This window comes from Leptodactylus fuscus, chromosome 6 (assembly GCF_031893055.1).
Source record: "Leptodactylus fuscus isolate aLepFus1 chromosome 6, aLepFus1.hap2, whole genome shotgun sequence".
In the NCBI taxonomy this organism is placed as follows: domain Eukaryota; kingdom Metazoa; phylum Chordata; class Amphibia; order Anura; family Leptodactylidae; genus Leptodactylus; species Leptodactylus fuscus.
This window is the reverse complement of record NC_134270.1, coordinates 139,529,658-139,673,836: the sequence shown is the minus strand read 5'-3', so window position 1 is coordinate 139,673,836 and position 144,179 is coordinate 139,529,658. Positions and strand designations below refer to the sequence as shown.

General features: G+C 43.6%; 5 protein-coding genes across 9 annotated transcripts; 3 read left to right on the top strand and 2 right to left on the bottom strand.

The window, feature by feature from the left end:
• Positions 1–38,707: 38,707 nt before the first annotated feature.
• MFSD11 (major facilitator superfamily domain containing 11) lies at positions 38,708–67,600 on the bottom strand. The gene is made up of 14 exons (XM_075277397.1): positions 67,525–67,600; positions 65,494–65,650; positions 60,623–60,678; positions 58,813–58,920; positions 58,610–58,689; positions 57,068–57,164; positions 56,930–56,988; positions 55,307–55,454; positions 54,078–54,118; positions 53,930–53,995; positions 43,892–44,017; positions 43,635–43,809; positions 42,083–42,218; positions 38,708–39,058 (listed from the first exon to the last, which is right to left on the bottom strand). Exons 2-14 carry the CDS (start codon positions 65,587–65,589, stop codon positions 38,894–38,896), a joined length of 1,353 nt encoding a protein of 450 aa, XP_075133498.1. The 5' UTR covers positions 65,590–65,650; positions 67,525–67,600; the 3' UTR covers positions 38,708–38,893.
• A 5,878-nt stretch (positions 67,601–73,478) lies between these two features.
• On the top strand, positions 73,479–78,117 carry SRSF2 (serine and arginine rich splicing factor 2). Of its 3 annotated transcripts, XR_012716903.1 has the most exons (4): positions 73,479–73,937; positions 75,565–75,866; positions 77,193–77,300; positions 77,756–78,117. XR_012716903.1 is itself a non-coding variant. In XM_075277414.1 (3 exons), the coding sequence occupies exons 1-2, from the start codon at positions 73,582–73,584 to the stop codon at positions 75,857–75,859; spliced, it is 621 nt and encodes a 206-aa protein (XP_075133515.1). In that variant the 5' UTR covers positions 73,479–73,581; the 3' UTR covers positions 75,860–75,866; positions 77,193–78,117. The 3 variants fall into 3 exon arrangements, 2 of the variants coding, with proteins under 2 accessions (XP_075133515.1, XP_075133514.1); XM_075277414.1 differs by having other exon boundaries at positions 73,479–73,907; positions 77,193–78,117; XM_075277413.1 differs by having other exon boundaries at positions 77,193–78,117.
• Positions 78,118–80,237: 2,120 nt separating this feature from the next.
• Positions 80,238–88,605, bottom strand: METTL23 (methyltransferase 23, arginine). The gene is made up of 5 exons (XM_075277411.1): positions 88,421–88,605; positions 85,019–85,123; positions 83,233–83,470; positions 83,059–83,143; positions 80,238–82,245 (listed from the first exon to the last, which is right to left on the bottom strand). The coding sequence occupies exons 1-5, from the start codon at positions 88,541–88,543 to the stop codon at positions 82,083–82,085; spliced, it is 714 nt and encodes a 237-aa protein (XP_075133512.1). The 5' UTR covers positions 88,544–88,605; the 3' UTR covers positions 80,238–82,082.
• Positions 88,606–88,920: 315 nt separating this feature from the next.
• Positions 88,921–103,264, top strand: JMJD6 (jumonji domain containing 6, arginine demethylase and lysine hydroxylase). The gene is made up of 6 exons (XM_075277357.1): positions 88,921–89,094; positions 93,242–93,630; positions 94,859–95,145; positions 97,314–97,449; positions 98,407–98,545; positions 99,741–103,264. Exons 1-6 carry the CDS (start codon positions 88,966–88,968, stop codon positions 99,870–99,872), a joined length of 1,212 nt encoding a protein of 403 aa, XP_075133458.1. The 5' UTR covers positions 88,921–88,965; the 3' UTR covers positions 99,873–103,264.
• Positions 103,265–110,107: 6,843 nt separating this feature from the next.
• Positions 110,108–142,103, top strand: MXRA7 (matrix remodeling associated 7). 3 transcript variants are annotated; one of them, XM_075277406.1, is made up of 5 exons: positions 110,117–110,784; positions 122,512–122,572; positions 132,559–132,655; positions 134,209–134,273; positions 138,837–142,103. In XM_075277406.1, exons 1-4 carry the CDS (start codon positions 110,248–110,250, stop codon positions 134,240–134,242), a joined length of 729 nt encoding a protein of 242 aa, XP_075133507.1. In that variant the 5' UTR covers positions 110,117–110,247; the 3' UTR covers positions 134,243–134,273; positions 138,837–142,103. The 3 variants fall into 3 exon arrangements, with proteins under 3 accessions (XP_075133506.1, XP_075133504.1, XP_075133507.1); XM_075277405.1 differs by lacking the exon at positions 134,209–134,273 and having other exon boundaries at positions 110,108–110,784; XM_075277403.1 differs by lacking the exon at positions 134,209–134,273 and having other exon boundaries at positions 110,112–110,784; positions 140,346–142,103.
• Positions 142,104–144,179: the final 2,076 nt, after the last annotated feature.

The following is a 144,179-nucleotide window of genomic DNA, read 5'->3' as shown; positions in this document are numbered from 1 at the left end:
ATAAATGACCATTTAGGGGACGCAATATCTGCACCACATTTATCAAAATATCATCTATTCTGCTGCTACTGAAATATACTGCGAACTTTCTGCCTGACAATTTGGAAAGTAAGGGTCCATTCACATGGAGTTTTTTGGTGCTGATTTTGACGCTGAATCCACGTCAGAATCCACGTGGGTAAAAAGCCTCCCATTAACTTCAATGGGTTCCTTTTTTGGAAAAAGGAACCCATTGAATTCAACGGGAGGCTTTTTTTATCTGCACTGTACCTGCCATGCATGAACAGTACCAAACTGCTCATATGTAATTCTCTGCTCTTACACCTCCTCTTGATCCACGTGTTCGCGTTCTGGTAGACAGTATAATGAAGGTGATAGATTACAGGAGCAGTGTGGCGGTGCCATGTTAAAACTGTGCGGAGAACACATGGGTGACGGGTGCCTGTGATTGTCTTATAAGAATGAGCACTTCTAAATGCTCCTCTTCTATAAGGCCGAGACCATTTATCACATTCTCCCCACGAAAAAAATCATTAACTCCTTCCTAGAGCTTCCAGCGAGCCATCAACCACCTTGCAGGCCCGAAGACATTACAATGGTGCATGGAAGCTTGGACAGACCCTGAAGCCTGGAGATGGGTTAGATGACAGTGCTCCCTGCCGGAGGAAAAATACGTGTCAACAGAAGGAGTTAGATGTACGACATGTTCATCTTCCGCTGGGTAGTACAAACAAAAACTAGAGCATCCTGCTGAGGACGGGAGCACTGGTGTGTCGGGATGAAGACACATGTATAAGAGGGCAGCAGGGAGGCTTAAGTAATGAGAAGAACCACAGATGTACACAAGTCACAGCAGACAGAGACACGATGTGCAGATGGAAAGGAAACACAGGATCTCAATGATAAAATGGGCTGCCGATAGGGATGGTTTATTCATATAGTCTAATCCCAAAGGGTCAGCCATAACATTAAAACCACTGACCGCTATCGAGGCTGGAATATATTAGGCAGCAAGTGAACAGTCATTTCTAAAACTTCATGTGTTGGAAGCAAAAAGAAAAAAAAAAAATTAACAAGCATAAGGAACAAACCGTAACAAACCATATGGTTCACCACCCAAATAACCTTGGGCTAACCTCTTCCGGGCTTTTCCTGCCAGCTTCTATCCTCCTAGGTGATGTCAGCGGCTTTGGGGACCACCAAGGCTTGTAAATGAACATCAGCGTAGTGTCTACAACATGACTCAATGCTGATATTGACACACTCCATATGACCGCTGAGTGAATATACAGGGGTCAGTGCGAAACAGGGTGCTGGTTGGTTGTGTAAGAGGTCAAAGACGTCTATAAGAAGGGGCGCTATTAATAACGTGAGGTGTACATGGGCTTGACCATGCAATGTTAGAAATATGCAAAAAGTGCTCGTTGGAAGAAAAGAGAAACTTGCTCTAGCTCCACAGACACAGTACCCCTTCTGACCTTAGACCTCACACATCCAACCAGTACTCTGCTTCACACTGATGAGAGGCAATAACTTCGAAACAGCTGTCTGCAGAACAGTCCATTTTCCTTTTGGCCGAGTTATTCCCAGTTTATGCCATTAGGCTTCATAACAACCATGCAGTGATCTATAGGGAGCTACATTCCAAAGGTTGGCTCTGGAGCAAGTTCCTCTTTATCATCTAAGAGGTCTATTTGCATATCCCTTCCTTAGGGTAAGTTCACACGGAGTATTTTGGTGAGGATTTTGAGGCCATATCCGCCTCAAAATCCTGAACAAATAGACGGCTCCCATTGAAATCAATGGGAGCCACTCAGGTCTTTTTTCCAGGAGTTGTTTTTTACGGCTCTTGGAAAAAGAAGCGAGATGCTCATTCTTCAGGCCGTTTCGCCTCGCGATTCGGCCTGAAGACACTCCCTCATCCAGACTAGGCCCATTCATTGGGCCTAATCCGGTGCAGCTGGATGCAGTGCGCCGGCTTTCAGTTGCGGCTACCCGCCTCAGGTTCCGGACCAAATAACCCTGTATGAACTTACCCTTAGAATTCTTAGCAGGGCATGTTTGGTCTAATAAGTCCCTGTACTCCTCGCGGTGGCATCTCTATAATGGGACACACCCTCCCTTTCTGGTGAATATACACATATACATATTACAGATAGAAAGCCTAATAATTTCTTAACACATCCGTTTCACGTATTGATCTGTTCAAGCCATCGGGATCATATGATCGCATATGGACAAATAATGTATGAGGAGCTTAGCATCACGTCTACAACCTCTGCACCTTGTAAGAATTAAGCAGAGGAAATATAAAAATGGAAATGAGTCAGAGCTGTTCACACATCATGAATAATGAATACTATAGCTATGACTGAGCAGTGCAAATATATATATATATATATATATATATATATATATATATATATATATATATACAGTCCTATGAAAAAGTTTGGGCACCCCTATTAATCTTAATCATTTTTAGTTCTAAATATTTTGGTATTTGCAACAGCCATTTCAGTTTGATATATCTAATAACTGATGGACACAGTAATATTTCAGGATTGAAATGAGGTTTATTGTACTAACAGAAAATGCGCAATATGCATTAAACCAAAATTTGACCGGTGCAAAAGTATGGGCACCTCAACAGAAAAGTGACATTAATATTTAGTACATCCTCCTTTTGCAAAGATAAAAGCCTCTAGTCGCTTCCTGTAGCTTTTAATCAGTTCCTGGATCCTGGATAAAGGTATTTTGGACAAACAATTCAAGTTCAGTTAAGTTAGATGGTCGCCGAGCATGGACAGCCCGCTTCAAATCATCCCACAGATGTTCAATGATATTCAGGTCTGGGGACTGGGATGGCCATTCCAGAACATTGTAATTGTTCCTCTGCATGAATGCCTGAGGATTTGGAGCGGTGTTTTGGATCATTGTCTTGCTGAAATATCCATCCCCGGCGTAACTTCAACTTCGTCACTGATTCTTGAACATTATTCTCAAGAATCTGCTGATACTGAGTGGAATCCATGCGACCCTCAACTTTAACAAGATTCCCGATGCCGGCATTGGCCACACAGCCCCAAAGCATGATGGAACCTCCACCAAATTTTACAGTGGGTAGCATGTGTTTTTCTTGGAATGCTGTTTCTTTTTGGACGCCATGCATAACGCCTTTTTTTATAACCAAACAACTCAATTTTTGTTTCCAAAATGAAGCTGCCTTGTCCAAATGTGCTTTTTCATACCTCAGGCAACTCTATTTGTGGCGTACGTGCAGAAACGGCTTCTTTCTCATCACTCTCCCATACAGCTTCTATTTGTGCAAAGTGCGCTGTATAGTTGACCGATGCACAGTGACACCATCTGCAGCAAGATGATGCTGCAGCTCTTTGGAGGTGGTCTGTGGATTGTCCTTGACTGTTCTCACCATTCTTCTTCTCTGCCTTTCTGATATTTTTCTTGGCCTGCCACTTCTGGGCTTAACAAGAACTGTCCCTGTGGTCTTCCATTTCCTTACTATGTTCCTCACAGTGGAAACTGACAGGTTAAATCTCTGAGACAACTTTTTGTATCCTTCCCCTGAACAATTATGTTGAACAATCTTTGTTTTCAGATCATATGAGAGTTGTTTTGAGTAGCCCATGATGCCGCTCTTCAGAGGAGATTCAAATAGTAGAACAACTTGCAATTGGCCACCTTAAATACCTTTTCTTATGATTGGATACACCTGGCTATGAAGTTCAAAGCTCACTGAGGTTACAAAACCAATTTTGTTCTTCAGTAAGTCAGTAAAAAGTAGTTAGGAGTATTCAAATCAATAAAATGATAAGGGTGCCCATACTTTTGCACCGGTCAAATTTTGGTTTAATGCATATTGCGCATTTTCTGTTAGTACAATAAACCTCATTTCAATCCTGAAATATTACTGTGTCCATCAGTTATTAGATATATCAAACTGAAATGGCTGTTGCAAACACCAAAATATTTAGAACTAAAAATGATTAAGATTAATAGGGGTGCCCAAACTTTTTCATAGGACTGTATATATATCATCAATCCTCCAAATTAACTCTTTTGCCACCAAGCCAGACGTGCCATATGTGGTATAAGGCATTACAGCAGAACTAAGTAATGTTCTTTAGCTATAGCAAGAGACAACGGGCCATGCAGAGTCATTCAACCAGAATACACATTCTTCACCCGTTTCATTTCCTGACACCACCGAAATAGACGCAGTAGAAAAATACATTAAGGCGTATTATTTCCAGATGGTGATTTTTAACCGCCGTGCATGACAGAATGAAACGTGTCATGTAATTCTGCGCTACCAGGAACGGACAAAATTAAATTATGTTAAGACAGCAAAGCAAAGCAAATCCAGTTTCTAATAACGTTACAGTCATGTGACTCGGCTGGTGGCGTCTGTTTTACACTCAATGATTCGGATAATACCACATATAGCAATAACTACCCCCCACTCCAGCCTTAACCGGGAACCGAAAATATGACTGTCAACTAAACTACGTCTCTGAATAGGATAATATTCAGAGTTTCTAAATTATAGCAAAACTGATATAGACGGAAATAAATGACTAAAGAGTATGCGAAAGAAGTAAATCCCATCCTGACTATTCTTTAGTCTGGTGTCTACTCTTGGCGAAGCAGTTGTCAGAATATAAAGGGCTGTGGAGAGGCAGAATGGGCAGATGCCTAGGGCGCCATTAGTTGGAGCAATGTATGGATTAAATTCCTAAAATAATCCCATAAAGAACCAGATGTAACCATCTTCTACTTACAACAGGACTAATAGTTGCAGGTTGACCACTGTCCATCAGCTGGCCATTATGCTGAATCCTTAAAGAGTGTCTATCATCTCCACCAAACATACTCAACCACTACCACCATGTTAGAAAACACATTACAATGATAAACATGACACCTTTGTTATGAATGTAGCAGTCATAGATTTGGAGAAAAGCAACCTTGAAGTCCTATGCAAATTAGGCTGTTGGTGCACTGGAGGCGGGCTTTCAGCTCCCAAAGCACTGCTCTTGCCATTCAGACCCCCACCATCTCACCCTGTACAGTGAGACTTGATCCTCCCACTGCTGTGACATTGCCTATCCGACTTGATCAACAAAAGCAGTGCCCCCAGGGCTGAAGGCCCGCCCCCAGTGCACCCACTACCTAATTTGCATAAGACTTCAAAGTTGTTTCTCTCCAAATCTACAAAAGTGACATATATAACAGAAGCATGATGGTTATCACCGTAATGTGCTCTGTAATATGCTGTTGGCAGTTGAGTAAGACTGAGGATGGGGTTAGAGATATTCTGAAACCCTTGCCTGGAAAGCCAAAGTAATTTTCCACCAAGTACCAAGTATAGTTAATAAATGCTGGCTAAATAATTGTACATCTAACACATACAATGCTGAACACCGGGAACCAAAGATGGTGGAATCGGCTTTGTGACATGTATACGTATAGGGAGTTAAAGACAGTTGCCATACAAGTGATGGTGCAGGAGACAGAGAAAGGGTCTAATACAGGGGTGCTCACACTTTTTCAGCATGTGAGCTACTTTATAACATGACCAAGTCCAAAGATCTACAACCCACTTCTTGTGGGCGGGGCCTGGGCGGGCCTGTGGGCTGGGCCGGGCGGAGCGTGAGAGCAGGAGACAGGGGCGTTCTGTGGCCGCCCAGGGATCCCCGGTGTCTGCTTGTTCACAGCGCAGGCTGAGAGTTATTTCTGGACACTGGCAGGCTGGGGCTGCGGCAGTGTCCGTAGATGACTCTCAGCCTGCACTGTGAACAAGTGCGACCACCCCGGGAGAACCGTGCAGGAGGCTGGACTGTCACGGTGACCTTATAGGCACCAGAACTCCCAGGAGAGGTGCACAGGGTAATAGGCAGAGTCAGTTAGATGTGACGCCAGTTGGAGTATTGAGACACCCGCTGGTCCCTGGGCTGGAGATGGTGATGTGGGTGCCAGTGCTCTACTCCAACAAAGAGCATTTGCCCAGGGCTTAGCTACAAGGAAGGCAATGTCCAGGCCAGGATCAGTAGAAGTGCTCACTGCTTTATTGTAACAGGCATCTGCTGGTCACTTGTCCTGTAGCAGTGAGCTGTGGCACAGTGGCTTGTAGCTGGCTGACACCTTCCCATGTATTAGCAGAGAGTCTAAGATGTCTGCAGATCCAGATTCTGGTATACTGCAGGGGATCAGTTACCTTGTAGAGGTCGGTGCAGGCTGCCAGGGTTATAGCTCTGCTTAGCCTGATGTAATCCTCTCCTCTTACTGATAGTGATGGGGGCGCTGTCACACAGCTACTCTGTCCTGCTACTGCTGTGGCAATCCGCACAGCACAGTGTCTGACACACAAGATGGCCACTGCCACACTTCTCCTTGCTTCTCCTTCCCTGGTTCTTACAGAATACTACTTCCTCTCCCTGCTATGACTATTTCCTGTTCCAGCTACAGATCCACTCACTATAGTGTGTGTTGCTATGGAGACCACAGCTCACTAGGACAAGTGAAACCAGAGAACAACAGCTTAACAATATTACACAAATGAATACAGAATAAACATGGCAACATATACAAACTATCATAACATGTAAGGCACTTCTATGGCCAAATAACCAGTAGTAACTCCTGTGAGGGGGTTACATCCCTCCCTTCTTGAATGTAGCACGTCCTCGGGCTACCAATAACACAGAAAACAGTCAATGGCTTAAATATTCCATAGTCCAAAGTAAATGGAATAAACGTTAAATGGGTTAGGAACAAATAATAAACATAGAGGTAGAACTTTGGGCAGTCCAAGCATGGTGTCGCCACTATGGCACCAGGTATATGGCTTATTTGATGAACTGAAGATAAACAAAAGTTTCCAAGGCAGATGATCAGCTGAAATGCACAGTCTACTATGGCTGATCTGGGCATGTTCCTTTAAGGGCTGTAGCGAACTGAGGGTTTACCCTTGTTCACCCTTTGGGATCTCCTTTGAGAAATTGTTTCAGGCTCTGAGGCCTCCTCTCTCTCAACAGGGAGTACCTGAGTATCCGGAGTCTCTGATACAAAGTCCTCTAAGGAAATGGAGTCACTTGTTTCCCTTGACACAGAAGGAGTCTCTCTTTGCAACGGTGTAACCGTAGGTCTCACAAAGAAATATAATTTAGGGGAAGCCAGAGCAAGTCCTAATTCTGTACCATGTTGGCCCGGAATGGGTATACAGGGTAATGTCCGTCTTGGTTGTGACAGAGCGTGTGGAGTAGCCGGTAACCGACGGGTCACTCTAGGACTTGTATAAGAGGAGGGACAGACTTTGAGATCATCTCTAGACACTAACTGGGATGGACCTTCTCCATCCTCTGGAACAATTTTACACACTTTAGGGTTATCATGTGGTGCCTCTTGGACAACATAGGCTTTGTCTTCCCAATGATCCTCTAACTTATGATGCCTAACATGTCGTTTTTTTAGGACCTTATCTCCAGGTTGCAAGGGTTGAGCATTTGCTCCTTTGTCATACTGGAGAGCCTGTTTGTGTCTAGCCTGGTCCAGAGATTTACACACAAGTTCCTGAAGTTCTCTATTAACCCTTAGTCTTTCTGCTACCCAAGTGTCATTTGGTAAAGGTGGGGACCTAACCTCTGTAATCACTCCCATTTGGTGATCAGCGGGGAGTTGTCCTAACTGTCCTCTAAGGAGGTATGCAGGAGTGTACCCTGTGGAATCCTGTCTGGTGTTATTATAGATCTCAGTGATCTCTGGCAATAGCTCTGGCCACTCAGATCGTTTTTCACGGGCAACTGTTCTCAGCATGTTGATAATGATTTGATTGGCTTTTTCACAAAGCCCATTACCCTGGGGATGGTAGGCTGTAGTGCGGATCTTTTGACACCCATAGAGGTTGCAGAACTCTTGAAAAAGCTCTGACTCAAATGCAGGACCTTGATCAGTAAGAATCTTTTCAGGATAACCGTAGGGTCGCCCAAAATGTCTTTGGAATTCCCGAGCTGCTGTTTTACCAGTGAGATCTTTTACTGGGACTACAACCATGAATTTTGAAAAATGATCAATCATTGTTAGTGCATAAGTGTATCCTGACCGACTTGGAGTCAACTTGACGTGGTCAAGCGCTACTAACTCTAGTGGTCTGACTGTGACAATGCCCTGTAGAGGGGCCCGTTGGTTAGATCCTCTCCGCAAAGCACATTGTGCACAATCCCGGCACCACTGTTCAATTTGAGGGCGCATTCCCACCCAGTAGAAACGATCCTTAATAGTTCGTTCTGTCTTTTGGGCATTGAAATGTCCTGACTGATTATGATACGCATCCAAGATCAAAGGAGCGTCTTGTCTTGGTATCACAATCTGAAACACTCGCTCATGGGTACGAGGATTTACATAACGGCGGACCAGTTTTCCCTGCAGATAGGTTAAACGACCGCGCTCTCGCCAAAGATTTTGAAGTTCAGGGCTTGCATTGTTATCTGGACCTATTGAATTAGAATCTTTTAAAAGGTCTTTTAATCTTTGCAATGTTGGATCTTGCTTTTGGACTTGTTCCCAATCCATATGATGGAGGGACTCAACTCGCACGGTCTGAAGGGTACAATATTTGGTCCGGACATTTTGATTAACACGTTGAGTGACTTTGTCATAGAAGTCAGGGAGTTCAATTTCTTCCCATATATCAGGGTCATCTAGGTCATTAATTGACTCTTGGGGTAACCGAGATAAAATGTCAGCATTAACATTCTCCCTCCCTGCACGGAATTTTAAGGTAAACTGATAATTGGCAAGACGTGAAGCCCAACGCTGCTCAATTGCTCCCAATTTGGCAGTGCTAAGATGGGTCAGAGGATTATTATCTGTGTATGCAACAAAAGGAGTGGCGGTGAGATAATGATGGAATTTTTCGGTAACCGCCCAAACCAAGGCCAGAAACTCCAACTTAAAGGAGCTATAGTTAGAGTCATTACGTTCAGTTGCCCGAAGCGAACGACTGGCTAATGCAATGGGTCTAATCAAACCTTCTTGTTTCTGGGAAAGGACAGCACCAAGTCCAGTTTTACTTGCATCTGTTTGCAGAATGAACGGTTTACTGTAATCAGGGTAAGCAAGGACATTCGGACCGACTAAGGCCGCTTTTAACTCATCAAATGCTTTTTGCATTTCAGGGGTCCATTGGATAGTTGGACTCTTACCAGATCGGGTGGTAGACTGACCTACCAGTACAGCCTGTAAGGGTGCAGCAATCCGGGCAAAGTTTTTTACAAATCGACGGTAATAACCGGCGAACCCAAGGAATCTACGGATGTCTTTTACCGTTTCAGGAGTTGGCCAGTCGCGTATCCGTTCAGTGTACTGAGGATCTGGCGACACCCCATCAGCGCTCACAATGTGTCCCAGGTATTGGATTTCAGATTTTAGGAGATGGCATTTGGAAGGCTTGAGTTTCAGACCATAGCGATCCAAAGACTCAAACACTCTCGCAAGGTGATCCAAATGCTCTGCATATGTCCTGGAGTAAACAATTATATCATCCAGATATAACAGGACAGACTCAAAGTTTAGATGACCTAAACAGAACTCCATGAGCCGTTGGAATGTGGCAGGCGCATTGCACAACCCAAATGGCATCCGGTCAAATTCAAACAGACCCATTGGTGTTGTGAAGGCAGTTTTTTCAGCATCAGCTGGGGACATAGGGACCTGCCAGTATCCACTGGTAAGGTCCAGAACAGAGAAGTAGGCTGCAGACTGAAGAGCTGCAAGGGACTCCTCTATCCGGGGCAGCGGATACGCATCCTTGTGGGTGATATCATTCAATTTGCCGTAATCCACGCAAAGGCGAATAGTACCGTCCTTCTTTTTGACAAGCACTAAGGGAGCAGCCCAAGGGCTTCGGCTGTCCCTTATGACACCAGAATCCTTCATGTTTTGGAGTAAGCCTTTTACTTGTTGATATTGTGCTGGGGGAATGGGCCTATGTCTTTCCTTGATGGGAGGATGATCACCAGTTTGAATTGTGTGTTCCACTGCAGTGACATGCCCAAAGTCCATAGGGGACTTGCTGAAAATGTGTTCGAATTCGTGAACTACCCGCAATACCCCTTCCAGCTGAGATGAAGGCGTCTCAGGGGTTCCAAGGTGAATCTCTTGCCACCATTCTTTTTGCTCCCCAGTGGGGTTACATGTGGGTTGTGAATTGGTGGTCTGAGCTTCACAGTGGACTCTCTGGAGGCAATCGGCATCCTGAACTCTGGATAATTTGGCAACCACTGTATACCGAGGTAGTGTAACTTCAGAATCCCCAAAATTCAACAATTGTATAGGGACTCGTCCATGGGTCACCTTAGCCAAACTACGGGCAGCAATAACTGTACGATCCGTAGGCATTGACTCGATGAGCACGGAGTAATCCCTGCCTTTGACACCAAACCTGGCCCGGCACCAGACCATCATCACATGACCAGGTGGTAAGATGATGGGTCTAGCGTCAGTCACCCTAGCTTTTCCGATCTCACCTTGGGAAAGTTGGACCTGTTGTTGTTGGACCAAAACCTTAATGGCCTTATGGTAGATGTGTCTCTCTTTTGGAGCGGCTATTTGAAGAGTGTCAGACAAGGCAGCAATGGCTTCATCAAAACAATTAACTAAGACATTGGTCCCAATGATGATGGAGGGAGTGTCTCTGTCTTTGGCAACGTCCACAATGACAATCCCTTGATCCTTCAGTTCGGTTCTGCCAATCTTAAGGGTGGCTAGGAAGTATCCTACCTGTTTAAGTTCTTGTCCATTGCTGGCAATTAGAGTCACATTCTCATGAGGATTGCATGGTTGTAGCTGATCTCGAGACCAATATTTTTCAAATTGGGCAAGGGGCATGGTAGTCATCTGTGATCCCGTATCCAAGAGAGCAGTCAGTGGGATGTTGTTCATATTGATGGAAAGGATAGGACGGTCTCCAATGAAGCGTCGGCCCCATTCAGGTGATAGTGGACCATGGTGGTGGTTGTCTCCTGGGGGTAGGTCCTCTGCCCCAGGACGGCCTAGTTTAAAGGCTGGCATTCTCGTTCAACGTGTCCTGGTAAATGACAACTTCGACAGATGGGCCTTCCGGATGAATCAAACTGGTCCGTGACCCTGCGACCAGGTCGGAATAACGGTCTGCGTGAATACTGACGTGGCGAAGGTCGCTGCCAGTGCCGGGATGAGGGAGACCTCGGTGGTGTCAGCTGAAGGTCATCCACTTTTTTGCAAAGCTTAATTAGATTCTTTGAAAGTTCAGCGATTTGTCCTTGGAGTTCAATGTTGGAGTCAGAAGGTTGGATCTGTGCGCACTGAGCAATGGGTTGTTGGATTACACAGGGCAGAGGTGCTATAGAAGCTGAGGGCATATTATGCTGCTCCACTGGCATTGTGTCCACTTTAAGGATTTGGATGGCTGTCTCTTTAAATAGGTTGAAGGGTCGGTCAGGGTCTTGAGAGTTAAGCATACGTAGTTGCATTTTAACTGCATCAGGTGTAGCACCCTCAATGAATTGCTCCTTCAGCGTGCAATCATAATTGTGAAGCTCATGGGGATCTAGTTGCGCAACCTGGCGGAGAGCTTCATCCAAGCTCAGAGCATAGTCTCTAAGACTTTCACCTGCGTTCTGCTTGCGGCTAAAGAACCGAGCTTTTAGTTCTGACAGAGTCTTAGTTTCAAATATGGCGCGCAGTTTATCAAATATTTGCTTAACAGTTTGTTTCTCCTTAACATCCCAGGACTTAACTTCACGGAGGGCTGCTCCTCCCATCTGACCCATTAACATAGCAACCTTCTGCTCAGCAGTGAGGGGATAAACTTTGAAAGTTGCTTGCATCTTTTCTTTAAAGTCCTTTAGGGTATTTGGCTCGCCTACATAGAGTGGCAGCCATGGCACGCCTGGGTAATAAGGCATTGTGATTGGCATTACTGCAGCTGTGGGGGTTGAAACACTACACCCCTCTTCCTCATCTTCACTACTGGACCCTTGGTGTTTAAAACTGACAAAATCCTTTTTTACTTTGTTCCTAAACATACTGGCAGTACGTGGCTCACCTGCTTTTGCCTGTGCTGTAGATTCAGGTATAGCGTGCGATGCAGGGCCAAGATGGCGATATTGCACAGTGTCGCAGTCACAGATTCTTTTTTTCCTGCCAGCAGCTCAAGTGCCTCCCTTCTTTTTCAATGGCACAGCAATCCTGTTCGTGACGCCAACTGCGACCACCCCGGGAGAACCGTGCAGGAGGCTGGACTGTCACGGTGACCTTATAGGCACCAGAACTCCCAGGAGAGGTGCACAGGGTAATAGGCAGAGTCAGTTAGTTGTGACGCCAGTTGGAGTATTGAGACACCCGCTGGTCCCTGGGCTGAGATGGTGATGTGGGTGCCAGTGCTCTACTCCAACAAAGAGCCTTTGTTAGCCCAGGGCTTAGCTACAAGGAAGGCAATGTCCAGGCCAGGATCAGTAGAAGTGCTCACTGCTTTATTGTAACAGGCATCTGCTGGGTCACTTGTCCTGTAGCAGTGAGCTGTGGCACAGTGGCTTGTAGCTGGATGACACCTTCCCATGTATTAGCAGAGAGTCTAAGATGGCTGCAGATCCAGCTTCTGGCTTACTGCAGGGGCTCAGTTACCTTGTAGAGGTCGGTGCAGGCTGCCAGGTTTATAGCTCTGCTTAGCCTGATGTAATCCTCTCCTCTTACTGATAGTGATGGAGGGCGCTGTCACAGCTTCTCTGCCCTGCTGCTGCTATGGCAATCCTCACAGCACAGTGTCTGACACACAAGATGGCCACTGCCACACTTCTCCTTCCCTGGCTCTTACAGAATACTACTTCCTCTCTCTGCTATGACTATTTCCTGTTCCAGCTACAGATCCACTCACCATAGTGTGTGTTGCTATGGAGACCACAGCTCACTAGGACAAGTGAAACCAGAGAACAATAGCTTAACAACATTACACAAATGAATACAGAATGAACATGGCAACATATACAAACTATCATAACATGTAAGGCACTTATATGGCCAAATAACCATTAGTAACTCCTGCGAGGGGGTTACACAAGCAGCACCCCGGCCCCCTCCATCCCTAAGAGTGGGGAGCGCGTCATCCCCCGGAGCTGCTGCTGCCCAGCCTGCAAGTGTCCGGAGTGCTTGTTCACAGCGTAGGCTGAGAGTCGACTCTCAGCCTGCACTGTGAACAAGCAGACACCGGGGATCCTTGGCTGCATCCCGCGATTGACCCATACATCCATTGCGATCGACCGGTAGATCGCAATTGACGTATTGGGCACCCCTGGTCTAATACAATGCCTGTCTGCATTAGACTGACAGGCATAATACACTGCAATACAGAATTGCAGTAGATAGGTACTATATGAAAATTGGCCACATGCATGAGAAATCAAATCAGAAAAGCTTTGGCATTGCCAAAGCAAGTAGAATGATTGGTATGGGGGGGTTGGGTTGGTGAAGAGAGTGGTGGGTATGGGGGGGGGGGTTGGGTTGGGACATACGTGAGTGGATGGGTGATTAGAGGGGGCAGTAATGGGGTATAGAAGTCTATGGGGTCTCATCTTCCCCTCAGTTGGTGGCAGGTGGACACATAATGGGCAGCAATCTCCACAGTGGACTCCTCTTCTCCCAGTAGGATGTAGAGTTTCATCTTCTCATCTACAGAGGTGAAATCCAGGATGAGGGCAGAGAGTCTATGGAAGTAGTCAGCCCTTTTTCTTTATGACAGTTTTCATAGATCTGCCCAGCAATGATTGGATCCCCTAGTAGATATTAAAAAAATGTATTAAAAATTAAAAATATTAAAAATTCAAGAAAAGAAAGATAAAAAAAAACAAAAAAAACACTTTTTATTTTTTTTTAAATTGCTATATTATATCACAAAATAAAAAGAAAAATGTATACATAATTGGTATTGTTGCACTAGAAATTTACCACATTATTAAATTTGCACAGTTCATGCAAATAAAACGGTCATATGTACCCCAAAACGGTACCATTGAAAATGTCAACTCGTCCAACAAAAACAAGCCCTCAAACAGTGCAGTTAATAGAAAAATAACAAAGTTATCAAACCTTATATTCTTTATTTTAAGTGTTTAAATGTTTTTTTTCTCTCTTATTGTACTGGCCCACAGAATAAAGTTACTTTGTCACTCTTGCAGAATACCATAAAGTTGAAACCTAAAAAAACGGAAAGTTGTGAATAACGTATAAAGTTTTCCAATACAATAGTTATATAAAATGTAAAAAGCGCAAGTCCTTTGGCTATGTTAACAAAACAAAAAAAGATTGTTATAGGAAGAAAGGGATGCAAGAAATAAAATAAAAATGAAATAAAACACAGAATCCTTAAGGGGATACACCGCAGCTGAACTCAAGCAATTTCTCTCTTTGTTCTGGAAGTTTGGTGGCAGGCATTCAGATGCAGCACCAGCACTTTCCGACCCAGCTCCTTCCTCAGGGAACGAGTCAGGTTCTTTTAATATAAAGGTTACATAGAGGGCAGGGGGTAAGCACATAAGGGAATTTTTGCCCCCTTACTGGGGTTTCTTTTTCATCTGAAAGCAGGAATAAAACATTACGTCAATACGAGGGAGGTTAGCAGGTGAGCGAAAGCGAATGAATGTATATATGGTAGATCTGTTTAGATGTACACTTCCGGATGACCCCCCGAGCCCATGGAGGTTTCATAACAAATTGATTTGACTTCTGGCCTTTCAGCTTCTCAATGTGGAAATTGAGTGAAAGACCTTATATATTTACTGCCAGAGTCTGGTATATAACCTGATGGCATTAAAGGGGTTTTTCCTAAGGATAGGTCATTAATATCAAATACCCTTTTAATCGTGGGCAAAATTGTCTGAACTCGAGGTGACCATCACCTAATAATGTTAGCGGAGCGAGAACATCTATACTATAAAGGCGATGCGCATTTCACAATCCTTCTTGATTCTTCCAAAACGTCTAAAATAAAATTATACTATAAAGATTTCTGATCATTCCACATATACAGCTCCTAAGCAGGCACATTTGTCTCCATGGTGACAGACTACAAACAAACCTTGTGTAGTCTGATCCTGCGATCAATATTTATTACCTCCAACTTACCCCTGTAGGAGAAAATTAAAGGACAGGTGTAATATCTTTGCCTGTTTGGACATTGGCGCCATCCTCTGGTTGCATGTGTCCGGCCATGATTGTTTGCTTTAGGTTCTTGTACTGTCTGAACACTGTTCTATTCCCTCACCTCTGTAATTGATTTTCCACCACAACCATCTCTTACACCTTTGTTTCAATCTGCTCCTCAAATAGTTAATCTCATCCTTACTTGTGTGATTGACATCTTTCGTTCCAATCAAGTCTGGGGCTGGTGCTTTCTTCCTATATATTGTTTTCTCACCCTCACCTTGGTGCTTGCTATTTGCCTTTCTGTGCATGCTTGGCTCTATACTGTTATTGTTTGCGTTTCCATTTCTGACCTTTGGCTTGTCTTGTGACTACTCGCTTGGATTTTGATTCTGTACTGCGCTGTTCGACTGGTTCTGACCCCCTAGTTAGCTGACCTCCCATTTGATGTTGTTTGTCTTGTCTTTGTTCTGTGTTATCACCTACAGTCCTATGAAAAAGTTTGGGCACCCCTATTAATCTTCATCATTTTTAGTTCTAAATATTTTGGTGTTTATAACAGCCATTTCAGTTTGATATATCTAATAACTGATGGACACAGTAATATTTCAGGATTGAAATGAGGTTTATTGTACTAACAGAAAATGTGCAATATGCATTAAACCAAAATTTGACCGGTGCAAAAGTATGGGCACCTCAACAGAAAAGTGACATTAATATTTAGTAGATCCTCCTTTTACAAAGATAACAGCCTCTAGTCGCTTCATGTAGCTTTTAATCAGTTCCTGGATCCTGGATGAAGGTATTTTGGACCATTCCTCTTTACAAAACAATTCAAGTTCAGTTCAGTGTGATGGTGGCCGAGCATGGACAGCCTGCTTCCAATCATCCCACAGATGTTCAATGATATTCAGGTCTGGGGACTGGGATGGCCATTCCAGAACATTGTAATTGTTCCTCTGCATGAATGCCTGAGTCGATTTGGAGCGGTGTTTTGGATCATTGTCTTGCTGAAATATCCATCCCCGGCGTAACTTCAACTTCGTCACTGATTCTTGAACATTATTCTCAAGAATCTGCGGATGCTGAGTGGAATCCATGCGACCCTCAACTTTAACAAGATTCCCGGTGCCAGCATTGGCCACACAGCCCCAAAGCATGATGGAACCTCCACCAAATTTTACAGTGGGTAGCAAGTGTTTTTCTTGGAATGCTGTTTTTTTGGACGCCATGCATAACGCCTTTTTGTATGACCAAACAACTCAATCTTTGTTTCATCAGTCCACAGGACCTTCATCCAAAATGAAGCTGGCTTGTCCAAATGTGCTTTTGCATACCTCAGGCGACTCTGTTTGTGGCGTGCTTGCAGAAACGGCTTCTTTCTCATCACTCTCCCATACAGCTTCTCCTTGTGCAAAGTGCGCTGTATTGTTGACCGATGCACAGTGACACCATCTGCAGCAAGATGATGCTACAGCTCTTTGGAGGTGGTCTGTGGATTGTCCTTGGCTGTTCTCACCATTCTTCTTCTCTGCCTTTCTGATATTTTTCTTGGCCTGCCACTTCTGGGCTTAACAAGAACTGTCCCTGTGGTCTTCCATTTCCTTACTATGTTCCTCACAGTGGAAACTGACAGGTTAAATCTCTGAGACAACTTTTTGTATCCTTCCCCTGAACAACTATGTTGAACAATCTTTGTTTTCAGATCATTTGAGAGTTGTTTTGAGTAGCCCATGATGCCACTCTTCAGAGGAGATTCAAATAGGAGATCAACTTGCAATTGGCCACCTTAAATACCTTTTCTTATGATTGGATACATCTGGCTATGAAGTTCAAAGCTCACTGAAGTTACAAAACCAATTTTGTGCTTCAGTAAGTCAGTAAAAAGTAGTTAGGGGAATTCAAATCAATAAAATGATAAGGGTGCCCATACTTTTGCACCGGTCAAATTTTGGTTTAATGCATATTGCACATTTTCTGTTAGTACAATAAACCTCATTTCAATCCTGAAATATTACTGTGTCCATCAGTTATTAGATATATCAAACTGAAATGGCTGTTGCAAACACCAAAATATTTAGAACAAAAATGATTAAGATTAATAGGGGTGCCCAAACTTTTTCATAGGACTGTATATCATAAGACGGGACTGCCGCCCAGTTGTCCTCTGCTGCCTAGGGCAGTGAGGCAAGTAGGCAGAGACAGCAATTTCCTTACAACAGGAATACCCAACTGCATGATCAGACATTGTATTAGGCTACATTCAAGCGACCATTACATTGTCATGGTCCATCAAAATATAGGTCATGTCCTATTTTGGCCATTTTCACAGATCCCTCCATATACTGAAATGTATGGGGGATACATGAAATAGGTGCCCCTCTGGTTTACACCTCTTTCCTGTGAATCTAGCCTCCCTCTGAATGTAGCACAGACTATAGGGCAATATTTTGTGAGAGCACTATATGTGGGCTCATAACATATGGAGACATAAATCTACTTCTCTGTGTGTAGGACAGCACTCTCTGGCACCTCTCAGGAGGGTACACGATCACCATAGGGACTGACTATAACCCCAAAAGTAGCTTCAATAAAGTAAAAGGATTTGAGACGGCACTCCGGGTATTCTCTGCATGAGGTAAATAATTCATTCCAGTAGATGACATCAAACATGACATGTTAATATGTCCAATGGCATTATAGTATATGTCCAACTGTATTGCAGCAACGTTTCAGGAAACCTCTTCATCGGGCATCGGAGGTTGGACAGTGGGAACAATGGAAGATATGATATGAAGCGAGTCCATTGGTGTGCTAGAGAAGTCAAGTGTAATAGTATGAAATTAAAAAATATTTACCTACATGCAGAGAATACCTGGAGTGTTGTCCCAAATCCTTTTACTTTAACGAAACATATGGGGACACTCTTTAAGGATCACTGTACATTGGAGCCCACTCTAGTTGGGGAAATAAACAAATCCCAGTACTTCCCAGTACTACCTATAACAAAAGCCCTGTTCTTATCAAATCAGACGCCGAAGAGCAAGGTGCCCAACACAGCGCCCCCTCTAGTCAGCCTTCCTTCTTCCAACTCACGGCACTGGCTGATCTGTAATATAGTGTGACCGTCTTACAAAGAAAAGATTTATAGAAGAAGTCATCTTGGTATCCTCGTGTAACCTTCACTGACATTTCTTCTACGCTCAGCACATTTCCTGTACCATAGAAATAGGGTCCTATTGATAGATTGGGAGGAAGTCAGACAGAGCCACGGATGGCAATTAGTTCTATCTAACAATCCATTTTCGTGCTGGTTTTTAACCCTTTTAGCCCCAGGCCTTACTATGCTTGCTGCAGACCAGACTTACATGAGATGAGCTTTGTGATATATTTTCCAACCAGGTGAGTCTTCCTCTATGCTCATATGTTTTTTCCTATATACAGTATATAACATGGGAATATTCCAATAGCTATATTCAGCCCAGAGTAGATCATCAAAATTATTCTATACCATGCGGCATACGGAGACATGGCTGCACAGAGATCTGTTATAGAGCTCCAGAGAAGATATTCTAATCCCTGTCCTCTATTTTCATTGAAAAGACTTTAGTATTATGTAAACCTATGCAGCAAGCTTAGAAAACCCTAACACCTAGTATGGTGAAGCAGGAAGCTTATGACTTCCTGCTTCACCATTTTATTCCCATGTAGCTGTGTCCTGAGGATGCAGATACAGTTGAAATTGCAACATTGATACGGCCTACTGCCTAGGACAGCATGTGAAATCTGGGATTGTCCTGATGAATCTGGGACAAGTAGGAGGTACAGCTAAACGTAAGCAAAAAAAAGGGGGAAGTCCAATATCCTGTATCCAATGTACTGTTCCATCAGTTTAATACAAAGGCACAATGATAATATGTATCAATATATGCTGTATTATACACACATTCTATCTCAAAAACATAGCTTACAGTGGAGAATTTGGCATTCCATGGTGTTTTTATGACCGTACAATAATACGGTAATATAAAAAGCTTCCGTACATGTGTCTTATAGAAATCATTGCGCTTGCGCGACTGTTTCACAGACATAGACTTTACATCAAAATTCTAGTAGGGTCCATTGTCTCCCAAACATCATTATAAAGTTGTATTAGCATGAGGTCCGCACCACTCCCAGAGCCCAGAACTCTGGTTGTATTAGTGGTAATGCCGCTATAATGTGAAATTACATGTACAATCATTACATACTTATTAGTTTACACTTAATTGCCGAGATGTATCAGCGGGCGGCCTTCATGAGCTGGGTTTTTATGAGACATTTATTTTCTGTAGAGCATGGCCCCTGTCGGTCTGGGATCTACAGTACTCACAGACGCTGCTATGGCTACAATTACTATCATCGCTTTATGATGCATGCATTTTCTCTGCTTAAGAAGATCATGAGGCATTAAAAGACAACATGTTGTCGTGTGTCTTGATACTTCCATACCGAAAAGGTTTATTGCACTGGTCTCCTCTTAGAGAATTACAATAGTGAAGTAAAAGGATTCCATACCAATTGATCTTCCTTTTACTAAACTCTTCCCTCTACAATCTGTCCTGAATGCGGCCGCCAGACTCAACGTTCTGTCCAAATGGTACAGAGACGCATTTACCTTGTGTCAGTCACTGCACTGGTTGTCCATCCACCACAAAATACAATATAAAATGATCACATCCAATAATAAATATCTATCTACAAAGATATCTATAGGGCTGCGCCTCCCTGCATCCCCCTCATCACTCTCTACCACCCTAACCATACTCTACATTCTGCCAATGACCTTAGACTTACATGCTCTATTACCTGAACGCCCCTCTCCCATCTCCAAGACTTTTCTCGAGCTGCACTGGTGCTCTGGAATACTTTACCCTGGACAATCGGATTAATACAAAAGTGCCCTAAAACACATCTTTTTAGACAATATGACCTGATCACATTGTACTACACCACCACACACTACACTAACACTTCCTTCTCTATCCTTCAGACCCTCACCCCTCCATCTAGATCAGTGGTTCTTAACCTTGTTTGAGGTACCAAACCCACCAGTTTCATATGCACATTCACCGAACCCTTCTTTAGTGATAAATCAAATATGATTTTTTTCCAAATTCAAGACATAGGTATATGTTTTTTTTTACTGGTACACAAAATGAACCGTGCATAAGGCCTAAGGTTCGATCGAACCCTAGTTAAGAACCACTGCTCTAGAAGTTACCCTGCACTCCATACACATAGTATCTGTATATTCAGATATCAGCTGGTGATGGCTCGTACAGCCTCAGTTATATGATATGACCTTATTTATTAATAGATGGCTGGACCATTGTACCAAACATTTCCTCTTACCTCTTGTGTCACCCTATTATCTCTACAAGTTCCCTCTGATGTGTAAAGTGCTGTGGAATATGTTGGCACGATATACATAAAATTATTATTATTATAATATGATACATTACACTGTGATGAAGCAGTAGTAGGGCATTATGTTGTGTGGGGGCATCAATAGGACATTATACTATGTCGAGGCCATAAGGAGGGTTTATACTGTCTGGAGGCACAATTGGGCATTATACAGTGTGGGGGAACCAATGGGGCATTATTCCATGTCGAGGCCGCTAAGGAGACATACTGTGTAGGGGCACTAAGTAGTCTTACTACTTACACAGAGGAGGGCACTATTATTGTATGGGGGGCTGGAAGGGAACTGGGTCGGATCAGAGGGGATATGGGCAGTGTTATAAGCTTATTTTAACATCTGTGAACTGGATATGTTCAACTTAGCAGGGAGGTTGTTCCCACCATCTTGGAGAACTAAGCACAGATCTTCTGTGGCTGTAGGCCTGCTCCAATCCTTCTGCCTCCCATTGCTCCAATCCCTTCATGTCATCCCAGACAGACTGGATGATTTTGAGATCAAGGCTCTGTGGGGGCCATATAATCACTTCTTAAAGGGAGGTCACAGCTAATATTGATGGGAATTCGATTTCTTTTTTCTTTATTCACTTCATTTTGTTAGTTGATAAAAATAAACTATGAACACTTCTAATTTTAAAAGCATTCTTACTTTGAGGCATTTTTTCCTCACCGGACTAAAACTTTTGCACAGTACCGTAGTATGCTATATGCAGCAGAATAGGCTCCATGGATAGGGTTGAGCAATCGGGATCAAAAAAGATCGGATTCCGATCAGCAATAGAGTAAATGTCACGATCGCGATTCCGATCCCGATCTTTTTCGGTGGGATCAAGATCTGATGTTAGTTCCCACAATGCTTGTCTACTGGCCAATAGTGTTGAGCGATCGGGATCGAGAAAGATCGGATCCCGATCGGTGATCGAGCAAATTTCAAGATCACAATCGGGATCAGCTGGAAAGTAATCGAAAATCGGATTTTAAAAACGATCCTGAAATCTCAAGATTTCCAGCTCAACTCCATCCATGAAGCATCTTCACTGACAGACATCATAGGTTAATAGTGACAGGACACAGCAATAGAACCTATTGTCCTATATACAGAAATGTCTGATTTGTATGTTTATTTCTGCTTTTGTACATTTCCACGGTATGTATTAGGGCTATGACTCCTTTAAATACATAATTTCCACAATTTCCATCAGCGCAGCCGCTCTGACAGTCGTATTGATATTTGTAGACCCACATGCCAACATATCAGAAAACAGCACAAAGGTCAATTGACTTCATATGTTAGTGTAGATGATGCCATCAATAGGAATATGCAGTACTTCGCTTTGGAAAACAGCAGATTTGTAAAACAGCCCGCTCTTCAAGGCATACAGTATATAAGAGAAAAGGAAGCAAGAAAATACCTTGTACCTCTGAATAAAGCCCCTGATACTCTCTTGTTTTCCACTGTCATCTTTGTTATTTGCCCTACATCTAGATCATGGTATCTGACTGGACCTGTTGACATCACCTTAGATGGCGCATAAATCTGCACCGGTCCTCCAAGCCTCACCTAAACTTTAGGATTGTTTGTATAGCATTTTCTTAATATTACATATTATCTGGTTTAGAACCTCCCTGCTCAGCTATTCTGTGAAGTTCCATAGAAGTCAGAGGGGACAGCGGCGAATGCGCACTGTACTCACCCTTCACTACATTCTCAAGATAGATGTGAATCCCTGGGGTGGAGCTCATGTCTATGACATATTTATAGCATATATTATGGATATTCCATCAATGTTCTAAATGGGAATATCCCTTTATCTCAGAAAAACAAAAGGTTCCATGTTAAGATACAGGGCCGAAGCCAATGTTTCCCAAACTTCAGACTCAGGGAATTCCTAGGAAAAATTATTTCCTTAGGGCACCCCTACCAAATAATGTTCACCAAAAGACAAAAAAAAATGTCCTAGGGGCACAGACATTGTTGCATTAAGGTATGTGGTCATCTTTCCAACTAGAGTGTGAAGGTCCACTGATGGGTATCCAAGACACTACTGCTGAGAATTTCTGCTCTAGTGAACCCCATTAAACCAGTGATCTGTCACCAGATCGGAGAAGCCGAATGACATACATTACATAATAGATGCCATCACCCCGAGCATTTTGTTGTTTCGTTCACCCAAATCCATTCAGCCGTTCCAAAGATATAAGCCCTTTAAGTTTCAATAGATATTAGGCTATACTAGTCAAGTGGGTGGTAACACTGTGGTTTCTCTTAGGCGTGGTCTCTATGTGCTATATATCATGGGCCCGCCCACTTGGCTAGTATACTTTAATTTGCACCAGTACTAAAAGGGCTTATATCTTTGGAAAAGCAGAATGGTTTTAGAAGAATAAAGCACCAAACTTCTCCGGGTGACAGTGCCTATCAGATAACGTATGTCATTGGGATTTTCAGATCTGGTGACAGGTCCTCATTAAAGGGAAGTTTTCGTTCTCCTTCGACAATAACATTTGAGCAGAATATCTTCTTGACAATGGAGCCTTCACACATTCCACAAGAAAAGTCAGCATATTTCCTATTGCAAATACCTGCCAACCAGATGAAGGCTTTATGACAGCTAGTTCCTTTAGTCTACTACTTAATGAGCCAGTGCCACCTCTGCATGCAGTTCTTCCACCTCACCCACTCTCATAGGGTTACCCTTAAGCACTAGCACCGTGAAGACGTTCACGGTATTAGCTCTAAAATGTCGACTGGCGCTTTCATCTCCAACCCACAAGAGATTACTTTTTCTCTGCACACTTATAATTGTGAAGCATCTCAAACTCTCGTAAATCAACATGATTGCCGCCTCTAACCTCAAAGGGAAAATGAGAGCTCATAAGCCTGATATAGCCGGCAAAAAGGATTCACTTATCACAACTGCTGCTTGAAGAAAACTGTAGGCCATTCTCCGAGGTCAAGATGATTACGTACAGAGATCACATGAATATTTGCGTGGCCAAGCTGAGACAACAGATATGGCGGAGTGTTTATATCGCATTATTAAAGAGATCTTCCCTTAAAAAATAGAACCCTATTAATCGTTGGTTATGTATGATAACCTGTTTCCCTTAGTCCACACCGCAGCACAACAGATGGGGGTATTCCTGCCTCTGTGTGCAGTTTAGGACAGGTGGATTTTTAATTAAATTAATAAAGCAATTAACCCCCCCTATAAGAAGGTAAGAGGAACCTCCTCCCCTTGTATTAGTTATAAAGTAATAATAATAATAATAATAATAATAATAATAATAATAATAGCAAAAATAGCCATAATAGGGAGGGAGTCTTGTGCTGCTGTTTGGACTAAGAGAAACAGGTTATGATACATAACCAACGATTCCCCCACGTCCAACCCGCAGCACAATAGATGGGGATGTAGCGAGATAACCCCTAGGGAGGGCCCCCTCAGGATACAGATGACAAGACAGTTTGGCCAAAGGCGGTAGCCTCTGACCCTTGAAGGTCTAAATGGTAGTGCTTAATAAAAGTGGATTGAGACTGCCAGGTAGCAGTGAAACAAATATGATCTAAGGAGACCGAGTGCTTTTCCGCCCATGAGGTAGACATTGCTCTAGCAGAGTGGGCTTTAACAAAATCCAGGGGAGTAAGCCCCTGATATACAAAGGAAAGCCTTATTGCCTCCTTGATCCATCTGGCTAATGTGGGTTTTAAGACCTTAAACCCTTTGGATCGCCCTAGAAAAGAGACTAGCAAGTTCTCCTCCTTTCTAAAATTCTTAGTACGATGTAAGTAAATACGTAGGCATCTAACTATGTTCAAGGAGTGCCATTTTTCCTCCTCAAGAGAGAATGGAGGGAAAAAAATACAGGTAAAGAAATTGCCTGATTCAGGTTAGCATAGGTAGGGACTTTAGGCAAAAATCCAGGCAAAAATCTCAATTGAACACGATCAGGAAAAAATAAGTTGTGCAAGGCTCATGGGCTGACAGAGCCTGTAATTCACCTACACATTTAGCTGATGTTATTGCTAAAAGATAAACCATTTTAACAGACATAAATCTTAGGTCTACTTCCTGCATTGGTTCAAATGGAGGATTACAAAGCCCCAATAAGACAGTGGAAAGGTCCCACTGGGGAACCGGAGATCTTATAGACAACTTCACCCTGGTTGCACCCTTGAGAATCCGAAATATAAAGATATCTTGGGATAGGCGCCTGTTCCAATCAGAAGATAAGGCTTCCTCTGAGGAGGAAGGGATACTGTCATCTGGATGGAATCTAGGACGCACCCTAGGAAAATCTTCCTTGTGGAGGGTACAACATCTGACTTGTCCCAGTTGATTATCCACCCGAGGTTCTGGAGGAAGGAGGTGGTCACTTGTATTTGGTTTCTTAGTAGCTCCTCTGAGTGAGCTTTCAACAGCCAATCGTCCAGATATGGGACTATGAATAACCCTTGAAGCCTGAGGTAAGCAGCAGTGGATGCTATGACTTTCGTAAAGACATAAGGAGCTGAGGTGATGCCAAACGGCAGAGCCGCAAACTGAAGATGACATAATTGGCCGTCTAATAGCACGGCTATTCTCAGATATTTCCTGTGGGGAGGAAAAACTACAGTCAGGCTTCAGACCCCGTCACTCCACTGAAACTGCCCTAACAAAAGTCACTAATGACTTTCTAACCGCCAAAGCCAAGCGCCATTACTCTATCCTCCTCCTCCTTGACCTCTCCTCTGCCTTTGACACAGTCAAACACTCCCTATTGTTAGAAATTGTCTCATCCCTTGGCATCTCAGACCTGGCCCTTTCCTGGATCTCCTCATACCTCACTGACCGCACATTCAGTGTCTCCCACTCGCACACCACCTCCTCACCTCGCCCTCTCTCTGTAGGTGTCCCCCAAGGCTCCATCCTAGGACCCCTCCTGTTTTCCATCTATACGTTTGGCCTGGGCCAACTCATAGAATCTCATGGTTTTCAATACCATTGCTATACCGATGACACCCAAATATACATTTCTGGACCAGACCTTACCTCCCTTCTGGCCAGAGTTCCAGATTGTTTAGTGGCCTCCCGCTTTCTCAAACTCAACATGGAGAAAACGGAGTTCATTATCTTCACCCCACCCTGTATGGTCCCTCCACCTGACCCATCTATCAAAGTTAACTTACCCCTGTCCCACAGGCCCGATGCCTTGGGATAACACTGGACCCCGACCTATCCTTGAAGTCACACATTCAAACCCTCAAAACTTCCTGCCGCCTCCAACTCAAGAACATCCATCAAATCCGCTCCTTCCTCACCCCTGAAACTACTAAGATGCTCGTCCAGGCCCTCATAATCTCCTTCTTAGACTACAGCAACACCCTTCTCCATGGACTCCCAGCAAACACCATCGCCCCCCTCCAGCTTAAACTGCGCTGCCCACTTAATCCACCTCACCCCCCGATCTTCATCGGCTGCTCCCCTCTGCCAGTCCCTCCACTGGCTTCCCATAGCCCAGCGAATTGAGTTCAAGCTACTAACGTTAACATACAAAGACATCCATAACCTGTCCCCTCCATATATCTCCAACCTAATCTCCAGCTACCTGCCCACACGTAACCTCAGATCCTTCAAAGACCTCCTACTCCGCTCTGCTCTCATCCGCTCCTCACACAACCGTCTCCAAGATTTCTCTCGTGCATCCCCCATACTCTGGAACTCCTTACCAAGACACATAAGACTGACCGCCACAATCACAGGCTTCAAGAAGGCCCTGAAGACTCACCTATTCAGGAAGGCCTACAACCTCCAATAACACTACCACCACACCACCATCTAAACAGTCTCCCCCTCTCCTTCTGTCTCTATCCCTCTTTCCTCATAGATTGTAAGTTCTCGTGGGCAGGGCCCTCTACCCCACCGTGCCAGTCGCTCACTGTTAGTTTTATATCTACCTGTATATTTTGTGTACTGTATGTAACCCCCAAATGTAAAGCACCATGGAATTAATGGTGCTATATAAATAAACAATAATAATAAATAATATAAGTCCTACAGAGTGAGAGATGCTCTTTGTAACTACTCTCTACTATGGCCAAATAATTAGTATGTTGACCAGAGGACCCCCTCTCCTATTAACACAAAATTCTTAAATAGGGAGTATGAATGGATGATTTTGTAGATCATCTGTTTTCCCTTAGTCCCAACAGCGGCACAATACGGGGTATTTTCTGCCCCTGTGTGCTGGTAGGACAGGCGGAATTTTTAATTAGCCAAATTATTTACACATGACTGGCCCCTACAAGAGGGCAGAAAGACCCTCCCCCCATGTGTTAGTACAAGAGTATAATATACAGACAACTTTATACATATGTACATACATGTACATTTTTGTTAAAGTTGTTTTTTTTTTGTTTTTTTTGTTTTTTTTTACAATCCTTATTGCAAACATAGGGAGGGAAGTCTTGTGCAGCTGTTGGGACTAAGGGAAAACAGATTATCTACATAATCATCCATTCCCTGTCGTCCCACCAGCGGCACAATACGGGGAGATATCAAGTAATCCCCTAGGGCGGGTTTTGTCGCTCAACCGAGTTTCGTACCATACGCCTGAAGGCAGAGGCATAATCTGTAGTGTTTAACTAAAGTGGAGTCTGAGGACCAGGCAGCGGCAGAGCAGATTTGCTCTAGGGGCAAAGCCCGCTTCTCGGCCCATGAGGTCGCCACTGGCCTCGTAGAATGCGCCTTCAGGAAGGCAGGTGGAGGCAGACCTTGGGATGAAAAAGAAGTTTTAATAGCCTCCTTCATCCACCTGCATATGGTGGGTTTGGAGGCCTTAAGGTCCTTCTGCCTTCCTACGAAATTGATGAGGAGTTTTTCCGCTCCTCTGAAGGAGCAAGTGTGCTCTATATAGATCCTCAGACATCTGGACAGATCCAAGTTATGGAATCTGATTTCTTCCGCTGAGGAAGGAGACGGGTGGAATACTGGTAATGTAACCAACTGTTCCAAGTTGGAAATGGAAGGTACCTTAGGCCTAAATCCAGGGAGGTACCTGAGCTGGACTCTATCCTTGAAGAAAATGGTGTAAGGTTCTTCAGAGGAGAATGCCTGTAATTCACCTAACCTCTTGGCCGATGTTATGGTCAGGAGGAAAGCTGTTTTAAAGGTGAGGAACTTCAGTTCTGTCTCTTCTAAAGGCACAAAAGCCTCTTCACATAGTGCTCACAGGACCGTACTGAGGTCCCATTTGTGGACGGAAGCAGTGACTGCTGGTCTCAACCTCCCAGCACCCTTTAAAAAGGTGCTTGTCAGAGAGTATTGAGATAAACGCCTCCCCAGATAGGCGGACAAAGCGGCTACGTGTACCTTCAGGGTAGCAACAGAGAGCCCCTTGTCTAGCCCGTCCTGAAGGAAGTCCAAGATCACCTCCACTGGGGAATCCGAGGAGTCCATCTCACGTTCCTGGCACCAGGAAATAAATACATTACCGATTCTACGGTAATTTTTATTAGTTGATTCCGCCTGGGCATATGTAAGCGTCTTCAGGACGGCTCTTGAAAGTCTGCTATTCCATAATAGGGACTGGTCAACCTCCAGGCTGTCAGTTTGAATCTCCTCAGATCCTGGCAGGTCAGCTCTCCTTGGGTTACCAGGTCTGGTAAACGCCTTGACTCATCCTCATGAGCTAGGCAAACCAAGTCCTTTTCGGCCAGAATGGGATTATGGCGATTCCTGAGACTTGGTCCTGTCTTATCTTCATCAATACCTTGGGTATGATGGGAATTGGAGGGAAGATGTATATCAGCCTGAACCTCAATGGGATGGACAGGGCATCCACTGCCAAGGGTTTGTCCTCCTGGTACAGAGAGCAGAAGGTTTCCACCTAGGCGTTGAGTCGGGTTGCCATAAGATCGACCTCTGGGAAACCCCATCGTTGGACGATCTGTTGAAATACGTCTGGACTGAGAGACCATTCTCCTGGTGCGGTGATACCCCGACTCAACTGATCTGCTACTATGTTCAGGGAGCCCTTGATGTGAACAGCGGCTAACTGGGCCAGAATCTTTTCTGCCCAGGAGAATATTAGATTCGCCTCTCTGAGCAGGGCTGGAGATCTGGTACAGTCTTGTTTGTTCAGATAGATTACAGTAGTCATATTGTCTGAACTAACCTTCACTGCTTTGCTTCTGAGATCCTGAGCAAAGTGAAGAAGCACCAGGTAGACTGCTCTGAGCTCTTTGATATAGGACATTCCCAACTCCGGTCTCCTCCAACGACCTTTCACAGTCTTGTCTTCCAGATGGGCTTCCCATCCCAGATGGGATGCATCTGTTGTCAACAGGGTCCACACTGTCGGGACCGATGACCTTCCGTCTTTTAGGTGTATCCACCATCTGCCTCTCCATAGAGGGGAGCGACAGGGAAAGCCTTTCAGGGCATGGCTTCTTTGCAAGCTGACACATGGAAGTGCGGATGTCTACCAGAAGTGAGGAGATACTTTCGCTTTTATTCTGTATCCGTACTCAGCAAACCACCTCCTTGTAGAGGATTTATAATCTGCACCAGCAAGATGCTTCTGCTCATGATGCTCCTCCAGGAGCAGAGGTAGCAGGTACTCAAGGCAGGTAGCCACCTCTAGGAGGCCAGTAGCCGAATCAGGCAGATGCTGCAGATGGTTGCCCAAGAAGGCAACAGTGAGATGAGCCAGGTAGCCAAGCCGACACAGTAGGTGTTAGTAGGCAAGTGGCAGGCAGCCCATAGGAAGATGCCGCAGATGGCAGCAGGCAGATGTAGCCTTCGGGTATAGTACAAACAGTATTGAACTGTAGACCTGGTGCACGCAACATTAAAGTCTGTTTCCTTACAGACTGAAACACAAAAAAACTCCCTTCTTTTTTTTTTTTTTAAAAAAAGGGACTTGCTCACTTACAAAAGTAGTCTTGGTGCACCTTCAGCTTACCTCACCAGAGCTGTGGGAGTTGCTGGAAAACTCACTGCCATCTCATAGGCTGCTGTTCACATTAGCTGCGCTTTAGGGCAGCGGGCGAAGCCCGGCCAGACAGGTGCGCACAAGCCATACCAATCGACATAAGTGCTCAGACTATGCACTAAGCATAAAGGGAAAGCTAAAAGCTCCCACACAATATCTGCCTGTGACTGTAACACAGACAGGCACACACAGGCCACAATAGATTCCACGCTACTCTGCGGCACAGATAAGTGCGCACCATCGCTGACAACACAACAGAAGGAAGTTGACAGTGCTTTTAGTTTGCACTAAGTACAGAGGAAAGCTGGAGAGGACTCAGCTTACCTTACTGGGCAGTGAATAAGCTGTAACACAGCTGAACAATCAGAACACCCTGCAGAGCAGGTAATACAAAACCAAAATCTTTCTCTCAGAAAGAAAGAAAAGGAAAGAAAAAGGGAAAGAAGAAGGGTTAACAGACACCTTCTTCCAACCCCACGGGGCCTCTTCATCACCTGTCCGGTCACACAGGACAGAAAAAAACACACGGGGAGGGTCTCTGTGCCCTCTTATAGGGGCTAGCCATGTGTAAATAATTTGGCTAATTAAAAATTCCGCCTGTCCTACCAGCACACAGGGGCAGATATTATAATAAGTATAAAGACTATTAGAGCCCATGAGCCTAGTATATTCATGAGCTAAGCTTACCTATCTATAGCCTTTCACATTAAGGGGGCGTTCAAACTTGCACCCATGTCCACCCACCGGATCTCCATCCTATTCCCCAGAGAAACTGCATCAGCGACGGCTACTCTGTGGTCAGTTTTAAAACCCAATCATTTGAATGGGTTTTAAAAGCAAACCGCTGGTGTCCAACATGTCCAAGTTTGTGTCTGGCCAAAAAAAGCAGTTTCCCTGCGTAGAGGCTGCATATGGACACTGGTGATTTGCCATTTCTGATGCAGTTTCTCTAGAGAGTAGGACGGAGACTTGGCGGGCGGACATGGGCACAAGTGTGAACGCCTCAGTGGGCTTGTGAATACTTTGGACTCAACAGCTCCAGAAGTTCCGAGTTCTGATACAGATTTTCAAAGTAAATACCAGCGTTATTAACTCAAAGATATCTATTTGCTAATGTATGTTCCTGATATTATAATAACATTTTATGACCTCATCAGTCTGGTGTATTCATGAGCTAAACTTAATTTCTAATCATCTAATTTGACTGACAAGCTCCTAAGCCTCTACTCTTTCCCGTTTGATGCTGAAATCTCACACTGCTCAGTACACGATACAGCCTGTCAGGCTAGTCGGGCTTGTGAATACATTGGTCTCATCTGCCCTGATAGTTTCTAGCTGGACACATAAAATCCTCATTATACTATCTGGATTGTACAGCCATTCTGGCACACATTTTCAAAGTAACTACCAGCCTCATTAGCTGTAAGATATCTATTAATAATGTATGCCGTTTGTATTCTGAAATCTGCTGAGAGATCTTCTTCAATTTAGAATTTCTTCCCACTCTTCCTTGCATAACGCGTTAATACATGACACATGGTAGACAGCACCACGTATAGGACATAGCATCTAAGCCTTAGCTATATGGATATCTTTATATATATTATTATCTGTCAAGTTATGGACAAATTTAACAGTCTGGATGCTTCTATATAAGGCCATCCTTTATTCCATAGCTTCTGGGTATGGGTTCTGCATTGTCCATCGAATAAAGTGACTAGTCCACCTGCATCACCTCCTATAACTTTATTTAGATTGTAAAAGAACAGAGAAATGGGAACTTGAAAGGACATTGCTCATTAATAATGTATAATCTGCTGCTTCTCATTAACCACTGGGTGCAGCCATCTGCAGGGCTAAAGAATATTCCGGATTGCAGCTCTCTATGTAGTGAACCGACGTTCCCTCTTCACAATATTTGCTGTTCTTTGAGTCGATTTATGAAGATGTTGGTTAAGCTAAAAAAGAATCCCAGATGAACTATGACACGCAGGGCAATATAAAGAGAGCTCCTATTCCTTTATTTTTGGGAAAAGCCTGCAAGCTAGCCCAGAGTGCCATGATGGTTCTGGTTACCCTGCAGGCATAACAATGGCTACAGTCCTCTATGAGCATACAAAATAAAACCTGGAAGGTTTGGACGTGATACTCTGTAACTCAGGAAATAAGATATTCAGAAAACGCTGCTCCTAGAAATGGCTTCTGTAAAGTGGACTTAAAGTGGCTGCCAATATAATGTGAAGAAATTCATGCATAGTAAAACACCCTGCTCATGAATGCTGCGGGAAGAATCTGCGGCCGAGATGCATTCTTTCCATTATTATGGGTTATGGATGCCAAGTACATTGCCACAATCATCTCAATCTACTGTACTAAGAACAGAACTTAAAAGGGGCTTTTATATAAGATAAAAGTTGGTCAAACCCAGCCATTATGGCTCCATAAGCTTGTGAGGGTCAGGGGCAAGGCTCAGGGAAAGTCACATGGACACCAGGTGGTTCAAAGTAGCAACAGTTCTCTTACGTAAACTACAATAGTACAATACAATACAACTGCAATAGTAGTTTACTGGCAAACAACAATCAGATCACATCAACAGTTCACAGTTTTCTGATACAAAGTTACAGTCGCTAAACTTTAGTTTAATTCACTGTAGGTAGGCTCCAGCTGTAGGTAAGCTCTCGTTGTAGGTATGTTCCGGCTGTAGGTAGGTTCTGTCTGTAGGTAAGCTCTGGTTGTAGGCAGACTCTGTCTGTAGGTAGTTTCTGGTTTTAGGTATGCTCCGGCTGTAGGTATGCGCTGGTTTTAAGCAATCTCCATCTGTAGGTAGGCTCCAGCTTTAGGTAGGTTTTGGTTGTAGGTATGCCCTGGCTGTAGGTAGGTTCTGGTTGTAGGTATGCTCCGGCTGTAGGTTCGCTCTGGTTGTAGGCAGGCTCCGTCTGTAGGTTGGTTCTGGTTGTAGGCAGGCTTCGTCTGTATGTAGGTTCTGCATGTAGATATGCTCTGGTTGTAGGCAGGCTCCATCTGTAGGTAGGTTTTGGTTGTAGGTATGCTCTGGCTGTAGTTACGCTGTGGTTGTAGGCAGGCTCTGTCTGTATATAGGCTCCAGCTGTAAGTAGGTTCTGGTTGTAGGTATGCTCCGGCTGTAGGTGCGTTCTGGTTGTAGGCATGCTCCGTCTGTAGGTAGGTTCTGGTTGTAGGTAGGCTCCAGCTGTAGGCAGGCTCCGTCTGTAGGTAGGTTCTGGTTGAAGGTATGCTCTGGTCTTAGGCAGGCTCCGTCTGTAGGTAGGTTCTGGATGTAGGTATGCTCCGGCTGTAGGTACGCTCTGGTTGTAGGCAGGCTCCATCTGTAGGTAGGCTCCAGCTGTAGGTAGGTTTTGGTTGTAGATATGCTCTGGCTGTAGGTAGGTTCCGGTTGTAGGTACCCGGCTGTGTCTGTCTAGCCTGACTCTATACAGCTGCCATGCAAAGGTGCAATTTTAAAGGCACATTATATATTGTAGGATGTAGTCTCCACATTAACCCCGTATAGGATGACAATTTCACATAAATGGAAATCTGAATTAGACTCCATCATAGATGTCAGGGAAGCAAAGAATCAGGGATGTTGGATTTCAGTATGTCTGATCTTTTGTTCTCAAGGAAGATAAGCAATAGCTTTTCCCCTCTAATCATTAAAATAAACACAAGTGGGTATGTTTATAGTGGAGATGGAAGAAATGGCTTTGAATTTATTTTTTTGCTAAACCAACTAAACCTAGACACCAATTTTTTCCTAATCTTTTTATTTTCTGATTAATATTTTTTTTTTTCAGATTGCCTACACATAAGCTATGAAGTGATCAATTTGCCTAGGCTGCTGTAGAGCATATCTCTGAACTGCAGCTTCATGGACCATAGAAATCTGTATTCTAGAGAGGATTCACTGGAGGGATTCATTTAGACTAGCATCTTCGGATATTCTGTGCAGGGGCACATCTTCCATCAGGCCTCTACGTGGCGCTAGGTGTGATGGGTCATATACTGTGTTGGAGGCAAAAAAAAAAAAGGGGGGGGGGCCATAAGAAAGGAGTCAACTATCATGGGCAAAAAAAAAAAAAAAAAAAAAAGGGCACATATACTGTGTGCTGGGCTACAAATGGGGTTCATATACTGTGTGGGGACCAGAAAAAGAGGGTCATTTAAACCATGCAGCGGGGGCAGAAAAATGGGGGTAATACATCTCATTGGGGGGGGGGGGGGGAGGGGGATTCATGTATTGTGTTGTGGTCTGTAATCCATTCCCGCCTTGTCAGCTGCTACCAAAACGGTATCACCTCAAGAGGCAGTGGCCTGCCGAACTCCCTGTAGCAAAGACCAGAGCCCCATATGGGAATCAATGAATGAAAACCTGGGAGCCTACTAGAATATTGCCCTTAATGGTGGGCCCAAGCCAAACCACTTCAGTAGCACAATCCTTTGCCCTTACCCACCCATCGTAAAGATAGGTCTGCAATATTAAATTCTTGGAACACCCCTTTAATGGTGCCATCATGACGCTGGGAGTGCCAGGTACAGAGATTGGCATCTTACAACGTGCAAGTCTTCGAAACAAGGAATTGTGTAAATCTCTAATATTCTTCCGCTACAGTAAATCTGATGTCAATTATCTTTATTTTCATTGCGTTAAGGACTCTTAAAATTTTAATTAGCTGCTGCTGTTGTTGTTGCGAAGCGGGCATCGTACTGTGCCAAGTAAGTGATCTCCATGGAGAGGTTACAGAAAACAATAGTATACTTGCAAGTAAATAAAAATAGGTTTTTAATTTTTCCAATTGTGATAAAGACGTCAAACAAGAATTTTATTGAATACAGATTGATACATAATTCATCTGTAGACGGTTCCGATAGCGATTACCAAGTCTTATTTCCCTGTCACATCCCGAAAATGACGGTTTCAGCTTCAAGAGCAGCGAGATTTATCTCCTCAGGTGCTGAGCTGTTTTCTATATTTTGCCCATGGCACAGATAGGAGATAAGCAGAGTTATGGATCCGCCGCGGCTTTCAAAAGAACCTCCTCCAGCAAGAAATATGGCCGAGTGTTAAACAATGGTCACCGGGCTTGAGGAGCCTACAGGACATCATGAAGCTTCTTCAGTACAGGAAAATGCATCTTACACTGATATGTCTACTTTGTGACCATGTTACTGACTGTCAGCGCCTGGCAGCACACACAGCTCAACTGTGCGGAACAACGGAAACATGGACTCCAGCCCAAATGCATGAAAGAGCAAAAACGAGAACATCAGCAGTTTAGAAAGACCTGAGTGCATACAAATGACGGAATATGTGGATACAAAAGCAATACTGTACATTGGCCAAAATTGGGATTTAAAGGGATACTCCAGGCAAGGCTGACACAAGGGGGGAGATTTATGTAAACTGTCTGTTGGCCATAGCAACCTATAAAAGGTGCTGCTTTTATGTTGCCGGACAAGATGATGAAATTAAAGGCATTGTCTAGGATGTTGTTCATGGCCTATCCTTAGGAGAGGCTGTAAATATCTGATCGGTGAGGGCTGACGGATGGTTCAACTGTTCGAGGATGCTTCCAACGCCTGAAGCTCCGGTCCCTCTATAGCGTTCATATACCATTAATGCACCACTATGCTGGGTGTAGAACTATGTGCCCCCACCGATCAGATACTTATGGCCTATCCTGAAAAAAATCCCCAAAAATATCCTTTTAAAAAATTTCATAAATCTCGCCAAATGTGTTCTGCCCAGAGCAGGGCTGGAGGCAGTGGTGCACGATATTTTTTCTTTGGCGTTCTTGGAGTCCATGACTAGAGATGAGCGAACACTGTTCGGATCAGCCGTTCCGAACAGCACGCTCCCATAGAAATGAATGGAAGCACCTGGCACGGCAATCGGCAAAGTGTACGTGCCAGGTACTTCCATTCATTTCTATGGGAGCGTGCAGTTCGGAACGGCTGATCCGAACAGTGTTCGCTCATCTCTATCCATGACCCCTCAAGGCCCTGCATTAGGATTAAACCAGTCTAAAAGGAAATCTGTCTTTGTTACCCTTAGCAACCAATCACAATGCAGCTTTCAGTGTAGATTCTGCCCTTGAAAAATAAAAGCTGTGTTGTGATTGGTTGCTCTGGCAAGACAGACAACTTTTCTGTAACAGAGCTTCCATGAATTTGTCCCATTGTTCTGCATGGAGTATTCCTTTAAATAGTTAACACACAAAGTAATGCAAGAAAATACAGATCCTCTTTTGTCAAGTTGCTAATTCTGGGAGGAATGAGTAATAACTAATGTATTAGATCTAATATGAGCAGCCACTCAGCTTTCCCACATTAGTAGGCAGGTGTGAGGGATGGAAAGCTGCAATGACATCCATATTGGCTATAGATATAACCTAGCCATGGGTTAAAGGGGTTGTCCCATCATTGACAATCCCTTTTAGTAGGCATCACTGGGGAAGGCCAACAGTCTGCTCCAAGTCCTGCTCTTGGCACCTCGGGGAGACAGATGATTTTGCAAGATAAAGCTTTGACCTGCAGGCATTTAAGCCACGGTTGCTGCAAGGGAATAGCGTTACGTGGCAGCCATTCAAATGAGTGGCCCACCATGTAACACAAGTAGTCCGCTATAATGGGAGACGCTTGTACAGGGATGCTCTCCCTTATGGTTCTTAGCAGAGAATGTTAAGGAGGGGACCTTCCCAGTGACGTCCATATGCCCAAATAGAGCATTCAAACAGGTAATTTTCATGAGACATTCCCTTTAATGCAGAGGTGTAGCATGAGACTCCAGGGCCCAAATGCAAAACTATAAGGCTGGGTACACACTGCAGTTTTGAAGATCATGGTACATAACCCAAGGCCCATTTTCCTGTAGCTTGTTGAAAAGAATGGGAGGAAGAACTGGGCATTTTTTGGAGCAGATTTTTTTTTTTTAAAAAAAATCTTTTATCTGTAGTGTGAACACATCCTAAGGCCTCACGCGCAAGACTGTGTATTGTCATGTTTTTCACAATTAGCACACACTCATCCATTAATTTCTATGGCTTCGGCTTCCTAGACATGGCCGTGCATTTTAAGAGCCCATGTATGGACTGTGAGCTCGGGGCATAACTCAGGACAAGTCCTATTGCTGTCCATGATCACTGGAGTAAATCAAAGGGGTTGTCCCACTAAGTAAACTGACAAGGACCTTCTGCACACCCCACATTCAACCGGAGTGTGGGTGAGACTGGCGATGTCAGCACTCCAATTCACTTAAGTGGGAGCACCAGAGATAGTCGAAGTACAAAAGTATATGAGGACCGACCGTCACCAGTCTCACCTATATTCAGCCTTGTTGCGGCAGGTTGAACATGGAGGTCCTTCTCAGTTTTCTTTGTGGGACAACCCCTTGAACGAGGCAGCACACAAATCTCATCCAAGTGCTCATGTACACGGTCACGTGCATGAGGCCTTAGACTAAGGGTGCATGCACCCTACGGAACGCCGGGCGTGTATGAGAGCCGTACACGCCGGCGTTACAGCAGGGCTGCCGAACACTTCCCATTCACTTCAATGGGAGCGCTCCCATTGAAGTGAATGGGAAGTGTTCGGCAGTCTGCTGTAATGCCGGCGTGTACGGCTCTCATACACGCCCGGCGTTACTCAGTGTGCATGCACCCTAAGGCCCCTCATAGCAAAATGCTGCAGCAGAAGATACAGCAACATTGCGTGTTACATTGAATTTTTGCTGTTTTCCTTTCCCTACTAAATATATAAGGAAACCACTTGCAATTCTAAAAGCTAAAATTAGATGTTTTTTTTGTTTTTTTTTTAATTCGGCACATTTTTTTAGAAGCAGTTTTATATGAGGTGTCCCATTTTTATAGGATTTGGAGAATTGGTTCTGCCTCAAGATAATGCAGGATGATTTTTTTTATTGATCTACATGAAGGAAACAAAATTTCAGCTGTTTTTGAGGCAGAACAGCCTGAAAAAAAGCTTCTAAAGAAGCAGTGTGAACTTACCCTTAGCAATAAAGCGCTGTGAGAAAAACCGGTTCTTCCCACAGCACTTTAACTAGAAAGTTCACAAAGTTTTTTTCCACGGACTTTCTGTTACAATAATACCTATACGGAAACTGCCGGCATTTCCGTAGATATAATTGACATGTTGCAATTTCCAAAACTGCACCGGTTTTGGACATCGCGGCAGTTTTTACCGCAAAGTGGCCATAGGATTCACTAAATTTTTCCCTGCAGCGTTTCCATCCCATGGGGCTCCGGCCTTAGGCCGAGTTTGCAAGAGAGGTAACTTTTCCACTGCAGCAAAATTTGCCTGTGTTTTACACGTCGATTTCATCCCAATCCTTGATGGGGTGAAAACCATGAAAAATCTGCAACACAATTCATAAATAATATTCAATTCTGCAGCATGCTCCTCGATTTTTGAGGCTTTCAAAGCCCCATCTACATGTACTATAATGTTCTATGAATATAAAAGCTTATAAGGCAAGTTGGACCCTGTTATGTCAATTTCAAACACTGTAGAATACAATATGAATCCTGCACCATAAATCCCAAATGTCTGAACTTGACCTAAAGGATCTGCCTACTAAGTGCCCTTTTTAGGTATGTGGCCTGGGTGAGACTACCATTGCACCCCAATAGCTACACCCCTCAGAATCTTTTCCCCTTGACAAGAGGACATGGAGTGAATTTCCCTGTAAAGGTTATACGCCCAGCGCGTTTATGTGCCACCAACACAAATGCAAAAACAGCAATCTTATCTGTGCACAGAAGTTGACATTTGTCACTAGTGAATTATAACCCATTTATAATCATTCCTATAGTAAAATCGGTCACGTTTATATCAATAAAAAAAATCCTTAAAATGTCACAACATAAAGCCTGGGAGTGTGAAGAAGTGACTGGTGTTCAGCGGCCAGAGAATTGTATTCAGCATGTCTGGTGAAGCTTCCAGATTCTGTAATTGTCATGCAACAGTAATGACAGCGGAGGCCAAGGAATTTAGCAGCTATTGTTCAGGCAATGTCTAACCAGCACTGCCACGGAGCTTTCTTTTTGCCCCAAACGCCACTTGGGAGAAAGTGCATTGTGATCAAGTTGTCCCAAATTTCACGATGAACACAGACTAGCTTGGGCAATGCCCTGCGGCCGGCGCAGATCCCGCTGTTCCTTTCCAGATAGATGTCGGCCCTGGCACCTTGTGATCCAGCAGCTTTGGCATGGGGTTGGCATAATCAAATGCTGCCGTAGCGAGTCTCTTGGGAATCTAAACTCACCACTCCCCATTCCACAAAGAAGAAGGAGATGGTGCCAAAGAATCCAAATATCACCATGATTAACAGCTGCCACTGAAGGAGGAGGTAGTTACTATAGAAGAAGGCGACAGCTGCGCTGATGGACTGAAAAGACAAGAGAGAAGACCCGATTATACACAGGGTTTGTTAAAAAGGCATCTGTTTGCCTGGAATCACTTAAAAAGTCTATAAATAAGAGCACTCCGTGGCAAAAAATCATTAGCAGATACATGATGATCCGAATGAAATAGCAACTTGCTGATGACTAAGTACATGGCGTAGTGCGCCGGAGTGATTGCTCATGTACGAACCCAATATAGTCCATCTCTAGGCGTCGGGTTTAACTCCTGCAGCTACCAGCATAGTGAGTAGTGTGCAAGGGTACGTGCGGGGAATGGTATAAAAGAACATAAGCATTACCTGTTCAAATCCCTGCCACACCAGTGCCGCGATGACAGCACCTCAATAACACAAACCCGCGTCTTTTGCTATTTTATACCATCGCCCGCTTTTGCTCCAGTTATTTTTTTTGCTATCCCCCTTTTAAGGGGTTGCCCAGATCATATTTGTAGTATTTAAAGGGTTTATATCATTAGAATCCCTTTTTCTACAAATACTATGTCAGTAAGGCTATTCTTTTCCTATCTTTGTTATTCTGATCCGCGCCGCCGTCCCGGAGAAATTGCTTATTTCTTCCTTATGTAAATAAGTCTTCAGAAAGCACAGTGCTGTGCTCCCCGAAGACTCTCCAGTGACACCTCTGTCTTGTTCCGCCGCCGTGTCATCATCTGGCAGAGCAGACTGTGCATGTAAATTCGGCCATTTTCCTGTGGCCGAACGGACGGTCGTGTAAGAGGCCACAGGAAAATGGTCGAATGGAAATGCGCAGTCGGCTCTGCTGGCTGATGACGCGTGTGATGACGTGGCAGAGAAGCATCGGCGGAACAAGACAGAGGCGTCACTGGAGAGTTTTCGGGGACCATAGGGGACGCCCCCTGTGCTCTGTGAAGACTCATTTACATAAGGAAGAATTAAGAAATTGCTCAGGAACGGCGGCACAGATCAGAATAACTAAATAGGAGAAGAATAGCCTTTCTAAAGGCTATTCCGATGTGGTCTTTGTAAAAAAATAAAATAAATAAATACATTTTAATGATAGAATCCCTTTAATAGTGCTGCTACTGGGGGTACAAACAAGACAAGTACTCACCTCTCCCGTTCCGGTTTGCACTGGCAGGTGCACCACTGGTCTGTATATAAGTCCCCTGCTGATGTCACTAGTGCAACTCTTTTGAGGCCAAGCACAGGCCTCAGTAGTGACCTGTTCACAAGCGCCATGTGACTGCTGTGATCTGCTGTTTGCAAAGTGGTGACCACCGAGGATTGTGATTGGCTGCAGAGGTCACCCGGCGCAAACAGCCGGAGGGCCTGTATACAAACCAGTGGAACTACTCCACTGAAAATGGAGGCACGGGGAGAGGAGAGCACAGGTTTTCCCAAGTTTATATGCGCAGTAGCAGCATTATTAAAGGGGTTATCCTGACCAGAATTTTATTTCTTAGCATTTGAAAAGGAAACTTGTCTGATAGTTTTTCCACGAATGTGAGTAAAGACTTTTCCTATGGTGCCCACTCACTTGTTGCTGAAAATTTACCCTGTTATAAGCTTTCAAAGCCAAATTTATCTTACAAGGGGTTTTCCCATGAAGTTATTCACTATCCATGGAATAGGGTATAACTTGTAGATCAGTGGTGGTCTGAACGGATGGACCCCATTAATCAGAATAAGGGACATTGGTCCCTGTCCTGAATGGAGTGGTGGTCAGCAGTGTGTTCACTGCTCTATTCATTGCAATGGGGGTGCTGGAGATAGTCAAAGAACAGTGCTCGGCTATTTCTAGCCCTTCCATTGAAATTAATAGAGCAGTGCATGCGCTACTGACCAGTAAAGGGGACCACAGTCCCTTATACTAGGGCTGACTGTTCAGACACCACTAATCTGCAAGGTATCATCCATTATAGATAGGGAATAACTTGCTTCATGGTGAAAACCCCTTTAACTAATCACTAAGGACAGGGAGCTTCTTCATTTAGTCATGTAGCCAGGTAGGGTATTGGGCTGATGTCAGACAGGTCAGTCACACGGCCAGAGGAAAGTCACTGCATCATCTGTTAGGACACCCTCATACATATCAGATAGTCAGCAGGACTTGCTAAAATCTACAGATCTGGCCAATGTTAACTAAACGTTTTTTTTTTTCCCTTAGGAACTGTCAACCAATTCAGAGTCCTCTTCCATTTTCAGCATTCAACTCCATGCACATATTGCAAATCTATTTCCAAAACCTACTAAAGTGTGACCATCACACAAGATCTTAGCAGGGCCAAATAAATTTGTAATGACAGTAAATACAGCACGATCTGGCCAAAGCGGGAAGCATGCCAGTGCAAGAGTAGGACACCCTGAGTCATAGACATCCATTAGTGTAAGGCCATCTATATTGGCCTACACTTACAAATGTGGTCTAAAATTTAGTAAAAACGTAGATCCTGAAGTCACACAATGCACGTACTATATCAGTATATCTGCGATGTGTCTACCTGGATAAGTCTGGCCTACCCATGATCTTCTCATGGGACAAAGTGTCCAGTCTATTGACTGATCTGTCAGTTCCCAAACCAGGATCGGCTCTAGGAAACTTTGCATCAATCGCATAAACATGGCAGATTCTTCTTTGCTCTAAAATCTCCAGTAAACACATTTCAGGTCATGACATGGAAAAGTGTATTATCTGACTACTTATAAGGAATTGATAGGAAGGTGACCATGACCATTGTATACAAGAGTGGTTTAGACAACAGAAACCCAGTGAAAGGTTCTCTTTAAGGGGGAATTCAAACTACCGCTGCTGTCCGCCCAGGGGTTTCCATCCTAAACCCGGGGAAACTGGACAGGGGATGGCTTACAGGTGGTCAGCTTTAAAACATATGAATGGATTTTAAAGGTAACCACCAGTGTCCATATGCAGTATATGTAAAACCACCTGCAGCTCTAGCAATGCTAATAGATGACAAGATGTGACTGTACCAACTCTCATTGCATATTCTTGATTTTTTTTGCATAATTTACCTGTACAAATTTGAAGATCGCAAAAGCAGGTGCACTGTCATCTGCATATAAGGTCCCCAAGATGCTGAGGAGCTGAGTATTGAAGCAGCTATCTCCTAAGCCCAGAAGAAAGCTGCAGAAGACGGCCAGGGCTTTGCTAGAAGATAAGAAGAGAAGCAATGTTGACATGTGCAGTCATACAATTACATGTAGCGCTGCTCGTCCTCTAATAATGAGATTTTTATGATATAATGTTTCAGAGTTTGCACAGTTTGGAGCTTCTATAGGTTCATTACAGGCACGGCTATAATTATGTTGTTTTGCAGCCCGTTCTATTTAGGATTCTGGCTGGAAGCCTATGTTGTCATTGTCTTCCTGGAGATGTCTAAGCAGAACGAGTCATCTTCGTAAGTCTCAGTACAGTGAAATAGTGACCCCTGCTGTCCGTACTGTAGTGCTGCAATGGGCCCGATACAACAAATAGACATAAAGGTATATGCCAACATTTGATAACATTAGTTTGGTTAAAAGTGAGAAAGACATTTGCAATGGACGGTAGGAAGTGGAATAGATGTACATTTGATTCTAATGCCGGGTTTCCAAACCTTTTCAGCCCTGGACAAGAACCTAAAGATTTCCTGGGGGCACCTCTCAATTCTCCCTTAGATGCCACAGCGACTGCACCGCAAAACTCTGGCTGATAAGCCCATTGTACCCAAGCTGAAGCAGAAAAACAAAACTCGACTTAGGCTTTTCCGCAGCACAGGGCTGGAATTCGGGGAAGAATCTGAAGCAGAAGACATCCTTCTGTGTTGAGTCACTTGCTGTCGGTTTGGCTATTGGAAGCCCAAGCACTATTGATAGATTTAAACAGAACCTTTCATGGCCTACTACGCATGCAGTTTTATATACCGCTGAATTCAGCGCACTGTTGGCTTTCGCATTATGTGCCATGGGGCTGAAGATATTGGTGCCGATATAAGGGCACAGATATCTGCCCACTTTCAGAAGGGTGTTCCTGACAGTCTAGCTGGGCTGTGAGGAACACCCCCCCCCCCCCCCCCGACAGTACACGTCCATAGCCCTGTACTGTCAGAAGTGGCGTTCCTTAATGCCCAGTGATGACGCTAAGCTGTGAACTACGTCCCCAATACTAGTCTATGGACGAGTACAGTCAAGGGTTAATGGAGCGTTCCTTACAGCCCAGTTAGACTGTCAGGAACACCCTTCTGATAGTGGACAGAGATCGGTGCCCTTATAATGGCACCAATATCTTCAGCCCTGGGGCACATAACGGGAAAGCCGACAGCTTTCTAGCAGTATATAAGACCGCATGTGAAAAGGTCCTCTTTAACCAGCCTTTGGTCTTTACTGCCCCTATAGGCAAGAGGCAGTACATGCAACCAAATACAGACCACACAGTAGCCTCTATGGGTATTACTATGGAAATCCTGTCTTATAAATAGAAGTATGCGGATTATTAGACAATTTTTAGTTACACTAATGATCATTTTAGTTACCTCCCTTTCAAAAAAAAAAAAAAAAGACTCTAAACTGAACCCACTTCACATACCTTGGGTCTACAAAAGAACGACTGTCCGTTCCATCACGGGAGGCAACAGGGGCATCATTTGGGACACTTAGAAATATTAAGTAAAATGCCAGAAAGTGAACTACAAGGCCCAGGAGGAACACTGGATTTCTTCCAAAACGACTGTTCTTACTGAGCAATCCAAAGACCGCACCGCCTGGAAATTAAAAGACAAGGTAGGATAAAATATAGAGAGGAAAATATATCAGACAACGAGGAGCATAAGATGAAGAACAAACCTAAAACCTCTCCAAGTCCGACAAATATTCCTGAGAGTCCGATGAGACTCTTGGCATCTGCCCCAAACACGTTAATGGCTCCTATGCATGTGCCAAACACACCGGAGTAAAAGGTGAGTTCAAAACCTGAAAGGGTGGAAGAGACAGGACTGGTCAGAAACACAGAATACTGTACATTTATTGTGGTCTAGGCAGCAATGAAAGGGTAAAAAAGGGGACGGCTCTTAAAGGGAGTCTATCATTGGTATTTTACATTTGTAAATAAGCCCATCATTATACAGCCTTTAGAGAGGCTATTCTAGGCATACCTGTACTAAAGAGATCTATTCATCTGTTTTCTCCCAAAAATCGATTTTTCTGATATTCAATCATGTCATCATCCATCAGCGTTGTTCACCGCCCGCTTCTTAAAATCAGGGCACTCCCTTCTCCTCTTTACTACTTTCATCAGCAGCCTGTCTCATTGGCACAAATGAAATCTTGCGCATGCGCTGTACACTCGGCCGCTTTGGCTTTGAGCCGAGTATATAGCACGTGCTCCATCTGTGAGCGTACCTTGTGTAAAAAGGTACATGCAGCATGCGCTGTACGCTCGGCCCAAAGCCAAAGTGGCCAAGTGTACAGCGCATGCGCGAGATTTCATTCCCGCCGATGAGAAAGGATGCTGAAGAGGAAGGAGAAGGAGGTGTTGTAATTTTAAGAAGGGGATGGTGAACAATGTTCCTGGATGAGGACGCGGGGGTGCTCGGAGCACAGGGGTAACGCCGCAGATTCCGGGCCTAATCAGGAGCGGGATGCCATGATGGAATGCCGATGCTGCATCGGCATCCTGCCGCGGCTATCCGCAAGGAATGGGCTCTTTCACACAGGGGGCGGATTTTGGCACAGAGTGATGCGGGGAGCCGCGTCACTCTTGGGTCAAAACCCGCCTGCCACGACCGTCGCAATCGTAGATTCCCCCTCCGGAGTCGGCTCAAATGAATGGGCCGACTCCAGAGGTTGCTGCTGCCAGGCGGAATCCACCTGAAGAAAGGGCAGCTTGCTTCTTTTTTCCGCTAGTGGCATGTTGCTAGTGGTCTCGCTAATGGTCTCTATAGACCACCATTGTATGGAGGCGGATTTTGAGGTGAAATCCGCTGTCAAAGTCCGCCTCCTTGCCCCCATGTGAACTAGCCCTAAGATTGTTTTCTTCTTTTCTTTTCCCCCTCGTATTTTATCTGCTTGGTTACATGTATTTGCAGTCCATTGTGCCTAGACTTTTGGACACTTTGGCTTTTCTCAGGTATTTGTTTGCAATTGTATAGTTATTCCTGGAAGACCCGTATCAGTAATAGATAGGAAATGGGGCAGACTGTTCCCTATAGTACACGCCCATAGCCTGGGACAAAAGTAAAATGTGATGCAGCCATAATGTGCAGCAAAAAAAAAAAACTGATAGGACACACGTATGAAGGCTTATACAGTCATAGAACAGATTGCCCAGCAGGACCCCCACACATATTTCACCTTCTGATGAAAGTATAATTTATTTTTGTTCTTTACAAAAAAAATTACAACATTACAATAAAACCTGTTGTAGCAATCCATATAATCTGAAGTCTATTTGTCTATCCATCCATCCACTGAATTCATTTCTGTTCGCTTTGCACAAAACGATAAAAACTATTATAGTTACACTATAAAATCGGAATCCCATTCTTCTGCTGGCTTTTCTACATGGGGAAATAGATGTTTATACCACTTGTAATTACATATCTATATTCACAACCATTCACACCGCCAAAACGAGCCGCGCAATTGTATTTACAGCGTCTGCACAAAGTTAGACCTATAACGCGACTAGCCATGAAGGCGCAGGGAGCAAAAAAAAATGATAAAATACTATTTAGGGAGTGAAGACCATTTCAGCCTGGCAGAATCAGAGGCTTCCGAGGCGAGTACATTTCATGTCGTCTTCCTTGTAATCTGCCTTCTCATTATAAGCGCTGAGTAATGGATTGTGAAGATGACCGTTTACCGGGGACAAGGCTGCCCTCCCATCCCACTGGCTCCATGCTTTTTCTATTAGCCTACTGGCCTCTGTCTGTTACATTACATATCTTGTTAGCAGCTTGTCCTATGAACGAGGTTATTGCGGAAACCTAACACAACCTCGCAGCTATCCATTAGCGGGGAAATGTGAGAGAATCGGGGTGGGGGAATCATCCTCCATTTATCCCGATGCTCCTTTTGCAGGGAGTTAATCTCCAGGTGGCCCGCTGCTTACATTCCTTGCCGTTTTTCATGATGTTAGCGAGTCGGCTTTGAAGGAGGCGTCTGCCCTGTAGGTGGCGATAATCAATAACCGCCTCCCGCTGGGACTTTCTCCTCTACAATCATTTGCAGGAAAGAAAGAGCATTAAAAAGTAATTGTACAGCGAGTCCGAGTCCCCCCCCCCCCCCCCCCTGTCGCTTGATGTTACATACAGATAAAAGTTCTAGCATACAGGAGGATATACAAAAGCTGTATATATGATCACAGTCTTCAGCGTGTCAGCAGCGATTTATATTCTGATAGTATAAAAGGAGGCGACGTGATCTGAGACGCAACAGACTACGGTGGAGATTTATTGCAACTAGTCCAAAACAACCAGGGAGCCCAGTGCCTTCATGTTCCCAATGTGAGAAGTAGCTATGCGTAACCACTTGCCTCACCAGTAATTTAATAAATCCAGCTTTGCTTTGTGTCTCCAGTATACATGGAAATAATGACCAGGTGAGATTAACAATTTCCAATGACTTGGTCCTCTGATCTCTGAATGCTCTATGTCATTCGGGTCTCAGCGGTTACATATGGATACCGGCAGACTCCACTGACTATAATGGGGTCTGCTGGTTATGTCCACAGTTTCAAAAGTGGTGGAGAGAAAAGTCCTCCATGCAGGACTTTTCTCCCTGCCAATTTTCGATGGTTTCTTTGGCGCAGATGTGAACCCACTATGGTTGGGGTAAAGTGGGGGCAGCACGGTGACTCAGTGGTTAACACTGCAGCCTTGCAGTGCTAGAGCCCTGAGTTCGAATCCCACCAGGAACAACATCTGCAAGGAGTTTGTATGTTCCCCGTGTTTGCGTGGATTTCCTCCCATTCTACAAAGACATACTGATAGGAAAAAAATGTACATTGTGATCCCTATATGGGGCTCACAATCTACATAAAAATAACCTATGGTTAGGGTAAAGTGAGTGCATGTGTGGCCAACTCTTTAGGAGCTAAAGGGGTTTTGCCGCCGCAAAATCACGGCCACAAAATAACGCGGTGTTTACGATCCACAAAATCAATGATTGAAATCAATGGGAGCGTATACGGCCCACAAACTCTCACACGGCGTATACGTGCCAAATCACGCGGCACGTTACTCCGTGTGAATGGGCCCAAAGACACTAATCCTCTAGCGTCCAACTAACAGTACCCCTAGAATCAGGAGAACAGGGGCCATTGTTAAGATATCAGTAAGTTTTGATGACTGATACAATAATTAGACTCTGTACTGTCAGGAGGGCGGAGTCAGTCAGGAGAGGGTAAAGGGGGCGTAATTCACAGCTCTCTAAGTGTCCATTCACACGGAGTAACGTGCCGCGTGATCTGGCACGTATACAGTGTGTGAGACTTTGCGCGCCGTAAAAGCTCCCATTGATTTCAATGGGAGCCGGGATCGTATACGCCGCGATACCATCCAGGCTCCCATAGTCTCACACGCCGTATACGTGCCAGATCACGCGGCACGTTACTCCGAGTGAATGGACCCTAATACTGTCCCCACTTCTCCAGTCGGAGAACGCCCACCTGACAGTACAAATCCTAATTAGCATATTTTGAAGCAAAACTAACAACACTAATTGCCCAAGAATGGTGGGAGCTAAAAATAAATAAATAAATAAATCCAACTGTGCCAGAATCAGTTTAGCATTGCCGTTACGAAATTGCCTCTAAGGCAATTCCCAAAACTGCAGAAAGTGGGAGATAACAGATCAGTAGAAATCTCACACTGTGCTGAGCGATAGTTTTCGCCAGAGCCAGCCGCAAGGCCGAATGGATTTGGTCTTGTTATTAGTTAGGTTTCGGCGCTCAGAATCTGTTGGATATCCGTAAAAAATGCTTGTGATTTCGCAGCTAAAATGAACACGCTACGTTTTTTTGTTTTTTTAAATGTAGATGGTGAGCCCCATATAGGGATCACAACGTACATTTTTTTCCTTTCAGTATGTCTTTGTAGAATGGGAAGAAATCCACGCAAACATGGGGAGAACATACAAACTCCTTGCAGATGTTGTTCCTGGTGGGATTCAAACCCAGGACTCCAGTGCTGCAAGACTGCAGTGTTAACCACTGAGCCATCGTGTTGCCCCCAAACACACGCTACGTTTTTGAAAATGCAGCTCTTTATGTCCACAATGTGAGGATGAGATTAATGGAATCGAATTCACTTTGCTGATACTGTCATACACAAGTGTTTTTACTTCCGCAGAAACGTAGCGTTTCGGCAATGCAGGCTCTTAGCCTAACACACAGGACTGATCTTGACATTTTCCAAAGGCAGGACAGAGGATGACCGCTCTCAACACGATCACCTGACTTGTACTCGGGACCACGGTTTTTCCCTTGAAAACTTAAGGCAGCGCCGAATACGTGGTGCGATGACTGCAGAGAGGCAGCGCTGCGGTAAAAATGACATTTCCATATATGAAGCCTTTAACCTCTAGATAATTGTTCACGTACGAGGAGATTTTCGGCTTTATTAAGTTATATTGCTAGAGAGGAAGAGAAAAGCAGCTCTGGCAACTGTGCGGCTCAGCGGTATACTTACTAAAATGTCAAAACATCACATCAAATTGGATGAGCAAACTGCTTTGTGCTTCGACGCCATTGTCTTTATAATAGAAAAAAAAACACGTACACGTCGTGGAAGAAAACATTAGCTATTGTATACAGTAACATACCGCTTTCCATCCGCCCCCATACTGCAATCATTACAAATTAGCTAGTGTATATGGCACAGATCGCAGGGTGCATTAACCAGGCAACAACCGGGCCGCAAACTCAACAACATACAAAAACAAGAGCAAAAAGAACACAATAAACACATTTGTATGAGGCCTCGAACTGCCTTTAAAGACACACAGCACCCAAATCCACAAAGCGGAGAGATGTGTCCTGCCGACAGCTATTCCTCCTGACCAGCTCAGCCACATGCATGCTCGACTCATGCACAGGTTGTCATGGGGAGAGGCTACATAGAACAAAAGACCCCACCCTTCTTTTCTCCCCCATTATCATCTATTGGGAGGCATATACACAAGGTATTTGGTGAATACAGATTTCTCAAAGGTTAAAGTTTATTTTCGATGCTTATTTAAAGAGGATTGGTCAGTTTTCCTGACATGCGTTGGTTAGTAACTAATTGTATTCCTTATGAAATAATTCCTTTTTTTAGTGTAACATTGTACTGTTCCTCTGTTATTCCTCCGGGAAAGTCATGTGTAAACTGACAACTGGGTGTAACCTAATGGAGTGTGTCTCTGCACACTCTGACTATGACCCATCAGTGCCCCCGGTGTCCGATAAGGGAAATGGTAATGCTAGATGTAAAATTATTCATGAATAATAGAGGGATGGCACAACAGACACTTCAAGGAAAATACTACATTTACAAGTCTGAAATGTCAGGTCGGCATAATGCAGAAAGACACAGGGACAACTAAAGCAGGTCTACAGTGTGGACAACTAGCCAAATGCCAAAGGGTTAAATCAGTTGAGTTCTGATACTTGGGTCCCCCACAGATCAGCTGCACCTGCGTCACAGGTCAGTGACATCACATTCATTTTGTATTGTGGCCTGTTTGCAGCTCAGCCCCATTTATGAAAACGGGGCTGAGCCACAATACCAAAGACAATCCCAGTGCTGTGCTTGGTGTTCAATGAAGAGGCTGCAGATCAAACCTGAACACAGTAGTCTCTTCATCCAGCTGATCTGTTGGGGTCCTGGGTGTAAGACCCACACCTATTTGGGGACAATGACTGCTTATCCTAAGGACGGGTCATCAATGTTACCGTCCACACTTTACATCTGAAGGTTGTGAACAGAATAAGACTTTGAAGCACTGCAGACATGTAAATGTCTACTTGGTATGACACGCCTTGGCAGAATATATACTATTTTACCTTCTGACAGCCCCTTCTGACATACCTGGTCTGGGTGATCACCATACAGCTACATGTACTGAAGTGGTCACTCTCCTATACCATCGGGGGCCTATACCCTTAGACTACACTACAGCGGGCTTAGGAGAGTGCGGCATACTATATATCAGTGATGGCGAAGAGACATTTACTTTGACTTTTAGAGACCGTGTGCCCAAACTGCAACCCAAAACCCGCCAATTTATCACAAACTGCCAACACTGGAATTTTACCTTAATAATATGCGGATCCACAATTGCACACAATTACAGACCTGCAAAATATGATCATATCAATGGGGCTTTACAGAGCTTCCTGCTCCACAGTGACCCCCACACAGTACAATCAGCTGCACAGTGACCCCCACACAGTATAATCTGCTGCACAGTGACCCCCACACAGTACAATCTGCTACACAGTGACCCCCACACAGTACAATCTGCTGCACGGTGACCCCCACACAGTACAATCTGCTGCACAGTGACCCCCACACAGTACAATCTGCTCCACAGTGACCTCCACACAATACAATCTTCCCCACAATGGTGCCCACATAGTACAATCAGCTCCACAGTGGCCCCCACACAGTATAATCTGTTCCACAGATGGGTACCCAAAGAAAGGGCTCTGAGTGCCACCTCTGGCACCCGTGCCATAGGTTCGCCATCACGGCTATATATACTTGAGTTCAGTGAATAACATTATAGCACTCAGCTCCCTCTAGAGGCAGCAAACAGAATCATTTAAAGGTAAAGAGTCACCAGGAAATTACATTCTTTAAATCACATTTTTATATTAAACACATTTTTTATGAATGTTTTTAATTTTTCAAGTTACTATCTATATTTACAAAAAAAAAAATTCTAAGAATCTTGTAATTCCAACTCTTGCCACTAAGGTTAATATAGTTTGTGACTTTGTTTCCTCGAGACGCAAAAGTCTGGAGCAGACACCACTGACTATGGGAGCGTATTCTAGACATGCCCTTTGACCTCTGCAAAAGACATTGGGTGTGTGTATGTGGGGGGGGGGTGACTAGATAAGCTGTGAAATCCTCTAATAGAGGATTCTGTGACTTATATACATGATAGCGGAGATATCAGTGGACTGATAAGTGAGGTGTCTGCTGCAAAGAAATATCAGGAAATCTCAGCATATTATTTGGCTCAGTGTCCAGAGTCAGAACTGCAGGATCTATTGTAAAACTAGATTAAAAAAAATAGGTAATTTTCTGGTGATACCTTGCCTTTAAATTTAAGTCTATGCCAGACTGGCAACTCTATATAAAACCAACCTATTTAGCTGAAAATGTATTCGCTATAATAAAGCAACACCCAGTTACATAACCCTATTATATCATCATCTTTAGATACTGTGCCCAAACAACGTGAGGTTCCAAAAGACCTTTAGTACACTATACAGAAATTATATTTTGGGTGCAATACATATATACAGTGCATATATGAGCAGGCAGCCTGAAGGGCATATGTTTCTACTAGCCTCTGCCAGCGACTTCATCTGCGGGTTGTTGGCATCGATGATCCGCCTATATTCAGCAAATTGCTGCCGTCGATAGTTTGCCTGCTCCTTTGTTTCGGCAGCTGTTAAGTTGGCCTGCCACTGAACTCATTCCTTGTGCTGTGCCCGTTATTGTTACGGCATCTAAGCAGTTCGCTGGCACTCCATATAATAGGTGTGTTGTTGGCGCCGATGATCCCAGTCAGGTCTGATTGAAGAGAAGTCTGTGACTCCTGGCTACGTTCATAGCGGTCGTTACATAGTTGATGAGGTTGGATAAAGACATTAGTCCATCAAGTCCAACCTATAACCCTACAATCCCTACAGTGTTTTATAATTTTGCAACAAATTAGATTTTATTTTTCCCGGCATGTTTAAAAGTAGCAAACTGCCAATTTGGTTTAAAGGCATTTTCCCCATCCAGTGAGTAAGCACTGCCTGGAGCAGATCAGATAATATGCAAATGCATGTACACAATGGACTGAGGGTTAGCTGAGTGTTTACATAGAGAGATAACAGACCTGGCGTTATCAGCTGAGATAAGCTCCTGCAATAGCAGTGTAATATGGTATGTGAACATAAATTCATAACAGTCGTGAAGCTATGTCATTTACCGGGATAAAAAGTAGCCTGTGTGTTAATCGGGATTACAATCTATCTATGTGCCAAATTTCATTCAAATCCGTTCAGCGGTTTTTGCGTGATTGAGGAACAAACATCCAAACATTCACATAGTAGGAAGGATAGGATAGGAAGGAAAATATATTAGTAGGATAGGATAGGAAAGGAAGGATAGGATAGGAAGGATAGGATTAGTAGGATAGGAGGAAGGATAGATAGGATTAGTAGGATAGGATAGAATAGGATAGAATAACCAGGTACTTGGAGCAAGAACAAAGGACTTTTGAAGGCACACAACAAAGTAATGCCCAAATCCGCTCCTCCTTTCCTAGTCTCCTCTACACTCCGGTAACGTGACCACTAGTGCAGGGAGCAAAGAGTAGTCAGAGAAGCTGGTGGCTATTATACAGATAGGAAGATGGGACTAAGAACAGGAGGAACTAGTCCAAAACGAAGAACAAAGGTGCAGTATACTTTTATTGTGACTACAGGGTTCCTTTAAGATGTATGGCTGATGGTTATTTTGACAGTACTTTGTTGTCTGCCTTCAAAAGTCCTTTGCGGTACAGGAAAAATAAAAAGTACCTTGGCTGTAGAGACATCAGAACTGCAGGCTGCCTACTCATACATACTGACAGGGCTCAGCTTCTGACGCCTCACCCACACATCCTTTCCTGAGAACTGAGCAGGCAGCTTGCGGCAGTAGAGATACTGAAGTCTTGCCTGGCCCTGTATTCTTGTAGTCGCACTGTATGGTCGCGTGCGCACATTCTGCAAGTCATACTGGAACAGGCGATTTACTCATTCCTGGTGACACATTCCCTTTAAGAATGCTTAAAGGGGTTGTCCAGTTTAAGTAAATTGATGTTATCGTTTAATGGCAAGGAAAGGTGGCACTACTGGATGGACAACAGACAAAAATATGCAAGACCTTAGATAGTAGGATGGGCTTTATGAAATTTTTTGGTGGTGGTCTATAGTATAAGAGGTAAATGTGCAGTTCATAAGAGAAAAATGAAAAAACTGGGCACTCACTACAAAGCTTTTCAGTAAAAAAAAATCCAAACTTTATTTTAGACTTCCATGTGTAAAAAAAATAAAAAATAAAAAAATCGGGAGGAGGCACGCCTGAAAGAAACGAGCAACAGCTGTTTCGTGCAAATAGCACTTCTCTTGAGCTTAAGGAAGTGTTATTTGCACGAGACAGCTGTCGCTCGTTTCTTCCAGGCGTGCCTCCTACCGATTTTTTACATGGAAGTCTAAAATAAAGTTGGGATCATTTTTCCTGAGAAGCTTTATGTGGTGAGTGCCCAGTTTTTTTCATTTTTCTCTTATGAACTGATGTTATTGTTTGTTAGATGAAAAAAAACTTGTACAATTTTCCAGTATACTTTCTGTATCAATTCATCTCCATTTTCTAGATCTCTGCTTACTGTCATTCAATGTTTATTCCAAAGGATAAAAATCAGTCCATGGTCATGTGATTTATGGTCCATGGTCATGTGATGCACCTGTGTGTTCATCACATGACCATGGACAATTGAATGTAGTGCAATACCAGATACAGCCCATAAACAAATGTGGCGCTGTTGCCTGAAATAAATGTCATACAATATATTACTGTCTCTGAATAATAGTATAATAACAGGAGTCACTTTTCTAGACTATAAACTGGATGTTACCTGTATACGCCATTGATATGCTCAGCAACAACATTTCTTTGGTGATAGATAACCTCAAAGACTTTGCTGTAGGAAGAACATAAGACATAATGAATATAAGAACGCTGCAGAGTCCAGAAAGCTGTTCAGAGGGTCTGTAGACACTTACTGAAGGCATCCAGAGCTTTACTCATGTAGCTTTGTGAAGACCTGGGGGAAAAAAAAAAAGAAAGAAGTCAAGTTTTGGGACAGATATTTAAAGGGGTATTCCAATCTCAGCCTCTCACGTCTCCGATGAGATTACATCTGTCTGTGGTCACCTAAGGTGGTTGATATTTCAGAAAGCGTTATATGGCTGCTTTATGCGATTTCCATAAGTCCCATTCACTTCTATGGGAGATACAGAAACAAGCTGGGACGTACAGGCACCCATGACAGGCTGACACCAGGTTCACACCTGTGTTCGGGTTTCTATTCGGGGGCAGGGTCCACTTGGAGAAACTCAATCCGCATAGACTATAATGGGGTCCGCCGGGTTTCTGTCCAGTTTCCATGCGAAAAGAACAGAGAGAAAAGCGCTGCTTGTAGGACTTTTCTTTCAGCATTTTTAAAGCGGAATGAGGAACAGAATCCCCAGGCGGAGAGCAGGCGCACCCAGCCGGAAATATAATGCAAAGATACAGGAGGTATCTGAGGTATGTGAAAAGAAATAGGCAAGAACATGAATGTTACGTTAAAAGGATACTCCCCACATTGTAATGTAGTGACACATGCCTAGTATATGCCACTACTTTACTATGGATGTTGGTCGGACCTCAGGGACCCCGACCAACAATGAGAATGAGGGGGCAGTAACAGTGATTTGGATCGGTGCTTTTCCTTGCACAGCAGACCGTCCATCCAGCAGCAGCACAGGGGGCTGACACTCACCCCATTCACTTTAGTGGGTGAAGTTGCAGTTACTAGTTGGATAAGACTCTGTGCACACTGTGCATGTGCCTAGTGATGGAGGATTTATTGACATAAAAGTCTGACATATACCGCTGAATACCATGAGAAGTAGCAATCATACACATATACACAGTAGATACTCAAATTTATTGTGGCCGTCATATTCCTTTCTATATTGTCTGTATAAAAGGGTTGTCTAGTTCTTTATTTTATTTATTTATTTTTCATTACTGATGTCCTATCTTCAGAATAGGTCATAAGTAAGAGATTACAGGCGGTCCAATACCCTGGAGGCCACGGCATTTGTGCAAGTACTATGACCCCTTCACAAGCATAATAGCAGCTACGCAATGTAATTGTCCCATAGAAGTCAACGGACCAAGCCTATAACAACGTAGTATGGTCGCTATGAAACTGGACAACCCATTTAAATTAGGATGTACTCACGCGCTCCCTTCAAGGACGTCTGAACTTCCATCATCATCTTCATTCAGCTGTGATACATTTGGCTTTGGCGTTCTGATGAGAAAAAATAAAACGGTCCCGACTAAGCTGATCACGGTGAGAGCGATGAAAACCGTCCTGCGGTCTCTTTCTGGTTCAGAAAAAAATGAATGTGTGTAAAATAATGACAATCTATTACAGACCTGCATTACTGACGTATATACAACTGTATACACTGTATACATACAAATAAAAAAATATTTAACTATACCGAAATCTAAATGCCTCAAAGGTAAAAAAAGATACATCAAATACATCACGATCCATCTTGAAGTGTTTTGTGTGTTACACTGGGCCATTTATTTTTTTCATTTATATAGCACCAACATATTCTGCAGCACTGTACAATTTGGAGGGTTCAAATACATTACAAAGAAAGTCATTTCACACAATGGGACTGAGGGCCCTGCTCGCAAGAGCTTACAATCTATGAGGTGGGGGGGGGGGGTGACAAGAGGTATCAGGGGCAGCATTGCTTATACAGAGGTCAGACAATTGTGTAATAGAGGTGACTGTCATTACACAAACATAAAACTTTATGAGCCGTCACTAGTGGTGGCCTGTAACATGTGGATGGTGATTGGACACAAAGTTAGCCTGAAATGGCATCATATCATGTGGGGAAATGTGGGAGCGGGGACAGAGAAGGGTTAAATTTTGGGGATTCTAATTACAGTACAGAAGGGTTTACTGTCTGAAAAGATGCGTCTTTAGTTTGCGTTTAAAACTGTAGAAATTGGGAGTTAATCTGACTGTCCGGGACAGAGCATTCCAGAGAAGTGGTGCAGCTCGGGAGAAGTCTTGTATACGAGCGTGGGAGGTTCTGATAATAGAGGATGTAAGTGTTAGGTCATTGAGTGAGCGGAGAACACGGGTTGGGCAGTAGACAGAGATGAGGGAGGAAATGGAGGGAGGTGCGGCATTATGGAGAGCCTTGTGGATGAGAGTGATAACATTATATTTTATTCTATAATGAATAGGCAGCCAATGTAGTGACTGGCACAGACCAGAGGCATCGCTGTAGCGTCTAGCCTGATAGATGAGCCTGGCCGCTGCATTCAGAATAGATTGTAGAGGGGAGAGTTTAGTGAGGGGAAGACCGATTAGTAAGGAGTTACAGTAGTCAAGACGAGAATGAATCAGAGAGACAATAAGTGTCTTTAGTATATCTCTGGTGAGGAAAGGGCGTATTCTGGAGATGTTTTTGAGGTGGAGGGGACATGAGCGTACGAGTGATTCAGTATGGGGGGGGTGAGGGAAAGGTCTGAGTCCAACATAATCCAGAGGAAGCGGGCCTGCTGCCTAGGAGTTATACAGTAGCAAAGCCTGAGACTGCAATGGATATATCAGGGGAAGATCTATTAGATGGTGGAAACAGTAGTATATATGTATATAATTACCAGCCACTAATCTGAATGGCTGTAGTTCTGTAACACCTGGAGAGTCTTACGTTTGAGTCCATTGCCCAAAAAGGTCCCATCCTGAATGCCAATTGACCACTGGTCAACAAATACAGTAAGTAACCTGCACCGTACAACTGGATTACATTACTTTAATACTACATACCTGATATAACGACCTCTCCTTTCCAAGCAACGTAGATGTATAGGTTTCCAAAAAGCATGCTATAAGAAAGAAGGGAAATAATCAGCATAATCCGTCTGTATAATAAGAGAAAATACGGCGTATACACCAACAGCATACCTGAACTGTAACAGTGCCCAGAAAATGCCACTGTTCCTCCCAATGGACTTGTCATCAGAATTCACAGTCAGACATGCCCCTTGAGCAGTCCAAAGAACTGGAGGAAAATACAAGAATCTGGTTAACTTACTTAAATGGATCAAATCAGGTCTTAGGGGGCTTTGAAGTCAGAGTTGGGGACAGATTTGGGTGAAGTCGGAAAAAAGTTACCAACTCCAGCTAAAACGAATATTTTTAATAATAGAATTATTAATATTGTATAATTATATGTATGGTTTGTTACATATTTTTTATCATAATAATGAATTAGTAGCCATTTAGTAGAGACGAGTGAATACTATTCGAAACTCCAGTTTTGAATACCTCGCTCCCATAGGAATGAATGGGAGCAGGTGAACTACAAGGGTTTAAGCGCTGGCTGGTGTGCGGCCGCTCCCATTCATTCCTATGGAGCGAGGTATTCGAATACTATTTGCTTATCTCTACTATTTAGTGAATAAGAGAATCTTTACTACTACTACTACTGATCGACCATGGCAATGTATGAAGGAGTCAGAGTCAGTCTGTGGAAAAAAAGTGGCATCGGAGTCAATAATATGGCCTACTGACTCCACAGCCCTGCAATCTAATAGTGGTTGTCATCTGCACCAATTATTATATGAAGGTATGGAAATGTAAAATTATATGCTGACTTTTCAAGGGATTTGCAGTTCATATGACACTGGACATACAGACATCGCAGTGCCAATTATAGATCAGGAACATTACACAGAGACTATGCACCGATACACAAAGCTATACTCCCAAATACACATCTCTAAAAGCAAAAAAAAAAAAAAAGTGTCCATAACCCAGCAATTTCTTAAAAAAGCACCTTATTTTACATTAGGGAGATATACGACAACCTCTGAAAAATATACCCCCTGTACTGAGAACAGGGGATCACGTATACCTCCATATGCACAGAACCTAGGACATATAAGAAGTTTTCAGTAACTGAAGGTACACTTTAAGACAGGAGATCTTGGAAATGATTTGTTTCCAGGAAGTTCTTGATGGAATTTTTAGATATGAAGTCACCAGATAAAGTAAAGGAAGACTAAGCTGTGCAGCTACAGACTAAGACTCCTCACCCCGCTGTACATGCCAAACATTCCTCTTATCTGGACCCTAAGAAAAAGCCAATGTGCCCGATCATATAACACGCTAGCCATTTCTGTGCCGAGTAAAGCTGGACATACACATTGGATTACTGACGGCTACAACCAGACATTTGTATGGGGTTCCCGACTCACCAATAAACTTCACTGAGAACCTAAGTCAACGCCTAGACTTTGTAGAGCGAGCGAGCTGTGTGGCTCCTGTCGTGCAAATATTACCAGGGGGCAATAGATCTGTGTGGATCCCAAGTGTCAGACCCGTGTAGATCTAATATTGATGTCCTATCCTAAAAATAGGCCATCAATATTACAAACTAGATAAGCCCTTTAAGTAAATGATGTTACTAAGAAACAGTAATGACGTAGAAGATGATTCTCTCACTCGCAGCAGCAATCCCGATTAAAACCGATAACGTATAAAAAGACCAGGTGAACGGCTGGATGAACATGGCGATATAGGCACTGAAAAAAGGAAAGAAGGATAAAACATTACACATGCGATACAATGTGGTATGTCAGTATAGTTACAACGCTGACCCCGGACAGGGGCTTCAGTATACAGCGCTGGACAAGACGATCACTTACCTGTAAAATATCCCGCTCAGGAACATGGACAACTGATTGCCGATCAATGCGACCACAGAAGGTGCTATGAGATTGGAGGCAGAGAACACGCCATATATAATGGCCATGCTGGAAAGAAAAGTCATGAAACAACTGTCAGAAAACGGCTGCGAGGTGAGATCTTGGGACTGAAGCTATTCCCTATAATGAACCCACATTATGTAAGATAAAGTAGTCACCAGGCAGCAGAGATCTTCCTGGACTGTCATTCACTAGACACTATAAGGAGGCCATACACATTAGATAAAGGGAGGCCAAACCTGGATATTTCAGCAGTACCCGCCAACTATGCGCACGGTATTGTCTTGACTCTCCTCCAATGGCAGTGTGAGTTATGCTTTACTGAGCCAACCAATAACCTGACACTTAGATACCGGTATAAAGAAATCTAGTTTTATTTGCTGCATATAAAACTATAATAAAAAGCACAATAACAACACTGTAGTGTGGAGGCCTCTGCTTTAGTACAAGCTCACTTTTCAATACTATATTACAATATGGGACCTTGTTTTCTAGGAAAGGCGTAATTTCTATCAACATATTGCTTCCTGCCATGTAAGGAAAGTGAATAAGCAACGTGTACTTGACGTCTAGTGTCAATCCAACAATGAATGTAAGAAAACATAAAATTTTTTAAAGAGGACCTTTCATGGATTTGGGCATATGCGGTGTTATATACCGCTGGTAAGCCGACAGTGCGCTGAATTCAGTGCACTGTCGGCTTTCCCGATCTGTGCCCGGGTGAAGAGCCATCAGTACCGGCACTGTAGCTCTTCATAGTCAGCAAAGGGCATTCCTGACAGTCAGTCAGGAACGTCTGTCTGGACAGCAGCACCTATAGCGCTGTACAGTGTGAGCGGGGAGGAACGCCCCATCCCCTTCTGATAATACTCGTCTATGAATGAGCACTGTGAACAGAGGGAGGGGGTGTTCCTCCAAACTCACAAAGTACAGCACTATAGGCGCTGCTGTCCAGACAGACGTTCCTGACAGAGTGTCAGGAACGCCCTTCTGACTGTGAAGAGTACTGGTACTGATAGCTCTTCACCCGGGGCACAGATCAGGAAAGCCGACAGTGCGCTGAATTCAGTGCACCGCATAACACCGCATGTGCCCAAATCCACACAAAGCAAGTTATATTGACTGTTAATCCCATATATTTTAGAAAGACTGCTATATCTACAAGATATCTCGCTATGATCACAATTCATAATATTGTATGCAGGAAAGAGTTCTAAAGAAAAATACAGGAACCGTATAAATCCAATGACAATATCAAAAAAACACTGGCATAAAAAGTTGATAGATTGGTCCAATCTCACCAGCGTAGCTGATTTTTTTAAGGAGGTCAGGTATTCTCGGTGGCAGGTTCACGCTGAATAATCCCTTGCTCACCGTCTTATGTATACCTTGATCTGGTTCTCATCTGTCTTCGGGGATTACATTCACCTCTATGCAAGCAGCACTTTTCTCTCTGCATTTTTCGTGTGGAAACCGAGCGGAAACCCCATGGACCCTTTTATAGTCTATGGGATCCACAGGCTTCCTAAGGTAACCACTTTTTAATGCGGATTAAGTTTCCTTTCATGGGGTCCCCAAGCAGATGTGACTCAAGCCTTAGCTGCTTTAGATTTATTTCTATCTATAGGTGGAAATCGACCTAAAAATTCCCCTTTGCCATGTGAACATATGGTAGATGATAGATGGAAAATCTGGTACATCTTTAGACACCTTTGTGTAACTTTACATGTCTGTCCGTGAGGTTTAATACCTTGTATATCCACTGCCATGGAATTCTGTATTATTTAGGCTGGAGATCACCGTTTGCTGTAGAGAAGAGAAGAACAGAGACACATTATATATGATCTGTCCATCATACTCTGCTTGTCAATGTCACATGGACCTTTATGTCTTACAGTCAGTACCAAATGAGAAGACCGTTTATGGTCAGTGTGAGTTCCAGCCCAACTGCGAGTCTACAGTTCTTACAGAATCATCTGACTATGGGACAGTAAACCCACAGATGGCTCACAACATTTAGGATTGCTGTAATGCATTGAGACTATGTTCTGCCAGGCCATGGTTGGTCTAGGAAATGCAGCCGTCACCTGGACCAGTATGGCCATCTGAATTGGCTCTAATAAGGACGTATATTCATCTGTACAGAGACTCTGGCTTGGTCACAAAGCCATAAAACTGATACTGTTAGTTCAGGTCATTAGACTCGTGGTCAGATGGGACATGCGACTGTAATATACTCCAGTGAACAGCATACAGGACACATGACATACCTCAAGACATCTTTGTTAAAGGAAGTGCTTAAATGGATCATAGTGCAACTTAGTGAATGTAAGCCTGACCACGATGAGCAGAGCTGACCCTGGAATCTAATGGATGTAGCAGAGTCAATTTAACAATTCTACCATTATGCTAAAAATGTAATATAAGCAGATATCTTATGTACCAGCAAAGCAGTAGTAAAAACTTTAATATTGGAGACTTATCCTAGTATAGGTCATCAATATCAGAATGTTGGGGAGGTTCAACATCCAGCACCCCTCCCGATCAGCTTCTGGCATCGGAACTGGCTAGTGGATAAGGCTCTGTCCACTGTGTAGTGTGCGATGCTGGAGTAGTTCCTATATAAATAAATGGGAACTAGGAGATAGTACTCCAGCAAAGCCACTACACAGGGAATGCAGCTCTCTGTTTCTGGTTCCATTTTTTAATTTCAGCACAAGAGCATACCAAGATATAAGATAAGATAAAATAATCCTTTAATAGTCCCACAATGGGAAAATTTCAGTGATACAGTTTCATAGATGGTACAGTAGTATATAACAAGAGAGGAAAACACATACAAGCTCATGGCAGATAGAGAAATCCTAGGAATCATAGCAACTAAAAAAGAAAGAAACACAGACACACTGCAGGATCATTTAGTTCTCTGTGCGGAGTGATGTTAATAATACAGCCGAATTATCAAATGAAAACAGGCTCTCTCACCCAGAATTAAAGCCTATGAACACCCTGGCACAGAAGATTTATTTTCATTTTAAATTTTCCTAAATGCAAAAATAAGAAACTTTCTAGACAGTCTCTAACAATCATTTTGTTCCATGTTGCTGATGCTCAATCCATGTTCACACCACCGTTATTACGGTCTACTGTTCTCACCAGTCATAGGATGAGAGCGGTGGATACAGCCAGAGCCCCCTCCCCTCTGCGTCTGTTCTCATAGACTCTAATGGACACTTTCTTCCTTCATGTTTGTTTACTTTTGTAACAGAAGAAAAAGTCCTGCATGTTCGATCAGAAAAGTAAAAAACATGACTGAAGAAAGCTTGGGGTCAATGCAGATGGACACCAGGCGAAGGGGATCATCTGTATCTGACTTTTAATGGCCGTTGCATTCATCCTATAATAGTCTGGTGTTTTCATTATTCATAGAATGACAGCAACGGACATTAATGGTGATAAAGCAGCGTCTGTCCACAGTCAGTATGTGCATAATTCACAACAGAAACTTTCTTCCTCAATGTTTACTTACTTTACTAGCGGAAGAAAAAGTCCTGCAGGTAAAGGGAGTAGATGGGAGTGGAGGAAGAAATGCATTGTCTTCAGGGAGGGCATATTACACAGGCTAGAAATAAGATCAGCCACTGCAGATTCTGCAGGAGAAGGGGGGGGGGGATTATAGACTCCTCAGCATTAGAGACGGTCAGCACAAGCCGTCCCTTATGGGGGGCTGCAGACATGAGTCCAGGACTGAATCGGTGTTGATGGAGGAGAGTTAGTGAAAAATCATTGACACATAAATGTCACATCCAGCACACGTAAAAGTCATGTGTGTGATGCTATGATAAAAATCTGGAATAACCTGTTTAGCCAGCTCTGCTGCTATTCACCTGCCCTACTTGTACAACACTTTTCTCATGCACTGCCCTCTAATGCCCTGCACTAGGCATAAAACATATACTGTATTCTTGTATAGGGGTGCAATAGTAGTCATTGCTACCATGCCAAGGACCCTTAAAGGGATTCTACCATTAAAAATCCCATTTTTTCTCAATCACACGCAGAAATAGCCTTAAGAAAGGCTGTTCTTCTCCTACCTTTAGATGTCTTCTCCGCGCCGCCGTTCGGTAGAAATCACGATTTTCGTCTGTATGTAAATTAGCTCTCTCGCAGCACTGGGGGCGTTCCCAATGCTGCGAGTGAAATCTCCAGTGCCGCCTCCATCTTTTTCAGGAACGGCCTCTCAGAGCGTCTTCCTCCTGGAGCTGGGTTCAAACTTCTATGCACGCGCAGTCAGCTCTGCCACAAGAAAATGTCCACTTACACCAAGCGGGCATGCGCAGTCGGCCCTGCTCGAGGCCCGACGGCAGAGCCAACTGCGCATGTGTAGAAGTTTGAACCCAGCTCCGGAAGAAGATGCAGGGAGAGGCCATTCTTGAAGAAGATGGAGGTGGCGCTGGAGATTTCTCTCGCAGCATTGGGGACGACCCCAGTGCTGTTTGAGCGCTAGGGACCGCCCCCAGTGCTGCGAGAGAACTCATTTGCTTACAAACGAAAACTGGGATTTCTACCGAAGGGCGGCGCAGAGAAGACATCTAAAGGTAGGAGAAGAATAGCCTTTCTTAAGGCTATTCCTACGTGTGATCGAGGAAAAAGAAGTGATTTTAATGATAGAATCCCTTTAAGGGGCCCCAAAGCACCCTCTGCTGTATAAGATATACCACTATGCTAAATGGTACAAAATATGTAGGGGTCCCATTACAGATTTTGCAATGAGGATCAGAAACTTGCAATGAGGACCGTGTAGGTTGTGGCTACAGGGTAACATCTAATCGCACAAAGGTCGTAGCAAAATTAAAGAGACCGGAAGCAGTGGGATTTTCTCTAACATAAAGTCTCTGTACAGCACCTTGGAATATGTTGGTGCTATATAAAATGATGCTGCACTGCCTCTTTCTGAAGGCATTTGTTACACATATTAGAGGTAACGTCAGAATTACGAGTAAGGCTTAATTTCCATGAAAACAGGAAGTGCACGTGTTTTTCCAGGAAATATTAGGCTGGGAACATGCCGCAGAAAGTCTGACAAGGAAATGCAACAGCGCGTTTCCCTGAAAACACAGCAGCAAATACCACCTAAACCTGGGCGTCCATGCCGCAGCACTCCGGCGGGGAACACAGTCTCCGTCAGCTTTCTACCTTTCCAAAGGTCAGATGTCGCTGATAAAACCCAAAGCAATAGTCGATATGATGCAGGTTTTAGTCACAGTATATGGATGAGGTTTGGAAAAGCCTCAACCACCAACCTGCTACTGCAGATAGCAAAGGATAAGCTGCCGGCGAGTACAATCTATGTATCCCCAGCCTTAAAGGGGTTTTCTGGCTCCAAATCGATTTTTCAATTTTCCAGGTGTCGGACCCCCACAAATCGAATAATAATGTGGCTAGGTCATCAGTATGACCAAAAAAAAAAAAAAAAATCGATTTGTGGCTGGAAAATCCTTGTAAAGCTCAGACGTACATGCTGAATTCAGTAGGACTACTAGACCATCTTATATGTCTTGGTGGAATATCAGCTGAGTTTCTACACGTCTAAACCCTCGTTCACATCAGCGTTTGGATTCCATCCGGGGGAAGTCCGCATGGGGACCCCCTGAACGGAATATAAACACAATTGCAAGCACTGTGCGGTAAAAGCACACAGACCCCATAGACTATAATGGGGTCCATGTGCTTGCCGTGCGCTGTCTGTACGAATCATGCGGACAGCAAAGTAGATAGTGAACTACTTTCCTGTCCGCAAGATCCCAGTGGAGATCTCGTGGAAAGCACACGGACCCTATTATAGTCTATGGGGTCCGTGTGCTTTTACAGCACAGCGCTTGCAGTTGTGTTCGGTATTCTGTTCGGGGGGGTCCTCATGCGGACTCCCCCAGAAATCAAACGCTGATGTGAACGAGGGGGTCATCCTTAGTTTTCACAGAATACGCTTCTGGCAGCAGCTTATTACCATATGGATAACACATGCAGACTTGCCCAAATTGAGCATGCATGTGTATGGAAGGGGGGTCCTTAGGAATAGCTGTTGGCAGAACCTTGTTGGCATGTATATGGGGTCAGGGTGAGCTGTACGGTCACCTTCAGTCTCTCTATAGAATTATTGGTACATAATACATGAATTTTTTGTCGTTTGTCCATATATCTGCTTGCAGTCATTGAATGAGAACCTTCCCTATAACTTCCAGTAGATGACAACCTGTCATAGTCGTATGATGATCCCACAGGTACACGGCTCACTACAACACTTACGCTTCTATTCAATGACAGCCAGCAGAACTACTAAGAAATCTTCAGGAATTGATATACAGTGTACGCTATATTCCTGTCTCTTCATTACTCAATCAATAAGCTTTATGTCCTGGAACCAGAAATCCTCTTTAAGCAATTTTTCGCCCGTACTCCGTCTGGAAAAACATTTAGCTTCCTAAAAGAGCAGAAAATTGCCGTATATACAGTCCTCATTGTATCCAGCCATACAATAAGGAGGCCTTGTGACCACTCGGCAGATCTGCAACAAGTCCCCGGCCATAGAAAAGCTTTATACGTAAGTGGTGGGAAACTTACCGCCACATTGCCACATGTCTGAAAGGCGGTGAACATGAACATGAAGGCAAAGCCCAAGATGAAGATGTTTAGGAGTTTCTTCTGCTCCGGAGTCATTTTTCCAAGATTAATCAGATGGGGAAGTGAATAAAACTGGATAAAATCTTGTGGGCAGCAGCTGAAGGAGAGAAGCAAGACGTATATTTAATGGTTTTATTCGTTCTCTTACTTATATAGCGCCAACATATTCTGCAGCGCATCACAGACATTGCCCCCAGAAGGGCTTACGATCTAGAAACCCTGTCTGTATGTCTTTGGATAGAAGTTTAATGCGATAACAGTAGAGCATAAAGAACATGATTTTTTTTTCATGTGTTGCAACACTTTCCTAATCTAAATCCATGTTGGGAATGGCCAACCATCACTGCTGAGCATGCATGTGTATAGGGTCAGTGGACGGAATAGCTGTCAATGGAACAAATGCCTGGCTCACAGCTATATAAAGTGTTTAGTGCTGACCAGGGCTCTTCTGATGGCGGTGCAATGCTCTGCTCCATCCATGTCAGGCAATAAACACTGATAGCCTAATATTACGTTTATACTGTACAGTGCCAAATTTCACATATATACATACATCATACTTAAGATGTAGCAGAGTTAACCCGAACTTCTGCAATCGGTTAAGCTGCTGCTGTGCGATATCTTACCACAGAAGACAACAAAAACCACGGAAAAGTCATTGAAAAATATCACGCTGCAGCAGTTTAACCATTTGTAGAAGTTTGGGTAGACTCGCTACATCTGTAAGTAGTATACATGTATATATGTGAAGCTTGGCACCAATAACCTAATATTAGGCTTATACTCTATCTACAGTTTTATACATTGGCTATTTTCTTACAAAATCAATAAGACTGCAAGATATATATATATATATATATATATATATATATATATATATATATGTAGAGCTCTGATACGCAGCTGATCAAGCCAAAGAAAGAGCCCTGCTGAGTGTGCATGTGTTCTGAATAGTTACCAGATACATCTGGCACATGGGTTATTCCCTTCAACAAAAGAATTGGGTATGTTGAACCTCAACAGCATCCCCACACACATCAAAAGGTCGGCCGCTCCCACCAAAATCAGGGTTTGTCTGACATCATTGAACTGTATGTCCAGCTATAGTGCCAGATACGTGAGCATTTCAATTGGTCTCATTACCACGTACGGTCAGTTCAGTATAAGACTATCAGACACTTTAGGCACTGCTTATCAGTGGAAACAATAGCGTTGGGTATGTAGTATTCATTGCGTGCTTTGTCCCCCAAATGTAAACATAAAAGTCCTGCAGCCCTGTGTCCGTACATTAGGGTGTCGGCAGATCTAATGCACAGACAACCTTATGTAGATTATGCCATATTCTAGATAGCTGGACATACATGTCATATAGAGTCCGACAGTTTCAATTCAAAAGAAGGAACCCCAATAGATCCATTATAGTCAGTGGGATCAGTCGGGCAATTTCGGTGCCTGCTATTTTAGCAGTCTGTATGTCCATTGTTCTGGTCCTTCGATGGACCACAACATCAGAAACCCTGGCACAGATGTGAACATAGCATAAATGGAAAACCCAGGGGTTCACCTACTCCTGATCATCTATTTGGCCACCATATTCCCCATTCCCAGATCTTGCTGGACCAGAAAGTTCAAGTGATTGCTAAGGGCACTCCGACCTCATGATGTCACATATTGGATATCGATGATGTCACAGATACCCAATGTGATTGCTGAGGTCAGTGGTCACCTGAGCTTTTGGCACAGCCTATGCAGGCACCAAAATGAAGGACTAGAGGAGTGGGGACAGGTGAGCACCTCTTGTTATATTACACCCCTCTATAATGGGACCCATGCTATATACATGATGTGATCTGCTAATACACAATAGAATGTGCTGACTGTCCACTTGTAGCCCTCCAGTACTACAGCCCCCATCATGCTGGGTGTTGTAGTCCCACATAACAGAGCAGGCACAGGCCGGGCACCACTTACCTGTCGGGCAGGGCGCAGCAGTGTGAGAAGTTTGCGGGGCAGCAGACAAGGGCCGGCTCTGGTCACCTGACCTATGAGGCACAGCTGCTGTAAGCACACGGCGGTCAGCTGACTAAGGAGTGGCGCGCGGGGCATGCCGGGAAATGTAGTACTATGAGGACACATATGTGCAGACTATAGGTACAGATCATACACAAGTCATGGCCGACACTGTCCACTAGAACTGTATGGCACTGTAGACATCTCTATAGGCTGCGGGAGACCTCGGGGTGGAGGAGCAGCACTGCCATCAGCCGGACAGGAAGTGAAGTGGGACTACAACTCCCAGCATCCTCCTCTGTCTGCCACATCAGTGGCAGGAGATGCTTAACTCATTCATTGCCAGATCATTTTCTATATGAGGAGTGTGCATTGCCCAAATAGCAAGTCCCTAATATAATGGTAGTATTGGAAATGTGAGTAATAGCCGTTCACACTACAGTTGTTATACCGCGCGCACATCTGTATCGGGCTTGCCCATTCGTCTGGTCAGGACAATGATGGACATGAGCAGATCCTAAGAGACCCCATTGACTGTAATGGGGTCCGTCAGGGGTCTGGTTTTATTCTTCCAAAAATCAATGATCAAAAAAGTAGGACTTGCAGAATTTCATCCAGGATTCCTGATAGATCCGCACCAGACAGACGCTCAGCAGAAATAACCTTCCATTGCTTTGGGTGTAAATATCACTATGGCTCATTTCCAGTAATACCGTAACATTATAGTTCAGATTCCTGAGTTGCAGACTGCTGGGGTGCAGGGGTGTAATATGATGCTCCTAGGCCCCCCATAGTCTCCTAACATTGGTAAGTGACTCCTTATGGGCCCCTTATGGCTGCTGGGCCTGTGTGTGTCACAAAGGATACTATAAAGGCTACAAGCACATGATTGAGACGCCGAGGCGAACTGATTTTATAGTGGAAAGCACTTATGCTCCGCTCCGATGCCACAGATCAGGATAGAACCTGCTCTATAATCATCAACATGGAGCATCAGACCCCACCATCAGAAGAGCCTTATCCTACACACTCAGTTGTGTGTATGAGGCCAAACTCTGGTTTGCTTTACAAAGTGCTTGATATTTTATGTGACTAAAGTCGCCGTGGCTGCCGCATCTTCAGCAGTGTAATCCAACTTCATTCACTTATAATAGTTAAGGAGTTGTAGGGCCAGGGGCGAAATTTGAGGGGGTGCAGTCACACCGGGGCCCAGGAACCTTAGGGGGCCTATAAGCAATGAGCTTGCAGCTTCCATCTTGCCCATAAACCAAGGAGAACCATAGATTACCATAACCACACTAAGGGTAATTAAACTCCTTAGCACCCGTAACCATCACTATTAAGAATTCACTGTGGGGAAGAGGTAGGGGGCCCCGGGCAAAAGATTGCACCGGGGCCCACAAGACTTTAGTTACTCCATTGTGTAGGGCAATGTGGTGATCTTTGGTCATGCAACAGGAGTCGATGCCAAAGTTGCCTTGTAGTGCCAACCTCAGCAAGAAACTAGTCCAAAGTACAATAGTGAACTTATTTAGAACTCATAGGGTCACAATATTCATCTACTGGCTCCTTTCGATATCAGTCACTCAGACTCCGCAGCTCTTTTATGAGTTGCCCCCTCTGAGACCTTCTGTTCTCCAGGACCCATCTCTCTCTCTCCTTACGTCTCCACATGGCAGTCTCTTTGGCTCCACTTGTCTGGTTTCAGTCATTCTGTCCACCTTTGTGCTCCTTGGAGGCTGACTCTAGTCTCTCAGCAGATCTCTGCAGCAAGCCTCAGGCTCTATTCAGGGTCTGTTCAGATTCTGTGAGTTCAATCCATCTATTTTTTCAAAGACCCATTTTACCGGATCACAGTATCACATTTCAATATGCAGTCAGAGATTTCTCTGGTTTCTAACTTCCATACTAAAATAGAAGCAGACTGATATATCAAGGCCGCATTTTCCAAACCTATCTTGATAATCTCTGCACTGCCGGAGTTTGCACTTGATTTGCAATAAAGTGTTCGCGTGTTCCATGGTCCTGGCACCTAAACAGAAATCTACACCAGCTCCATTCTGGGTTACATTTGCACAAGAAAATTGGTGAAAGTGCTGATAATTCTGATAGGACTGATGGCATTTCCCTCACCATACCTCGCTGTCTTTCATGTGCAGGGCGTTGAGCTACAATCTTTTCTGGCACACAAGCCATGATAGATCAGTCTCTATTTCCATTTTTCTCCTCTCTTCTCCATATGAAGCAAACAGCACAGGAGCGCTGTCCATTGACAAATCCTTCAGTTCATGTCTGCCCACTTTAATCCCAGCCCTGCTCTACTCACTTTCTTAAGAATTGGTGCGCCAGGCAATTAAAGAACAATGTGGTACATCTCTGGCACAAATCTACTAATAGCCCCCAGTGTGTGAGCTGCCATCATCTAGAGTGTTAGGAGTAGGGTCGGGGCCTCCACAATGGTGTGCGGAGGTTGCCGGCCCTCTCCTCTCTGCCGCTCCTGGTCTTCTGCTTCTTGGTCTCAGAAGGCAGCCCGGAACCTCTGTAACAGTGTGCTGGGGTTGCCAGTCCCCTCCTGAGCCGGACCAGTTACTTCCGGGCATTTGAGTCAGACGGCGGGCTGGAGCCAGGGTTCTCGCTCCAGCTCGCCACTGTCTATACAGTTTTCTGGACATTAGCTCCCCTGTCTACCCGTTACTTGTTTGCCTTTGTTCTGATCTCCAGGTTTGCCTACTGACTCTGTCTCCTGATTTTGTACTGTGCTTTCTCCTGTTAACGACCCCGGCTTGCCTTTACACCTCTCCTCCTTGAATTTGTTATTGTACCACTCTGATCTCCTGTTACCGACCGACCTGGCATGCTTCACCTCCCCTCTAGATTATCCCTCTGTACTGCGCTGACCTCAGGTTGATGACCCGAATTAGATGACTACTCTCTGGTAGTCTGCTGCCATCTACTGACTACCGTCTGCCGCTGCCTTCTGGTACTTCTGACCTGCATCTCTACTCTGCTGGTAAGAGATTCCAGTTTTTGGTTCTGCTGTGATTTGTGGTGCGCTGTTTGTCCGGCCTTCCCTGACCTGTACCGCTCTGCCCGACAGTAAAAGTCCATCCTCACCATCAGTATAGATAAATGCTGCTGCACAACGTGTAGACGTGAAAAGTGAAAAATTTATTGATACATATACGCCATGAATTAGTTTGTAAAGCATATAGAAAGCACTAGATCATTGTAGTAAACATATAACGTTTCGGCCATTATAGACCTTCCTCAGATAAGATCTAGAGGATGGCAGAGTGCGCAGAGGAATCATGGCCTCTGCGCACTCTGCCATCCTCTAGATCTTATCTGAGGAAGGTCTATAATGACCGAAACGTTATATGTTTACTACAATGATCTAGTGCTTTCTTTATGCTTTACAAACTAATTCATGGCGTATATGTATCAATAAATTTTTCACTGTTCACGTCTACACGTGTGCAGCAGCATTTATCTATACTGTATTTGAGTCGCAGGACTCTTTGTCTGCTAGCACCCATACTCCTTGTTTATAAGTGTGCGGTTCCATTGCTTTCTATACATCCTCACCATCAGGGGCTCTGGTGAACACCTCTGTGGGGTTGGAGTTGGTGCGGCCGGGGTTTGCTGGACGCTCAGTGCCGTGTTAACCATTTTGATCAGTGTGTCTGGTACTGGTTCTCACTATTTGCTCGATGCTGCGTCTGCATTCCTAACATAGAGATTCTGAGCTTTATGTCAAAATGAAGGACGTGGCTCATTTACTCATTTCATACTCATTTACTCATATCATAGTACTATCATAATCATCATAATAACCTGCTAATATATGTCATAATCACATCATGTCAATGAATTGGGGTCAGTTATTAACACCAGTGTCATTCTCTCTGCTGACTCTCTTCATGATTATGTCTAAGGCTGGGTTCACACTACCGCTGCTGTCCGCCCCGGGGTTTCCATCCTAAACCCTGGGGAAACTGGACAGGGGATGGCTTGCTGGCGGTCAGCTATAAAACCCATTCATTTGAAAGGGTTTTTAAAGGTGACCGCCGGTGTCCGGATGTGGCCTCTCCGCCTGGAAACCGATTTTATTGCACAGACACAAAGTCTTACATGTGCTATCTCTATGCCAGTGCACATTAGTAATGCACATCCCTGTGCAAGGTCCTACTGTGTGCAAGACATACACCCACTGGTTATAGATGTATTTGATGGGCTCTATAATAATAATAATAATAATACATTTTATTTATATAGCACCAACATATTCCGCAGCACTGTACAATTTATAGGGTTCAGATACAGACAGATATACATAACAAAGAACGTCATTTCACACAATGGGACTGAGGGCCCTGCTCAAAAGAGCTTACAATCTATGAGGTAGAGGGGGTGACACAAGAGGTAGCAGGGGCGGCATTGCTTATACAGTGTTCAGACAATTTTGTGCATTAGGAATTGTGATAGGCTAGTCTGAAAAGATGCGTCTTTAGATTGCGTTTGAAACTGTAGAAGTTGGGAGTTAATCTTATTGTCCGGGGTAGAGCATTCCAGAGAAGTGGTGCAGCTCGGGAGAAGTCTTGTATACGAGTGTGGGAGGTTCTGATAATAGAGGATGTAAGTGTTAGATCATTGAGTGAGCGGAGAACACGGGTTGGGCGGTAGACAGAGATGAGGGAAGAAATGTAGGGAGGTGCGGCTTTATGGAGAGCCTTGTGGATGAGGCTCTATCATATTCTGTCACACTAATTAGGGTATATTTAGATGATGCGGCTTTGCTATGATTCCAGATATAGCATAGGCACAGTCCGCTGTATAGCAGCCATGTCGTACTAGTGCTCCTACTTACTTCAGTGTGAGCCGAGCTGCAGTACTGAGGCATGGCTGCTATACAGTGGACGGCAGTTTCTGCTTCCGTTACCTTGATGCGGGTGAGAAGTAACCCCACACATCAGACACTTTTGGCCAATCTTAAGAATAAATTTTTAGTATGAAAATTGACTGTGGGCCCCCAAAAAAACCCTTTAAACTGTGTTAAAAACTGTATTTATTTATTAAATTTTTTTTGCTGCACCTAAATATACCCTAAAATATGTGGCGTCCCTTTGAATCTTTGCTGACTGAATGGTGCATTTACATGTTTTAGGCCAAGACTATGCAGCAACTTTGGTAGCCACTCCCATCATGTGACCAAAGATCGCCATGTTACCCTACGATTCTTTCACCAATGTAGGTGAATGGCGTCACATTGTGACCGGAGGGTGCTATGACTGTGACTTCAAATTACAAAAAAATCCATTGATCAAGTGATCAGTCTTATTGCAAGCAGAAGTTGCACCAATCTCAGGGGCGAAGTGCAACTCTGCTTATATTGGTGAAGAACTTGCAGGACAAAATTTCGTCCAAATTCGCCAAGTAGCCTTAGATCATGCTGGCCCTATAAAAAGTAAGGCTAGGACTTTGGGTTTTGCGCTGGCTTCCTTGTAAATACTGAAAGTGAATGCGGTTACATTGCTGTCACCACAATCATGGCTGCAAGTCACCCAATTTTTTTGCAGCTTTTTGTGGCAATTTTCAAGACACATGGCAACCACCTCAGCTTGTGCACCATTTTGCGTGGTATATTATATTAGAAGACAATCTTGACAAGTGCCTTCCTTTTCTCATACAAAAAAATTTTTAATAAAAAATACGACAGGGTAGTGTACACCAAGATATACGGTAGCCGCCATCTTGTTGAGAGCGACGCCGCTGAGGGGCGGGACTAGCAGGAACCCAACCAATCATGCACATTTTCAAGTGGGTTTGTAAGTCCCTGATTGGCTACGAGCAAGGGGCGGGACAACGAGCATTCTATCAGCCCAGCCGCCGCCATTTTGTAGCAGAGGGACGCGGATATAAGGCAGGACGGTCGGCTGTATTCGGTCTGGCAGTCATTGTATGCGTGGTGCCCTATTCTCCCCCTAGTGAAGCTCCTTATAAACCGCTACCACGGCCGACATGAGCTATGGTCGGCCCCCACCTGACGTGGAGGGCATGACTTCTCTGAAGGTAGACAACCTGACGTACCGCACGTCCCCGGAGACCCTGCGCCGCGTGTTTGAGAAGTACGGCCGGGTTGGGGATGTCTATATCCCGCGGGACCGCTACACCAAGGAGAGCCGCGGCTTCGCCTTTGTTCGCTTCCACGACAAGCGCGACGCCGAGGATGCGATGGACGCAATGGATGGCGCCATGCTGGACGGGCGGGAACTGAGGGTGCAAATGGCGCGGTACGGCCGGCCCCCAGACTCCCACCACGGGCGCAGAGGACCCCCACCTAGGAGGTACGGGGATTATGGCCGCCGCAGCCGGAGGTGAGTGCGCAGTGTCTGCAGTAGGGAAGACTGCAACCCCGTGCGCAGAGGATTGTGGGCGCCATTCTTCACGCTACATTAGGCCTCAGGCCTCCATGTGGAGGTTTCAAGATGGCGCCATTTAACCCGCCATATAATACTGAGCGGACAACATTGGAAGGCCTTGTGTAATCACGTGGTTCTGCAGGCAGTGACCACGTGACTGGCATTGTAGTCTTCCCTTGTTATCAGGCGCAGTCTCTCCCTTCTCCTTATTATAATGAATGTATTTTTATGCTGTAGCATTGCCAAGGTCTGCATTAGCTATCTGGGGAAGCTTATTTTCAGGGATGACCTGGGGGGAGATGGATGGGAGTAGAGAATAAAGCAGCCCGTGTACTGACATGTTTGCAAAGTATTTGCTTTCCATATAATTCCTTTAAGGACTCGATCATTCACATGATAGAATTTAGAGTTGATTTTGCAGTGTTAGGTACAAGTCTACTGGAGCCAAGCAATCTACAGCCATCACATCGTATCCACATGCGGTCGGTGCCTAAAATCCAGTGGCCTGTGCATGTAGATGACTTTAGGGTTCACACACTGCTTCCAAACTTTGTGGGTCAGGAGCAAAAACACTTAGTTTTTGGATAGTTCTGTTATAGCTGACACTGTTGAAGTTCACTAACAAAGTTTAAAGGGATATACAGGATCAGGAGGAAATGTGCTAACCTTACCAGTACTTGCCTGCTAAATCTCCTGCCAGTCATGCCTAGAAATGGCAGAATTACTGCTTCTGTGGACACATGGGTGTAAAGCATGCTCTTGTTTTAAGAACATTAAGCCGCATGGCTGTTATGGTGCTGAAGACTTGTCAGTACTTGGTTTAATTTTTCTCATTTCCTGAAAGGCTCGTTCACATCTGCGCCCAGGACTCCGCTCTGCAGGTTTCCGTCTTCTGCATGCAGGAGATGGAAACCTGACAATGGAGACCTGAACGCTGGTCAGTGTCTTTTTTTTTTTTTTTTTTTTTCCTGATCTCCAATGCCTTTAAGTGGGCTGTCCAGGACCTAGTGCTTGGTATACTGTGTAGCGGTGGTGCTTGAGTAGAAGAGCAGGTTCTGGCGGTATACCTAGTCTATGGTTTCTGGTGGGTGACACAGCTGCCCTGAACCAATGTGGCTAGATCAGCAGTGTCCATGTTTCCTAGACTACATTATCTGTAATGCAAATATCCAGAGGAAGGTTTCTATAGCCCTAGTTGCATCTAGACTTGTGTATTCCTTTAAGGGTAAGTTCACATGGATTTTTTTTTTTTCAGTGCTGAAATTTAGCACTGTTTTTCTGTGTGAACTTGAGTTCAGTTTTTTTGGGTCAGAAATCAGCCTCCAGAAAAAAGGCTTCCCAATAGAACTCTATTGGGAGGCATTTTTGGAGGCTGATTCCTGACCAAAAAACTCCATGTGAACTCTGCCTTGGGGTCTGCTCTGAACCTCCCAATGCTCAGGGTATAGTAAATACTGTTGGCATTGGTAAAGGCTTACAATCAGACTGACTTTCCAGGGGATGTTGTGAGCACATGTCTTATCTCTTAGGTCTCATTGAGAACATGTGAGCTGTTTCTCATCTGCCTTTACTCGTATTTTAGCCCAAGACGAAGAAGACGCAGTCGATCCCGAAGCAAGAGTCGCTCAAGGTCACGTAGCCGATCCCGTTACAGCCGCTCTAAGTCTCGCTCCCGCACCAGGTCTCGCTCCCGATCCAGTTCAAAGTCTCGTTCTGCCCGGAGGTCAAAGTCCAAGTCTTCCTCTGTGTCCAGATCACGGTCTCGCTCCAGGTCCCGATCCAGATCGAAGACTTCACCTCCACCAAAGAACTCGAAGTCCAGATCAAGGACACCGACTCCACCACCTAAATCTCCAGAAGAAGTTGGATCGTCTTAGACTTGAGGTAATGTGCGCTTGGCGCCTGTGCTAGTCGGGGTCAGGGGGTGAAGCTTTGACATACGGTTTAGTTAGTTTACTGCAGCCGCTGCTAACCGGACAAGGTTTGTATGTTTACCAGGTCTCGCTGTAGGTTGCTGGGAACTGTCTGGTTTTATGATGTCTGTTTTTTTTTTGGGGGGGGGGGGTATCCATATGACTGTTTAAACCAATATCTGCATTTTCCCCTCAAAGCTGCGGGCTCCAGTTGCTTAAGGAGTAGTGAGCTGTATTGCAGATATTAAGTGGTTTTTCCTGATCCTCCAGAGAGCAGTTTCTGTGGGCGTGTAATGGAGCAGGTTTGTGTCTGTTGTTAAAGATGCACTATCCTGGAGTCTGTAAGACATCGCTGGCCACACACCCCCGATGGCTGAATGCCTATTTGGCCTACAGCTATTCCTCACACACACATCTGCTTGAGTTAGAGGGTAAAGGCTGCTGCCAGAGACCCGGTGGCATCTTCTCTCCCTTAAGAACATGGAATGGGACATGTTACGTGAACCTGCTGACACTTGCACATTAGATGGATGGGCTCTCCCATTGCTCATCTAATATGTATGAGCAGCTTAAACGGTTTGTACCACAAACATAACTTAATCCCTAGTCGAAGGACAGACAGCGTGTATCTGATTGTTCCTTGCTGCAATGCCATTCAATTCTGTGGGAAATGACAAAGCACTGTTGTAAAAAAGGAATAGCTCAAGTTGAGACGGGGAACCCCTCCAATGGTGCATATGGGTGTCCCAAGTTCCATTATTAGAATGGGGAATTCTACATTCATCCCTATTGGCCTGCCAGAGTGACGCAGTATACAGATCTTGGCTATCTCCTGCAGTATTCAGTGGAGCAGCAAACATGCATGCACACGGCCTTGTCCCAATTGTCTAGATGCTGTTTGTGGTGCAGACGGTGTCCTTGGATTGCACCTTAGAAGCAGGTAAATTCCTCCTGTGCTTCTCATAGGTGGATCCTGGCTCAATTCCCCCAGTTAAGGAGAGCTGCCTCTTCCAAGGATAGTGTGTCTTTAATCTGTAACTGTTTGGTCTTTCCAGCCGTGACTTGAGTATACTGACAAACTCTTAATAAACCCCCCAACACAAGACCCTGCAACCTACATCCAGTTCACTTTACCAACGAGCAGTGCTCAAACACTAAGATAAGACTCCCCTGTCCAGATGCGTGGCGGATGTCTTTGGTAATGTCTATTTCCCCCCTCTACACATGTGTGCTGTAGTTAAGGCTGATGTGTATAAAAATGATTCTCACAGACTTGTTTTCTTCTCACAACCTCCAGAATCGTCTTAAAGGAGCCCTCCGCCGGACACGTCTGGGATGCTAACTGTACAGTAACTGTACAGCCGATGGAAATGTACATGGAGCAAGCAAACAGCCTTTCGAAAAGGTGGTTATCTGTATGATTTGTTCTGGGTTTTTTTTTCTATATTTTTACCAGTTTAAGTTGCGCCCCGTGCAGCAGACTGTATTTTACGTGCCATTTTTGTTGCTATTCAGATTTCTTGTAATTTAGTGAACGACTACAGATTTCATTATTGGCTTGGATGTTTTGAGGTAAAATGTTACTGTTTAATAAAGTCTCTTGAGCTCTGCTGGACGTGTTCTGGTGGGGAGTCCATATTTTTATTTTTTTTCCCCTCTTTTTGCTTTCTGTCAATGCCTCTGCTTCATTTACTAAGTGTTAATAATTTCCTGTGTGTAACTGCATTTTAATGGGAGGTATCGAAATGCAAAATGTATTTTGTATGCAATGTTGTGAGATTTTTTTTATTTTTTTTTTGCAAGGGAGTTTTTATTTGACCACAACTCTAATCTTTTCTCTTGTGTATTTTTGTGCACTAGGCGCAGTTGTGTAGCAGTTGAGTATTGCTGGTTAGCTGTTAAGGTGGCGTGTTGCAGTGCAGAGTGCTTGGCTGTTTCCTGTTTTCTCCTGATTGCTCCTGTGTAACGCAGAAAATACAAATGGCTGTCCAGTTTGTTAGAAATTGCTGACAACTGCACGTCCAGTCGCCCGGGCCTTGCCTAAAATAACGGAGCATACAGTGAGCACATCTAACTGATGATAAACACCTTATTTTACAGAAGCTGGTAAATCTGTCATGCAGGTGTCATTCCTTTTGTAATGTACTGATATCTGGCTCTAACATTCTGTACTATAACCACTGTTTATGTAGTCAATAAACATTTCTTTATAAAAAAAAAAAGGTCTCGTCTCACTTCACATTCTTGGCTTTTAATAGGGTTTCATTAACCCCTTCCCGACATGCGCCGTAATAGTACGGTGCGTGTCGGGTCTGTAACTATGGCGACCGCCCGGGAGCCGGGCGGCCGTCATAGCCGCCGGGTGTCTACTGCTTTAAGCAGTAGACAACCGGCTCTAATGCCTCTGATCGGTCCCCGGACCGATCGGAGGCATTAACCCCTCCGGCGCTGCTGTCATGCGCCGCCATTTTGGCAAGGATCGCCGGCTCCTGGAGCATGCTCCAGGGCCGACGTCATGTTGCAGTGACAGCCGGGAGCCTTGTTAAAGGCTCCCAGCCGGTCTGCAAATTCTCTTTTGCAGGCTGGTCTATGCAGCCTGCAAAAGAGATGATGCTTTTTTGCAATGCATTAGCATTGTAATGCATTGCATTAGTGATCAGACCCCCTGGGGTTCAACACCCCTAGGGGGTCTAATAAATGCAAAAAGTAAAAAAAAATATAAAAAGTATTAAAAGTTCAAATCACCCCCCTTTCCCTAGAACAAATATAAAAGTAGTTAAAAACTGAAACATATACATGTTAGGTATCCCCGCGTCCGAAATCGCCCGCTCTACAAATCTATAAAAATATTTTTCCTGTTCGGTAAACGCCGTAGCAGGAAAAATAGTCAAAAGTGCCAAACCGCCGTTTTTTCACTGTTTTAATTCTGATAAAAATTTGAATAAAAAGTGATCAAAGCAATAACATTTCCCCGAAAATGGTAGAACTAAAAAGTACACCCGGCCCCGCAAAAAAAGACGCCCTATGCATCCCCGTACACCTATGTATAAAAAAGTTACGGCCGTCGGAATATGGCGACTTTTAGAAAAAAATTTTTAACACCGTTTTGGAATTTTTTTTTAGGGGTCAAAATGTAAATAAAAGCATATAAATTTGGTATCCCTGGAACCGTAACGAAACACAGAATATAGGGGACATGTCATTTTGGCTGCACAGTGAACGCCGTAAAACCAAAGCCCGTAAGAAAGTCGCAGAAATGCATTTTTTTTTTTCTTCAAATCCACCCCATTCTGAATTTTTTTTCCTGCTTCCCAGTACATTATATAGAATAATTAATGGTGGCATCATGAAGAAAAAATTGTCCCGCAAAAATTGACCTCATATGACTGGGAGCGGAGAAATAAAAAAGTTATGGGGTTTAGAAGGAGGGGAGTCAAAAATGAAAATCAAAAAATGCCATCGGCGGGAAGGGGTTAATTGATCATCCCTCCATGAGAGAGGTCATCGAGTTAAAGGGGTTATCCCTACCCATATGCCATACATGTACCAGAAAACTGAACTAGATGGTGTCGCTTCAAAACTATAGCCATACTTTTAGGCAATAAACTTAACAATCGGGCTGTGTATAAGGTGGCTTTCGCTCAGTTTTATGGCAAGGAAAAAACAAATGCCTGTCAGACATAAGGGAATAATAATACATTTTATTTATATAGCGCCAACATATTCCGCAGCACTGTACAATTTATAGGGTTCAGATACAGACATACATAACAAAGAACGTCATTTCACACAATGGGACTGAGGGCCCTGCTCAAAAGAGCTTACAATCTATGAGGTAGAGGGGGTGACACAAGAGGTAGCAGGGGATAGGGAAGCACCTGTGACCCTTGAACTGAGTTTAGGTCTAGCTGCATTTGGTACACGGTGTCGCCACCCTTCAGGTTGCTTTCACATGACCATTTCAGCAGTGAAACTTGGTCCGTGTGGTGTTCAGTCTGCACAGACTCTCCTAGGATTGTCAGGGGTCCCTGCCTTATAGCTAAACAGTACTGTAATCTACAGTATCTGGTGGGAGCCCTAACAAGTAACTAAGGCTAGGAGTCTGCCTGGCGTACACGTGTGTGAGCAGCCAATGAGAATAGTCTTTGCCTTCCATGCACTAGAATCCCCGATCTGTGCCAGTTTTAGCATACATCAAAAAAATTAACTTTTTTTTTTTGCTCCCCCTTCATGAGCCCTATGATGAAAATAGACAGTGATTAAAATGGATCCTATTGTAGAGTTCTGTTCCCAGTTGTATTCTCCCCCCCCCCCCCCCAAAAAAAAAAAAAAAAAAAAAAATCTGTAAAGGGTATGTTCATATGAAAAGTGAGGAGGAATCAGAGGCAAACATCCACCTTCTTCAAGTCTAAGGTACATCACAGCAGTGCCTAGTATGTAAAGAATGGCATCCCATACACACCATAGATATCCCATATGACCAGTCCCATTTCTATATCGAGGCTTTATTGGCATGTCCGAATAGTGGGTATTGGGGGGGGGGGGGGACGACTGATCATTTGCAGATGTTACGTTTGGGATGTGGGCAGAGTCTGTTCTGTGGCTTATATATGATGAAACCGATACATTATCTGAATACAGTAGTTCACGACTAATATACCAAGTAACGAAGGCTTAATTTTACTAGGGGAACCCCCTTTTTTTTTTTTTTTTTTTTTTTTTTTAATATTTCCTGTAACATATGCCGTAGCACTATGGGTATGTCAACATATCGTTACATAGTACAAATAAGTCAACCAAAGGATGGAAAATGCAAGTTAAGGAAATAAGCATTCTATACATCTCCAATAAGCATCAATACTATTTTGCTGTTAGACATCCAAGTCTTTAAGCTGCTGTGAGCAGCTCCTGGGGTAGGTTTATACAGTCACAGCTTGTACAGCGAAGAAGCCTTGTCATCTCGGTGCTTTTTTTTTTTTTTTTTTCCCCCTTCCGATAGAGGTAGTGAGCCCCTCAGGCCCATATTTTTTGTATGGACAGTTTACATAGCTATATACAGGTTTACCATATATTCCCAAGTCTAAACAAATCTGACTTACACGTGTGTTGGCTTGGCTTACCTGCCTGAACTGTATACCAGGAGAGGAACTCCTAGTAATACAGTTATCAATGACCAGAGCCCCTGCCTCACAGAAACATCCTATTGTATACGGGGCAGTATGTCACTGGCAGGCAGGAACTTATAGCAGCACAGGTAACTGTTATATACTATGAGTCCCTCCCCTGGCATATGGTTCAGGCTGGTAAATCCAGCAAACAAAAGGGTACTCTGTGCTTTGCTGCCTTCGTTGTACCTTTTTCCTACAACCAGAAAATCTGCCATTGACATTTCTGGATTGTCTATATATAATATATATATATATTATATGATTTTAATATTTAATAGGGCTGCTAGTGGAGCCATAAACCTAACAAAGCGGTACTCTCCTCTCATCGGGTTCTGTTGGTCTGTATACAGATCCAGTCACAGACCTCAGCATGTGACGTGTCATTTGTACAGTCACCGCTGAGGCCTGTGATTGGCTGCCACAGTTCCCTCGCTAAAATGAGACAACACTGGTGACATCAGCAGCAGGACCTGTATGTATCTTATGGGCTACCCAACAGTATTCTATATTTAAATACATAGCTTTCTATACACCTACTGCTAGAATAAAACCTAACCTGGATATTACAACATGAACAAATAATATCCATGGCAAGTCAATAACATCAGAACCAGCCATACACTTCACAATAGTTGTCAGCTGTGCGAGGGAGGCGAAGGCTTTGTCCCCCATTGATTTCAATTGGAAGTTCTGTTCTGCTGCCACAGAGCATCGAATTCCCCCATTTAGAAATCCTTGGCCTGCACACTGTCAGGTGTATGAGGCCTTACTCCTCTGAGAACAAAATGGTCAGGCGTGCTGAAATCCAACTGTACTAAAGTCCTTCACGCCCAAGATTTGAGATCTCCATACACGGTACACGATTGGTGGGTTAGGCCAATGTTAGTCACGTCCACCTGACAACAGAAGATCTTGACTGTTGCTCCTATCACAGTATAACATTACATGGTGGAAGTATATCATCCCTTTATTTTTATCATAAATGTCCGTATCCCAGGGACCAGGGCGGCTGGTTAGTGTCACGGATCTCTTTTCATAGTGATGATCATCATCTGAATGCTGTGACTTCCCGGGAGCTGCGATCCTGCCAGGCACTCGCGGTCAGCATTGAACTTCTTCAGCGGGATGTTCAGACATTGGAGATCCCATTTGTGGAGCAGGGCCTCAATGGACCAGTTAGCACTGAGGGGAACATGAATGCATCAATTTATTGAGATGTCATGGCTAGTCAAGAGGTGAAACTTAGCACTTACTGAGGGTGCATGGTTTACTTTCTTTAGCCTTTGTACGGTCCCTTCAGTTGGTCATGTGATCGACAGACTGACCTGCTAAGCCACACCCCAGCCACAAGTCCCTGATTTCTATGTAAGTCTATGAGAGCAGCATAATAAACATGTTCATATAGACTGACATAGAAGAACTGCCTTTTGCTGGCTTAGTCATCAGAATATGCTGTCCAATGATAGTGATCGGAGTGATCGAAAAATACACTGGACCTGTTCCTGGATTGGACAGCATATTCTGATGTCAGATCCACATGCCATACATGTACTATGTGTGGTGCTGGTCTCTAATCTGACACCACTGTAAATGTAGAGCACCAGACTAAGGCTATAAGCACGCAAGCATGTGCCAGGTTCTTGGTTGACTGACATGGACAGCACATGGACCCATCAACTTGATACCTGTCCTGAGTTTTGCCTCATGATAATACACGGGCGTATGCATGGGACCAATACAATATAATGAGTCAATGTGTTTGCCATGTGACAATGCATACCCGGCTAGTGCTAAATAGTGAATAGAGGAAGCAGCAATATGGCCGCTTCTACTGGACCCAGCGATCAAGTGATTGGCATCTTCCCCTCTGGGAGAAGAACTGCAAAAAATAAGAGTGCACCTAACAGGCAAGAGTGATGCTGGTTACCTTAATAAAGACAGACAACTCCCTTTATCTGCTCATATTGCTATTTACCAAAGCAAATTCTATTCTACCTTCTGACTTGATACGTTGTCCAGAATTCAGCATTGGGGTTCTTTTCCATGATGAAGCGCACCGTTACTAAGACGTCCTCAAAATCTGCGGGAAAAAAATAATAAAATAAAAATAAATGCAGTCTATTTTTAGAATGTATAACGGATATACTGGTTCTGTGTGGGCTACTTTACCTTTTGGCTCATAGAAAACATCTGATCCCAAAATGACGTCAATAGGGGGCAGAGTAAGCAGATCTGGCGATATCTCCCCCCAAGTCAGTCCAATGACCGGCACTCCATCGAGGTTATTCTGTGCGCAGCTCCTGGAACAGTTTTCTAAACACTGTGGCAGCGCGGCTGAATCTGACAGTATGACATTGGCACCGCACTTAGCGGCCACTATGCCGGGGAGACTCACTCCTGCGCCCACCTGGAGGAAGACAGTTATGGATTAGGCAGTGACACATTACCTAAAGAATCAAGTTTCTTTCACCAGACCATAGAATGACCCATGAAAGGGTTACATGTGCTACACGTGTGCCCAGTGGACTTCATTGGGTGCTGTGTAATGCCCCGGTCATGAGATGTCCGCACACTGACAGCCCCCATTACCCTTATACTTTAACAGTTTATTGCTTTGTGTTGTGTGGATCTCAAGCTATCAGCTATTCCTCCAGACCCCCCCATACACAAGCACACTCGGCTCAACTGAATGACCATGTGTTCTCAATAGGGAGAATAGGCCAAGCTCCTGCCAGACACCTTTGACTGCAGCCTGGGTCCCCCAAGAAAGCTCAGGGATACTGAAATCCAACATTCCCAGTCCTTCACTCCCCCAACATGTGACTTCTGGAGAGATCCAGGACATCCCCATATTCATTACTATAATCATCTGAAACCGTAGTCAATAACCTTTTTCTGACACTCACTCCACCCAAAACTGGCCTCGACCCCTAACCCACAGCCCTGGCCATACCACAGCTCCTCCTAAACTCAGATTATTTTGTATGGACAAAGCAGTGAGAGAAGTATACAGAGCATTTAGCAATGGGCAGGTTCCATCTAATGTATCCAGGCACTGTAAAGGATATCTATGCACATATTATATGCAATATTGCTATTGGTTATGTGCAAATGCAACTGTTCTTTTTGTATTTCCATGCAAAAATATTGATGACTTGTCCTATAGATAGGTCACTAATATTAGATCTATTGGGGGCTGACACCCAGAACCCCCACCGATCAGCCGTTCTCATGGAGAAAGTAGAAGACAGTGCTGTTTAGTGGCTGAACTGTGTCACTACAGCTTAATGAAAGGGGGATGATCTGTAATACCTGGTCTGGCCACAACACAGAAGACAGCGCTGTCTGCTTCATTTTCCATCCCCTGTGTATTAACTGCTGTGAATAGATTTTGGATGTCAGGCCCCTTCTGATCTGGTACTCATGACCTATCCTTAGGAAAGGTCATCAATATTTGTAGTAAAACCAAAATAATTTTTTTTTGTATGGGCAGCTTTAGTATAGGGGTATATGGTAGACTAAACCATTGGTCCATCAGCACTTGCTGAACGTTTATAAACCTAACAGGTTCCCTTTAAAGGCCCCTACTCGGCAGACTTTTTGGTTTGGGAGGCATTATGGACCAGACAGACTCCCTTTAAAGCATAAACATACATTTGGATTTGCTTGGACCAGTCACTTTGAGCTAGAAGGAGGCGGACTGGTACTGTCTGTCCTTCCATAGGATGACCGACAGAACATCCAGAGAAATGTCCGCCCTCATGACTATTGCTTCATCCCATGCATCTCAGTGGGAAAGACACAAGACAGGAAAAATCTTATGTAAAAACCTGCAATGATAAAGACAGTCCTGGGATAATCTCTAAACCTAGTCCCTGTTGTCCCACAGTTATGGGAATGGATAGACGTCTGTGGCATGAGTGCATGGTGCATCCTAAAAGAAGACATGACTGACCTCCAGCACGCTCTTTCCAGTCATTGAAGCTCGGTGGAACCAGATGTACTGGGCAAGGACCGGTGCACATGGCCAAACGTACATGCCATACTCTGAATCCAGAACCTGCAAGATAACAGAACAGACACATTATTAGACATGTCTCTTGTGGTGCGTCCGTCCTACACAGACGTCTACGTAAGTAGTGGTGACACAATACTAGCGCCATTAGGCACATGACCGCCACGGACAACATTTCATGAGTTATGTATTTTGTACATGTGACATTTTTATGGACACCCATGAAGATCTATTGGTCTAGGAAAAATCACAGATAGCACGAGGGTGCCGTCCATGTCGTTCATTTTTCACAGACTCGGAGACGTAGTAAAGTATTGATAATAAAAAAAAAAGACTGGATCCATGTGGTCCATGTCACAGACACACGGCCTGAAAATAAGCAGGATCATGGGTTGCCTGTTGCATGAGTGTACGGAAAAGAAACATGGTGGCCTTTCAGAAACTTGGGTGGTTATAAGTAAACAGGAACACAGCAGCATCAGCAGAGCGGTATAAATCTTTGTACATCTTGTCCTTGTTGCACATAACATTTTAGCCTTTTTATTCTGCAATAACATCTTACTAAGGCCTGGCTCACTTCTTCGTTTGGTATTCCGTTTTGGGAGTCCGCTTGGAAACTCCCCGAACGGAATACCAAACACATTGACAAGCGGTGAGCTTATGAAAGCACACAGACTACATAGACTATAATGGGGTCCGTGTGGTTTCCGTGCGGTCATAAATTACTTTCCTTCCTGCATGACTCTTGCAGACACCGCGCTGAAAAGACAGGACCCAATTATAGTCTATGGGGTGTGTGTGCTTTCATAAACTCACTGATTATCAATGCGTTCGGTATTCCCGAACACAGATGTGAACTAGAGTCAGATTTACTAATACAGTAGAGTCTAACTTTAAAGGGAGTCTGTCATCAGGGTGAAGCGTATTGCCAGCACCTCAGTTAGAGGATGATCACCTGAATGTCACAATTCCTGCCTCCATTACTTAGATATTCATTTATTTCACAATATGCAAATTAGCAATTTGGAGCACTGAGGGCGCCTCCGTTGCTCCAAACTGCTATGCCCCACACTGCTCTAATACGCTGCAGTGATCAGGGCCTGCAAGATTTTGGCCTAACTCCATGGCCATGTAATTCAAGGAGGGAAGGAAGACATATTAGAGCAGTATGGAGCAACAGAGCCGCTCAAGATGCCTCAAACTGCTCATTTTCACATTGTGTAATAACTCAGAACCAGATGATGCAGTGTCAGATTTATCAAACAATGGACACCAATAATGCCTAACAAACCGTCCAGCCATATAACTAATCTGCTCATATCTGCCAGAAAAGAAATGCAGCTTTTTTCCATCTAATGTGACAGATTCTGTATCAGAGATTCCTTTATTCACATCCTAATCTATTGGCCTAAAAAAAAAACCCCAAAACTGGTGGCGTTTGTTGTCTAAGTGTCACTATCCAGAAAACTTAGTCTCATTTTATAGAGTATGTGATTCTGGACTAAAATGTAATGTGCTTTATTTAAAAATGATATTTTCCGGGCGGCGGGCTACCCACGACAAGATACCGATGCAGGACATCGGAATTCAGTTGCGGCGGGAGTCTTGAGCTGACACAGCTGGATTGAGCGGGATGATTTTCCTATGAAAACAATGGTAGGCAGAATCTGCAGCAAACTCCTCTGTGTGAACTTACTCCTTTGTGTAGGTTCACAAAGAGGAATTTTAAGCAGTCGTCCACTTCAGGTTCTTCTGCAAATTCTGGCCCTGTGGAACCTGTGGTGTAAGGGTGCATTCACACTGAGTAAACGCTAGCTTATTTTGTAGAGTAAAATTACACTTGTAAATTTTGCTATCTCATTGACTTCAATGATATTTTTTTACAAGTGTAAAAATACGCCTGTAAAAAATACGCCTGTAAAAATACGCCTGTAAAAAATACGCCTGTAAAAATACGCCTGTAAAATGTCATTGAAGTCAATGGGATAGCAAAATTTACAAGTGTAATTTTACTCTACAAAATAAGCTAGCGTTTACTCAGTGTGAATTCACCCTAAAGCTGAAGCTCTCTGAGGGGAATTTATTAACCCATCCATACCAGTTTTCTGATGTAGACAAGTGTAATTGGTAACTTTGGTGCAAGGCCCTTTCTCCACATCATTCACTGAGACTTTTTTACGAAAATGCTTTGGTGGGGACGCTACAGCCCAACAAATTTATTATAACTTACACCAGAAAACTGGCATGAAATCGGTTCCTGACTGGCATAAATTTCCATTCTGGCACATGGGAGTGTTCCTGATGTATTAACAGGCCAGAGACTCTTAAAAATTCAAGCGCCCCTTGTAGCAGTGGGGACATTTATTAAGACTGGCTTAAGAGACCCCAATCTTGTTAAATTCTCCCCTTTGAGGCTGTGTGAGCCCACCCGTGCCACCATGAGTTCTGGGGCTGGAACAGTGGCAAGATCAAGCAGGACACTTCTCCACAAGATCATGCTGGAGATCCAGAACAACGGACAGGTGAACTGCTAAAATAGCGCGCACATACAGAGCCTGATGGACCACACTGACAATAATGAAGTCGGTCGGGTTTCCATTATATCAACTGAAAGTTGCAGAGGAAAAAGTTGGACGTGCAGGGATTTCACATCTGACAATATCACTGTTACATAGCTACGTCCACATTTGCGCCAGTCTATCCGCTGGAGACTCTGGTAATGTCTGCCTGAAATTGGCGCACTAAATTCTCCTTCACACACTGCTTTTTTATACAGACCCCATTATAATCAATGGAGTCCACCAGGCTTCATGGGTAACGGCTATTTTAGCAGTTTGCATGTCCGTTGTTCTGGTCTTCTGCAGGCGACTAAGTGTGAACGTAACCTTAGTGTGCTGGGAAGAAAGAAGCATCTGTCACATTGAAAACAATGGGTGACAGATTCTGGCGGGAATTTGTGACAGATTTTGATCTCCTCCCTTAGCCCCGGTCGTGGCCTCCATACTGCGCTACGCCAAACAGAGACAGCCAGGTTTTTCTTAATTTTGGTGGCGTTGGATGATTGTGGCCTGGGTCAGAGATCTACATCTGATCTTTTCCTTGAAAAATCCTCCAAAAAACAAACCCCCACCAGATGTTGCCCAAAATTGTGTGACTGCAGCCTTGTGATGGAGTCCGGCAGTCATGGAGGTTATCTGATGCCAGCTGCTGCTATGGCATATTTCTCAGGGGTCACTCATATGATATGGCGGTAAACAGCCCAGCACACATGGGGTTAACCTGCCGCCTGCATTCTCGCACGTACGCCATGGCGCCCCTTGCGGCCACAATATGAACAAGCACCTCGGGGATGCGGAGCTTGAGCTCCCGGGACTGCTCGGCTCCTCCTTCCCCCTCATCGTGCACATACACGTACTCCCGTGACACGATCCGGGACTCTCTCCTTCTTCTCGCATTCGCAGACATCTCCCTGTACTACACGTGGGCGCCATACTGTCGCTCTGTGATGGCGCAGCTGTCAGAGGATGGTTCCGGCAGCCATGTTGGTAGTGGCAGTCCGAAATTGTTTTTACATGCTATTACATGACATATAGAATAACAAACATAAGCAATATGTGCCCGTTCTAGACTCTGGATACTGTAAGCAACGGCCTCTGTTACACCAGACGCATAAAACCTGCTACAACAGGTGAAAAATAGCGGAGTCCGTCACCATTGCCCTTCCCAATATGGCGGCTTACTAGAGCCAGCGCGGGCAGGATCACGCCTTACTTCCTGCTTCCCAGGCAGCCAATAGGAATAGCTTATGGGAGAAGAAGGTGTGGCGTGAGAGCTGCGGGGATATCGGTGCTGGGAGCCGCGGGGGAGACATTGGCGGAGATACCGGGATGAACCACAAGAGTAAGAAGCGGATCAAGGAGGCGAAGCGCAGCGCCCGGCCGGAGCTCAAAGACTCCCAGGACTGGAGCCGCCATAACTACGCCGAGGTGTACGGGCTAAGCCACAGCAGCGTGCGGGTGAGCTCTGCCGCCTCGCAGACAGCTCGTGTATTGTGCCGGTGCCTGGAAGTGGCCGGAGGCGGCTGTATAGTGCCCGAGTCATGTATGCAGGCTGGAGGCTAGGGCACCTGGACTATGGGTACAGGTGACAGGGATGGAGTGTATACTGTGGACACCCAGTAGGTGCCAGTATACCCTCTACTGACATACAGGGGCATGGTGTCATAGTGCCAGTACCAGCCACAGGTACCCTCCCTTCATAACTGGGGGTACAGGTGCTTCCCATAATGGTGTGTGCCAGCCATAGGTGTCCCCCCAATAAGTCCTAATAAGTGTGTGCCAGCCACAGGTGTCCCCTCTACTCATGACAGTGGGGGTACAGTTGTTCCTCATAATAGTGTGTCAGCCACATGTGATCCCCCAATAATAGTGCATGCCAGCCACATGTGCCCTGCTGCCCCATAACCTTTTGTGCCAGCCACAGGTGCCCCCCCCCCCCCCGCGCCCAATAAGTGTGTACCAGACACAGGTGTCCCCCAATAAGTGTGTGCTGTCCACATCTGCCTCAGTGTGTGCCAGACACAGGTGCCCCACTGTCCCATAAGTCTGTGCCAGCCGCAGGTATCCTCTGTACCCATAACAGTGGGGTTACATTTGTTCCTCATAACAGTCTATATCAGACATCGGTGTACCCCATAACAATGTGTGCCAATCACAGCCTCCCCCTCTAAAGTGTGCACCAGCCGCAGGTGTCTCTTCTAACAGTTTGTACAGGTGCCCCCTCTAATAAGTCTGTTCCAGCTACAGGTGCTCGCGGTCACATATAGCCCATTATATCATGTGACATGGGTGCGGTTATGAAGGGTCAACTTGCACTTACCCTTCACTCAAGCTACAAATTGGCACCCCAACCCAGTCCACACACTGCAAACATACGCCACTGCCGCCACCACTGACTTTGTAGAAACCTTACGTTAGGGTCACACCTGAATTCGCGATTCCATTTTTCAGGTCCACTTGGGAACCCAAAAAACGGAAACCCAATTCGCTTAAAAAGCAGTTACCTTTGGAGACCCGCTGATACCATAGACTACAATGGAGTCCACCTGAAAAATGCGGAGAGAATAGCGCTGCTTTTCTCTCTGTATTGTTCAAGTGGCATTTGCAACAGAATCCGGGTGTAGGTGTGAACCCAGCCTTACTCGCATATAAACACATCTGACCATGAGCCGGGCACAAATACACCTTAAAATAGGTCATAAAGATAACCATCTCCACCTACTAGAATAAAATGGAAACTTACTGACACGCCATAGCTTCATGGGTCAGAACATGGATTGTACAACATTTCCAGGTTTTCTTAAAGTGATTCTCCAGGCTTCATCAATCGATGACTTATCCGTAGGATGGGCCATCAGTAGAGGTCTGACAACCAGGAGCCCCTCTGACATGGCAGCATTCCACTTCACAGACCTTATTTATTAAGTAATAAGTATGGAAAATCCCTTTAAAGGGAACCACTACAGGGCGTTATGGACCAGGGACTTAGTGTTCCAATTAATAGTGTAGAAAATTTAGATCTTGGGACTGTGTTGGAGCCTAGTAGGTTTTCCAGATAGTGTGGTGTGTCCTGTACATAGTATGAATGCTGCTCTGAAGTGAGTAATGGTTAATGCATCACTTGTATAGGTCATTATCATATTATCACCAAATTCCTATGGTTATAATATGATAATGAACCATCCTAGAGATCAGCTGATATTACTAAGGAAGCTGGAGTTCAGTGAACATTTCCACTACAGTGACCACTATAGGTGAAGTGGAGTATTACATAATGTCCATTCAGATGAAGGGCTGTACAATGTAATACATGGCCGTGCCTAGTCCGCCAAAGCGTGGGCAGCTGTTTTATGATGACTATGGAGTTTTTGCACTTGAAACCCTCCTCTATGATATCATTATACCCTAGTAAACCTGTTCTGGTGTGTTTGAGGCCTTAAAGGGGATTATAGTTTCAGCACATACAGGTTATTTCATATGTAGTATAAATTATACTATTATATATTGTCTAAATTCTTTGTATTTCAAGAGCTCTGCTTGCTGTCATTCAATGGATAGAAATCTGTGCTGGTCATGTGACGGACGCAAAGGTGCACAGTGCGTTTCAGGACACAGCTCTGATAACTGTAACAAGCCTGATCTATATGTCCATCACATGATGAAGTTGTTTGGATCCACTGGATATTGACAATGAAGTGACAGCAAGCAGTGATCTTAAAGGGATCCTATCATTCAGATTGAATTTTTTTGTCCCTAACACGTAGGAATAGCCTTAAGAATGGCTATTTGTTTCCTACCATTAGATGTTTTCTCCGCGCCGCCGTTCTGTACAAATCCCATTTTTTTGCCGGTATGCAAATGAGTTCTCTCGCAGCACTGGGGGCGTCCCCAATGCTGCGAGATAACTCTCCAGCACCGCCTCCATCTTCTTACTTACTGTGTAAGCGGACATTTTTTCTTGTGGCCACGGGCATGCGCTGTCGGCTCTGCCTGAGGCTTACAAGTTTCACCGCCTGTGCCGGAAGAAGACGTGTGAAGAGGACGTTCCTGAAGAAGATGGAGGCAGCGCTGGAGAGATCTCTCACAGCATCGGGGACGCCTCCAGTGCTGTTTGAGTGCTAGGGACAGCCCCCAGTGCTGCAAAAGAACTCATTTGCATACCGGCGAGAAACGGGAACTTTCTACGGAACAGCGCCGCATAGAAGACATCTAAAGGGAGGAAACAAATAGCCTTTCATAAGGCTATTCCTACGTGTTAGGGACAACAAATTCAGTCTGAATGATAGGATCCCTTTAAAACTGAAAAATGAATACATAAAGTACATTGATAAATTGTATAACAGGTGCGCGGCTTTAATTGATATTAATAGATAAACATACGAGCACCTCTAGGGGGCATGTCTACCTATTTATGGCTAGACTAAGAGTGACTCCAAGTAGCAGACGTATTTATAGGAGCAGATGGGACTCGACTGTCTGAGTGACTAGTAAGAGATTTGGGCTCTAGCCCGGTACCTCTTTGCATTTGTGATGCATTCATTATATAGGTTTTTATCTGATATGGGTGGCAGCCTCTGTCCAGAAACAAGATGCAGCGGAAGCCCACAGTGGGTAAAAATGAAGTATCTTGTTGCCATTGGCATGCTGTGGATGAAATTCTGCATAAGTGCGGTTATTGCTAGATGTGGCATCACCCCATTATCACTGGACCAAGAAATCCAGCCCGATCAGTCAGGAGATAGGATTCCCTGCATTGTAGTGATCTGTGATGCTGAGAGTCCCGACCTCCTTACAGCTATATACAGTACGGGCAGCAGAGCCGGTATCACTACAATGCAAGGAATCCCTTCTGACCAGGATCAAATCAGCAATTCCATTGGCAGCATTGCTGTGGCCTTGCAGCATTGGAGTCCTGGGTTTGAATGCTGCCAAGGACAACATCTGCTAGGAGTTTGTATGTTCTCCCCGTGTTTGCTTGGGTTTCTTCTTACAATCTAAAGACATACTGATAGGGGGGAAGCAGCAATTCCAGCTAATGTACAGATATCCCTGTGTGCATGAGGCCTTACACAGATTAATTATTAACCAGTTAATCGCCCACTGATCATACAAGCCTGGCCATTGCCAGCCTTCGCACTGATAATTATGCTAATTGGGAAACTTGGGAACAATATAACATAGGAGGGAGTTGTGGCTGTTTACTGGTGCAAAAAGTTGAACATGTTGGCACAAGCAAATATTAGCTGTATTTTCCCTCTGATTAATGGGGTCTAGCCATTGGGGTCCCCACAGGTCATAAGCATAGGGTCCCTATTAATCTGTATGAGTGAAGTGCCAGTTTCTACATGTGTGCCGATACTCCATTGACGTACTGTATCATATCTGTAGTCCTTACTGGTGTTATACGCTGGGACAGCACTTCATAGCTCCCAGGATGTAAACCAAGATGGAGGACCACTAGATCATCAACACTGAATGGGCAGAAGAGTTCATTAAATGTATAGGAATTTTTTTTTTTTAGTTCACCATCCAACGGCCTATCCTACTCCATATGCACACAATAATAAGGGTATGCTGTAGCTGATTCTTCCTCTTCATCTTCTAGGACAACGTAGAGCGTTTAGATGCCTTGCAGCTCACCAATGAAGAGTTTATTGAGCGCTATGAAAAGCCTTACAAGCCGGTTGTGATTGTCAACGCCACACAGGGTTGGCCCGCTCATGAGAAATGGACCCTGGAAAGATTAAAACGCAAGTACCGGAACCAGAAGTTCAAGTGCGGAGAAGACAACGATGGGTATTCTGTGAAGATGAAGATGAAATATTACATTGATTACATGGAGGGGACGCGGGATGACAGTCCGTTGTACATCTTTGATAGTAGTTATGGCGAGCACCCTAAAAGAAGGAAAATACTGGAGGATTATGAGGTGCCAAAATATTTCCGAGATGATCTTTTTCAGTATGCAGGAGAGAAAAGGCGACCACCGTACAGGTGAGACACTACTGCGTAATCCATGGCAACATCCAAGTGTTCAGAGGGCTTTTATTAATTATTATCCTTTTCTACCACTTGTTGCTATGGGATTTATATCTGAGATCATATATTTGTATTTCAAAAAAATCAGTAGCTGATAGGTTCCATGTTATAAGTTAAAAAGGGGTTTTAAAGGGATATTTTAGTATTTGATGACTGTCCTCAATATCAGTTTATTGGGGGCCCGGCTCATATTGTCCCCTGTCAATCAGCTGTATAAAGGGCTCTCTCAGGTGAAGTCCTTTTCATGGTTTACATTACTCCACACACCAGCTGTGCATAGCTATTCACTTGATTGGGACTGAGCTGCACAGTCAGGGCCAACACTACTAAGTCTTCGTTCATATCTGTGTCTGTAATCCGAACAAACTATCAAACGCATTTGCAAGCAGTGTGCAGTGAAAGCACACGGACCCCATAGACAATAAATGAGGTCTGTGCGCTTGCCGCAAGATTTCTGCACGGACCGTGCTGTCAGGAAAGTACCTCACAATCTACTTTCCTGTCCACATGACTTGTGCAGAGACCACGCGGAGCGCACAGTTTCCATTATAGTCTACGGGGTCCATGTGCTTCCACTGCACACCGCTTGCAAATGCATTCGGTAGTCCGTTTGGGGGGTCCCCATGCGGACTCCCCAAATAGATTACCAAACGCAGATGTGAACCAAGGGTAAGTGTCCAGTTGAAGAGACTGTAGTATTAGCAAGAGTGCTGCAACCCCTTCAAACAGCTGATGGTAAGGGATCAAAGACTTGGGTCCCCCCACTCCACCTTTCTGCTATCGATAGGCCATTAATATTGTGTTCCTTGGGGTTCCTTAAAGGAAATAGTATAAAATAACCATTGCTCATCCATTAAATATCCCATCGCGTCTTGTACACCTTTCACATAAATGTTGAATTCAATTTCTTACCTTAGCGGTTGTGTCGGACATCTTGGCATCATTGCAGAGGCCAGTGAATGATGTACATGATGTCAGAACTAGAGCAGCGGGACATTATTGGGTGAGCTATGGCTATTCTCTGCCATTATCTACTAATAACAATCCTGAGACCACTTTAAGATGGTTGTTGGTAGTTGTCTCACCATGGTTGGAGCTCCCTGGTGTGCAGTGATATCGGGCTTATTGTAGAGACTACTAATGTCTAGGTTTTGATGGGACTTGTGGTTTTCTCTCCTACCAGATGGTTTGTGATGGGACCTCCTCGCTCTGGAACAGGAATTCATATTGATCCCTTGGGAACCAGTGCATGGAACGCTCTGGTGCACGGACACAAGCGCTGGTGCCTTTTCCCTACCAACACTCCGCGAGAGCTCATCAAAGTGACGCGAGAGGAAGGCGGTAACCAGCAGGATGAGGCCATCACTTGGTTTAATGTCATCTATCCCCGTACACTGCTGCCCTCTTGGCCGCCTGAGTTCAAGCCATTAGAGATCTTGCAGAAGCCAGGAGAAACAGTGTTTGTACCTGGTAAATACATGAATGCCTATAGATGTAGCAGAGCCGGTCACAGCTCATTGGGATAACCTAAAAGCTACAAATTCAGCATTGCTACATCTTTCACTTGGTGAATACAAGGGTGAAGATCTGTGTATCTGTTATAGTGTGCCCAAAAGTAGGCTTACTAAAGAGAGAGCCCTGGGGTCCTTCCCTGGTCTACAGGGGTACCTGTGGAGAGGTCCCTCGGTCCCCAATTGCTTTGCTATTAAAGAGATTCTATTATTAAAACTGCATTTTTTTTTTCTCGCTAACACGTAGGAATAGCCTTAAGAAAGGCTATTCTTCTCCTACCTATAGATGTCTTTTCCGTGGCGCCGTTCCTTAGATATCCCAGTTTTTATCGGTATGCAAATGAGTACTCTCGCAGCACTGGAGGTGGTCCCCAGTGCTCAAACAGCACTGGGGGTGTCCCCAGTGCTGCGAGAAAACGCTCCAGCGACAGCCTCTTCTTCCTCTAGAACGTCTTCTTCGGCTGGCTTTAAATGGGACACATGCGCAGTCAGCTCTGCCATGCCTGTGGCCGCTTACATAGTACGCTCGTGTAACAGGCCACAAGAAAATGGCTGAAGGCATTGCAGAGCCGGCTGCGCGTGCGTCCCATTTAAAGCCTGAAGAAGATGTTGTGGAGAGGGTGTTCCAGAGGAAGAAGATGCTGTCGCTGGAGTTCTCTCGCAGCATTGGTGACGCCCCCAGTGCTGCAAGAGAACTCATTTGCATACCAATGAAAACTGGGATATCTACAGCATGGCGGCACGGAGAAAACATCTATAGATAGAAGAGTAGCCTTTCTTAAGGCAATTCCAACATGTTAGCAAGAAAAAAATGCAGTTTTAATGATAGAATCCCTTTAAACCCAGTGACTCCACTGAAATGAGAGTTCCCTTTCATCCATATGCAGGCTTCCACAGGCTAAAATGGCTGGGACAGGAGCTGTCTGATTCCAGCTTTAAGAACAGGAGGTGTTACGTGTAGAACAGGAGAGGCCGGGCTCCCCCTCTACTGAAATGACAGCAAAAGACGTTGGTGCAGATTGAGAGCCATGCACCATCTGCTGTCAAAACATTGGGTAGTTATTCAAGTCTCTTTATTGTGTTGAAGTCCATATATTTGCACCTTTTTCATGAAGATGTACGTAATGGGGCAGATTTATTTATACTCGTGTGCTGTATTAATATCGCCTCACAGGTGGCTGACAAATTCATCAATGGGGCGCATGGTACTATGTATTCACAAAATAGGCTGGTCATACACGTCATATAGCTGCCGGCAAATCTCCCCATGGACGTGTTCGATTGAACTTAAATATGTATCATCTAATATGTATGTCCATACATATTAGATGATCTGGTCCCTCTAAAACCAGAGGGTTTGACCACCATTAACCTAATAGATGCTAGCTTTAGGCCTCCCGCACATGTAGGAATACAGTCCAGAAAATCAAGGTCCATACATCAGCCAGATTTCTAGACCTAAACCCAGTCAGGATGCATGGACTCCTTGCATCACATGGATATGAGGCTAGGACTTCCTAGCTCCTTGGGGCTCCACTGTTCCTGTATATAACACAGACTGTAGGGATGCAGGGGCTCCGAAACCCAGGAAGGAGTCCTGGACTTCTGATTGCGCCAGAAAATGTGTCTCTTGAGACCCCTGAATATAATAGGTGGAGGCCCAGGGGAGGTGTGAAAAATAAACAAAAAAACAATGGCCTTTCTGGGCTCTCTTCTGGTGTCCGGCATCTCAGGATCACTGCTGAGGTCTGTGATTGGGCATCATCGGTGACATGAGGTGCACCCAATCACAATCCTCAGCAGTGATCCTGGGGCACATTAAATTACCCAGGACGCCAGAAGAGGATCTAGAGAGAGCGCCAGATGCCACGAGAAGGCCCAGAAGAGGTGAGGGACCTGTTCACTCTTTTACACCTCCCCTAGACCTTCACTTATTATATTCTGGAGTCTGAAAAGAACCCAGAGAATAATAATTTCACTGCCGCCAATGCCAAGTCTATAGTGAGATCTGTCAGTAGCAGCTTGTTGACAGTTTCCAGTTAGTGTTTCTTTCATATAACCCACAATGTAAGGCTGCCATATCGAGTCCTATGAAGTTCTACAAAATGTACGATTTTCTTCCCGCAGGTGGTTGGTGGCACGTGGTACTGAACCTAGACACTGCTATCGCCATTACCCAGAACTTCGCCAGTTGTACAAACTTCCCAGTGGTTTGGCATAAGACTGTGAGAGGGAGGCCTAAACTCTCCAGAAAGTGGTACAGGTAAGAGGTGGATGATGTAGTAGGAATAATGATAGAGACATGTCCTCTAGTGTAGGAGTTAGCAACCTCTGGTGATCCAGCTCTTGTACAGCCGGGGTGCTCCTTGTTGCTGACCCCCATGCTAGTGGTTCAATGATTATGAAGTAGATCAGGACATCCCTACCCAGAATTCACCTCTGCTCTTTTGAGCTTAGCCCATATTGTAGTATTGAGTCACTATGGGATTTACTGATCTATAAGGTACAGGAGTTGAGCGTCTCAAGGGTTTTGTTTTTGTGTAGTTACCCCTCCTCCTTCCACTACCTTATAATTACATGATGTGGATTTACACCTACAACAGCTTCCAACCCTCTCGTACATCTTTAGATAGAACGAAAAAACAATGACTCGCCCTGTAGTCAGAAATTCAGAGCAGGGTCCTGGCACCAGAAGTGCTGGAAATATGGACGTATACATGCCAACATCGAGAGTGACCCGAGTCTTCTAGGTACGCTACTTGGCTAATAACTTTAGGAAGTTGATCATTGGGGGTGAGGTTTCCAAGACCTACTTATTCTATAGGGTATCGATATAATGTATGTCTCTGATTTTCACCTGAGCCCACATACTGATGACCTGTCCTAAGGAATTTTTTTTTTTTTTTTTTTAATTTGACCATGGACAGTTTTACTACAGGGCTATGTGGGACATTCCAGGCAGATTTGGGAACCTAAAACCCAGTGGACCGGACACTATATATGGCACAAAGCTTTCTGCCTCTGTTCATTATATAGTACAGGCATTGGAAGCACCCCCGAACTGCTGATCTGTGTGGGTGCTGTTTGTACGTTCAGATATCTATGGCCTATCCTAAGGATAACAAGAAATTTCCTGGAAAACCTGTTTAAGTTGTTGCCTGATAATTTTTTTTAGTAGGCTTTCCACATCAATAGTATTTGCATTATTTTACCTTTCTAGGATCTTAAAGCAGGAGCGCCCTGAGCTAGCCGCGTTGGCCGACACTGTGGACTTGCAGGAATCGACCGGGATTGCATCTGACTCTTCAAGCGACTCGTCCAGCTCCTCATCCTCCAGCTCTTCAGAATCTGGATCAGAGGTCCGTCTATAAAGCATTATATGAGCACTCTGCCCTCCCTCCACGTCCATAAGTAGTTGGAGTAGATTTCGGTTACTTGGCAGCACACAGTAATAAGCATTAGCAGACTCGATGTCTCCACAAGTCTATGTGTAGCCGTGGGCTGATTTGTTGTGACAGATCTCCGGTAAAGCTAAATCCTGCGTCTAAAAACTGCAACAAGTGGAAGTAATATGATTAGTAGTTTCCGCACAAAGCTTGTAGCTACAATATGGATTTCATACATCTGTGGTTTTGTGTTGTTGGTGCCTGACAGTCCCTGACTTGTCCTCTCTAACTGTGCGGCTAAGACTAAGGTAACTCACAATATTCAGTATATGGCTGATTTAGATAACCTATTTTCCTGCTAAGAATTTCTAAGTTTAAGCATTTGGCTAGTAACAGCGGTTGCTTTTGGTTATTTTTGAAGTCGTTTTTTGGCCCCAAAACAAATTTTGATACTGATGACCTATCCAGTCCAGATAGGACTCCACACAAGATCATCTGTTTTAGCAGCCCCCTATGGCAGCAGCCCCATCTTCTGCATATCCCTGGCTCCGGTAAACATCAGTGCTGTTTCTATTCCTTTAATAAGATCGGTGCTGCACACGCCGCTCGTCCACTAGCCGCTTCCGGGACCCGAAGGCTGCTAGAACGGAGTCCAGGTGCCAGAACCCGACAGATCACTTATTGAAGACCTATGCTGCTCATCATTACTATGGAACTTTGATTTTGGATTGGGAAACCCTTTTAAGTGTTTGTTGGGGATCTAGGCTCTGCTCCCTCTGAGTTAGTTAATACAGAATTGCATCAAATCTAAATCTACAGCTATAAATATGGAAGAGAAGGTGTTAAAGGGGTTGTCATCCTCAAATATCTCCCCTCCTTTTCTTGCACTGGGTGAGCCTTCCTATGGAGAGCAGCTGCAATGGGGCTGCTGGCGTCAACCCCGACACTCCCGACTTTTGGTCCCCCATCCTCCTGATCACGGGGGGGGGGGGGCTTTGCGATTGGACTCCACATTGACTGGAGCCCAAACGCAAAGCCCAAGACACTTGTCTTGAGGATAGTGTATAAGTAACAGGACTCTAGCGAAGAATCCAGGGTTTGTTTTTTTTATTGGAAAAGTTAGTCTCATTTTGATATCACTTTTTTTCTTCTTCTTCTTTTCACACAGGACGACTCAAGCTCTGGAGCAGAGACCATGTCACACCGAAAGAAGAAGAGGAGAACATGCAGTGGAATGGGGAACGGAGACAGCACCACACAGGATGACTGCGTGAGCAAAGAACGCAGCTCCTCCAGGTGACAACTTATCCCAAGTCTTTCAAGCAGAGACACACATGGCTCCTGCACATGATCTCAAGGGGACGTTTTCTGTGTTCTGATTTCCCTTATTTGCTGCTAGGAATCGACAGAACAAACGCAGTGCCACCATTTTATACAGTACATTGCACACGCAGACATTACTGGTATGACGCTATCTCATGTACTCTCTTCAATAATGACTGAAAATGGTTGTGAAGCCACAAATGGCCTTTACAGGAGGAAGAACGGTAGCCACGCTTCTTATCTCAGCATTGAGCATGCTCAGAATCACACTTAGGTTTGTAATCCAAGGAAGTGAAGTATCCGTGGATTTCACATGATCTGATCGGTTCTATAGTTCAGTGCTTTTATCTCCAGCTCCTGCAGCAAATGAGGTCTGTGCAGGTTGAAGCTACCACTTGGCCTGTTTTATTAACCTTCTAATGTCATATTGTTTTCTTACTGAATTCTCTGTGGCTTTCCTACGCTATATACGAGTCAGGTACAAAGTGTAATAACCTGTTGACATCCTAGATCCCTGGAGGGTGGTCAGGAAATGGTATACACAGACAAACTAATGAACGCTTACCGGGAACTTGTGTGATCCTTTGTTTTTTAACAGGTTGCATTTTAATGGGGTATCTAAACTAAAACTTGCAACACGTCATAGTGACATCACAAGAAGTCCTGGTGCCGAATCCAGGGCAGAATCACTCAGCTGAAAATTGTGCACCTTCCTAATCATCTCCTGGTATGTTAAGAGTGCGGCGTACGAGTCCAAAGAGAGTCTGGGGGAGGCTTATGAAGATTGGTGCCACCAATTTATAAATGAGAGATCCCCTGCATTGGGCCATGAGCCAGCAGTGGAATCTGAGCCAGCCAGATCAATAATAAAGGGAGGGCAACTCCCATGACACGCTCCCTTCTGTGAAAGTGGCACAAACAGAACCCGATATGTGCAAAAAATTTTGCCATCTTTTCATGCCTTGTATTCCAGAAAACAAGGCATAATGAATCTGTCCCTGTGAGTTCATACTCTAAGGGGAGTAAATCAGAAACATAACGGACCCATGAAGAGGGATTTTATTCTTTAGTTTAGTGGTCAGTGGGAGTGCCACCAGTTCAAACGTATTACACACTATGATGGGTTAAAAGTTTTATTTTATTTTATTTTTTTTAAAGGTTTCTCTTATGGTTAAAGTATAGTCTAGTATGGCCATCAATCTGTACCTGTCCCCGGTCTTTCGGATGGATTGTAAGGTCCAATACTATTCAATCCTCACTTGTAAATGGCCACCTTTTAGCTACATTCTGAATGAAAATCTTAATATCTTTTTACTTCTATCTAATTTTATACAATTAAAGGGGTTGTTCAGGGAGTTTAGAGTCACTTACCTGATGATGAAAGTGTGAATTGGAGTCACACTTTTGATCACGTGACCCTGGGGGGGGGGGTTCCAGCCTCATTCTGACTCTCAGCTCACATGAATCTGAAACGGCACCCCGACCCCCACACTTCCATCATCAAGAGTCCGCCAGATCAGGGAAGTGAATCTAAACTTCCCGAAAAACCCCTTTTAAGATTCAGATTTCCTTTTAGACTGAGGTACATCTTAGGGGGCTTTCACACCTGCGCTCGTTCTCTGCTTTGTGCATTCCGCCATTCTACAGGACCGGCGAAACTGGTCATGGAGTGGAAATCCGGCGGTCAGTCTTAAAACCCATTCACTTGATGAAGTGATGAAGGTGACAGTCTGTGTGCCCCTTCTGCCTGTCCACAGCGAAACCGTTTATTTTAGCTGGAAACAGTGTCGGACATGCAGGACTTTGTGTCCAGCTAAAAAAAAAAAAAACGGTTTCCCTGCGGACAGGCAGAAGGCGCACACAGACGGTCACCTTTACAAACCCATTCAAGCGAATGGCTTTTAAGACTGACGGCCGGGTTTCCACTCCATGGCCAGTTTCGCCGGGGCTGAAGACTGAAACCTGGCGGAATGCACAAACCGGGTGCGAGTGTGAACCACCCCTAAGATGTATGAGCAGCATGATTCAGATCTTTGGGAAAAACAACATACGTATCTTGCCATTACTTTAATGGGAAACGTTCATAGGCTATATCAATGGGGAGGAAGTTTAGTGCCTACCCGCAAAATCATTACTGCGACCTGCAGGTTCACGAGGTTCCAGGTCATAGACCTCTATTGATCTGTATGAGGTTCTTCAGTTAAAAATACTTGGCCCTAGAATCCTGCAGTTATATTGGGTAATTCATTCAGCTAAGGATTCCTAAATCTTACTCTACAGTTGAACTACAGGTCAATGTCGCATCTTTCTGATATCTAATACTGGCCATGCACACTAGATGGCTGACCATCTAATGTGTGTAGGGGTGCCCCGACTCTTACCGCAAGTATAGGGGAAAATAAGGATCGAGCATGTTTCATTTCAGCATGCACAATCCTTTGTTCCTCCAGGTGATGTGTTGGCATTGACTTAAATTGACAACATACTGTATACCCATTTGGCCATATAAAGTAAGCATATGTATGGGGGGTCTGGAGAAATAGCTGTCCGCTGGATGATTGCTTATCCATCAGCTATCTTTGGGGTATAAACAGGCCCAAGTGAGTACAATCACTTCTAGTTATTTCATGGCATACGTATCTCATACAGTACAGATGTATATATGGTGAGACCACTTCAGTTAGATTTGCAATGTTTTCTGAGGTATCCCGATGTTTTATTGGCACATAAATTCTTCTTCTGCTATTTCAGGGGATGTATAGTAGATAGTAGGAAGAAGAAAAAAAACAAACTAGCGCCACCATTGTCCTGTGGCTATGCCTGGTATTGCAGACCGGCTCCATTTTAATAATTAAAATCACACACAACCCCTGGACAAATGTCATGCTGCATCATACAACCTACAAGGGGTCGACTATGTACCTGTTTCAGCAATTGATATAGAGGATGTATCTTCTAATATACAATTAACCCTTGATTTCTTATGGGGCAGGTGACACTAAACAATTTAAACCTCTTTTATTCTTGGCATACAGTAAATTTCTTTCTCCGGCTACAGCTTTGAAGTGATCTAATTAATAATTCCCCTAGAAATCCACGACATTAAATATACAGCACAAACCTACTGCCCTCCAGGAGGAAGGAATGAACAAATAATTCTGCTGCGGTCGCATAGTCCCAGAGATTTCCCTGAGCCGCCAAATCATACCAATCTAACTGAGCCTGAGCCGCGGGTGTCTTCATTAATTATATCAACATACAAGAATTGTGGATTTCTCCGCTTTGGTCTGTGATCACTGTTAATTTAATACCCTTTCCCTCTTTTGTTTGTATTATGTTTTATAATAATGTTTTCTAACAAAAAATAAAATTGAGGTTAAAGCTGTGTAAGCTCGGCTCTGTTTCTTTCCCCGGAGGGCAGGGGCTTAGATAGATATGTCCGTTAAACTGAGTCTGTCAACAGAACCTACCTATATACACCTAGCCCTGCCGATAGATGGGTCACCTGAATCAAATGGTGTTTTACCCTCCACAATGACACAAAGAGAAGGGTTCCCCCAACCCGCAGGAAATGACTAGGGAGCATTTAAAATGGGCCCCTCCAATGTACCTGCTTCACTTGTTTCCTGTCCCGAGGGAAACTTCTTGCTTGTGCTCCTTAAAATGCCCGGCTAGTCCGATGCCCCACTTTGACTGGGAGCACTGTGTCGTGACTGAAGGCTCCTTGGCATATTATCTAGTTGCTGTAGCATAAGCCCCCTGGTAATGGCTGCCACAGGTGATCCTGCCAAGCTCCTGCTTCTGTTCTGGGGTTGGCGGGTCAGGAACTCATGGTGGGCATGAGACACTTTCCATTCTGGCTGCACTCCTCCAAAAGTATACTATAGAAGGAGTAATAGTGAACTGACGCACAATTATACAAAGGACAGAATGTGTGGGGGTTGGGGCTAGAGACACACTCCGGGTGCAGTTTTGGCACTAAATTGAAATCTTTAACGTTTTCTGGGATTTCTGCTCTGCCCTGTGCCTGCTTCTGCTCATTCTGCTGATTTCCTTAAAGCCTGAACCTGGATGGTCCCTCCTGCTTATCCTCTTCTCTTTACTCTTGGGGATGTGGAATGGGGGGTAGGTTTGTGGATTACCTGCTTACTTGTACTTAACCCGTCTACCAATAAGTATTTGGACACCCAGTAAAGTTCGGCGGAGGTGGAGTTATGGTCTGGGGGTGTTTCTCCTGGTATGGACTTGGTCCCAGTGTATGGTAAACTCAACGCCAATGCCTATTGCACTATTATAGATAACAGTGTGCTTCCTACGTTATGGCGGTTCTATGGGTGGACCAATGTTACTTGCAAGATGACAATGCCAGCTGTCATGTAGTGAGGTCTGCCATGGCTTGGTACAGTGACAATCAGGTTATCCGACTGGACTGGCCTGCCCAGAGCCCAGACTTGAACCCTATCGAGCACCTCTGGGACGAGTTGGATAGCCTCCTTAAGTGGTGCACCACGCCCAGAGGGTTGAGGCTGTAATTGCCGCTCGTGCTGCTCGGACCACAGGTGTCCAAATACTTATTGGTAGACAGTGTATTATGCTTTCAGGCTAAAGACCTGTCTACAAAAAAAAACTTGCTCTCCTTTGGAAGAAAACGGCTCTGCCAGAAGTGTACTGAGAACCTAAAATCTATTAAAGGGGAAGTTGGTTCAGCTATTGACAAGCGAATTCCATTGACATCTGCGTAGCTTCTTGTGATGCTCTTCACACCTTATTCCTTGCATGTATTTGCTCTTATGGGCACCAGTGACCTGGACGAGGGTGAGGTGGTTGAATCAGACTCCTCCCAATATGCAGCCTGATGTCCATTCAGTCTACTAGAGGATAAGGAATACCTATTGAAGGCAATAAGAGCAACTAAGGGTGTGGAAGAGACAAAGATATCTTGGTCCATTTAATATATGATGTCTTAGGGCATGGAAGATTAGATAAGTGTTGCTGGTGCACAAGAATGTAAAAAAAAAAAAAAAAAAGGAATTGCCCAAGAATGAAGAGATCTGGACAAGAGTCAATGTATCAAAAGCCTTTAAAAGGTATCCCTTTGTTAAAGAGGATGCAACCTTCAAGGATAGTACTCCAAAAGATTGAAGATATGGGATGCTTATGTGACCCATTGGACAAAAGTACTTGGGGGTTGCTCAGAACAACTTGGAGCACCTCAGCAGCCATGCTAAGACCCAGCAGCGCAGCCAACTGTATGGCCAGATCTTTTGGCATACGGTTAGTCCAGCTAGAAAGTCATCTGGTACAAGAGGAGAAGATATTCTTACCTTTATCCCAGTCCTCAAACATGCCACACGTTTTTTTGGTGGATGCCTGTGCATGGGATTCTTCTCCTAGGGTCATCAGTATCGGCAGTCAAGGCCCTAGAATCTAACATCCCTCCACCAGAGATTCTTGATTGTGAAATCCTCTCTTCTTCAGGCCACTTAGCAATGGAAAAGAAATCTACCGCCTCCAAAAAAAAAAAAAAATCTTATTCCAAGGTCAGTTTCCAAGGCGAAAAGACTTTAATTTTCCAGGTTTCAAGTTCACAAAACAAATGAATTCTTCAGAGTAGTTAAATTCATAGATCCTGAATTACAGAAGATTCTATGTGGAATCAATCCCCCCCCTCCATATTTTCTATTCTAGTTCGAGTTCTTGTGAAAATGAAGGAAACAAGGGCCCAATTAATAATCTCTCCCTTTTGGCTCCAAAGATCTTTGTTTCTTCTTCTCCTACAACTCTTAAGGGAACCTTTTGCTCTATACATCAACATCGGGAACTGCAGTCCCAGGATCCAGTATTTCATATCTGACCCTGGGGCCTTAACCTTGTACTTACAGTCAAGGCTGAAAAATCTTTTGAGCCTCTGGGTAAATATCCCATTGAAATTATTAACTCTGGAACCCGCCCTTTTTCTATCATTTCAACTAGATGAGTGGGGAAATCCAGGCATTTTCCTTCAAGACAGCATCATCCATCTTTCTTGCCCAAGGTGGAGTCTAAATTCCACTGAATTCCAAGAATTCAGCTTTCTTTTACTTTGCCAAAATGTACATATGCTGGATGTTAGAGGGTGCGTGTTAAGTTGACGTCACAAATGTGTGGAATTCAGGGATTCAGACCATCTTCATCTGCTCCAGTACCAAGGAAGTAATAAAGGTGCAAGTAAAGTGACTACTGCACGCACGATGGGGCAGACAGGTCATCTGTTTCTACTATGGGAGGTTCCTGCTCACCTGGGACTCGAGGCCCACTCCATTTGGGAAATGGTGGCCTCCTGAGCAGAGAGAGCCTCGGTCTCCATAGTACAGATCTGCTAAGCTGCCACTTGGGCCAAACTATCCACATTCTATAACCTCTATAAGGACTTGTTCTCTTCCAGTGCACATAATAACACTTCATTTTTCTTTGAGCACCACAAGGTTCTTAGTACGTAATGAAGCTGGTATGTTGGAGGGGCCATTTTCAATGCTTCCTGGGGGTCAGGGAACCTCTTGTCAGTGGCATTGTGGAGGTTAAAGGGAAATCCCATTACGGTAAGTGTAACATTCATCTTTTTCTTTGTGACTTGGTGTCTCTGTTGCCAAAATACTGCCTTGTTTGCTGATCTGCAAGTGATCTATTAGGAGCAATGAAGGCTTTGCTATTTTCCATCTTTGGAGCAACGGCAACACTCTCATTGCTTCAAAGAGCTAATTTGCATATTGATAAAAAAAAATCAACTTGGTAACAGAGGCAGCGGTTATGGCTATGATTGGCAGCATAGTCTCCCTTTCATTGGCTTTCTAGGCACATGACCCCTCCAGAACCCATGAACACCACCATAACCCACAGAAAGCATATATAAGGACCACACAGGACCCTTAAAAATGGTCACATGGCCCCCCAAAATGTAGCATTTTCCTAATCGATACTTATGACTGCCGATGGTCATCACAAAACCTGATAGACCACCTTCCTGTCGACCCATAGACTCTAGCCTTTACCCTAATAATGGAGGGCTGGCGTTAACCATGTAGCTCCTGCTTTGTGATGATGCCTTGTGGGGGCCTATGCTTCACCAGCCAGTGAGCCTTACATGTGCTGCTATTGCTATCTGTTATGGTGAATCATTTTACACCACTATTACCGTAAAGAATCCTTTCTTAAATTGATGGACCCTAATGCTGCAAAGCAAAAATCCATACAAAACTCATAGGTACTTTTTCATATTTAGTTGTAGATCTTAACCATTGTAATACAATAAGTGAAATATAGAGCTAGAAAAAAGTCACAAGGGATATGGCATGCTGCATATGTTAATCTCTATGAAATACGAGCAAATCTTTTCTACATGGTGTAAAATCCCATTCACTTGAATAATATACTTTCCATAGCGTGCAAGGTTTTCTGAATATATTTCACGCATATTTTTTACAGATATACTGTGAATTACTCAGTCCTTGCGATAGGCCATCAGTGTCTGATCTGGGACCTAATAAGCTCCATGAAGCTTCCGCATGACCTCTATTGTTCACATAGACACAGTCACATGTCACTGTCCTATATAACCAAGAAGTTCAGTTGGTGCGACCTGTTAATTCAAGCATTTCCCATAAAGCTGTTGTCAGACCATTAAATATCATAGTCATTGTCTAAAGATGAAAAATTCACAATCTTCTCAATTTACACAATGATAAAAAAAACACAAAACTGTGAAGTTTAATATAATATGTCGCCACCTGGTGTTCAGACTGTATAACAATGTGCGTGTCCACCTAATGAGCTGAGTGCCCCGCGCTCTCCCCACAGCCGGGTGTAAGAAGGGACTATACTGTCCACCGTCATAGGGGTCATTGAATTCTGCTGCAGTTTGGAAAAGCTGAGGGTAGATGTACTGATACTGTCTAATATTTAGACTAGAGAATCTACAAATGCATCGGAATTATCAAAGAGGCCGATGCTAATCCGTTTGTTAGACTCTGGTAGACTTCTGTGCCAAAATTCTGCTGCCATATTGGCACACATTGACGCATCTTAAAGCGACTCTGTCATCAGTAAATTGGTCACAAACCTAATCTAGGTTCACACTACTGTTATTAATGTCCGTTGCTGTCATCCGCTACAGGATGAGATCAGATAGTAAGTGGTAATGCAGATGGAGCCCCTGCCGTCTGGTGTCATCTGCATTTGCACTATTGTAGTGCAGAGTTTTTCACACTATAGTGTGAAGGGCCCCCAAATCCCTGTTTTATTCATATGCAAATTATGCGAATTTCTTTAGGGGCCTGTCTTAGCTTGCCTATCTTTGTTCCCAGACCGAGATTCCTGGACAAAGCACTTATCTATGAATAAACCTGATTCACATGGGGCTCCGAAGCTGAATAAGAGCGGTACATTTGAAAACTGTAGAATCTCCTCTACAAGGTAATGGGATTAGGTTTATAAGTCATTTATTGCTGACAGACTCCCTTTAAGCCATGTCCTTCCTGGTAAGTCAATGGCCATGTTGACCTTGCTCATCTGCTTCAGCCCAGGGTCATGGGGCGTTGAACGATACAAGATAAATCAATGATACCTGGAAAGAGGAAGTTTCTCTTCCCTTGGTTCCACGGTACTATGAGGGTGAGGTGCCATAGTTCTCTTTTTATGACTTGGAATAGCCTTGTTCTCACAGCCAGGGCACCTGACCGCAGATGTGACGGATATTGCTTGGTAACACTAAGCAAACATTTCTTCTTATCTTAATGTGATCACCATGGATAATGCAGTCTGTATGCTACAACATAGAGGACCATGTAAGTGAGAGAAAAGGCATTTTGGTGCGGGTGGTTTCCCTTTAAAAGGTTTGTATGGGTAGTATTAATTTACTTATTTGGACCTGGGGATGCTGATGATGAACCTACGAGTTTTGGCACCATCATGACCCTCGGGGTCATGCGATCTGGGGCTGTGTTTGGGTTCCCCGATCTCAGAGGGGCGACTCTGTCTGATCACATGACCTGGGGGTTGTGACGTGGCTGGAACCCTGGGTTCATCTCAGGAACCCTGGGACTAGCTAAGAAAAGTAATAATCCACTAACAACCCCTTCAAGGTGGCCATGCACATATGATACCTGTGAAGCAAATGGCTATCTTGCCTGACTACCCCAAACATAAGCACAAATGGTAAGTTTTAGATTTACGTTGCCCAAACCTAGCAATTTTGATGGAACTGGCAAATGACTGTTTAGTATATGATGGGGGAAGAAATGATCAGACATGTTGTCTTTTAACATTTCCTTTCCTTTGTTCTCAAGACAATGGGTACTAGTAGTAGGTCTTTGGAGTCGGAATCGGGACCAATTTTTGGTAGAGTTAACACCTCTGGCTTCAAAATTAAATGATTCTTTTTATTGATATTATACAATTATAGTATACGGTAATTAGATGTATAATTTGTTACATATTTACCAACATAAGAAGTCAATTATTGTCTTTTTAATGAATTACAGAAGCCTTACCTAATTCTGAGTCGGTGCTTTGACCTTTCAACTCCACAGCCCTGGCTAGAGGTATCAGTGACCTATTCCCCTCCTGAAAACACATGCACACTCAGCTGTACTGGGCATGCATGTACATGTGAAGCTTAGGAAGTAAAATTGTATGGCCAGCTATAGTAAAGGTATATATGGATAGGATACAGCTCTGCCATGCACCATGAATGGTTTCTAATCACAGCACCCAACAATGACCCCAGATTTTTGACAAATTGGTATCTGTCACTATTATTCACATCATAAAAAGATGCCGATGTCTTACAGAAACAGTCCTCATAATACTTTTCAGTTCATACAAATGAACCCTGAAGAATATGTTGGCACTATATAAATCCTGCTATTATTCACTTATCCGCAGTCGCACTTAAAGGGACGTTACACTTAAAGTCCATCTCTCTATGCGCAGCTCAGTTAATTGCAGACTATTTTCGTTGTGCAGATACTAAGAGCAATTACAGACAAGCTGTCCTAAAAAAGTCTGCCCCCATGATCACGGCTTTATCTCCAGAAACACTGACCTACATATGTGTGAATGAGATTAGCAGCTGTTTGGGTTTAGTACTCTGCTAAATGAAAAGCCGTCGCTTAGGCAAGCCAGCGAGCACATAGACTGTGTATAACTAATGCAACCATATAGACAGGGTTTGGGGTGTCGTATACATTATTGCGGTACTATATGGCGATAGCATTCGCTCTCCCTGGTGAATTAGTTAAGACGGGGCAGACCTGGAGGGTTCCTATTGCCTGCCTGCCTGCTGTATACGCTATGGGTAGGCGGAGAGATGCAGGGAGATGGATTCTAGTGGAAGAGGCAGGGCCAGGACAATGACAGCTGTTTTGTGGAAGGGTAGCTGGGAGGAGAGAGGATCAGTCAGTACAGCTTCTGCCAGGAGACAGAACAAAAGCCTTCTCATCCCATACAGCATGGAGCAAGCCGGGGACTTCTCAATGACAATTCCCCTGATATTCACAGCTCTAGCTGTCATCCTTGCCACCCTTATAGTCAAACTCCGAGCTGCCAAAGAGAAGCAGCCAGCCGAGGCTGCCCAAGAAGAGAAGAAGGAGACGGTGTTAGAAGAACCCTCAGAGACAGAAGAGAAAGACAAAGAGGATCCTATAGCAGAGCAAGAAGTGTCTGAGAGGACGGAGACTGATAGGACAATCCCGGTAGAAGAAGTTGGCCAGGTGGTAGAAGTTGATCAAGTGGAAGAAGTTGACACAGTTGAGGAGTCGCCACAAGTCAAGGAACATGAGACCGAGGTAGAAGAGTGCACTGCCAAAGAAAGTACTCCATCCAGTCACTCTAGTCAGGAGGAGGAGGACAGTAAGGTAAGACTGGAGACATGATACCCCGATAATAGAAGTAGGCTAAAGAAAAACTTGACATTCCAAGAAGTTACTTGGCTTGACGAAGCTTTGTCTCCTACGTATGTCAGGCCAGTGCCAGTCTGAATGTGCAGAAAGTTGTACAAAGTGGTGGCATCATCTCTGGCCGTTCCCATCTTGACATTATTCAGTATGGATAGGCTTATGTCAACTCTAAAGTGTGAAATAAACATGTCCAAATATAGCGGGCAACATGGCCAAGTGAACTTAAAATGGCTGCATATGAACTTTCAGTGCCAGCGTGTAACTGGCATCCAGACGGTGCACAGCTGTCTGTACCCGCCCTGGTTGGCTGGCTGCAAGTGCATATTCATTTCCAGTGTGTATTGTTAATGGACAGTCACAATGGTGTCAGTATACGTCCTCTGGACTGGTGATGTCCCATGCAAATGTTGGGTCGGACATGACTGGAGTAGTAGTGTTAGCAGGGAAGAGAATTTTCCCTTTGCAAATACTAAAAATTTCAGTTTTATGTAGATGTAGCAGAGTTAAATTTGTCATCTAATTCCTTGTGCTAGCTTTCTATATCATGCAGTAGGTTTTGTATCAAACCACAGGTTATGGCGGTGGGTTGGACCAGATCTGCTACATGTGTATACTGCAGCGAGCGAGCGTGCTTGTGTTTATATCTGTGCGCTAGTGTATAGCTATATGAATCATGGGAATGTGGCACCATTGTTATAAAGTAGCATGCATGTGTCGCCCAGCTCCTGCCGTCTGCCTGGCTTTGTTTATGCTAAAATCTGCCCTCTGGGTTAGGAATTTTGGTCTCATACCCAGAAGCAGGCTCATTTCCTGTGCACATTCCTACCTTGTAACCCATTGCAGTCACAGGGCTCTGCAAGGCATTGCAGGCTCCCCAGGCGTCTACAGTAAGCCATACCTTATATGTCGGAATCTACCCATCGCTGTCATGAGACCTATTTGCCTTAGAAAAGCTGCGTGACCACAGATCTAGCGATTATAGCGCTCACAGCAGCCATGGCGCATACTTTCATAACAGCAGATTTATACCGGAGAGCTCTGGAATAGACGCACTGTTTCATCATATGGATTATATTGCTCATAGAGACACGCCAGAATCCATAAGCAGTGGGTGTTACGTCAGAAGCGATGTCTGACCAGGTCCACGCGCCTCGCTGGTATACATAATACAGATGTTTTGGCAGGACGCAGAGCATTACATAACCATGTCAGAGTTAGAGATGCCTTATTTGGGTTGGGTGTTAAACATTAAGTCATAGCCGCTCGCTTACACATAACTTCCAGTGACTGTGCTTGTACAGGCGCCGCGCTCTTATACGCCGCCAAACATAGGGCTTTTCACCCTAGATAAAATTATAGACTTGCTTACAGCATGGGATCTGTCTCATTAGATTATAGCTGATAAGTTTGATACGGATGCCTAGCAACGGGCACTGCAGTATGTGGGTGACAACTCTTAGGCCTCGCGCGCACAACAGTGAAAAATGGTTGAATTCACATATTCATGGACCTGGCCTATTTTTGGCAGTTTTCACAGCCGAGTAGACCCAATATAAGTCAATGGTGAACCGATCGCAAACTGACGTTAAAAACAGAAAGCAGGGAAATAGATAAAAATGTGAGACCTATGAAAATGGTTGTTTTAGTGGCCTTTTGGGGTTTGTGTGCGTTTAGCCTTATCTCTACATACCCATAGAGGTCCAGGGGTGTTGCTAAAAATACAAAGGTATGCCTTGTAGTGTTACATGTTGGGCCGTAGTGCACATAACCATTTACGTTACGGTCCTGGAACGTGCTGCTTAAAGTGGTCATGGTGGAGTACTGGGGGGGGGGGGTGTCTTTCAAATATGGTGGCTTGTTATGCCAATGTCCAATAACAGCCAAAGCTGGATGTTTCCCATTCATTGTACCGTAAAAAATGAAGACCTCTCTTCCATAGTAAAGGACTATAGCACTGGCAATGGACTCAATTCGCAGTGCAGCGACTACACCGGAGCTCTTTGGACTATGAAATGTTGCGCTATAAAAAGTTTCTAGTAACTACTTTCTGTGTAAACCCATAAAGGTCTAATAAATTTGAGCCATAAAATAATCGTACCACTCCGCAGTCTCTTTCTTGCCACCGGACAAACCGGGCCTGTTGCACAATCTCCATAGTTGTGGCAAATCCTACATACATGTAGTGTATCTACCACAGTGTAATGGCAATAATTAGCGCCACCTCGTGGACAAGCACAGAGAGATGTTTTTATGGGACAGTTAAGATGCGGGGCACAGTTGGTTTCCATATAGGTTGACCCTATTAACATCTCATATATAAGGAGCACACGTTCTGTAGCCTAAGACAAAAAGTGGAATGGCTCCTTCACTTACGGAAGTCAGAGGTCCATAAGTGTAGGGATGCGCCATCTATCTGCCAAATGTTGCTCAAGTTTTCAAGGAAATTTTCTAGCTGATATCACCTTTTTACCGTGGACCTCTTATAGACTTATACAAGTGCTGTCTCTTATGTACGTAATTTTCTATCGAAAATAAAAAAGAAGCTACTTTGCGAATTGTGGTTTTGTGTGCCCAGCGCCCATGCAGACCTATATATCTCCATGGTTACAGACTACAAACACTCCCAATGCACGTTCCTGCAGTCACATTACCTTCCATATATCTTCTAACCCAGGGGTAGGGAACGTACGGCTCTCCAGCTGTTGCAAAGCTACAACTCCCAGCATGCATACTTGCTCTGCTGTTCTTGGAACTCCCATGGAAGTGAATGGAGCATGATGGGAGTTGTAGTTTCACAGCAGCTGGAGAGCCGAAGGTTCCCTATCCCTGTTCTAACCTATATGTGGTCAGTTAGCAATATATAGGGGATAGGTGGCGGTATACGGACAGGATCAGACTACATGGTGTTACTTTGTTGTCTGTTACCATGGAGAGACAGCTATGCATAAGACCTAATACTATGATAGGGTGTTTAATTTTCTATTTACTGCATTTTTTTTTACTTTATATGTATTGGGAAACCTTTGTAAAAGTGTTGGTTGTGTATACAGGCCTTTCCCACATTTTGGAAGCAAGCTCTTTGTGCATTCTTGCAACGGTCAACTCTAAATCACAGCTCTAGTGTTTTACATCCTATGCAGAATAATACTGGAAAGGGTTAAAATAAGCGTGCTGCCTATGAATGGTTAATGCATGTCATTCCCAAGTGAGTCACTGCAGCAGAAATCCAGCCTTACAAGGCAAAGATCCCCACTAGGTCCTGACTCATGATCATCCACAATCTTACAAGTTCTCTTTTCCTACACATAATTGATACTTTATGACCTCCTATGTCCTGATACAACTCATATTCTCTGGATTTTGCTACATTGTGACTCCTGGTGCCATGTCCTGCCGCTGCATTATGCCTTTGTACTTCCTCTGCCAGGGCCCTTCCTGGTCATGGCACAGTTTGCACTGTCAGGAAACCCCTAGGCATTTCCAGTGCTAGATGTCACATTGTCAGTCTTTGCAATGGCACACAGTCTTATCTGCGCCATGCACAATCTGAAGAATGGCTTGATCCTGACAGAGGAAATAAGCAGATTACAGACTGGAAAAGATTAAACCCTCCAGCTAATTCTAATGACAGGAGGTTAGTTGATGAGGTCAAAGAGTGGCAAAGTGTATTGTGGCTAAGGTCACCGCCACAACATAGTCCTTAGATGGACAACACAAGAAAAAACACAATTTATTGGTTGTATCGGTAAACGTTAACCTAAAGCAAGATGGAAATGGTACCAGAACATACATCAGATGGCTGTATCATTGCTGCCTCCTATAGTATGGGCTTGTCCTAGCACCAGACAAGTTACAGTTTTATAATGGATGTGATGCGATGTTCAGTCAGGAGATATCTGGACCCATTATATGGAGATGTGACCAGTCTACACCCAAAATACACTGCATCCTACAGTGCATAGGAGTCACTGTCTTGGAGTCTCATAAGACATCAGTGTTCTAAATGGCACATTAGATTCAAGGGGTTTTACCATCTCAGGATTTCACCTGCTTTCCTCTCTTCTCTCCTGTTCATTTCCTGGTTTCAATGACAAGTTTGTTCTTTGGTTTAGCCTGTGTGATGGATAGTTCAGACCAGTAGCATTCTCCTGAGACTAAACTGCTTAATGTTCACACTGTTATCTCTGGAATTACATACATAGATAAGAGGCAATGATAATGCACTGTTCTAGCCCATACCGGGACTTTCAAAAGCCTCCATTTGCCATCAATCACAATGCAGAATCATTAATAAAGGTGGCAGGAAACAGGGATTGATGTCAACAGACCAGCCACTGCTGCTAGATAGCAGAGGTGGTGAGAAGCCTGGACAATTGTCTGTAACCAAGAGGAGGCATAATGAGCCGTATGTAATAAGGCATGGTATTGGGTAAAACACTTCAGGTAACTTAAAGGGGTTGGCCACTTTCAGACCAATAATGACAAACAAATGTACAATAAAAAGATATACAATTTTCCAATATACTTTCTGTATCAATTCCTCAGTTTTCTAGATTTCAGCTTGCTTTCTTTCATTCTGTTACTTCTAGAGGATAAAACTCTGACCATGGTCATGTGATTTACGGTCCATGGTCATGTGATTTACGGTCCATGGTCATGTGATGAGCACACAGGTGTACAGCTGATTACCAGGCAGATGTCTGATTATTGGGCTGTGACTATAACGAGCTGTGCACCTGTGTGCTCATCACATGACCATGGACCGTAAATCACATGACCATGGACCGTAAATCACATGACCATGGACCGTAAATCACATGACCATGGACCGTAAATCACATGACCATGGTCAGATTTTTTATCCTCTAGAAGTAACAGAATGAATGACAGCAAGCCGAGAGCTAGAAAACCGAGAGGAATTGATACAGAAAGTATATTGAAAAATTGTATATCTTTTTATTGTACGTTTATTTGTCAATATTGGTCTGATAGTGGCCAACCCCTTTAAGCTACAAGCTTATATACAATGTTGGAGATGGGGAAGACCCCTTTTAATGTCAGTTGTACCCAAAGTTTTATTGGAGCAATCTGTTTCCTGACAGATGAAGATGAGTTTTACAATCCACATCCTTTTCTTCTTAGAGAGTAGGCTGCAGCCAGAGATTTTGGGAAGAATGGCGGCTGGGTGAATGAGCTTTTAGGCAAATAGTTGATGAAACTGTATGGCCACCTTTCATGGATTGTGCATTTGGACCTAAGTACTTCAAGTCATCTCTGAGCTGTCATGCATCATAGAGCTCATCCATGGTCATTCACCAATTATTGTTTACCGTTCGATGGATTAAGGCTGGGTTCACATCTGCGTTGGTGTCCCTTGTCGAAAAATCATAAAAACTATTTAGAACTGATTGTTTTCAGTGTTTTTTTTTGGCCATATATCTGCTCTTTTGGACAGAGACCAAGTCGGACTTGCAGTACTTTTGCGTCCTCGAAGAAATAAGAATACATGAAGGACAGCAACAAATCCATTTTTATTTTAACATTGAGGACTATGGGATGCTGGCACAAATAGACTATGAACGGTAATCCATTTTCCCTCTTCGTTCTTCCCTGCGCATGTTCAGAATGAAGATGAAGAGGGGAAATGGGTCCATCAAAAACTTTAAAAACTGCAAAATTTACTATTTGCAAAATTGTTTAACTGGCAGTTGTCTACATATGTAAATCTGGTTATTTCAATAGTAAAGGACCCTAGACACCCTATTATTATATATTGTAGTTCTCGAGGCAGATAGACTACCTATACAGTATATTACATACCGATGAGCCCGCACCATTGCACAAACTCACAAGGCAGTGCTCCGGTTTCCCCTCCTAACTGCCAAGAAAGCCGCACCTCGTCCCAATTCTTCTGTCTGTCATTACATACACAATGCACATGATCTGCCCAGTTATTTGCCATCAGGCATTCAGGCCAAGCTATATTATATAACAACCCTGAAATATGTCTATAGCCGATCTGCCCTGCCTCAGTGTATATATATGTCATTGTTTTCTACAGGTTATCGCCCTTAACACCCTGATGTCATGTACAAAACCTCACCGTGGAACTGATGTTATCAAATGTTATTCCATGTGGTTTCCTTTTTTATCACCAGGTCCAAAAATGGAAAACAATATGCAAACAGATGTCAGATAAGATAGTTACACAATGAGCAGGGCCGGGATTGTCTAATATATTCTTACTGAATATGGCTACGTTCAGTGGCTGGAGTTCAGGTAGTGAGTCATATAATACAATGGGTATGTTATAGTACGCATCTCTAGGACTGGTGCTGGGACCAAGAAAAAATATGGAAAATACCATAGCCTACTGGGGATTGATTATGTTTGTGAAGCTGAGATCACGATGGGGTGGGTACCCTGTGACTGTATAGCCAAGGACTCGTATATCTAGAGCCTGCCCGCTTAGCTATCTACCACACTGCATAGACATTTGTCTGGTATCTACCCAATTTACCATCATAATCTGGAAAATGTTTCTTTCCGTACATGAAATTTTTGGCTCAAGTAAGGACTTTGATTCTTCTGAAATATCTTTTGCCCATGAACAATCTCAGAAGATTCTTCCAGGGTCATTGACCATGTATCGCCAGTTTGTATGACTGTAGCAGCCAATATGGTTGTCCACCATCCTATTTCTATCTATTGTGTATGGCCACCTCTAGTTTATACAGAGATCTCATGGGGGCTGGAGGCACATTTTTTGCATGTACTATTTCTCATGGGTTTTAGTATACAGGGAAATTTTTGAGCAATCCTTGAACCCTACCATTCATCTATCATCTTCCCCATGTTTCCTTCCATTTAGCTATCTGATTCATAGATTCATACAAAATCTTCTTGAATTGTCGCTTCTTGAACAATCCTGCTACTTACTGAATAATATGGACATTCTGGTTAGGTTGAAGCAAATGCCTGTGTTAGTTGGCAATGTCTATGGCCATACTGATGTCTACCTAGAATCACTTGATGGTCTGATGATGTTATAGGATTGATGTGTAAGGGTGAAGGCAGAAAAGCCAGATCACAACAAACTTTAAGACCTATATCAGCAAACAGAAGATGGTAATCCAGTCTGTAGTTCTTAAGGGGTTTCGGTAGGATCAGTAATGGTGTCTTGGAGAAGTCCAGGTGAGATCCATGTGCAGGAAGAAAGCTGAGATTTCCATGTCCTATACTATGATATACAGTCCTATGAAAAAGTTTGGGCACCCCTATTAATCTTAATCATTTTTAGTTCTAAATATTTTGGTGTTTATAACAGCCATTTCAGTTTGATATATCTAATAACTGATGGACACAGTAATATTTCAGGATTGAAATGAGGTTTATTGTACTAACAGAAAATGTGTAATATGCATTAAACCAAAATTTGACTGGTGCAAAAGTATGGGCACCTCAACAGAAAAGTGACATTAATATTTAGTAGATCCTCCTTTTGCAAAGATAACAGCGTCTAGTCGCTTCCTGTAGCTTTTAATCAGTTCCTGGATCCTGGATAAAGGTATTTTGGACAAACAATTCAAGTTCAGTTAAGTTAGATGGTCGCCGAGCATGGACAGCCCGCTTCAAATCATCCCACAGATGTTCAATGATATTCAGGTCTGGGGACTGGGATGGCCATTCCAGAACATTGTAATTGTTCCTCTGCATGAATGCCTGAGTTGATTTGGAGCGGTGTTTTGGATCATTGTCTTGCTGAAATATCCATCCCCGGCGTAACTTCAACTTCGTCACTGATTCTTGAACATTATTCTCAAGAATCTGCTGATACTGAGTGGAATCCATGCGACTCTCAACTTTAACAAGATTCCCGATGCCGGCATTGGCCACACAGCCCCAAAGCATGATGGAACCTCCACCAAATTTTACAGTGGGTAGCATGTGTTTTTCTTGGAATGCTGTTTCTTTTTGGACGCCATGCATAACGCCTTTTTTTATAACCAAACAACTCAATTTTTGTTTCCAAAATGAAGCTGCCTTGTCCAAATGTGCTTTTTCATACCTCAGGCAACTCTATTTGTGGCGTACGTGCAGAAACGGCTTCTTTCTCATCACTCTCCCATACAGCTTCTATTTGTGCAAAGTGCGCTGTATAGTTGACCGATGCACAGTGACACCATCTGCAGCAAGATGATGCTACAGCTCTTTGGAGGTCATCTGTGGATTGTCCTTGACTGTTCTCACCATTCTTCTTCTCTGCCTTTCTGATATTTTTCTTGGCCTGCCACTTCTGGGCTTAACAAGAACTGTCCCTGTGGTCTTCCATTTCCTTACTATGTTCCTCACAGTGGAAACTGACAGGTTAAATCTCTGAGACAACTTTTTGTATCCTTCCCCTGAACAACTATGTTGAACAATCTTTGTTTTCAGATCATTTGAGAGTTGTTTTGAGTAGCCCATGATGCCACTCTTCAGAGGAGATTCAAATAGGAGATCAACTTGCAATTGGCCACCTTAAATACCTTTTCTTATGATTGGATACATCTGGCTATGAAGTTCAAAGCTCACTGAGGTTACAAAACCAATTTTGTGCTTCAGTAAGTCAGTAAAAAGTAGTTAGGAGTATTCAAATCAATAAAATGATAAGGGTGCCCATACTTTTGCACCGGTCAAATTTTGGTTTAATGCATATTGCACATTTTCTGTTAGTACAATAAACCTCATTTCAATCCTGAAATATTACTGTGTCCATCAGTTATTAGATATATCAAACTGAAATGGCTGTTGCAAACACCAAAATATTTAGAACAAAAAATGATTAAGATTAATAGGGGTGCCCAAACTTTTTCATAGGACTGTATATACATGTATTCTGACCTGTATATGTGGACCATTGGTTGGCTTTTATTTTTCTTGTCCTCCGATGCCAGTCTTGTTTTCGGCTCTCATTAAGACATTCTTGAGATATTTTGCCAGCCTGTTGGTAGCACTCATCTCTGGATCTTGTAAGGACAGTTGTCACAGCTGCTGCCACTTTTTCACAGAGAAGATTCCTTGTAACATAAATTGAACATTTCAGAATCCGTGTGGCACATACCAGCCTCTAAATCCCTCCACGCCAAAGCAACAAAAGGTCTGGAAAATGTTGACTTCTGTCGAAATTAACCATTTGACACCAACTTGCCTTTCCCTAGTCGCAGAGTAGGATGGATGTGGATCTTTTCTGCATGAACTTGCAAAGACCAGTCTCAAAGTTTTTAGTGCGATCATGTAAAACATTGAGTTACGGGCTATTATTGTCCTGAAATCCATTGTTTTATTGAACTCACCAAGGTCATTACGTCCTCCGCCAACATCAATCCAAGTTCTGCAGTCATGTCTTTATTGATTTTCACCCTTCTATTAATAATACATTGTTTAGTATTGTACATAGTACAATGAACTTCTCAGATCAGGTCCTTGGCCTCCAATTATATTGCTTCTGTAGTCGGAGGATTATGGCTCAATTCACACTACTGTCAGATTAGATGGGAAGCATGAGATTTTCGTTGACCGGAATGGGCAATTTTGTCCATTTCGACTGACAATTGGATATGTTAATGCCATAATTGCCCACGCATGGCACACCAACGGAAGACTTTGCCAAAAGAAGTTTGGTCATATTGGAGATTTCCAACCAGCTGTCCACCGAAATTGTCAATGTTTGGCACAGTTTGGCTACTTTTGTCCGGTTAACAGCCAACTTGCACAGACTCCTGCGCAGGTTTGTTGTTAATATTGACAGTGGGATTGTTGAACGAATGGCCACATGAAGGCAGAAATCTCGTGTGTGGCCAGGCATGTGCAGCATGCAGTACTACTCTTCCTATCAAAACAGACACCATGACAGTACTCCAACCCCCTTTGCAGGTTAGTACAATCAGACAGGCCCATCGGTGTCCATTGTGTGGCGAATCCAGAAGTGGTTTCCACTTTAACTGTGACGGCAGTGAAAGCAAAGCCTTCCTTGAAGTCCTGGGCTCCTGCTTTGTCTTTCAGGATAATCTAATATGATACAGGATAATAACATGCAAATAAATACAAGAATTTATTGGAACAGACTGAGCATCCAGGTACAGCAGAAGAACCGGCCGAACTGCATTGTGAGCCTACCAGGGTTATTCTTAGATCAAGAATCAGATTCTATAGTACTTAGTGGAAATGTAGAAAGAAAAGTAAGTCCATACCAGTCACAGCAATATGGAAAAGATGAGAGGAATAAATGTTATATAAGAAAAGCATCATTCCAAATGTTCATGAGCAGAGCAGAGTATACCAGGTGACATTTCATAGGTGTGCCATGGGAAAAGTATGTAAAATCCAAGGCTTGGTTGGAGCAAAACAGCTTGTGCACTCAAGTTCTGCTTCAAAAAGTGGCTTGAAACTGATTAAATCAAAGAGAAAAAAAAAAATATATTATATACCTGTGTGTATATATGTGTGTGTGATATATATAGTGAGAAGGTGACTGGCAGAGTTCTGGAGTCCAGATATATCAGCCCCAGGTTTCTGACATATGTGTGGTTCAGGACATATCTAGAGTAGGCCTCAGCCCACGTGTGGATCCTTGTCTCATTACTGGGCCAGAAAAAGGCTGCAGATCCTGTAGTCCAGTTCAGTTCCATGGGGTGAAAGGAGGTGTGTGGTCCTGTCCTGTAACCCTGAGTCTGGTGAGACTATATTGTGCCTGTTTTGTTCATGTGACTGAAGTAAGCCACATGTATAGTTAGGTTATCCATTCTGTTTAGTTAGTTGCTCAGACGAGCAGGTTGTATTTTGTTTTGTTATTTTGTGCCTGAAGTGAAGTTTTTTTTTTTATTTTCCTGGTTTTTTTTTCTAAATAAACCAGTTTTCTGCATATTTTGTGTTCCTGTCTTGATTGTTTGGATCCACACCACTGCTTCTACCAAGCTAACTTCCTCAGAATATATATAGTACATATACAGTAAAGTTTAGCATGACTCGTAAAAGTCAAGTTAAACACTGCTACATCTGTATGTATGTCCTCTATTCTAGTTCTGACAGCCCACTTACTGCCATATTCAGTCCTTGCTGGAAGCGGTGACTAACCATTTGGCGTCAGGTGATCGCAGTGGAACACAAATGGAACGTCAACACTTCTAGTGCATCAGGACTGAAAATGGTGAAGAGGATTTTGATTTTTTTTTTTATTTATTTATTTTTTCCATGTCTGTAATAATCCAAGCAATACTACTGTAATGTTATTTTCTTTGCAAAGGAAAAATTTAAAAAAATCCCCAATGCCAAACTTTCCATTTTTTTGTACATTTTGTTTTGGCCACAGAAAAAAATGTTATAAGAAGCGATCAATACAAAATGTGTTTTCTTCCCCAAAATGGTATCAGTAAAAAGCCAGGCCTTCCTATAAAGAGAATCCCGACACAATAACAAAGTTAAGGATCTTGGAAAGTGATGATGCAATTTTTTTTTTTTTGAGGAAGGGGTTTTACTTTGCAAAAACAGTAAAACTTAATAGAAATATATAGACTACAGGTAATGGGAGGGGGCATGTGGTCATAAACATGGAATATACGTGAGTGACATGGTCACTGAAGATCGGGCCTAGGTTTGTGCTGTAAACATTAGACCTCTTCACTAATGTCCATGTCTGTGTTGCAGGAAGAAGACTTTGAAACAGAAGGGGAGAAGATCTTGAAGATTAGTGAAGCAGATGATGCAGGTAAGTGGATGTATCATATAGTATATCCCGCCTTCTGCATATACATTCCTGGGTGCCATAATGAAATTGTTATGGACTCAGCATGTTTTCTGAATGAACTCGCACATTGCCAACTTATCATTTATTCAGTTCATAGGATGAATAATGCATGGCTGCACCTAATGAGCAATAGATCTAACCAGGGTATGACCTAAAATTGCCAGCTTCTCAAAGATATTGGGAGTGAACCCTTGTCATTCTAGTTTGTAAAATTTTATCACTGCAAATACCATAATAATTTTATTCATAGAGCTCCAATATATCTCATAGAAACCTTCAGAGATGGTCATCATTCACATAAGTCCCCCACTGGACTTACAATCCAAATTAAATTATCACGTCAGTAAATTTTTTTACATTAAATTTCTGAAGTTTTCTCGTGGTTATGTGCTCCCTTCTGGAGTACTAACCTCCTCTCTGCTTCTCTGATATACCCAGTCCCAGATTTACTAATTGTTAGACTAGAGACTCTTAAAATATTCCAGATTTAGCATCTTGAGACTGCCTATCTAAAAGTCCACACAACTTTGTGGTTGGCTAACGTTGAGCCATAATTTTACAACACGGTTTTGGTGAATCTTGGCACATTTAACCCACACCCATTGTTCTAAGAATGCACGCCCGCCTGTCTAGCAATTTGGAATGTTTTAAATCAATGTAGATAGGCGATGTTGCGCAATGTTTACCCCAGTATTTTGTCATATTCACATCAATAAATCTAGACCCGTGTTTACTATATGAACAGGGGGCCATATTCACATGTAGGTCTATGGAAATCAGTACCTTTTGTACATGCAAGAAACACTGTGTGCATCAGAGGATCAGAGAAGAAGTCGGTGCTCCAGAGGGGAGCACATAACTGCACAATAAATATTATTAGCAATAAGTTATTCAGTAACATTATACTATACAAAGGCTCATTTTCACATAGGATGGACATTTTATTTTTACTGGAGTGCTTCTATAAAACATCAGTGTGTTTTTAGAAGAAGCAACCAAAACACATGTAAGTGTTATCCTTGACTGGATTCAAACCCAGGACCCCAGTGAGCTCTAAGGCAACAGTGCTCACCACTTACCCACCATGCTGCCCTTTATAGGTTCAGAGAAATAGTAAGAATATTTCACGAAGAAATAAATTTAATAATTTCTTTATATCTAAGGATGTGTTCACATACTCGCATGCGTCCAGCGATGTGACTGTCTCCCTCCAGCGTGATTCAGAAATACCAGAGGGGAACTCATGCCAAAACTAATCCCATTGTTTTCTGTGGGATCATTCCTAGTATCTGGTGCATCGGTTGTAATGCCGGATGTCTCCCTGCACCAGACTGAAAAACATTTTCTGCTGTATTTTTACGCCCAGCCTTTTTAGGCTACATATTGCTGAACTGACCATACAGTGCACAAGATTTGTCCTTGTGGCCATCAAAGGTATTGCACATGATAGATGTGACCCAGTCTAGGAATTTCCTTTCAATAATATCTAACCAATACCATAACTGTATGGGTTGACAACAGTCCTCTTTCCATGCAAGGACAGTTCCCGTTTGTGTGTCTGATCAGGGGCCAAGGAGAATCTTGCCCTCTATGTTTTTGGCAGCATTTTCAGCCTATTTCTGATACTACTTTATATAAATCCTGTAGAGCAGGGTTAATCTTCCCATCTGCTAGATATTTTGGTAAAGACTTGTCTGAAATGGGCAGGGCTTAGCAGAGAGTGGAGTTGTTGGTGTAATGATCTTCCTTCTCTATTTCAGACTGTGTAGAGGGGGGAGGCTCCTGCTGCAGCCAGTTGCCTTATAGGGAACATGATTGATTTCATGGGAGGCAGAAAAAGATTTCTTTATATATTTTTCAGTTTAAATGTGGGCTAAAATATGATCAAAGCAAGGGAGGGATCCAAGGAAAGATGTGCTGGGATAGATATATATATATTTTATTTTTTTTTTTTATTTTTTTTTATCTCTTTCTGATGTTCTAAATCTGAAAATGTAGCGCTGCATATTGCCCCTACAATTGCCCCTATATTCCAGAGGAGGTGATGGGTGCAAGTTAATAGGGCAAACTGTTTAATAGAGTAATTTGCCTAAGTTCCAAATCTATGGCAGTGGCGTAACTAGGAATGGCGGGGTCCCAAAGCAAACATTTGACATGCAAAGGCATGTCTTACCCCCCACCCCCAACTGGCCCCCTGACTTCCACCTATGTTCAAACTAGTATGCAAAATGCCCTAGTGCACGTATTCAATGAACCCTAACCGGTCAGAAATTACAACCTAGCCTGTCATTAGGCTTTTATGGCTGGACTATCCCTTTAAGGCCAGACATGGGGAACACCCTGTATTTATTCTGCCGTTTTGCAGCCAGAATAATCTACCGCCAACCGCAGTGCTCAGATAAGCAATCCCTGAACTGTTGTCATTTCTCAAATCCTATGTCTGGACGTAGGTCTGTGGCCTCATGTCTGCCGTATCTGAGCAAAGTGGATTAGATAATCAGATGTAAGTTTATTAAGTGCGACGTAGAGAGACAGTCTTGTGTTTCTGTTACGGAGACGCCCACAGCTTCTTTGGCATGTTTTTCATCGTGGGCATTGCCAGTCCTGTTTACTAACAAGCAGACACTAATGAGAGCGCTCAGAAGAAGCTTTGTGTATTACATGGCGTAGGTGTCTGCCGAAAACCAGTGACCCCATAAATAGAATGCTTCTGATCCAAACAATGGGATGTTTGTCCATCCGGCAGCTCCAAAATAAATTACCAGGCAGAATTTGGGAAAGGAACATGCAAATAAGTCCTGCATGGTGAAAATGGGAAATTTCTCTACGGTGCCTTTGGATAGAGGAATAAATGGTTTTTCTGAAACGTAGTGGCATAATATGGACGTAAAGCCAAGTCAGAACTCCTCTATCCAATAGGAAGAGGGAACCTAAGTGCAGGCTGGTAGCTGGGCTATCACCTCTCATCTGGGGCTGCCCAGGTAAGTGGGTCACAAGGGCTGCTATGCTTCCTTAAAGGGGTTTTCCAGGCAAAATGTTTTTTTTTTTTTTTTTTTTTTTAAAAGGTCTGTTAGTGTTATTAATGGGTTAATAAGGGCACCCATATACCTTTAGCAGTGTTTGGAGCGATTTCTGGGTGCCTCTAGTGGATACAATGATGGGTCTAAAAGGCGTTATTATTAGGATTAATGGTCATGGTGAAAATTGCAGGATTTAATAATTTACCGTATATATACTCGAGTATAAGCCGAATTTTTCAGCACAGTTTTTGTGCTGAAAAAGCCCCCTCGGCTTATACTCGAGTCAAGCAAAAAAAAATTTTTCTTTTTTTTTTTTTTTGGGAGGGGGGTCTATGATTAGCCACAATAGTAATGTATAGAATCTCCCATAAAATAGTGAAAAAAGAAGTTTTAAAAAAATATATCTAACAAAAAAAATAAAGTAAAGAAAAATTCTAAATCCCTCCTTTCCCTAGAATACATATAAAAGTAGAAAATGACTGTGAAACACATACACATCATGTATCCCTGTGTCTGACAGTGCCCGGTCTACTGAATATAGGGGATCTGCAGTGCTCCTATTCCGTCGGGAAGGGGTTAATAGGAGCACTGCAGATCCCCTATATTCAGCCAGGCTGAATTCCAAGTGGGGAAAAAAAAAAAAAAAACAGTCCTCAAGCTCAGGGAAGGGGCAGACAGACAACCAAAACACCCCCTCCCCTTCCCCAGCAACTACTACACCCAAAATCTCCGACCATTTTAATTTTTGAAATTTTCCAGTAGCTGCTGCATTTCCCCCCTAGGCTTATAATCGAGTCAATACGTTTTCCCAATTTTTGTGGTAAAATTAGGGGCCTCGGCTTATATTCGGGTCGGCTTATACTCGAGTATATACGGTAAATAAAATATAGAAATCTTTGTCTCAACTGAAGAAAAGCTAGATAGGAGTCTGATCCATAATGCTACATTTTCTTGGACGTGACTAATAGCAGAAGACTTAGGCTTAGTTCACACAGAGTTTTTTGGTCATCTGTAAACGCATCAAAACCTGGACCAAAAAGATGGCTCCCATTGAAATCAATGAGAGCCGCTTAGGAGGCTCCCGGAAAAAAGAACGGATGTGTCCATTCTTCAGGCCAAGTTGCCTCACGACTTGGCCTGAAGAAATCCCTCCTCCGGATTAGGCCCATTCATTGAGCCTGATCCGGAGGAGGGTGCGTGGCTGTAAGCCGCTGCCGTGCACCGACTTTCAGTTCCGCAACACGTTTTATGGATCGGAACCTGAGGCAGCTTCCGCCTCTGGTTCCGATCCAAAAAACTCCGTGTGCACTTAGCCTTAAAAGCGGGCATACATATTAGACAGGCGTCGGCAAAAACGGCCAACCATCTAATATCTATTGATAGAGAAGGGTTCAGTTTCTTTCCTGCTCCCCATTCAGAACACATGTAGGTCATCCCAATCCAAGTGTGCATGTGTATGGAGAGTGTAGTAAGGAGTAGTGGTAAATGGTACAGACTTAAAATAGGCTAAGAATGGATTACCACCAGACATTGTGTTCGGCCCAGTTCTTCTTAATAACTGTATTAATGCATATAAAGTCAGTTTTTTGCTGATGACACATAACTATGCAGAATTCTTAAAATTCTGCTAGCGATATATTACTGAAAGCCGGTGACAGGTTGGCATATAAACGGCTATAGATAAAATTTATTGCTGAGAATTGTGAAATTATACGGTATGTCCGCCTGTATATATTAAGTGGCATGTGACTGGGGATAACAAATTGAAAGTCTTGGGCAGGGGTCAGCAGGTAGCATGGGGGGCATATTTTCCTGGCATGGCAGCACGAGTCCCCGAGGGAGCGCCCTTCAGACCAAACTTGTCCAAAAGTATTACTGTGTTCTGGGGTCTCTTCGGACCCCAGTGTGCAATAAGCGGAGCATCAGGAGAGGTGATCTTACATAAAAAACAATGTTACTCATCTTCCTCGGACTCCGGCGCAGCTTCCTGTTCTCTTCAGCGCTACTGTATGACGTCAGGGACCACTAAGGGTCTCAGGGCTTACGTCGCCCTCATATCGCATAAGGTATGTCTAGCCAAGACCAAATTGGTTGCATTCACAACATACCGAAACATCTGACCTTGAATAAGATTTCTGCAATAAAATTTTACAGGATTTTTGTTGCTACAGTGAAAAAAAAACAAACTGCACAAAGGTCTAAATGAGCAAAGGATCGGACATTTGAAATCCCACATCCTCCTTGGATTAATACAAGGTATGAACATACTCTTAAAAGGAAGAGTTTTTAGCTGGAGATTTTTCTGCCCAGTTGGCCATGTAGCCTTTTACACACTTATATTGGCTCGCAATATTTTAACCGCAGACGGCCATATTTCCCAAGGACGAGATGCAGCAGCACACTGCTTTAACTCCTTCATGACGCATATGCATTGATTTTTTTTTTTTTTTTTTTTTTTTTAAATGGAAAATTAACAAATTTTTTCATTTGTTAACAATTTTTTTTACTTTGTTTCATTATATTTTGATACTTTATAGCTTCCTTTCTCTCACAGATCAAGAGGTAGGAGGGTTTTGTTTTTTGGGGGTTTTTTTTCCGGGTGATCTGTAGCTTTTATTGTTACTTCTTTAATATCCCTAAAACTTTTCTGGGTTTGGGATGCAAGGGGGAGGTTAAAAACTTAAGGGTTTTTGTAGGGTTTTTAAAAAGTTTATTCAACTTTATCTGTCTGTCAGTTGTTGTAGAGGACTTATATATCCAATGTATTGGCTGTTGGTGCAATGCTTTGAGGTTCTTGGCACACAGTTCATGATCATGTTGTATGAGCCCATCTGCCAATGACCAGGCAACCCCTTAAAGTATACACTGGGGTGAAGCACCATCCAAAGACAAAGTGCCTCATACAGTACCATTCCTTGACTATAGGAGGCAGCATTTATGTTGATATACCGTCCATCCCAAGTATGTTTTACATCCCCCCTCCCTTTCTGAACCAGTGGTTATGCTATAGGGTGAGCACTGCTTATCTATAGACCTCTCCCAGCTATAGAAGTGTTGTACTGCAAGGAATTGTGGGCAAAAACTAGGAAAAGTTAAGTGAATGGGTAACGCGGATTACTAATAATATCATAAGTCATTATCCTGAGTAATGGTGCTACGTTACTACTTACAATCTATGGGGATCTGGTGGAATAATGGAAATCCGGTCAGCTACAATCAATACCATAGGCCGCTCCCCAAGGATGTTGGGTGTGATTGTTCATTAGCCACCTACTACGGGCTGTATATGGCCATCCCCAGGTTTTCTAACGCTTATTAATAGTGTGAATCCCTGGTGGGCCGATTTATACACGCGGGTGACGTTACTGGAAATTTACATCCGGCAGCTTTACACAAATCTATCCGGGAACCAAAGGCGTAACATCAACCAGTATGTAATGGGAAAGTAATTTAAAGTGGACCTAAAATATCCTCAAGGACATGTTATATACCGTTACATTCAGCACACTTTCAATTTTGTTGGTATCTGCCCCAGTTCCAGAGATATTGGTGCCGTTAGTTTTGAGTACCAATATCACTACACTGTCAGAGGGGCCGACCACACAGCTCAGTGCCATTCCTCACTGGTATGTACATGTCCTATTGTAGAGGACATAAAATGTCCTTTTTAACATTTAAGCCACCCCTCTCCTAAAATCATGGGTTCACTAGCCTTTCTTATCAAGATCACGAAAATTACTAGTCATTCCAGTCCACAAGGTTTGTGACCAAATAGGTTCACCACTTAGTATAGGACATAGAATAACAATATAGATGGTTATTTCAGTACCCAGGATCCCATGTGACTTCATTATGGACTTTCTGGCCTACAAGTAAAAATTTAACAGCGGACTGGGAAAGGTTTCGAGCAAGAAAAGAAGCCAAACTCTCCTGACATGTTGTTCCAGTCGAAGCACTGGTCTTCTGTTCTGGTACACCAGCAATGACCTATCTGATCTCTCTGCGTGGCCACATTGGTGGTTGGGTATGTCGTCACTACCGAGGTGCTGGTTCCTCTACAGCAGTGACAAATCCAGCCACCTACACTGTGGAAGTGATTGGCGGCAATGGCCATGTTGGGGATGAGACATGTCATTGCTGGCGCACCAGAATGGAAGACCGAGGAATGGGGAGCTGTAGCTGGGACTTCAGGGCTTAAAACAGGTGATAATGGCTTTTTTTCTTATTTTATCCCTTTCCCTGCCCGCCTTCAATTTCCACTTCTGGGCTACAAATCCTCTTTAAAAAAAGATTACTTGTTTCCTCTACTGTTGTTCAATCCCACTATGGAAATATGAAAGTCATTTCTGAGTCATTTCATGAGTCTTAAAAGAAACTTAAAATCAAAACTTGGGAACATCCCATGCTATCGTCCTTTTATTCATGTGATTCTGTTTTGTTCCCTGTCATTTGTTACATTTTTATATAAAACTTAATAATAGGTATTTCTGCCTTAAGATAAGATAATCCTTTAGTTCCACCATGGGGACATTCAGTGTGTTAAAGCAGCATAGATAATACAGTAACATATTACAAGAAAAGAACACATACAAGCTCATAGTAGATAGAACCAGATACTAGGAGTCATAGCAACTAAGAAGAAAGGAAAGACTTCAGGATCATTTAGTTCTTTGTGCGGAGTGATCTTCGCTTGCTCTGATGTTGATTATACAGCCTGACCATGGTTGCGAGGAAGGATCTCTGATAGCGCTCCTTCTCACACTTGGGGTGAAGCAGTCGGTCACTGACAGTACTGCCCAATGCTGTCACAGTCTCTTACATGGGATGGGAGTTGTTCTCCACTTGGGGTTATTTGCAACATAGTCATGCAAGGCCATACTATAAATGTCTGATAGCCATGGGTCTCACGTCACTGAGAGCCACGCACAGACATTCATTCTCTGCCCGATTTCAGTGACCAGGTAGGACTGGGCATACCAGACCCCTCTTCTCCACATTGATGGCCGTCCCAGAAACATTTCTATCACATCCACAGTATATCTATGTTGTGATAACTTTTTATGAAGTGACTGTATTCCATCTTGGTCAACTTCTGGTACCCCCGTCTATAACAAATTCTCAGAAGCCAGTTTGGTAGTGTCTCAGCACATTGCAGTTCCTGTTCACCTGCTACACAGGGAACTACAGCCTAGCTCCATCCAATGGTGGGATTGTGAAAAAAACTGCAGCAGTAACTGCCCCCTTCATCCTGACATGGCGGTCCTAACAGAAGTACCATCCAAGGAGCACTAACTGCTGGATACTGACAATCTTCTGGAAAGTACTGGGTTTGTCGCGGCTAGTGATTCCTGACTACTTGTGTATTCAGCAGCTGATAGACTAGGAGGATTGTGAAATTATTCTAGAAATCACAAGGCAGAATGGGATGGAATATCATGTGTTATATCCTCTGAGACGTAAAATCAAAGACCAATGTAAAACCACTGAGTATTAACTTAGACATCAAAAAGAAGAGGCATGTGAAGGATAGAAAAGTGACATAGAACGCCTTAATGAGTTATTAGTTTATTTATGTCAATTAAGAAAATTAAGTGAATGAACAAAAGAGAAATGTAAATCCCATCAAACTTTTCGGTGGCATTTTCCCCTTTGCCTTCCATCAGTTCTTCTCGGTACACTTGGAGACTGTTTTTGAAGGATCCTGGCAGGGAGGTTGTTCCAAACTTCTTGGAGCACTAAGTACAGATCGTGTTATGAATCTGTGTCTCTGTTCCTGTTTCTCCTCCTTGCAGCTGTCAATTTAAGGTTGCCATGTCCACTAGTCAAACTTTACCGGGGTTTGACAGAACCTTAAGATGTAGACCCAATTGAAGCTTGGCTTCACCGTCCAATCTTGGCTCAGACTAGGGCTCTAGTTATTTGTCTGAGACTTTCTGCAGCTGGGCTCCTTGTTTTTCTGTGTGTACTCCCTTTAACTCTTCCTGGTTATTGAGATTTAGTTTGCCCTCCTGGGTTACCCCTCTGGTTCTGATTTTGTTGTATCTGTGACTTCCTGGATTTGACTACAACTTGGACTCTGATAAGTCTCTGGTTACGCTCTAGAAATCAATTCCGTACCCTCCGGGTTTGACCTCGGCATGTTCATCATTTACATCAGCATATTACACAGATCTGTCTCTTGCTTGCTGTAGTCCAGCAGTGTCATACAAAACAGAGCTGCGTCCATATTCATCTCGTAACGTATGTGCAGACATGGATTAGACGGTCGTAAAATGGTACCAGATATATCAGTGTCTGATAGTGGTTCATAAATCTATTGTACTCTTAGACTGTCCAGTCTAACTTTACACCTCCTATTAGTTGGCTTACTTTATGCCAGGAAAAAAAATGCCCAAATTTTGGTATACCTTTGCATCACAAATTGGGCAACTCACTCCATAAAACCCAACTTGTTGTACAAGTTGTAACTGTGCCTAAAACACTTGATAAATGTGGTGCATGGCATATTAGTTGTTTTTAGTACAAATTATGGTAGATGATAGTGAGTCACATAAGACAATCACTATGCGAATATAGTATTAAGTTATAGTGCCGCCACACTGTGCACATGTAGTGCTACCGCTCTCTTGTGTTAGTCTCTAAATCTGTAAAGGAAACCACTCTGGTGTGTACTGAACTTCCATCAGTGGTCATGACCTATCTCGGATCCCTTGGCAGATGACATTTTTTTCCTATTGCTACAGACGATCTACTTGACTTAAGGTTTTAATCCAGTGTCACAACTATGTAATTGTGATACTTGTGTTGGACACCACTTGTTCGTTGCTGTCTCTTCTACAAAGCACCTGCTCCTCTCATCTGGTATAAAATGACTGAGATATTTTTGGGAAGTCTGATGTCACTCCTCTTTTGTCTTTCTATTTTCAGACGATGAGACATTCTCCTTTAAATACTTTCCAGGAAAACTGCGAGGTAGTGATTATGAGAAGATGCTGACCAAGGAGGAGCTGGAGGAGGAGCAGAGGTAAGTCCATTCATGCCCAGACCCCCTTGCATGTCATGTACTCGCTCCAGTTTATGGGACGCATCCCGGGTATATGGCCCCGTACAGATAAACCTCCAGCTACATGCATATAAATAAGGGTGGGTTGTTGCTATACTGGTGACCCTGCACAAGAGCTTGCAATCGACTTGAGCACTGATGGAGATGCAGTTTTACACTTCCACCCACCTGCCCTGAATTCAGCGGTTGTTGAATAATTGACGTCAGTAAGCCATGCAGTAAATGTCTATGCCGAGTGGTACAAGTGCTATACCCAGGCCTGGCTAAAGCTGTACATTATATTTCAAGGAGTAAAATCATTATTTCACCTATGTAGAAATGTAACTTATTTACATATATTAAACACACAGAATAGTGACAAATCCATCCTATGGCGGATAAGATCCATGCATATGGATGTATTACTAGTCCTGTTATGTGCATGCGTAATATGGTACCCACTGAACACTATTGATTTTATATAGCTCAATGTCCAGCTCACCCACTTGTCTCTCCAAAATTCATAATCCGGAATGCAAGGAAGCCGACGGACTCACATCGGCAATGGAAACCAGTATACTACAAACTCCAGCATACTCCGGTTAAAGTATAAAATCACTTCACCTTTATTGCTTCATCTTTAAAATAGTTCAATGCACATGAAGTACTTGTCGTGGTAGACTTAGCGCATCACAGGTGGAACTATGGCCTACGCGTTTCGGATTACTCCTTCATCATGGCATATGAGTGTAATAGGAGTAATCCGAAACGCGTAGGCCATAGTTCCACCTGTGATGCGCTAAGTCTACCACGACAAGTACTTCATGTGCATTGAACTATTTTAAAGATGAAGCAATAAAGGTGAAGTGATTTTATACTTTAACCGGAGTATGCTGGAGTTTGTAGTATATTGATTTTATATGGGCACATAGAATTCCTGCTTAGAGGGTATCTCACAAAGCAAGCCTTTCCTTATCCATAGGATAGGGGATAACTTGGAGTTCATTTGGGGTACGACCATCCTGACCCCACTGATAAGGCGAGTGAGGGACTCTCTTTTCCCGTTCTGAATGGAGACGTTGGACAACATGCAAACTGCTCCATTCAGCTCAATAAGAGTCATCTCCGATCACCACTCCATTCAGAACTGGGTACAGAAGTCCCTTGTTCTGATCAGTGGTGGTTTTAGCGGTGGGACTCCTACTGATCTGCATCTCTTATCCTATGGCTACAGAATAACTTGCTTCTTGGGAATACCCCTTTCAGCCGACCCAATTCATGGCGATATCTGCGATTCCTTCAGAACTGACTGACTGCAGTAAACACAGGTGACCCCATGAGACTGCTATGGGGGACATGGAGAGGTGCACCCCAGCTCAACAGCATATCCTGGGGGTAATCCTCTCAATAAAGTGACCGCTTCCTCCATAGTATTGTGCTAGGTACATTAGTGATCTTCCATGCTTGTGATGTGTAATATGTGCACCCCATTAGATGCGCTGCTTTGTGGTAAGCATCATGCATTTGCCTTTCAGGATTGAGTTGACCTCAGATCTCACATCCCTGTAACACGTAAAGTGCCCACGCACTGTTACATGTGGTAAGACGCTACAACCCATGTGTTAGTACTTAGATCCCAGTAAAACTCATTAACGTGTCTGTTACATAACCCTGTATCCCCTCACCCTCCATTGATGCCCATCACTACTTTACCTCCAGCATTGGAAGTGATAAAGGTTCCCACTTCCTAATACCTGCAGCGACGCTTTCTGTATCTGCCCTTCAGTAAGATTCAGAGTAAATTACTATCAATCCCGTAACGACTGGCTTATAATAATTTCTGCTCCGCTGTAGATACCTTCAGCAGACTTGATCCCGTATTCAATGAATGGACTTATAATAGCCATGTCTGATGCAAAATCTGCCAACCTCGGGCGTTGCAGACTAATATAGGCAGCTATGTAATATACAGTGTTTAGAGCATAACACCTACAGCAGGACAAGTGAAGCGTTGTCGCCCTCAAGTGTTTACAATGCATCACTACACCTTACTGCAAAACTGATCTTGAAATAAAGAGAACCTTTACCACTTCAGTGCCAAATACCCATGCAACCCACCCTAATGACCGAGGTATCGTAGTGAGTCACTGATTATCAATTATTACAATTAATTTTATGTAAATTGATGATATGCAAAGGGTAAATCACCATCAGGCCATTCCCCATCATGCACTGTGGAAACTAATGCATGAAGAAGAGATCGACATGTCACAGATCACACTATTGCTTGGTGGTGTGATCCTATATAATATACGGGGGAGGGGGGTATTTATAGCTTGCCTGAAGGAAGGGATAGTTATTTGGCATCACTTGGCTTAGGCATAGGTTAAAGCTATAGGGGCACATGCCTTAGGGGTAAACAGTAATATATATATATATATATATATATATATATATATATATACACACAAACAATGCCTTTTTACATTGGACTTATAATAAAGCACATTTACTTAGTGTTCTCTGCATTAGACACTATAGCGTCATTACATAACATACCACTATGTAACTGTATAGAGACCAGTCCCCATTATAATATTGCTGTGACCCTGACATGTTTTGCTGGGGGTTTATGGGTCAGTGACGGACAAACACCATGTTTAGAGTTTATAAAACCACCTATGGCACGTCATAGTAGTTGTCTATTAGGGTTGGGCCACCACACCAGGGAATCCTCTGGTCAGCTCCCTAATATAACAAGGCCTCTATTAAAAAATGACTTGGCATCGAGGGTTTCTTTCTCATGGGTTAATCCTAGTGATGGGTGAACCTTCTTAGATTTGTCTCGTGAATATTTGGTCTGTGTCGTCTTGACACCTTCATCCGCCTGGGTGATGTCAATAGCCCCCGGGGACCAGTAAGGCCTGTAATTGGGGCAGATCTACGACATGATGCATTGAGGCAGTGGTCATTGACACAACACACATGACCACCCCCTGCTGAGGCCTCATCTCAGGCTTCATCGGTCCCCTGGGGTTGTTGACATCACCTAGGAGGCCAGAACATGCCGGAAGATATCGGGCGCTGAAGGGTGTCTATGAGCTGTTTATTCTCCCACACCTTACGAGGTTCTCCAATTATTATAGTCTGTGGTCTGGAGAGACCCCAGAATGTAGTAATGATTCATGAGTGGCGGCAAACCCCAAAAAGCTAGGCTGAAATTTATAGAAATGTTTGCTAGTCACCAGTACAATACAGTAACCGCCATATATATTCTACACGTGCTGGGGCCAGATTAGGGTGGGTTAAAGCCAATGTATCTGTAGGTGACCATAGCTATTTGTTCACTAGGAGTTTGTATTACTTTAACTGGGCTCCATAATGCAAAATGGGGACTATTTAGACTGTCATTTAGTTTTTTTGAACACTTCTATCTTATAACCGAGATCAAAGCCTTTGACATAACCCGCTAGGTAGGCATACAGTGACATACGTCGCCTTCCACTGACTCCTATGGTGATAAAGTATATGTTTCATGGCATGTACCTCTCAGCATAGGAAAGTCTTGTAGACTATACCTTCCTATAAGGTGACAAAAGGCATGTTGAAACTTGCTGACCTAGGCAAAAAGACTCCTTCAGGTATCTATCTATCTATCTATCTATCTATCTATCTATCTATCTATCTATCTATCTATCTATCTATCTATCTATCTATCTATCTATCTATCTATCTATCTATCTCTATCTCCTATCTATCTATCTCCTATCTATCTATCTATCTATCTATCTATCTATCGTATATACTCGAGTATAAGCCGAATTTTTCAGCACAGTTTTTGTGCTGAAAAAGCCCCCCTCGGCTTATACTCGAGTCAGCAAAAAAAATTATTTTTTTTATGTATTTATTTATTTTTTTAAGGGGGGGGGATGGGGTCTATGACCAGCCACAATATTAATGTATAGAATCTCCCATAAAATAGTGCATAAAAAAAAAAAAAAAAAGTTCTAAATCACTCTCACTTTCACACAAAAGTAGAAAATTACTGTAAAACACATACACATTAGGTATCCCTGTGTCTGAAAGTGCCCAGTCTACTGAATATAAGGTATCTGCAGTGCTCTTGTTCCATCAGGAAGGGGTTAATAGGAGCACTGCAGATACCCTATATTCAGCCAGGCTGAATTCCAAGTGGGGGAAAAAAAACCAGTCCTCAGGGAAGGGGCAGACAGACAACCAAAACACCCCTTCCCCAGCATCTACTGCACCCAAAAACTCCGACCATTTAAATTTTTTAAATTTTCTAGTAGCTGCTCCATTTCCCCCCTCGGCTTATACTCGAGTCAATAAGTTTCCCAGTTTTTTGTGGTAAAATTAGGGGGGTCGGCTTATACTCGAGTATATACAGTATCTATCTATATCTATCTATCTATCTATCTATCTATCTATCTATCTATCTATCTATCATCTATCTAACTATCTATCTATCTATGATATATAGGGGCCTGTGGACCGTTCAGCCATTATTAGACCCTTTCTTAAAACTACCATGGTCTAGTAAAGTACAATAAAGTATTGCTCACAGTATAGACACATCACTATGGGACGTGACGTTGCAGTTAGGCCCTCCTAGGTAAAGACTGTCTATGCCCAAAGGAGATCCAGCCATACCAGCCATCAAACATAGTGAAAACAAGATGTGACCGGAGCACTGCATTGTACTGTCTAAATAACCATAGAAATCTGTATATTAGAAGGAATGTATAAAATACCTGATGGATATAATATAATTTACAACTCTACATAATAGGCACTAGAACTAAGCCCAGATCTTCTGTGGATGTAGACTTGCTCCAGTCCATCTGTCTCTTCATGTCATGCCAGACGGACTGCATAGTATTGAGATCAGGGCTTTATGGCAGCCATATCATTACTTACAGGGCTCATTCTTCTCCGAAGGGCAAGGGTCATGCCAAATATTAATTTAGATTTCTGTTTTGTTCAGTCACTTGTGTTAATTGACAAAAATAAGCCATTAACAATTTGGCATCCATGTACTGTATCGATCATGCATATATCGGAAGAACAAAGATGTGAATGTAGACTACAGTAGTTCCCACAGGTCCAGTCTCGCCCCTATAAACGCCAGGTTTCCTATGTGGGGCCAAGTTTGTAGCAGAATGAAGTTGACACACCGTGCAATGCAATACATATACAGTACAGTCCTATATTTCCAGTCTCCAACTTCCAAGTTGGATGAGTTTATCAATGAAAATATACTCAACATACATTACATACGGTCATATAGTGTCAGCAGTTGGTCCAGAACTAGTTAACCCTCTATGGACAATTTTCAACCATATGGAAGTCCCATCTAAAATTAAGTATGAAACTAAAGACACCCATACTCATTAAAGCAAAGTTACCCAAACCCACCGATTTTTGGCAACTCCTGAAATCCCAAAGGATCAGACATGTTATATTTCACTGCCCAATCCCTATTGTTGTCAGGGGAGATAACCCACCAGCAGAGGTATCTGATGGCCACTTACTCCTGTCTCTTCATTCGGGACACCTGAACACTCAGCCAAGCCAAGTGTGTATGTGTATAGGGGGTCAGGAGGCATAGTTGTCAGTCATACTTCATCTGACACCTACTGAAGGCGTATGGGCACCTTATAGCTGGTCATAGATGCCCAGTATGGGCACCAACAGTGATTTTCGCCAACTATTGACCAATGAAAATCAAGAAAGCTTAGGTTTCCTTTCCAAATGGAATGATTTCCTGGGATTTTCTGCATGAATGTGCTTCAGGAAGGCAATGCAATGAATACATGCTGGAATGTTATCTCGGATCAGGGGTCAGCCTAAGGCCTCATGCATACATCCATATCATAGCTCCATACAACCTCTTAATAATATGGCACCCATAGTAATGGAACCTGAATACATCCTCCATATTAGAGCTGTTCTCCCTTATAGGGCAGATTATATTCTAGGGAAGAATACTTCCATATTATGGCAATGTACTAGGCTACCATATGGCGGACGCTCATATACCATGTGCATGAGGCCTTACGTCTAGTAATTTGGAAGACGGCTTTGCATTTCCAATGATGGTCACGTATATCTAGTCATTCCCTCTTGTTTTGTTTCTCTACAGAGTCGAAGATGATAAGAAGTTATTACAGTCCAGCTAAAGAGATTTACAGAAAAGCTCAGATCTGCCCAATCCAACAATATTATATCAGCAATCCAAAAACAAAAATGGAAACTTAATCATTTTTATAACCAATCGTATGTAGTTGGGATAGCCAAACACAATGCATGGTCTCATACAGTCCTGTACTGGAAAGGGATAGAGGCTTCTCACCTGTAAGACTGTACGACATGACCATTGTGGATGGCGACATCACATTTTCTATGATTTTTATAGCAATATTCCCTACCACTGTATGGAGAGGGGTTGCCTCGGCTCAGGGGAATTTGGAAGACCGCCTGGCATCCATAACTCATTTAAAGGGGATTAGATCTTATCCCTGCTTTAAAGGAAACTCTTGAGTGCAATATCTGTCTTAAAACTATGCAAGCAATGCCTTATCTTGACATATACATTTAGCTTAATGCAAAAAGATCCTGTCTAGAAGGCGTAATACTGAACAGATTGCAATATCAATGCTTGGATACAATTGGATGGGCTAGCTGGGGTTTCTAAGGAGCATACGCTATGACAAGGCCGTGACCATCTGCTTCCACGTGTCCTCAGCACCTAACACATGCTTTTCCGCCATATTTTCAATCATGCTCTATACAACTTCTTCACCGTACTATGCTGCATGACTGCACTGAATGTTGCTTATGGGATCTTTGTACATATCTGATCGGAAACTGCCCATGGACAATAGGTCATTGATGGCCAAGAGATCCTCAGACCACTGATCCAACATATCCATGTTTTGGGCACTTGGGAGGTGGGATAGAGTCGGTGGAGAAGGGTGGGCAGGTGACTGATATATCTTATTACAGTCATAGTCATCTGTCCAAGAACATTGATAGTCCCATAGACATTGAATGGTCAGCATGTACGCTGTGATGTCACAACATAATGATGTCACCATGCAGATACAATGAACTCATGATGTCACATTATAGAAATAATACATAAAGTAATGCTCCCTTCCCTCATCCATAGACTTCACCCACTGAAGTTTTCGGATCCCATGCTATCCTAGTAGTAACACCCATTGACTGTAGTCACCCATGGATGTCCCCATTACTTGTATCCTTGCATAAGAGTATTATACCTGTAGCACGTGCTCATGACATTCGCCATATTTACAGCTGTGACCATGACCGGTTAAACTGCAGGTATTTCACAATCCATTCCCTAAAAACTAATCTCACCAGCATGAGAAGCCAAAAATTGCTGGCGCTAAAATGGCCGCCTCTTCTGTGTATAATGTGCTTTCTGCAAGAATTATGTCAAATTCTTTAATTTTTTTTGTAGTTACGTATACATGACTCCATGTTGGCCTCCTCCTTTCTTACCTGTCCAACCATGATAGATTTGAAGTCAGCCAAAGTTAGATTGCAAGCTCTGCAGGTTGAGTTGGGAGTTTCTCCCATGGATGCGATGCTTGGATTGAGATACATCATGTGTTTTCCTTGCCAGGGTACAGAGGGAACAACTGGGTGCCATCTTTAAGATGATGGAAAGCAACCAAGAAACCTTTGGAATGATGTCAGACGGAGACTTGAAGGAACAGCTGAAACTATACAACATGTAGTGGAAGCAATATGGAGTATATAACATGTGCCCAGACTGGCTGTAATAGAGTGTTGTGACGTTTTAGGCATATCATGGTGGTTAAACTAGAACGGGACGGTCACGAAACTTTGTACGATTTCTACAACACAATGCTGTCAGGAGGATGAGGACTGGTACGTGTACATTGTAAGCATAGTGCAATATCTCCAGTTCTACTGGACCTGTTCCCTTTCCCTTATAGAGTAATATATATCATGACGTTGGTGTCACGACACTCCCCAGAGGCTAGAACTATAGTTTTATTGGGAGACGAATAAGTAATCCACAGCAAATGTTCAAGGGGTTCTTCATAGTCTTTCATAGCTTGTCATATACCTGTCCAATCATTTGGTACACGAGCAAATTTTGTGTTCCGTCAGATGCTTTATGGCTAATAAACCAATAGTGGCTCTGGGGGAGGACTAAAATACATGTGGCCGTCGATAGTTAGAACAAACTTTGACTGTATACAGAAATTGTGGCAAGTGCCCAGTGGGCGGTTCCAAGCACGGCAAGTGCCCTGGCTCTCATCCGTGAACTTTGTCCAATTCTCCCCCCTTGGTGTTGATTCATAGCTGCACTATTGTGTAAGGTGCGGAAATCTCCGAGTGCATGTATTTGTTTTGCCCCTGCTCTACTAGATAGTGGTTGCACAGTAAGTCACCAAGGCAGGAGAGTGTGGTGCATGCGCAGGAGAGTACGATGCATGCACAGGAGAGTATGGCGCATGCTTCATCAATCAACACAAGTGGGAAGACATTGGGCTTACGGACAAGAGCTAGAGTATTTGCTCTGGTTGGGACTGTAACTGGGCACTATATGCATCTTAAGCTCATTTTCTCAGCAATTCTAACTGTATCAGTGGCCGCAGAGATGTTTCCTTATAAATTTGACTTCCCTATTGGTTTATTAGGCATTGGACAGACTCCCTTTAAGTCTAGTAAAGGGGTTATATGTGATTAGAAAATGGAGACTGTTTTATATCCATAAACAGCGCTAATCTTGTCCATAGGCTGTGTTTGGTATTGCATGTTAGTCACACTAATTTTCATGGAAATGTCATGCAATACCAGACACAGCCTATAGTCAAAATGGCACTGTTTTTGAAAAGGTTATTGTTGTCATTTTGTACAACCTCTCTTGAACGCTTTGTCTTCTTACTTCAATTAACATTATCTATCCACCCCCAGAGAACCCCTCTAAAGCGGCAATATACAGTATATATGTATATACTGCCCACTGCATGCCTTCTCCCTTTGAATCACTGTGCACTAAACACTGTTTCACTGTCCTAAGCAATAGTATTGTGTGCTTTATATCACTACTGCTGTGTAAGATGATTTTTCTGTATATATCCTGATATTTGGTATTAAATCTATATATAGTTGTCTTTTTATCCCCCTCCAGCGATTTTATGTAGGGTTTCTGCTCACTCAGCTTCAGCCCTATGCTCATAGAAGTACGCAGGCCTGGGGGGTAGACATAATCTATACTATATGAGATGAATGGAGTATGTGCTTCTCTTCATATGGGGCGAAGAGATATTCCAGGCTGTGCAGTCAGCTCCGAGGTTTCTTCTTTAACATTTCTTATCATTTCTAATAAAATATTTTGCAAGCCTTATTCTTGTGTGTTTGTGTTTCTTAGTGTCATCTGAAAATAACTCTATATCGTACACGAGATAAATTCAGTCTGACACCTACCCTGAGTCCAGTGTATTCCCGAGCTAAACTCAATCTCCACCCTCTTGCCTGATTGACATGTCCGCTGCAGCTAGTACTGATCAGTGTGGTAGCTGCTACACTGATAGGAGGTTGTAAGTCAGGCAAGAGGGCGGAGTTTAGCTAGGGAATACACTGGACTCATGAGTTCTGTCCCTGTACAGCTTAAAGGGGCTTTCTTGTCCTAAGTAATATGTATATCACTTGATTCTTGACTTTCCCCTGACCAATTTAGTTATTTTCTTTTTGAAATCTGTGTACCTGTTCAAAAGTTACAGCCCTCGGAAGGTTAAATGTAAACTATCTCTAATTCTCCATATGGGTGGGAACTTTCATAGATAAACATAAGGTTCCCGCCCACTTGTATAATCAGTTCTAGATTATACATCATCTTCCAGGGGCCGTATCTTTTGAACGGGTGGACGGATTTTAGAAAGAAAAACATCAAATCGTTCAGGGGAATATCAATAATTTGTTTAGCATTTTGTACTTGGTGACAGATAATCTTTAGCTGCTCATTTTAATTCCAATCACAATTAAAGAAAAAAAAATTACACTGTCATTCTACCTGTCCCTTTAGAAGAAGAGTTCAGCTAAGCTGAAGGTGTGACAAGACATTCAATGACAAGGGCACAGTCACCTACCCTTTCTATTGGATCAGTTTTCCAGTGTCCAGACGGATAAGGCCTCATGCACATGACTGTATGCATGAGCTGGATCCGTGACTGATCAGACCGGATGGTACATGCATGATGTCCATGTGCCACCTGTGCCCTCAAAGACCCATTCATTTACTTCAGTGAGCCCAGGCTGCAAAATAGGAGTTTTGTCATGGGCTCACAGTACCTGTACAGGGGTGAAAATACATGTTTGTTTGTGTATAGGGCCATAGAAATGAATGGCTCAGGGTGCTAGCCATGACACATGCAGCTAGCACTCTGGCAATATACACAGTCATGTGCATGAGGCCTAAGATTGTGCGCACGTCATGCTATGTGAATTTGTTGAGGGAAAGCTTCTCAGGCATATGCCAAACGTACCCATAGGACCTTATGTGATTATCAACAAAAATAATCTCTGTATATATCTGATGGAAAGGTTGAAACAAATCTGAATAGAGTCTAACTATACTTTGCTGCTTCCATGTTATCTCCTGTCTATCGAAGGCTGAGCACTTCACAAGTTTGTGGACCAGGTAAGTCAATTCTGCAGCTGATGCGTATTATGGATTGTAACCTGGCCTCAACATCAACAGTTGATAGTATTAATATATCTATATCTATGTTGCAGTTCATGCATAAGGGCCACATGTACTAGAATGCTTGTGCAAGTTGCACCTTAAGTTTTGCACAAATCTGTTTAGAAAAATTGCTCTTGAATTTTAACAAAAAATCCTTCTCAGAATGTCTACACAATTGCTGACACGTAAGAAACCTCCATATTTGCTTTTTGTACAAAGTATTGGCTGAAAGTTTCAGTACTAGGCACTAGAGATGAGCGAGTAGTATTCGATCGAATACCTCGCCGCAATAAGAATGCGTGTAAGCGGCTGAACACCAAGGGGTTAAACGCATCGAATGTTCGATGCGCTTAACCCCTTGGTGTTCGGCCGCCTACAAGCATTCCTTTGGTGGCGAGGTATTCGTTCTAATACTACTCGCTCATCTCTACTAGGCACAGATGGGTATATGCTTGGTGGTTTTAAAGTCTCTTAAAGAGGACCTTTCACCATATCTGGGCACATGCAGTGTTATATACTGCCGGAAAGCTGACAGTGCGCTGAATTCAGCACACTGTCGGCTTTCCCGATCTGTGCCCGGTGTGAAGAGCTTACGTCCCGGTACCGTAGCTCTTCTATGGTCAGAAGGGCGTTTCTGACCATTAGCCAGAGACGTCCTTCTGCCTCGCGGCGCCTATCACGCTGTACTGTGGAGCGGGGAGGAACGTCCCCTCCCTCTCCTGATAATACTCGTCTATG

Bases quoted from the DNA above. Each gene is read 5' to 3' on its own strand.
- MFSD11 (XM_075277397.1), bottom strand. From the start codon at position 65,589: ATGACTCCGGAGCAGAAGAAACTCCTAAACATCTTCATCTTGGGCTTT. The intron at 55,455-56,929 runs GTATGTAGTATT...TTTCTGAACCAG, and splicing joins AGGAGAGGTCGTTATATCAG to AAAGAGACCGCAGGACGGTT. The intron at 44,018-53,929 runs GTAACATCCAGT...CCACCCTTTCAG, and splicing joins CATATCAATGGCGTATACAG to GTTTTGAACTCACCTTTTAC.
- SRSF2 (XM_075277413.1), top strand. From the start codon at position 73,582: ATGAGCTATGGTCGGCCCCCACCTGACGTGGAGGGCATGACTTCTCTG. The intron at 73,938-75,564 runs GTGAGTGCGCAG...CTCGTATTTTAG, and splicing joins TATGGCCGCCGCAGCCGGAG to CCCAAGACGAAGAAGACGCA.
- METTL23 (XM_075277411.1), bottom strand. From the start codon at position 88,543: ATGTCTGCGAATGCGAGAAGAAGGAGAGAGTCCCGGATCGTGTCACGG. The intron at 85,124-88,420 runs GTGCTTGTTCAT...GTTATCTTGCAG, and splicing joins TCAAGCTCCGCATCCCCGAG to GTTCTGGATTCAGAGTATGG. The intron at 83,471-85,018 runs GTCAGTCATGTC...GTCTTCCTCCAG, and splicing joins CTGGAAAGAGCGTGCTGGAG to GTGGGCGCAGGAGTGAGTCT.
- JMJD6 (XM_075277357.1), top strand. From the start codon at position 88,966: ATGAACCACAAGAGTAAGAAGCGGATCAAGGAGGCGAAGCGCAGCGCC. The intron at 95,146-97,313 runs GTAAATACATGA...TTCTTCCCGCAG, and splicing joins AGAAACAGTGTTTGTACCTG to GTGGTTGGTGGCACGTGGTA. The intron at 97,450-98,406 runs GTAAGAGGTGGA...TTACCTTTCTAG, and splicing joins CTCTCCAGAAAGTGGTACAG to GATCTTAAAGCAGGAGCGCC.
- MXRA7 (XM_075277403.1), top strand. From the start codon at position 110,248: ATGGATTCTAGTGGAAGAGGCAGGGCCAGGACAATGACAGCTGTTTTG. The intron at 110,785-122,511 runs GTAAGACTGGAG...TCTGTGTTGCAG, and splicing joins AGGAGGAGGAGGACAGTAAG to GAAGAAGACTTTGAAACAGA. The intron at 132,656-140,345 runs GTAAGTCCATTC...TTTCCTTGCCAG, and splicing joins GAGCTGGAGGAGGAGCAGAG to GGTACAGAGGGAACAACTGG.